The 144,179-nt window shown below is 41.7% G+C and overlaps 5 protein-coding genes across 9 annotated transcripts in view; 1 reads left to right on the forward strand and 4 right to left on the reverse strand.

Moving 5' to 3' along the window:
- The first annotated feature begins 9,155 nt into the window (after nt 1-9,155).
- Nucleotides 9,156-35,032, forward strand: bcap31 (B cell receptor associated protein 31). The gene is made up of 8 exons (XM_026154091.1): nt 9,156-9,304; nt 12,747-12,846; nt 15,069-15,169; nt 16,072-16,216; nt 24,992-25,127; nt 33,309-33,435; nt 33,565-33,665; nt 34,152-35,032. Exons 2-8 carry the CDS (start codon nt 12,755-12,757, stop codon nt 34,176-34,178), a joined length of 729 nt encoding a protein of 242 aa, XP_026009876.1. The 5' UTR covers nt 9,156-9,304; nt 12,747-12,754; the 3' UTR covers nt 34,179-35,032.
- Nucleotides 35,033-44,395: 9,363 nt separating this feature from the next.
- Nucleotides 44,396-87,642, reverse strand: slc6a8 (solute carrier family 6 member 8). Of its 2 annotated transcripts, none has more exons than XM_026154168.1 (13): nt 86,482-87,642; nt 70,781-70,912; nt 67,330-67,600; nt 66,501-66,633; nt 57,440-57,574; nt 56,856-56,959; nt 56,537-56,661; nt 52,928-53,040; nt 52,459-52,596; nt 52,140-52,242; nt 51,709-51,809; nt 50,880-51,050; nt 44,396-49,600 (listed from the first exon to the last, which is right to left on the reverse strand). In XM_026154168.1, the coding sequence occupies exons 1-13, from the start codon at nt 86,837-86,839 to the stop codon at nt 49,466-49,468; spliced, it is 2,019 nt and encodes a 672-aa protein (XP_026009953.1). In that variant the 5' UTR covers nt 86,840-87,642; the 3' UTR covers nt 44,396-49,465. The 2 variants fall into 2 exon arrangements, with proteins under 2 accessions (XP_026009953.1, XP_026009954.1); XM_026154169.1 differs by lacking the exon at nt 86,482-87,642 and adding an exon at nt 79,250-79,259.
- Nucleotides 87,643-97,865: 10,223 nt separating this feature from the next.
- On the reverse strand, nt 97,866-109,300 carry slc35a2 (solute carrier family 35 member 2). 3 transcript variants are annotated; one of them, XM_026154364.1, is made up of 6 exons: nt 108,673-109,300; nt 106,781-106,963; nt 105,953-106,104; nt 105,388-105,510; nt 104,470-105,053; nt 97,866-98,387 (listed from the first exon to the last, which is right to left on the reverse strand). In XM_026154364.1, the coding sequence occupies exons 1-6, from the start codon at nt 108,734-108,736 to the stop codon at nt 98,360-98,362; spliced, it is 1,134 nt and encodes a 377-aa protein (XP_026010149.1). In that variant the 5' UTR covers nt 108,737-109,300; the 3' UTR covers nt 97,866-98,359. The 3 variants fall into 3 exon arrangements, 2 of the variants coding, with proteins under 2 accessions (XP_026010149.1, XP_026010148.1); XM_026154363.1 differs by lacking the exon at nt 97,866-98,387 and adding an exon at nt 102,539-103,886; XR_003270834.1 differs by lacking the exon at nt 97,866-98,387 and adding an exon at nt 103,846-103,886 and having other exon boundaries at nt 103,977-105,053.
- A 2,512-nt stretch (nt 109,301-111,812) lies between these two features.
- On the reverse strand, nt 111,813-115,532 carry pim2 (Pim-2 proto-oncogene, serine/threonine kinase). Its single transcript, XM_026155215.1, has 7 exons — nt 115,043-115,532; nt 114,459-114,559; nt 114,294-114,344; nt 113,556-113,764; nt 113,287-113,456; nt 112,996-113,172; nt 111,813-112,875 (listed from the first exon to the last, which is right to left on the reverse strand). Exons 1-7 carry the CDS (start codon nt 115,098-115,100, stop codon nt 112,697-112,699), a joined length of 945 nt encoding a protein of 314 aa, XP_026011000.1. The 5' UTR covers nt 115,101-115,532; the 3' UTR covers nt 111,813-112,696.
- A 4,132-nt stretch (nt 115,533-119,664) lies between these two features.
- Nucleotides 119,665-144,179, reverse strand: part of otud5a (OTU deubiquitinase 5a) — a 38,909-nt gene continuing 14,394 nt past the window's right edge. For both annotated transcript variants that reach the window (XM_026153669.1, XM_026153668.1), the window contains exons 3-9: nt 130,699-130,763; nt 130,455-130,611; nt 130,231-130,379; nt 128,527-128,712; nt 126,798-127,002; nt 126,585-126,656; nt 119,665-119,970 (exon numbers count right to left, since the gene is read on the reverse strand). In XM_026153669.1, coding sequence (XP_026009454.1) covers nt 119,837-119,970; nt 126,585-126,656; nt 126,798-127,002; nt 128,527-128,712; nt 130,231-130,379; nt 130,455-130,611; nt 130,699-130,763 — 968 coding nt within the window. In that variant the 3' untranslated portion in view covers nt 119,665-119,836. The remainder of the gene's footprint in view (nt 119,971-126,584; nt 126,657-126,797; nt 127,003-128,526; nt 128,713-130,230; nt 130,380-130,454; nt 130,612-130,698; nt 130,764-144,179) is intronic.

Here is a 144,179-nt window from a genome sequence, read left to right on the forward strand (position 1 = left end):
AAAAACTGATATGTTCTTATAAACTTAGGCCTTGGCACCAGTTTGTGGAAGTCACCATGCTGAGCTGCCATCTTGAATACAGTGGCTGTAACGGGCTTCGCCCTTCCACCTAATCGCATTCATGTATGTAGTACACCGTATAAGTTACTTTTATCACAAAGAGCTCTTTTAATTTATAAATAAAAGTGTAACATTTGGACATTAGAATTTTACCTACCGTATTTTCACGACCATAAGGCGCACTTAAAAGTCTTAGATTTTCTTCAAAAAGTACGGCGCGCCCTATAGCGCAGTGCGCCCTGTGTGTTGTAATGAGGACGTAGTAGAGAACAACGTGAGAACGCTAAAGGGTGAAGTGTGGCGGAGTTGGAGGAAAGACTCGAGCGGTGGATCATCGAGCAAAGAACGAGCGGGAGAAGCGTTTCGACGGTCACCATTCGGCTAAAAGCAGTTTCACTTTCACTTTTTATGAAACTGTGCCATTTTTCCATCAGGACCGGGACTACGGTAGCGCAGCAACTTCCAGCAGATTATAAGGAAAAGCTGGCCATCTTCCACTCCTACTGCAGCAAACACATCGGCGACAAAAACATCCAGCCCAGCCACATCACAAACATGGACGAGGTCCCGCTCACTTTTGACATCCCGGTGAGTCACACTGTGGAGAAGAAGGGGACCAGCACGGTAGCGATACGCACAACGGGGTATGAAAGGTCGTCTTTTACTGTTGTGCTTGGCTGCGATGCTAATGGACAGAAACTGCCGCCTATGGTGATTTTTAAGCGAAAGACTTTGCCTAAAGAGAAGTTTCCAGCAGGAATCATCATTAAGGCAAATGAAAAGGGCTGGATGGATGAGGAAATGATGAAAGAGTGGCTGAGGGAGGTGTATGTAAGGAGACCAGGTGGTTTTTTCCACGCATCACCATCACTCTTAATCTGTGACTCTATGCGTGCCCATCTCACAGCCGATGTGAAAAAACTAGTGAAACAAATGAACTGTGAGCTTGCTGTCATTCCGGGAGGCCTGACGAAGGAACTCCAACCGCTGGACATCGGTGTGAACCGCCCGTTCAAAGTAAGGCTGCGAGCGGCCTGGGAGCGATGGATGACCGATGGAGACCACAGTTTCACCAAGAGTGGAAGGCAGCGCCGGGTGAGTTACGCCACAATTTGCCAATGGATTGTAGATGCTTGGGCTAACATGTCTGCTGGCACTGTTGTTCGAGCTTTCGCAAAAGCTGGCATCATTTCCGAGGAGCCGCACGGCACGGAAAGTGACTCTGACGGTGAAGAAAGTGAACCTGGCATGTTTGATGGAGATTTAGCGCAGCTGTTCAATTCAGACACAGAGGATGAGGACTTCCATGGGTTTGATTGATGATACAAATGTGAGCACCAAACTTTGTTTTGCTCCTGCTTTATTTTTAAATATGCACACTTGTATGCTTGTGTGTTGTTGATGATGACGATTACCGGTAATAGAAATGTGAGTAAGGTACCGAACTCAGGTTTGCTCCCGCTTTATTTTTAAATACGCATACGGTACTTATATGCGCCCTATGATCCAGTGCGCCTTATGTGTGTGTTAAATACAGTAATGGCACACATAACTGAGACTGCGCCTTTTAGTACAGTGCGTCTTATGGTCGTGAAAATACGGTAATTTTGCTTTTTTATGAAGCCAGCAGGACAACGGCAGGATTCTCCGTGAGGTCTCCAGTCTGGTTATAAGATCCATGATCCATTATCCATAAGCCAAAGTCCTGTACACGAAAACCAGGAATGAGAATTGTAAAACATTTTGCATATAAAGGAATATATTACACGTAAGGGTCAAAGGTCATACTCAGCCAGTCAGTGCTGTTCCTTCACCTGTCACAGCAGTATAATCATCCGTCTTCTCCTGTTAATCTGGAACATAAGGAGTTAATCTGTGACTCACAGCATCTCATTCATAACCGAGACCATCAAAGACTTTTCTTCATCCTGTAATCCCTCGCTGTTACTAATCCCTGTCTTCTCCGCTCTTCTCCATCTTCCTTTATTTCCAGTTTTCATCATTTATTCCTTTTCTGCGGGATCCTTAATCTGCTTCTCGCTCCGTTCACATCGCCATATTCTCTCTCTCTCTCTCCTCGCTCTGCGTTGGCTTCTTTCGTCTTCTGTATTTTTATACCCCTCATTTCTGTGCGTCTCCATTTCCTTTATCTCATCTCAGAGTACTGAAAGTAACAAACCATCAGGCTTTCAGAAAATGATCACAAAATTATTTGGGAGATGCTGGTTTGGACTGACATGTTTTCCCTGATGAAACCCACCTGCTTCTCTTGTCTTCCTGTCAGCAGTTGGTCTGCATCTCCACATGTACAGTAACTCTTTCTAATAGCGATGGCTTATTTCCCCGTAGTCCTTCTGCAGAGCAGCAGGATTCACACAGGGAGAGCTAACCGTTCCTGACGTGCTGTTTGTGGTTGTTTCGTGCTTTTGTGGCATGTTGAATTATATTTTGTTTTGCGAGTTTGTGGTAAGCAAACGACTGAAAAATGAAGCCAAAGCCTCAATGCCAAAAACCTGCAGCTCCTCTAATGGCCACTAGAGGCTCTCTGGAAAGTGAATCAGCCATGAAATCAGCCATGCTGTAGAAATCACTTTTGGTCTCTTACTACTAACAGATTTGCAGGGATTTCCTTTAATAAGTATCTGAGTTTTTTTAAGGCTTAATGTTTCTGGCGTCGTTGACGGGTGTACCTACACTGCTTCACCTCCACTGACTTCAGTCACTGAACCTTTCCTCTTTGTGCTGTTTCTCCCTTTTGGAGAATTTTTTTTATCAAATTATCTGACGAATTATGTGACTTGATGTAGGGTTCGAGAAGTCTGTGCTTCAGTTTTGGTGATAAAAGTCTTGTATTTTATTAGTCTGTTGCTCAGCCCTGATTGGCAGATATCTATACAGTTTAGTTTATGGAAGCTGCTCTCCGTAGCAGAGCCAAACTATTTACTTATTTATGTATTTGATTTGCATATGGCTGTAGGCCAAATATTCTTGGTGTTTTTTCTTGCTCCTATGTGCAAAGCAGGGCTGAATTCTATAAGCAGAGGACATATATGAGGTTGTATGATATATTATCTGATTAAACAAAAATCTGGAATCTTTTTGCTGAAAGCTAGTTGCAGTCTGAGCAGGCTGTTGTGCCCATGTGTAAAAATGCTTCTGCAAAATAAAGAAATAAAAATGTGTGGTAGCTGCTGTGCCACACATTGAGCCATGGTCTTGGGGAGGTAGGCTGTTGTTTCTCTCTCTGTGTAGCTCTGGGCACTTTCATGTCTGGCACCAGCTTTGAGTGGGTCAGCTCTGCGTTCACCCCCCACACACCTGCAAGTTGTTTTCAATTGTGTGGCTGTGTATTTAGGAGCCAGCTCTGGTGATGGATCTCCACCTGATCATTATTTCCACCATGGGCAATTTGGCTCCGTTCTTCATCCTCGTTTCCCCAAAGTTGCTTGTCGCCTCCTCTGCAGAGCTTCGTACCCAAAGACTCACTCTTACCTGTTCTATCTCAGTCGCAGATTCTGTCAGCAGTTTCGTTGTATCCCTGTGGAAAACTTTCCTGTCACTGGAGACTCACCTGTCCACCCACTGTCCACCACCCGCACCAGAAGACTCTGTCAGCCTTTTTGCAAATACCCCTATTATCGTATCTCTGCAAAGTAAGGCTAACAAACACACTAATCAAAGCAGCCATTCATACTTCTCCACTTACCTGTACTGACTCCCTTCCTCTCCCTCCACAGACCCTCTCAGACCTGCGGTGCTGTCTTTTGTTCCTGCCTGCTCCAGTCCCTGTTATTTACTTCACTCATGTAAACACTGTAAACCTGCTTTTCACTGTCTGAGTCTGCTTCCTGGGATTATTTAAAAAAGGGCAATCATGACAATCAGGATGTTTGTATGTTTTACCTGTCAGTCCAACCAAACACAATATAAACCATTACAGAGAAATCTGAGGGGGATTTCTGAGAATCTAAAAACGCCTAAAGAGCATCTGAAACTTGGCTCACTGTGTCCGTAACATGAATGATCATGGAGTCTGTTCAGTGCTCTGATAGCAAAGATGAGCAGAGGTACCGGTCGTGTCAGCACTGTGGACCGAGCCGTTATTGGAGTTGTAAAGTTGTGTTTAAATCATAATTTGGGGCGAAACTTTTATATTTTTTGAAGCACTGGCCTCTGAAAATAAAGTTATTTCTTTGTCCCTCTCATTTCACTATGGGCTTCCAAATAAATGCCTGGATTTGTTCCAAGATGGCTGCCTAGCTGTGAGACTTGCTTCCAGCAGGACTTTGCTCTGGCTCCAACAGACCAACATGGCTGAGGCCAGAAGGCGAATGTTGAGGCTTCAAAATGTGGAGCCCAGAAACCAGTGGGGCCATCATGTGTGGTTACATCATTATCTCCATCTTTATCTTTCTGATCATTTTCTAGAACATCTTCTCCTCCTTTCATCCTTTCACGCCCTCTCGTCTTATTTGCTACTTTCCTTTTCCTTCATCCTTCTCTCCTGTCCAGAGTCCATTTTTTCTTCCTCCTCTTGCCTATATTTCACTAATCGTTTTATCCATGCAGCATGACTCTCACTCTCTCTCTCTCTCATGCACACACACATGCACACAGCAGAAGGACACATTACCCCCTGTATGAACCGACTCAGCTCTGCCAGGATCAGGGGGGCTGCACAGTGCTGATAACACTCTCTCTCTCTGGAGACTTCAGCCGTCTCTGGTTTCATGTTGCGGCCGATCGATGAGTCTGAAGAATATTTCTGTCAGAACGCACGAAGACTTAAAGACAGAACCAACAATGAGATGGCGAATACGATGAAGCATGCACAGCAGTTAGACGTGATGTGTGTCGAGACGGAGGCCGAAGCCTGAAAGACCTCAGAGGATCAGAGTCTGCTTCACGTCTGCTGGTGTCAGTTTATCAAACACGATCCAGCATCGTGGGAAGTGCTGCCAGCGCCCCCTGCAGGCTGAAGGCTTCAGCTCATCTGAAACTGGACACATCTCGGTCCCTTCAGCTGAACCTCACTCTGCTTTTTTTCATATAAGCATTGTTCCAGATTATCTTCAACTGCTTTCTTAATATTGTTTCCATTTCATGCATCATGCTGAGAGTCACAAAGAGAAAAAATGGTGTAAGCTCCCCTACAGTCTGCAAAAAACATAGCTTTTCACAAGTGTTTGTGTTGTTCTGTAAAATATATAAGTAGCAAGGTCCTAAATCTGTTAAAGTTTAGACAACATTAGTATCTGAAACAGTAAATCATGTCAGCGGTGATGCAGGGTTAACAGTTTGGATAGGTTGTTGCTATAGTGTGACTGAGATGACAGGACTTAAATACCAAAGTACCTGTTCAGCTCCTGCAGCCACGGTTGGACCCGAGTGCAGACACAGACCACAGGAAGAGCTAAAAGGTTTATTAACAACATAGAGATTTTGCTGTAAAGATCATTTCAGGGCTCCTCTCAGAAGTGGAGAAGGGAGGGCTGCAAATTTAACAGGTGAGTGAGCAGGAAGCAGGTAAGTGATCTGGTTTTGAATGAAAGTCCAATTAATTCCAAACAGGTGCTGAGACAGTCCAACTGAGCTGTGAGAGAGCACACCAATAGCTTCTTGGAAAAGGAGACAAGCTGAATACCAAGAAACTAGACCAAGAGGAAGAACTAAGTGAGCCTGATGTAACCGCTGAGACGGCTGTATGATCAGGTAAAGCTGGAGACGACTAGTGCTGCAGATGATCGGCAGATGTGTATCAATGAATTGCACAGCACCATGCGGAGACTGGCCCTCTCAGCGATCTCCATCATCAGGCCGGAGACTTTATTGCAATTTATAGTTTGTGCAGTTCACCTGGTAACAACCCTAACAGGGTTTAAGGTTAGGCTTTGCTTTTGCTTTAGCAACATGCTAAACAGGCTAATAACCTTTAAATTAAAGAAGAAGAAGAAGAAGCCATCTTTCATTTTTCCATTTCGTGTTCAAAACAGGACAAGACTCTTACCTCTATCTAAAAGTTATGCCCTTTACATTTTTACATAATATGGTGCCATTTTGGAGCATTTCAAATTGCTTTACATCAATACAACCATTAGATCCCATATTTTAATAATATTCATTGATTAACACCACAGTTACAACATAAACTGCTAAAATTCACTATAAAGGGGTAAAAGGGGGCTGATATGGATGGCTGAATGATCAATACCCCCCACTCCTATGGTGCATGAGTTCAGCAAATGTCCTCACAAAGATATAAGCACAAACCTTTGTGTGTGTGTTCACTATAATGGCTTATTAATCTGTCCATCGCTCATCCGCTCGCTTTAGCCACTTTTACGATACTGCACTTTCAGTCGGGTTTCAATTGGCTGTTTAGAAAAAGCCATCATCCAATGAAGCATGCTGCTGCCTCTGTGTGTTTCTACTCCACCCGACAACTGGAGGAAACCTTTTAAAGAGTTTAATGTGTGATTTAAGATGTCTGAGCTGGGGTGAGGAGTAGAAGTAGGGAGGGGGAAGAAAACCAGAGCGAGAAGAAGAAGAAGAAGAGAGAGTGGTGGAAAATTCTAAAAACAGACAGAGAGGGAGATAAACAGTCTTTATGAGCGCTGACATTTTTATGAAGCAGAGTGAGTGTGTGTGCATGTGGTCTTGTTTTTCTGTTTTTATGGAGTCTGAGATCGTGTGTGTGTGTGTGTGTGTGTGTGTGTGTGTGTGTGTGTGTGTGTGTGTGTGTGTGTGTGTGTGTGCGCGCGCACGCACTCTGCTGCCCTCAACAGCTACTGGCTGGTACAGCAGCAGAGGTACTTTTTGTAAATTCCTGTTTAAAAATAAATAATAATTTCAAACATCAACAGAATGTAACAACCAGTTAATATCATTTCATGTCCCAAAAGATCTGAATATGAATTAAAAACAGGCCCATGCTAGCTTTTATGCAATACCAATGTGTACCACAAGAGGGCGCAGCAAGTCAATGTAATCATTATTTAATTAGTGAATTGAGCACATCTTCATTTATAATGTGGACCTGGCAAAGACAAAGCTGCTCAAACAAGTCACACATCCACTAGAAAAAATTACAAAAACTACATAATTACGTCAAATCTTAGTGCAGCATATGCAGAAACATGTACAAAAAATGTCTAGCAAGGTTTATATGCTGTTGTTTTTTTATTTTATTTATTATTTGTTAAGACAAGATAAGATAACTCTTTATTGTCATTGCACAGTCATACATAGTACAATGGTACAATGAAATTGGAAAACTGTCCCACGTCGGCAATACATACAACACAACATGACACGACACAACATGACACCGTAACTTAACTTAGTGTCCTGGGTGTGTACAGTCCCATACAAAGCTGCGTGCCCTCTTGAGACAGCGAGTGTTGTACAGGTCCTTCAAAGATGGAAGAGGATGTCCGGTGATTTTTTGGGCCATATTAATGACCCTCTGAAGTGCAAAGGTGAAAAAAATCGAATATATAAACAAAATTAAGAAAAATTCCTTCCTTTTCTGGGACTGATCTTTTAATTGACTGAAGTTAAAAACATGGCCTGTGGTCTGACTAATCAATATTTTAAAATCCTTTTGATAATCACGGATACAGCGTCCTCCAGGTTAAAGAGGAGAGGGACCACATAGGTTATTAGAGTCCATTTTTTCCTTTGGTATGGGTAATATGCACCTCTGTAAAGGCACCATTAATGCTGAATGTTAGTAAAATAACAAAAAACCAAAATGCGTGTTCCAAACTGGCCCAACTGTCCTCCAGACACAATGAAGACATTTATTACATTATGAAATATGTCTGTGAAGGTTCTCAGTCATCCAGGTCATCGTGGTCAAAGGAGCTTGCAAAGAAAAGCGTCTGGACTTCTTTAAGTTACTTGAAGACGTTTCACCTCTCATCCGAGAAGCTTCTTCCCACTAGGTTTATATCTGGGACTCTCCACCATTTGGCCTTAGAACTGAAGAAGCTTCTCGGATGAGAGGTGAAACGTCTTCAAGTAACTTAAAGAAGTCCAGACGCTTTTCTTTGCATTATGAAATATGACAAAATGTTAAGCAGCTGTAATATCCCAACCATTTAAACCATTGTGATGACCTAAAGATCATGTTAGAATAAAAACAAAAACCCCAAAACAAAACAATAAAGTCCAGTATTTTCAAAGGTGTAATATTGTCTTTTAATGATTTCCAAATTATTCCATCCTATTTTTAGTTTTTTTTAGCTGTAATTTAAGTCAGCTGTAATTTTTTTTTTAAGTCAGCTGACTAAAGATCAGTAAGGATTATGAGAAAACATTTTTGCCATGGGACCCTCGGTTCATGCAGGTCTTTATCCAGTCACAGGCCAATGGAAAAAAAACAAACAACTAATGTGAATCTGATATACTTCAGACATAGTTGTTTGCATTTATATTATTTAAATAAATATTTTTTTAAATACAAGTTCCACATGTAAATAATTACCTGTGGAAATAGAACAACAGAGCAGGCTCTTGTCCTTGTTTTGAAACAGGCCTGATTTTAATGGACAGTGTCTCCCTCTGTTGGATAGACTAAGGAACTACTAATTAAATGAGCGTTTAATCTGTATACTACATATTTTATATGTATATCGTATCTGATACAAATAAAATGTAACATGCTACAAAACATGGTGGTCTAAATTTAAGTTAATTTTTTTTCAGAGATTAAAATCTCATTTGTGCAGAGACTACACGCAGATCGTAGTATTTCATTAATTCGTGGCTTATGTGCATACACCTCCAACAATATGTTGTTATGAGGGTCATGTGTACCAAACAATAAAATAAAAATTTACACAATAATTGGTGAATTTAAAAAACATTCAAATTAATTGAAATGCAATTAATTATCACGTTAAAAAGCAATGTAAGCTACTAAAGGAATTAACTGGAATTATCGCATGGTATTTTTCATTCAACAAAAGATGTAATATCACGTGAGGTACAAAAAGATAATAATTATAAATTCATTCAATGATTACTATAGAACAATAAAGTGACGCAACGATAGGTCACGTGCCTCCGCTCTTCCGGCTCCGTGTCCAATCATATTTCAAGATGAGCTGGCACTAAAATACCCGGAAGTGTTTACAGCAGGAGGCTAAACTAGCAGCTAACAGCAGAGTCAGTGGAGAATTGAAGTTCCTGGAAGTGCAGTGCGGACGCATCTCCTAGCCTGTGTGCGGTGCTTGTTAAGGTGAGTCCCACCTGTTCACTAACAATCAGCACCCCGATTCTTTCCAGCTTACCGAGGCTAACTGCTCCTAGCAGCAACCAACAGTTAGCTTCAGCGAGTGGCGCGAAATAAGTGACTTGTTTTTGGAAACAAGCGCTTGGAATAGATGTGAATTTGAAACAGAATGCTCGGTTTTCCAGAAAATAGACTGAACCTTCAGTAATAACCTGGGTAATTCTAAAAGAAAACGTAACTAGTAAGGGGAAACTAGCTAGCATGCTAGTTCGCTAATGTAAAAAAACAAAACAAATGTAATTACTTCCCAGCACATAGTTCATTTTATGGACTTTAGTTCCAGCAGATACACAGACCTGCAAATTTATCTGCTCACTGGAGAGTCTGAAAATTGGGAAGATGTGAAATGAGTGCTGGTAGGAGAGTAAAGTTTTTAGGTCAGACAGCTGAGAGTGTCGCAGCTGGTAAAATGTACTGCCAGTGAATCTTTGTGGGTTGGTTTGTTGGCTGAAGTGAGCTGTAACAGGGAGCACAGTGTTGTGGGATCGATGAGGGGCGTTATCAGTGTTTTAATGTGTAAGGAGGCGTGATGCTGCGCTGTGTTTCTGCAGTTTTTGCGGAGCCGCAATGACACAGCTGTTCTGAGCTGCCATATCTGAAGCAAAGCAAACCCCTCACGAGTGCTCACACTGCACACAGCCAAAGAAAACACTCAAATGCTTTATTCAGATTTTGTTTTAGCTTTTGTCTTTTTCACTTATTGTTGTCAGGGATCGTCTACAAAGACGTCAATCTCAGAATAAGGAGAAGCCTCCGGCCTCCACCCATCGGGTTGCTCTAAAGTGGGCTGTGTTGCTTTTCAGTTTTGTGGAAGAAGTAAATGAGTTTATTAGATTTAATCTTAAAACAGGATTAGGAGTGCATTTTTAGAAAAATGTCATTAAGCTTAGCTGAAAGAAGCCATACACTGAAAATCCACTTTCATGGGGTTGTAACATTTTTTATAAAGTATGATCTGTGAAAATCTGGCTTCCACAACATCAGCAACATGACAGTTACCCATTTACATTTTTTCTTTTTTTAAATTTCATGCCGAACTATGTGAAAGTCTTGAGCCACTCCTCGCTTCTTTTTCTTTAGTTTCCAAAGAGTCAGACTTTTTCAAAGTGGTGTTAAAGTAATAGTTTTCCAATCTTTCAAATGTTTTTCTTTGGATGTTTGTTCTGCCTTTTCACTCATTTTCAGTCCAGTCCATGCTCCATTTTCAAATAATTTTATTTTGGCTTTCTAACCTGTGAACTATTCATTATAAAAAGGCACCTAATTCAAGGGATGAGCCAGTGTTGTGGCTACACGTGGCTGACAGTTCAGTTTTATTTTATTTATATAGTGCCAAATAACAAAAACTGTTGCCTTAAGGTGCTTTATATTGTAAAATACAGACCCTACAATAATACAAGAAAACAGAGGAAACCCCAAAAATCAAATGACAAGGTGCAGTGTGTCCTTAAAAAAATGTGAGGAAACTGGGCAAAGTGTCGTGCCTAAAAAGCTACCGGTATGTCTACCAGGTGAATTCAGAAATGGTCTCAATGAAAGGCTGGTTGTCAAGAAGCCATTCTTCAGGAAGGGAAACTGGGAGAAAGGTCAGAGGCAGATTACACAAGAACTCCTATGGAGCAATGGATCCAGATATGAATTTTTTTTTGTCTGGAGGTTGGGAGAGCAGTACAACAGTGAGTGTCTACAGCCAGCTGTTAGACACAGTGGAGACTGTCATAGTTTGGAGCGTTTCAGCCAGCAGTGTGTGGTTCACCACTGGATTCATTTTTCAGTAAGACAAAGATCTCAAACACACCATCAATACAATAAAATGCATCTAAAAGTAAAAATAAAATAGATGTCAGTTACTGACATCTACACAGGCAATCACAAGAGACTCCACCCATTCCTGGGTCTCACCTGTTTGGCCTGCCGCCCTCAGGGTGAGGCTACAGGTCTATCCAGACTCAGGAACAGTTTCTTTCCACAAGCCATCATACTGAGCACAGATACACACATGCCCCACCTCAAAACACACACCTCTCTCATGCATACAACGCATACACACAACAACATGCATATTAGCACCCTTGCACATCTGTATAAACGTTTTGCATTTATGTTGTTTGTATTTTTATATTTGTTTCTATTGTTATTTGTTCTGAATTTAATGATTGACTCACAGGTGTGAATGTGAGTGCGAGTGGTTGTCTGTCTCTGTGTGTTTGCGATGGATGGATCTATTCTAAATGCTGCTCACAGGAAGTTGCTTCTGTATTTGTTGAATGTCTGATGTTTAATGACAATAAAGGGATTTGGATTCTGATTGGCCTCCCTGGAAAGCAAACTTTAACATTATTGAAGTCTGAGATCATCTTTATAGAGCGTGGAACAAACGGCAAGGCAAGTTTATTTATATAGCGCAATTCAACAGCAAGGTGATTCAAAGTGCTTTACAGAGACATTAAAAAACAGAAACAAATAAAAAGCATGATTTAAAATGGAGAAAAAAAAGGAAGGAACAGTAGATAAAATCAGTAGTTAAATGTAAGTTTTGAAATTTAAGCTTAAAAGTAAAACACTGTGGATTTGGTGCTTTATTCAAATGCAGCTGAGAACAGGTGAGTCTTCAACCGGGATTTAAATAAACTGAGTGTTTCAGCTGATCTGAGGCTTTCTGGAAGTTTGTTCCCAGAAACCAGCTAACATCCAGAACAGAGCTTTGAATTTCCTTGAGTCATTCCTGAAGACCTGAATGACAAGAAAGCTGACTAGAGTTTAGGCTGTGTTCAATAATAAAGGCAGTTACAGCAAATATTGACTTTCAAGCTAATACAAATGGTTTTTTTTGCCTTAATATACTTATGTTTGCATGTGTTTTGTATCTATAGTATTTCCAATTTTCCTAGTAAATTATAAAGAAAGACGGTTGGCTTCACACTTTTCGCCGGTACTGCTGCAAACCAGGAGGAGCTAAAATGCAATAGGTGCTAAGCAGAGGTGCTGTGAAACTGCCACTTTCAGTTTAACTGTTGGATTTAAAGTTTTGTTAGGGTCTGAGTTTTACGTGACGGAGCACACTGTTCCTGCCTCGGTCAGTTGGGTAGTTTGTGTGACTGGTATGTTATCACGTTAATTCTCAATCTGATGAAATGAATATGTTAAACATCAGAGCAGCACATCAGCCAGAGGCAGCCAGAGCACTGATGGATGAAAGTGTCTGATAACTGGGTGGATTAAAGTCATACAGTTTGTTCTAATGTGCACTAACTGCTGTACGTTGTGAATGGCAATAAAGTAGTTATTCTGTTCTTCTGCTTATTGAGAACGATTAACTGTAGATGTCATGATCAAGTGCCATGTGATGGTGTTTTTGACATGTGAACCTGCTGTGTTTCCTGTTCAGAAGTCAGGATGAGTCTGCAGTGGACTGCGGTGGCCACCTTCCTCTACGCTGAGGTCTTCTTAGTTCTGCTGCTCTGCATTCCCTTCATCTCACCCAAGAGGTGGGTAACACCTGACTCACACACACCTGTCTTGGCATCAGGCTTTTTCCAGCTCAAATCTGATAGCGTTACCTTGGCTTAAGATATCTGCCAGTACAAACTACTGCCTGGAAAGGTCAGTAGTTTGTAGTAAACTAGCAGCTGGAAAGAAATGACTTTCAATCCATTTCACTTTTAAATGAGAGAGATTATCGTCTAAGCTGTCAGTCAGCTGGGTTTGACCGCAGTTTAGTCAATAAAAACATTTGCAAACATACAAACAAGGTGTTGGCGCACCAGTGTGGAATATCTCCAAACTGTTGACACTTTTTTGTTCCACCGAGTTTATGCTTGCCGTCGTTTGAGTTGATGTATCAGCTGGAGCTCAGAGTGCCACTTTACACAGAGGGAAAGGTGATAAGGCTGTGGTGATTTCACAGATGCACATGACACAACCAGTAATGTCGGCTCATTGTTGCCGAGCTTTTGGGCTGGTAGGGGACCAGTTTTGATGCATGCATCCCTACACCGATCCTTTTGTAGTTTAGTACACCTTGAAAACAAAACAAAGTATCACAATCACAAGAAAGTACCTCTATAGAAATCAGACATTTTAACAACCCTGCTGATGGATGTGTCTTTCATGGGAAAAATTACAGACAATTAGACAATTCTGGATATTGAATGTTTTCTCTGCCTTGCTGAAAACTTCCCCAATCATGGATTTTCGATACTGTCACACGACAAACAGACGGCGAGATAAATCTTGGCCCATCTGGGTTTAAAGCAGCCAATGCAAAGCATTTACAACATTGTGTCCGTGTGCTGTTGGCTCCATGAGAGGAAGCTTTGGCCGTTAATTTTTAGCTGGAGAAGCGTGAAGCTCGCTGATGGAAGCAGCAGAGTTCAGTTTGTCCTCAAACAGAGCAGCTCTGTGTGACTGTGATCACATTAAAAGACCTCCTGACTGCCGAATGATGAGCTCTGATTAACTCTGCACACACGGCACAGCGCTGATACGAGCTGAAATCCAACAAAGAAAAAAGTCAATAAAAGTAGAGAAGTTTTAGTGCTAGACCTCATAGAGGAGTTTTTAAATTATTTTATCTGACTAGATATCAAGAATTAAAAATAGCCTTTGTTTTGTTATTTTCATATGTGAAAGAAAGTTTATCATTTTTATCTGATTGACTGTTTGTAGCAATGGTGTAACCTAACATGGATAAATGCAATAACATGACCTCTGCCTATGTAGGCTTTGAGCAACAGTTGCGTTTGTTGGATGGTACATTAACCCAGAAACAACAAGGATAAGTAATATTGTTGTCCCTTTTAGTCAGTTTCACACCGCAATATCATTGTTCTTGATTCATGACTCCACAGATGGAAGCAGGAAAACAACAACTCAACTTACTTTACAGTTTTGTTGCTAACCATAATTACAATTTAATAAAACAAGGTGTCGACATGTTTTTTGTTTGTTTTTTAGACAACAAAAATAAAAATAAAACAAAATGAAATTGTACTTAAACTGTGTAAAATGAAAATGTGCAATTTTATATAATAGCAACGTGGTTATTCAGACTGAAACTTTGGTGTATCCCACTCCCTCATATGGAAAAAAAACCCCAAAACTGAAACTGTTAAAAGTTCTAAAAGTACTAAGAACTGACTCTAGAAAATGGCTCAAACTAAAGCAAATTTTAAAAAAAATTCTATATAATATAAACTAAATAAAAATAAATATAAAACTGTACTAACTATATTCTTAATAACCAGCTTCCTGCAGAGGTCACTGCACAGTTGAGCTCATGTCTGTTTTTGTTTGGCCCCTAGAGGGGGCTAGAGCTCCAGGCTTAGTTGCTGTGTTGTAAAACATTAAGATCACCATTCATTCGTCCATCCTTTCTCTTCTGCTCTCTTCCTTTTTTTTTCCATCACTTCAAGCGTGCTAGGATCACTTTTGGCTCCCAAAAGATGCGATAAGATGGATTTTAATTATCCCAGAAGTTCAGTTCCTGTCCTGCAGAACCAGTAGTGTCCAACAGAACATTTAAAAATTAAATAATGGCTTCATAAAATAACAAAAAACTCATTCAGATTACTCCAAACAAAGAGTTAAAAAATAAACAAAGAAAAGAAAAGTGACTCTAATGTCTCTATAATGTAAAAATGTATAAAAGTGAACTTCTTGAAGTTGCCGACTGATTTGTGTTTTATTCTCCTGGTTGTTGTTTTTTTAGGTGGAACAGCATTTTCAAATCTCGCATCATAAAGGCCATCACTCTCTATGGAAACACCGCCTTCATGGTGGCCATCGCCATCCTCGTCTTTCTGCTCATCGGTACGTCTGCAGTGCTTTTGTTGATTGGTTGGGAGGTGGCCTTTAGCCAAAGTGTAGTCGATATTCTGCATTCTTCCAGTCTGTGGAGGACGCTGCTGTAGCTCCATTTCAATCAAGTTTGATGAAGCACGGGTAAACAACGGCACCATCAGTTCCTTACTTTGTAATAACAGCGTGTTCAGAGTCCAGCTGATGAAATGTTGCCAAACTCTTTATCAAAGGAGTGTTAGGCAGAAATAATGTGTGGCTTTTATAACATTTAAAACTAAATTAAAGTTCGGCATCAGTCTGTGATTTTGTAAAGCATCAAAGTAACTGCAAAATTTTCCCAGATACATAACATCTGTCGTAGTTGGATCACAGGGATCGCAGATCACAGGGATTCGAGATGTTTCCATCTAAACATAGAAGCTACTCATTTGGTTGTGCAGAAAGACAGCTTTATTTTTTCATATGCTTAAATGTTGTTTAGGAAGTACAACTGTAATTACATGTTGTATTGTGACAGTATATCCAGTACTTCTCTGCTCAGTAGCCACATTTATCCGCCCAGGTTTACCACACATCGTGATTTGAACTAGCTTCTAACATAAACCAGGTTTTTCCTGCCAACGGCCTCACAGAGAGTTTACTTAGAGCAAGAGGTTTTCTACTAATAATAATTATTTTAAGCAGTTGTTTAAGTTCGGATTTTAAAAACATCAACCATTAACAGTTCAGTACCTGTGCCAGAAATCAGTTCTGTTGTGTGCGTGTGTGGTAGGACAGTGTTTGCTCCCAGTAAGCACCGACTTTGTACCTCAGCCAGCAGGGAAGCAGCAGAGCTACAGTGCAGCTACAAAATAAGTTTACTGTGAATTAAAGATGCAGAAAGGTGACGTTTCCGTGTGTTTCCTGTACAGATGCTTTCCGTGAGGTGAGGAAGTACAGTGTGACGGAGAAGGTGGATCTGGCAAACCACCCGACAGCCATCGAGCACATCCACATGAAGCTGTTCAGAGCACAGAGGAACGAGTACATTGCTGGCTTCGCCCTGCTGCTCTGCCTGTAAGACACACACACACCCCTCACCTCAAGCTGTTTAAGTTTTAGGATCAGCCACAGTAGCCTCACTTCACTGGAAAGACTTTAAACCAAGGATACAGCTGTTAGCTTTTGTGCTAGCAATCGGATAGTTGCTCAGAGAACGACCTAAACGGTCGAACCAGATCGGCTTCATAGATCGGCACATCGCCACTAATATCTGATCGAACTTTCTGGATCAGGATGGGAACGATACATGATGCTGCCTCGTGCATCTGGACTACTCGACCTCATGGAGTCTAAATTCTGTTTGTGTGTCATTATAGCCAGACCGACTCTCCTCCATGGGCTGTCGTTACAGATCTGAGCTCTGTGGGTTTTCCGGTGGGTTTTTTGTTTAGTTTTTTTCGATTTCAATCACAAAAAAGGTGGTTTCATCTTCTTTGCCCTCCCACTTCCACTTAAGAGTCTCTTTATAAAGGGAAGGGTAAGATAAGGTGCTGTAAACTAGTTCCTAGGCAGTGTCCCATCCAGGTAGTAACCAGGCCGAGCTCTGCTTAGACTCAGAGATCACAAAAGATCAGCTGTGCTCAGGGTTTTTAAAGAAGGTGCAACATTTCTGAACTGCGGCAATTTTTAAAATTAAAGACACGGTCTTCTTATTCCTTGTTTTTTGTTAGATCATTAAAAAAGTATTAATTAAATTAAAACATATTTCAAAAATAGATCCAAAATAAAACAAACAATGCAAATAAGCGCACTAAGTTTTAAAAGAGGCAAAGAGCTGCCTGATCCTGTGCTAAAATTGTCACAATACAGAAGTCTGTTTGTGTTGTTGGACACATGGCCACTTTTTGTGTTACAGACTTTGACTCTGTTGTAATTCAGCAGTAATAGTTTTGGTGTCTGTAGCACGTATGTTGTCCACATTCTCCACCAAAGTCTGTCATCCTGCTGTAAAAGAAACCAGAGCAGTGAAACCAGTAACTTTTTCTACACCCCTTCGCCATCCTGTTAACCATTTATCCAATTAAGTGTCGCACGGGGGTGAAACTAGTGGTTTTTAATGCCTAAATCTAACAGTTTCAACACAATTAAAATCAGGAGCTGAAGTGTAAAATTGTTTCCAGCTGTGTGAGCGGTGAAATCATTCACCACAAACTCCGAAAAGAACTGCAAATTAAGAGATTTAATGCCATGAAGATTCCTCAGACTCTTGTTGAGTTTCCTCCATTTTTGACACAGAGTGGATGCTGCACTGTAAGAGTGTTATTAGTAAGCCTTCATCATTGTTGGGACGACTTTATAGCCGACTTTCCCTTAATTAAGGCTGATTGCTTGGGAGTGCTGAATCAGTCGAAGCCTCCACAGGAGCATGCAAACAGAGCGAAAGGGTCGTCGGTGCACTGAGGAGTGAGGAGACGACCACATATGGGAGTTAGGACCAGCGTGCAGCTGAACTTCTCTCTGAACTTCTGTCCTAAAGCGAGCTTGCAGTGGGATACTCAGTCGCACCAGAATAGACCCAACAGGCCGACTGATCTAAACTCAGAGGAATTTAAAGTCGGGCGGAAAGAATGAGCAGCTGACCGTGTGTGTGTCTGTCAGTGTGTGTTTCCACTGTACAGTGTAAATCCCCATCCAGATTGGACAGAGACCTCACAGGTGCGAAGCAGCCTGATTGGCTGACCCACTCAGAGTCAGACGTGACTGAGTACAACTAACCTCAGACTTCAGCAACATGGCATGTTGTTACTAGTCTGACGGCTTGTTGTTGGGTTGAAAATCCATAAAGTTACCAGTGAAGTCCATCAAAGAAGAAGGCTTGTTTCATTCGCCATCCTCACATACTGACTTAAGAAGTCAGTATGTGAGGATGGCGAAATCTATAAATAGATTTCCCTTTTTACAGCAGGAAAAACTGAAATTACCCATTCCTGAGGTGAAATCCTCAGATCCATTGTCTTAGATCATTTCTGATATCGTGTCTTATTTGGGACAGGGTGAGGAGGGAGGTGTATGATCTGCTGTGACCCCTAAAAGGAACAGCTGGAAGTAGTATTTACTTTTTGTATGTATCACAGTTATTGTCAATACCTGAAATTTGTCTCCTGTGTTCATCAGAAAGTTGCAAAACAAAGTGTGACTTGGAGACCAGCCCGTCTGAATCCTGAGTTTTCACAGTATTTGAATGCATAAAAAGCCTGATCTGAATGCACTGATCTTACACTAAGACTACGTCTTTTTACGGGAGGGTAAAATACAGCAAGCTCTCAAATCAACACCCTGTAGATAATTTGAGAGATTTATATTAGTTTTGCAGCTTTACTTGAACCTTAGAGGGTCTTACTTACGACGCAGCAGTTGGTGAAATTTATGACATTTGCATGCGTATTTTATTGATAACAATTATTTGCTGACGGTTCAGTTTGAGTTGCTGCTGCTACAGTCAGCTGGCTTCTCGTGAGTGTTGTGTGAGATTTTATTTTGAATCTTTCTAAATATTTAGTTGAGCAGTCAGTGGTCATGTGACCCTGACGGATCTTGGTTGACCTACAGCTGGTGGGTCTAAGTGACAATAGTTTTGATTGCAGAGTTGTTCTGTGCCCCCTGGTCGCCTGCAGGGGGCAGCAGCACGTCCTTCTTGTTGCTGCTCTTCTGGGGTACTTTTTGGTGTGCAGCAGCTGCTGCTCTGTGACTCACTGTGGCAGCGTAGCATGTGATGCGACAGCTGCTATAACGCAGATGCCAGGAGGAAGTTTAGACCGTGCCCTCCGCTGCCAGGCCGCTGTGATTGGGAACTCCAGCTCAAGAATTTCCAGCCTGAGCCAAGAAGAAGACTGTGGAAAGGCTGAAGCTCTGGCAGCTGCCTGGTCAGATTATTTCAGGCCTGTGAAGTAACTGACAGCCGTATTTGGAACAGACAGTCGCTCCTCCTAGAGACACTTGAGATGGAGAAATCTCTTTTATTCCTCGTGTAAACTACTCCACTTTTGGTCACCTTGAAGCAGTTTACACACCGATCCAAACAGGCTGCTGTGGTGTTGCAGAAGATAAATCAGACTTACAACCTGATGTATCTATTAAACCGCTAAAGACACCAAACTTAAACCTAGCTATACACACACACCCTCCTGCTGCAACAAATATGGCATCCAGCGACATGTGTGGAATAATCCACCGCTGTTCCTGACTAATGCACTGTTTTTTCGACATTTTCCGTGTTGTTATAGTAAACATTCAAGGCTGGGGAAAAAGCAGTGAGGGAATTTTAAACCATGAACAGTGATGTTGCTAAAACAATCACTTGGTGCCTTTGCAGAAGTAAAACATTGCTTATTAACTACTTAAGAAGTAATGTATCATCCTGCGTGTTCGAATACCTTTACAATACTCTGCACCATCCGCTGAGCTGTGGTGTTATTAACAGTTAACATATTTTTCAGCCTTACTTATGCTAACACAGCAGCACAGATCAATAAGGAGAACATACTTCTAGGTGTGGCTTTTCAGGCAAATTTTGTGTTCTCTCGTTGTTACAGTAGTGCATATTTGCCTCACCATAAATGCCCAGAGTCACCCAGTGTGATTAATCTTGAGCAAAACAAAGACTCTTTGGTCTAAGTGAATGTGTCCCGCTGAGTCTCTCACCTTGGTCCCCTTTCAGCACCATGTGATCAGGCTGTTGGTCTCCATTTGGCTACTTTTCAGATCTCCTCTATGAATCTGTCAGAAACCAACTGTTGCCCTTGCACAGACAGCCTTTGTGGTTTAAATCACCTGCTAGTTTTGAGTGTAATTCTCTACCAGATGACCTCTCCAGCTCCTCTTCAGCTGTTCTGTCCCCAGTTAATTGTATTTCATTTGAATTCTGTTGAAAAGTCAAGAAAATTCTTGTTGTAAATACTTCGGATTTAAAAGATCATTAAGCCCCAGTGTGTTAGATTAATAACTGAAATTACAAAATTTAGCACAATAATAATAATAGTAGGGCTGCCACGATTAGTCGACTAGTCGTGATTATCAAAATCGTCTGAATGATTTAATAGTTGATGTGTCGTTTGAAGTTTGGTAAGATCCCAAAAGACGCAGGAATAAGTAGCAGGATTTAAGAGTGTAATAACGGACTGAAACAGAAGATGGCAGCACTGCATGTACAAGGATGCCAGCTGCCGTTAAACCCCGAAGAAGAAGAAGCAGCTGTGTCCCAGAATTCATAGCGCGGCCCAGCTTAGTTTCCAACAATGGCGGCAGCTAGTTAGTTTTAATATTACTCTTATTATTCTTTCTGGGTCACAAAATAAACGTTCAACATATTTTCAGGCGAGAATGTAGCTGTGTAAACCTCAAATATCGGCTCAGTTTATCAGGACACCACATATTTTCAAAAGCGCTCCGACGTTTTCGGAGACGTCTGTTACCCACTAGCTCGATAGCGAGCCGGGGACTAGGTCACTAGAGCTGCTAGAGAACACCGGACTCCCGGCAAATCATTTTCAAACCCACCGCCGTCTTTCGCTACTCAGGTTAAATATATATAAGTCACTTAGATAACTTAAAAGTGTTATTGTTTTGTTTTTTTTCAGTATTTTATTTGTTCCTGAGTAAATCGGCTGAGTTTATTAAACTCCACCGAAACAATCTGCACATTTAATTAAAATTTAATAAACTACCATCTAGAGCAGGGCGATATGGCCAAAAATATTTATCACGATATATATTTGAAAATTTGCGATAACGATATAAATGGTAAATGGCCTGTATTTATATAGTGCTTTACTAGTCCCTAAGGACCCCAAAGCGCTTTACATATCCAGTCATCCACCCATTCACACACACATTCACACACTGGTGATGGCAAGCTACATTGTAGCCACAGCCACCCTGGGGCGCACTGACATATAACTGACGATATAATTGATGCGAGACAAAATACAACTCCACAACATTACTAGCGCAAAAAGACAACCTTTCATTTATTTTCACTTAAACAAGAAGCTGGTTTTTATGTACATTAAAGCTTTATAAAAATGTAACAGTGAAAATGCAAATTCCTTGCTGAAAGTTTAACCAAAAGGCATTTCCAGTAGAAATGGGCTGACATATCCTGAGCATAACCATGTATAATATCCACTGAAGTTAAAAAGAGGTGCTTTGCAACATTAAACTGCAGTGTGCAGTACGCATTTTTCGGACCATAAGGTGCACGGGATTATAAGGCACATTAAGCGAAACAAAGCAGTCAGATAAATCAAACTTTATTCAACTCATTCTTCTTGCTTCCTCCACTTCTGTACCATTGATTCATTAATGTTGAATTCTCTGGCAGCTGCTCTATTCCCATGTTGTTGCAGTATATTAATGACTAACCTCATATTGTGGATGGATTATCTCAGTTGTTCTCCTGACTGAAGTTTGGTCCGTTTACAGCATCCTGCCATGCGATTGCATTTGTCTCTAACTATCAGGAACCTTAACGTTAACTTTTATAAGTGGAAAAGTGTTAGTGTTCGTCCTCCAGCTTCACTGTTTATGTTATGCTAACATAGCTGTGTCGCTAGCGATCACGTAGCACATCATTATATACCAGCTAGCCCAACTTCAGTAACCTTACAAACGTCACTGCTGTTTAGTTTCCTGTCTTCATTTATGTTGGAAGTGATAGCAGAGCTGTACGTTTGATTTTTTTCAGAAATCTCTCAGTCAGAACATGCTATATCATGCTTAGGTAACTAGCGAAACTAGCGAGCTAACTTCCGCTAGCTTCCTGCTAACTTCTAACTCCGTTAAATGTAATAAATTTTGTTTTCATGGATGCCTGGAAGTTAAACTTCATAGTTACACCTGGTAAAGCAGCAATGCTGATCGTTTTATTAAAGATGAAAGAATTTAGACAGTTTTTAACGCTCAGTGATGCTGCAGTGTTGTTTGACCTGAACGATACGGAGTTTAGGACCCAGATTACTCCCAGATTTAAGAGCATCTTAGTCCGACAATAACGACGGCCGCTTGCATGTTCTGCAAAAAAAATGTGCTTTGTCGTGTATCTGAAGGACAAACACCAAACCAGTTCCACATCACTGAAGTTGCACCATTTTTACAAACCAATTCTGGTTCATCTGTTTCACTCAACAATCAGCCATGTGCGTATGAAAACAAAGGCACTGCGCATGCGCGTTTTACTCATATTCTATCGCGATATTTCATTTTCCTATCGTTGCCTAACATTATACCGGTATTACCGTGAACGGTATAATATGGCCCAGCCCTACTACCATCTTGTCTTTATTTTTAGTTAGCACTAGGGCTGCCACGATTTGTCGACTAGTCACGATTACATCGACTATCAAAATCGTCGATGACTGATTTAATAGTCGACGCGTCGTTTGAAGCTTTGTAAGATCACAAAAGACGCAGGAATAAGTAGCAGGATTTAAGAGTGTAATAACGGACTGAAACAGAAGATGGCAGCACTGCATGTACAAGGATGCCAGCTGCCGTTAAACCCCGAAGAAGAAGAAGCAGCTGTGTCCCAGAATTCATAGCGCGGCCCAGCTTAGTTTCCAACAATGGCGGCAGCTAGTTAGTTTTAATATTACTCTTATTATTCTTTCTGGGTCACAAAATAAACGTTCAACATATTTTCAGGCGAGAATGTAGCTGTGTAAACCTCAAATATCGGCTCAGTTTATCAGGACACCACATATTTTCAAAAGCGCTCCGACGTTTTCGGAGACTCTGTTACCCACTAGCTCGATAGCGAGCCAGGGGCTAGGTCACTAGCGCGGTGAGAACACCGGACTCCCGGCAAATCGTTTTCAAACCCACCGCTGTCTTTCGCTACTCAGGTTAAATATATGAGTCACTTAGATAACTTAAAAATGTTGTTGTTTGGCTTTTTTTTTTTTTTTTAGTTATAGTTTTTACACAGCTGAATAAACGTCAAGCAGACAGCTGATTATCAGAAGTGTGAGATGCTGGAGAATATACTCCGTTGTCCTGTTATATTTTAGATAGCAAAGAGTTTATTAAACTTCACCGAAACAATCTGCAAATTTCATTAAAATTTAATAAACTATCATCTTGTCTTTATTTTTAGTTAGCACCTTAAAAGCTTAAAGCTGTAAGCTAATGATAGTTATATAAGAGCAGATGCTGCTGGTGCAATAAGCTGTAGTTTTACGTCCAGTGGATGATGATCTGATTAGTCAACTAATCGCAAAAATAATCAGTGACTAGTCGACTATCAAAATAATCGTTTGTGGCAGCCCTAAATAATAGTGAGACTGTTTTTTGGGCATAATCGATCAGAGTGAATGTGTATTGGGTCACTTTTGCAGCTCACAGAAACTGGTCAGTGTGTATTTGACATTTTGTCAGCGCTGTGTGTTGCTGGGGAAGTTTTACACCCTGAAAATAGCTGCAGGTTGAGTGTGAGTCAAACTGCACAGACAGAACCTGCTGGTTTCTGCTGTTTGTCAGAATGTTCCTGAATGCATCACCAATGAGATATTTACAACTGGCACATGGCTTCAGCCTCACATGATGGGGAACCAGCAGCCACGAGGTAACTGCTCACCGAGGTGGTAAATTTACCCCCAGCAAGCTTCACATCTGCAGGTTTTTTACAGAGTGAAGTCAGCTTCAAATTTCAGCGTCCTGTTACTCATCTCTGCAGGAGAAGCCTGATTTTACATTCCTGTGTTTAATGTTTCATTCAAATAGGTTATTCATAACAAAAACACTGAAACTAGGCAAACTGTTGTGAAGACTTAAAAAAAATGAATTAAAAGCAAAAGTAGAAAATACTATTTCAATTAAAATCAAATGCTAAACTGTCTGCTTGTTAACCTACTGTATGTGCACTAAAAGCATCTCAATACGTGTCATTTTGTCCACAACCAAAGATGGAGCAGGTGGGGATCTTTTCACATCAAAAGTCTCAGAGTCTGGAGTCTGATGTGAGCTGAGAGGAAACGCACGGTTCATACTTTCATTTTATTTTTCTGTCTGATAACTATGTTGGCAGAAGTGCTCTGAAACTTTCCAGCCCGCTCAGAATAAACTCTGGACTACTCCTTTAATCCAAAGCTGCAGCTCAGTGATTCTCTCCCACAACTTACATGAATGGGGGCAGATATTCAGTGTACCCACCCGCCCTCCACCCACAGTGAGCTACAATTACATCACCGCCTGTCGACGCCACACACAGCACGAACGCCTCACACAGCACGCGGGGAAATGTCAGGGGTCACAGTGTGTTACTATACATGTATCCATGCGTGAAGCGACTCCTGACTTTGTGATGTCATAATCCCGGACCTCTTTACTGGGAACATGGTGATCCTGATCTGATGATTTCAAAATCTCTTTACTGCGTTGTTGCTTCTGTTCAGAAGCTGCGGTCAGATGACCTCATGCATGGTTTACTATTCCTCTTTAAAAGATACCTGCAGATATACTAGGCAACTCTGTTTTTAAGTAATTCAACATTTATGTAATTTTTCTGTGGAAAATATAAATGAACCCCTGGAATCTGCTGCCCCTCTTTACCAGGAATATCTTGTGGTAGATGTTTTGTAAAACAGATCACTAGTTTTGGATACTCGATGGCTGGAATTCACAAAATTCAAAGCTCGTTCATTTCGAAGATATTTAATGGTTCTCCTGTGGGTACTGCCCACTCTCCAGGATGTTTACTGATGAGTTTCAGGTGATGCTGAAACGTTTATCAAATTAAAGGAGGCTGATAAGCAGTCTGTTTAGTGTGATCACACACTGATGTTTTGTCTGTTGCAGGTTGCTGCGTCGCCTGGCCACTCTGCTCTCCCAGCAGGCTTCACTCATGGCCTCCAACGAAGCCTTCAAGAAGCAGGCGGAGGGCGCCAGCAATGCCGCCAAGAAATACATGGAGGACAACGAGATGTTGCAAGAGGTGAAAAAAACACGCACACAGAGTTTTGAGCTTTTCAAGTTCTGCTGGTAGAAAACCAGTCGTCAGAGGTCATGGGTCACACTGCCGTAGGGATGGGTATCGTTTAGGTTTTATCCGATACCGGTGCCAAACCGGTACTTTTGAAACGGTGCCGGTGCTCAAACTGTGCTCAAACCGGTACTTAAAGAATGGAGAACACAAAATTGGTCCAAAAACCTCTCATGTTCAGCTGGTTTTTTTGTAAAAAGATAACAATGTTAGCCTTTTCTGCAGCTATGGGGCATATATGGTATCACTCTTGGCTGGAAGCAGTGCTTAAACAATGGAAAAAACACAAACTTTGTCCAAAAACCTCTCATGTTTAACTGTTTTCCACTTTTTCTTTGGTCATTTTAGCCTTTTTGGCCAGGGTGAAGGGAGCATCTGCCATCAAACAAGAAGACAGCCGCATGTAACTACGGTGTTTGCTAGTTCACCTTACATGCATTAATGTAATAACGTGGTTAGCCTACTCAACGTAAATTACACCGTCGCCAGGTGTTTCATCAGATTCGAGGTGTTACCTCCTTTGACAGTATCACAGTATCAGCTTAAAGCACTTGTTGCTGCTGAGTTTGCATCTTTTGCTATGAAATACAGCCAGACTTTGACCGCTTCGCCTTGGGCGTTTTTAATCTGTAGCTCTGCTCTAAAAGAACGTACGTACCTGGGCCCGCCTACTATCCTCGGAAACGTAAAATGATTGGCTAGAATCTAAAGTGTATCACAGCTCATGGAAAAAAAGCACCGAAATGTGCGCTGCTTTTCGGTCGGTCATCCTTCATCTGGAAATTGATTCAGCACATTCAGAGTTCAGTTTGAGTCACCACGCCGATTTGTACAAGGCACCAAATCTCTTTGCTTTTCTGCACCAACATGGCAGATTTTGTGCTGTAAATCTCAGAAATGAGCCCTGAATTTTTTGTTTTCTCCTTCCTGCTTCACAATAAGGCAACACGTATCCCTGCAGGCATTATGGGATTTATTTCCTGCTAGTGTGTCCTTAGGCCTCTTGGGCCACAACCTCAGTGGATGTAACATTACAAGGCGAACTCCCAACTCTTGAGCCACGATCGCCCCGGGATACAGGTTCTCTCAGTAAAACATCAGCTGCTGGCTTTCAGTTTCCTCTCTAGAGAAAGTGTAAAGAGCTCAGAGTAGATCTGCTGCTCCTTGGTCACCTGACAAGGATGCCTACTAAGTGAGGCATTTTAGGCGTGTTCAGCCAGAGGTGGCCCAGGACAAGCTGGAAGGCTCTGTGCCCCGACCCCAGAACAGCTGAGGTTATCGAAGTCTTTGCTAAAACTGCTGCTAAGACAGAAATGTTGACCCTGAAAATGTTTTTAGCATTTTTGCAGTGTCTCTTTTCTATCAGATGTTTATTTCTGATCACACGTTTAGTTTGAGATGTAGTTACAAGACAGGAACACTAGAGGGTGCTCAGCTAACAGTAACTGTGGTCCCTTCTACTGTTCAGTTAGTGCAGGGGTGCGGGGACTCCAGGCCTCAAGTTCTGATGTCCTGCAGGTTTTAGATGTGTCCTTGATCCAACACAGCTGATTTAAATGGCTAAATGACCTCCTCAACATGTCTTGAAGTTCTCCAGAAGCCTGGTAATGAACTAATCATTTGATTCTGGTGTGTTGACCTGGGGTGAGATCTAAAACCTTGAGGCCTGGACTTCCCCCACCCCTGAGTTAGCTGCTCACTGCAGCTTCACTTGCAGATTAACTAGCATGTAGTAGGTCTGCAGCACAGACGCTGTAGATGTTGTTTGTTAAAGAGAAATGTGCCACTCACTGAGTGTCCTGCTTGAGTCATGATGATACACAGTAGAGCTGACTAATAACAAAAAATGTTAATCACTAACATTGAATTTGACTCGTGTTAGTTTAATAAGATGTAACCAAGTTAAAGTTGTAGCTGTTAAGCATTTAAAGCAAAGGGTAAACCAGCTGTCTGGTTAAAGTGGTATATTCACATCGTTTTAATTCTTGAAAAGTCTTTGAAAGACTAAATCTGAGTTTTGAAATAGTGGAGTGGTGCAGGGTTAGGTTTAGACAGGAGTTTGTTAGTTCTGGACAGATAGGGGTGCTAGCTCACTTTGTGCATTATTAAATTGAATCCCATCCTGGTTCGCTATCACAGTAGCCGGTTCTAATAGGTTTTCTGGCAGAAACCTCAATGATTGATAATAAGAGTTTATCAGGTGCTGTTCGCGCTTATACTGTGTTGTGCTTCGTATTCCCCCCCGCACGCACGCACGCACGCACACACACAATCCATGTTTGACATTGTTTCATTGACCGTGTCCCAAGGTGAGGAACGGACAAACTGTCCATCCAAAGCAACGTTCCCGAGGTTGAAACTTTGGCAGTGTGTAAACTGTGGTAAAGGGTCCTGACGTTATTTCATCAAACCCCACTTCAGCTCTGGGTTTGGTTTCCATGAATGTGTTTACACGTTCGACATTTCAGGAATATTTGGCGGCAGCGGGGATTTTTCTCAGTGACTCAACAAGGATTTTATAAACTCCCTTGAATGTTTCCCAACAACACGCTGATTGATCTCATCAACCAGAGAGGCAAAGTTCAGCTTTCTGGCAGCTGTGCAATAGGTAATAGTAAAATAAGAGAAAATGCATATTTTAAGATTTTTTTAAAAAGTATTCCAATGTAAATTATTGAGTTTTTAAATATATGACGTGGGCTGAGAATTGCCCTCATTGAGCATAAATGTTCTTTATGGCAATGACTGCAGTTCCGTAAATAACCACTCGAGGCAGGCTGTAGAAGTAAGTCAGTCCTCCCCATACAGCCCTATATTAAAGTGTCCAGCTTTACAGCAGAAACAGAGAAGTGCTGCAGACGCAGTTTTGGCCAAAGGGGACAGGTTTCTTCTTTCATAACTCTGTCTGTTTGTTTGTTTGTTTTAAATAAACCGTCATGTTGGAAGTGGTGAAACTGCTGTGATTGACACAAGCAGCTGTAAGCCTCCCTTCTGCTAATTGCAGTCAGAGTGTTGATGTTGAAGTGGTCCCGTCTTTTGTCTTTTATGCCTTCTTTCTCAGTGACTGTGATCAGAAAGTGTCAGATGCTCGTCGGAGTGAAAACTAATTCATCTCATTTTCATTTCCAAAGTGTACTGTTGTAATGGGCTTAGGGAAGTCATTTATAATGTTAAAAACAATAAGACAGCAGTGATATTTAAAAATGATATGTTATACTTTGATTCTGGCCTTTTTTTTTTTAAATCTTAAACTCATCTAAGAGTCAGTAATACAAAAAAGTTTAAATGAATCGGTGACAACACTAATAAGTAAAAACTTGATGTTATGCTCATGTGTTCACAGGTTTGAGTAGGCCACAGGAGATTCTCAGATTTCATAACGAGCTGTGATCGTCTTTTTTTTCTTCTTTTTTTCTTTTTTTTTTGTTAGGATGTTTTGCTCCAAGGAGTCTTCTCTTAAGACCCAGCGTGTGTGTGTGTGAGTGTGTGTGTGTGTGTGTGTGTGTGTGTGTGTGTGTGCAGCCCCAAAGGTCAAACGTACACGTGGAGTTACAGGAAGACGCAAGTGGTCGTGCAGCACTCACTGATTTGTCAGGGTGGAGTCACTTTACTGCAAACACAGGTCACAGTTTACACTGAGGGAGGTGTGTGTGTGTGCCTGTTTAGATGTCTTTGTGAGGACTGAAAACTGTAATGTTGCGTTACTTGTGGGGACCAACGTTCACTTATGAGGACAAAAGTGCCCGGCATTTTTGAAACTCAATGTGGCTTTAGTGACAGGGTTACAATTAGGTTATGGTTAGGTAGGTCAGGCTAAGGGTTAGGTTTAGGTTGGTGGTTAGGGTAAGCGACTAAGGAAAGAATCAATGAGATGTCCTCACTAAGATATCAAAACAAGAGTGTGTGTGTGTGTGTGTGTGTGTGTGTGTGTGTGTGTGTGTGTGTGTGTGTGTGTGTGTGTGTGTGTGTGTGTGTGTGTGTGTGTGTGTGTGTGTGTGTGTGTGTGTGTGTGTGTGTGTGTGTGTGTGTGTGTGTGTGTGTGTGTGTGAGTGAAGGCCAGTAAGATGATCCTGGGCACCTGCTCTGCTCCATGTAATTACGCAGAGGGACTTCTAACTACTAACTAATGTCGAAATTGCAGATCTGAGATCATTTATTTGCTCTGTAAGATCTTTTTTTTCCCCTGTGGGTCCATGAAGCAGGCAGGATTTTCTTTAAAAAAAGAAACCTATTTTGAGTTATTTTGTCTTTGGTTTGGTGTAGACAAAGAATTAACTCAGCAAAGAGTTCAAGGTCGGTGTTTATCAAACACGAGAGGAAGAAATTGCCAAAAGTCCTCAGAGCGTTGCATTCCTGCTTTTGTTTGCAGCAGCAGATTAAAAGCTTTTATCCTTTCCCACTGATAGAATTTTTTAGAGGGAGTCCTGAGCTGAGAGGAGCTGCAGGAGGTCACATTCTTGTAGAGATAATCTATGAGGGCAAAGCCTGGCACAGAGACACAGAGGAGGGCTGTAGCACACTCCTGCCAGCAGCCTCAATGTTAATGTGCTGTACCCGAATACAGGAGAGAAAGGGCTGTTCCCACAGGCAGTGAGTGAAAGAATAAGCAACAAGCTGATTAGCTGCCAATACATGTAGCTGTCGATGTGTCACAGCCGCCCCGAAAAACATTCAAAGCGCTTCTTTGGGCGCTGGTGCCTGCTGCTGTGTTCGCTGTCAGAGTGATCCCACACTGCTTCAATAATGTTGAAGTTCAGGCTCTGGGGAGGCCAGTCCCTGCCTGATGGTGTTGTGTGTTTTTTTTTAATATCCCTGTGCTTTGTTTGGGATCGTTGTGAGGCTGAAAAATGAAGATTTGCCATTCAGAGACTTGCAGACGCTCACTGTTGCACCCCTCTCCTCTGTACATATTGATGAGCAAAAATGTAAAATGTGACTCCTTACTCCATAAGATGTGTTTTTGCTGACTCTCAGTTCAGTGCTTGTGTAATTTGGAGTACCTCTCCCTTCTCTCCTGGTTTCCCCTTTCCTAAGAACAGCTTCCTGAAAGCGTCCATCTACTGAGACAGTTTCAGATGAGGCGGGTTTTTTTCTGTTTCTTTAAGACTTCCAGCTCCTCTCCATCTGCTCTGTATAGTTCAGTGTCTTTTAGGTTTGTCGCTTCTTATTTTGTCCTCTACTTTTTTCCGGTTTTCACATTGATATTTATTTATTCATTGTAAGGACACAAATGAATGAAAAAAGCCAATTTCCTGAGACCATAATGTGAAAGGTCTTGAGAAAGCCAGGAGAGCTTTGCCTAATAGCACTTTAAAATATTACAAGATCGTCTGTCTCCTTTGAAGCAGATTATAAAGAAATGGGGAGGTGGCTCAAGACTTCTGGAAAACACTGTATTTCCTTACAGTGGTGTTGTGACATAAAGCTCTGCTGGACAGATACAGCACTGTTTGACCCTAAACTTACTCAAGCTGTGTCATGTCAATGACTCAAAAATACTTACTAGCAAAATTACAAGAGAGGAAATTAATTTAATTGAAGGGCACAAAATAAATCAGTTCAATTAGATTTATAATAGCATCAAATCAGTTGTCTCAAAGCGCTTTATACTGTAAGGTCAAGACCCTACAATAATTATAATAATAACAATAATAATGATACAGTTGGAATTTTTTCAAAAGTGTATTTTTAAAACTAAAATGTTTTGTCACAGCTAGTTTAGTTCACTGTAATAACCTTGTTAACCTCCTATAATGCTTGCCTTTTTATTTTTACATCTGTTTCTACATTTTAAAAAAGCTGCTCGTGTTTCACTTTTACTGTAAATTTATGGTTTGTGACTCGACCGCTCGCTGCTCTGTGATCTTTGGTGCGTCGGTCTGATGACATCGTGCCATCGGGTTCAGTTCAGAGCAGTGAAACCAGGGTTTATGGCCTCGTCAGTTAAAGGACTAAAGCTCAGCAGCTGTTTAACTCCGTCACACTGAGCGAACACGCCAATGCGTCGGTCTGACAAACTTATTGATGCTCTGAATATTTCTCAATTAGGTTCTGTCTGTTTCCAGCTTACAGCGAGTCACAGGAAGATTTTCCACAGTCTGCTTTAAAAAAAAAAAAAAAAAGAAATTACAAAACTGATCGAATGAATTATGAAATGAAATAAATCCAGTAATCCTCATGACTCCAGTTCCTTCCTCAGCAGAAATGGAAACTGAAGATGTCACCACCACTTTGGTCACACACACACACAGTGATGGTTTCATAATGCAGCGTGAATCAAATTTGAAAATGTTTAAACGAGCACGAACGCTGATTTTCCTCACGTCACCCTGCATGAATTATTGTTCTTGAGTAGTTTGGAGTAGAGCTGGGCGATATGGCCTAAAATCCATATCACGGTATAATTTGAAGCATATGCAGTAACGATATATATCGCAATATATTCTTTTCTTCTGTATAACGTATTTTCCACACTACAAGGCACACTTAAAATCCTTTAATTTTCTCAAAAATCGACAGTGTGCCTTATGTAGGAATCTGGTTGTGCTTACTGACCTCGAACCGATTTTATGTAGTACACGGTGCACAGAAATCTATCAAAAAATATTTAGTACAACTTTGGTAAGCTATGAAGGCGCACCGCTTGATGGATTGCCGGAGCGTTACGGCTACCATAGTCAGGAGGCTTGTGGAGTAATCCAAAACTCCGTCCGCTTCAGGTCCCAAAGTCAAACGAACTCTGCGGCATCACTGAGAGTTAAAAACGGTCTAAATTCTTTCATCTTTAATAAAATGATCAGCGTTGCTGTTTTACCAGGTGTAACTATGAAGTTTAACACCCAGGCATCCGTGAAAACAGAATTTATTAAATTTAACAGAGTTAGAAGTTAGCAGGAAGTTAGCTCGCTAGTTTCCACCTAAACATGATATAGCATGTTCTGACTGAGAGATTTCTGAAAAAAATTAAAACGTACAGCTCTGCTGTCACTTCCAACATAAATGAAGACAGAAAACTAAACGGCAGTGACGTTTGCAGGGTTACTGAAGTTGTACTAGCTGGTATATAATGATGTGCTACGTGATTGCTAGCAACACAGCTACGTTAGCATAACATTAGCACAGTGAAGCTGAAGGATGAACGCTAACTTTTTCCCACGCGATAAAAGTTAACGTGAGGGTCTCTGGTGGTCAAGGACAAATGCAATCGCATAGCAGGATGCTGTACACGGACCAAACTTCAGTCAGGAGAACAACTGAGATTATTCATCCACAATACGAGGTTAGTCATTCATATACTGCAACAACATGGGAATAGAGCAGCTGCGAGAAAATTCAGCATTAATGAATCAATGGTACGGATGTGGAGGAAGCGCAGTTTTTGCTTTCCCCGTATTCCAGAACTGCTTTGCCTCTTTGCTATTACTGTCGCCGGCATGATTTGCAGATGATGTTGTTTTTATCCGCCGCAGCTTGATGACACCATCAACTCATGGTAGAGCGGTATAGTCAAAATCTCTACCGTTGGCCAAATTTATATCGTTTCTACCATATATGGTTTATACCGCCCACCCCTAGTTTGGAGGAAATGCAGTTTGCTGCAGACGGGTCGTTAAGATTTCAGCTGCTGTTATTTGTTTTGTTTTTTGTTGGCAGTGTTAAATTAAGTCAACGTCTGGCTCATAAGAGTCAAGCGCCACTTTCTAACGAACTCCAAATTCACTTGTTCTCCCAAAATCTCCGTTAGTCAGCATTTCAGAAGTTTTTAAAGTGGTCAAGAATCTGTGGTCAGCCCTTAAATGCAGGCTGCGAAGTAGGAAACACAAAATATGTGTCACTGCCAAAACCTTCAGCCATGACCGAGCTCCTGATGAATGAAAAGGTCAGGTATGGACCAATGAGCACAGTTGTGGTATAAAGCAGTGGTGCACAGCCGGTGTGTTGCTGTAACGGTTCTCTGGACTCAAACTGGGTCAAAAGTTTGGAGTTATCTGTGTCAAACGGAAAGATTTCAAATATGCATTAGGCTTCTTTCAGCTCTCTGGAGACCTTCAGATCTGCACCAGAATTTAAATGGCAAACATCTGGCAGATGTTAAAGGGCTCCTTTTTTTAAAAATATTGTTTGTTTTTCTAGAAACTGCGTGAGGCTGGTCTTGAGCTGCCGGAGGCTGGGAAGAAAGGACCAGGACCACAGGAGGAGAACAAGACTCTGAAGGAGGAGGTGAAGAGCCTGAAGGAGGAGCTGGAAGCCACCAAGAAAGGTAAGGTGGAGGAAACGCAGTCAGTAGGTAAAATCCACAAGAGATGAGGAGGAGAAGAAGTTAAAGGAGGAAGACTGAGACAGAGAAGATGAGATCTGAGTGAAAATGAGAAATCTGTTTGTTTCACAGCTCTGCAGAAGTCGGACAACGACGTTCGTGCCATGAAGAAACAGTCCGCGAACCTGACGGTGGAGTACGACAGACTGCTGGAAGAGCACAGCAAACTCCTGGTAACACACACACACACACACACACACACACACACACACACTAAAATCTCCAAAACAAGAATTTAAAAAAGAGGCAAAAGCATGCAGGAACCAAGGCACAGAGCCCCCTGACGGCCCTCGTTTAGAGTCATTGCTTAAACATGCATTCACTTCTATTATCCACCAGGGGGCGATACCTGAGGTTGCAAAAGAGAGGTTTCTGGTCCTGTAGAGGTTAATGGGAGAGATGGCCCTTCGCGCTGACCTCTGTAAACATTTACTGATGAGTTGATGAGCTCAGTCACTCACTGGAGGCCATAAATAAAATACTTAGTCCTCTTTTCTTTAACGTTGGTCTGAAAACGAGGATTATCCAGGATACACTGAGCGGAGGGCACAGCGATATTTAGCGTGTGTGTGAGATCAGTTACAGTTACAGCAGCTCATGACATGGTTTGGCTGCATGTTGTCATGGCGATCAGCTGTTTTTATGTATTTTATCCGCAGGCGAAGAGCGACAAGAAATCAGACTGAGGAGGACATCGACGGTTCCCGGCTTCTTTCATCTTCATCACCGTCCTCAGTAAACTGTCTGCTGCCTCTGCTTCCACCTCCGCGATGTGATGTCACCGACTTTTGGGCCAGCTGACATCACCGATGGCTGCGATTGGTTAATCAGACTGTCTGAGCTCCAACATAAGAATGTCGGTTTACTGTCAGACTTCCTGTGTCACTGTTTACACCTCTGAAGTGTTTCTGTTTTTCTCTCTTCTGTCCACTTTGCTGTTTAAAGGCCAGCTTTGGGGTTCTGTTGTCCTTTAAACAGCTGACCTTTTCCTTCACTTTCCATAAACTGTTTTCTTCTGAGGACATTCCCTGATTAACATTTTTGGAGCAAAGTAAATCCAAACAATGAATCCTGTTCCCTGCAGGAAAAGATCATCTTCATTCCAAAATAAAAGCATTTAGTCCTCTCTGCACATTCTGGTTTAAAACATGCTTAAAAAAGTCCAAAGGATGGCTGTGCCGTCAGATTTCCTTCTTTCTTAAACTGTAATTTCCATCGAGACTCTTGTGAATATGAATGTTTGGAACTGCAGCAAAGATCACTTATTACGAGCAAAACAAGACTCCGGCGTCTCCCCTGGTTTCTTCTTCTGGTTTGCCTGAACTCTGCCTGAACTCTTCGTCACTGTTAGCCGTGTGCTGAACACACACTTTAAATTTTGGAGCTGTTTGATGCTCCACTTTCGGTTATTCATTACAAAATGTTAAGAAAAGAAAAGAAAAGAAAAGGCACCCGTGTCTGTTCTGCTTGTGTGGTGTGATCAGATTTTTGTTGTGTCTTTAATGACGTGTCACAATAAACATGGATGATTTCAACAACAGTAAGACCCCGTGTGGTGCAAAAGGGTTTGATATGTCAGGTTTTTATAGGCTTAAAAAAAAGGAAATTAGTGATAGGAGGAGGGCTGATGATCAGCTGATCATGAAACCATTTTTTTTTCTTTGCTTGAAGGAAAAAGTGCGTTTATCTTTGAGGATGGATCAGAGTCGCCACCTTATCCCTCTTTAAAAACACGAGCAGGTTTTTTTCTGAAAAGGTTTAATCATCATTTTTCTTGTTTATGTGGAACTTCTGGTTTCTTGGCTTTTGTTGGGGGAAAGTGGACGCAGCTTTCACCTCAGTTTACCGTTTGGCTGTGGGTCGATTTCTGATCGTTCTCATGTACGAGCATCACTTCACGACTTTACTCGGGTTTTGTTTTTGCGTTTTAATTCTCGTGAGGTTTATTCTGCAATTAATGGCACTTTTTAAAATCACATTTTTGATATTTTAATGCATTATTTTGTTCTTTCATCTCATTTTGCCACATTTCCACTTGGACTATTTTGAAGCCTTTTCTCCTTTAACCGCAATTAAAGTGCGTTTAGTCTCCAAATCTCAAAGGCTGCGTGTCTGAGTGACGTCACAGAAGGAAAAATATTTTCTGTTTGAATTCAACCATATTGTGACCGCTCTGTTGACATGGGTTAAGGAGCGATCCCCTAAATATTAATATGTAAAACAAACTGTTCGTGGTGATGGATGAAAGTGTTTTATTTAATCACCTACAATTTATCTGGAGTTTTTCTTTTTACAGTAATTTTTTTTTTCTTCTGTTAAACCCACAATGAACAAAATGTTCTTTAATTTCTTATGAAAGCTTCTGTCGTCTATTTTATGAGTGAGGCTAACTTTTTTTTTTTTTTTCCTCCATTTGAAGAAGAATTTGAACTTTATGGCCGTATACTTTAATATCATTAACATAGAATCACTCGTGGGTTTTTTGATGCAGTGAAACGTTTCACTCTATCTTTCCTGTAAAAAAATAGAATAAATTGTTTCTCCCAATGGAAAAAATCAAATTCAGGATCTTAGTAAAATGGAAAACGTCAAAACTTTCTCATTCTGATTCTAAAGGAGTCGGAGGTTTTTCAGAAGCAAATAAAATTTGAGGAATGTTTCCTGGAAGTGATCTGGAAGCAGACCCTGTAAGTTGAAGCGTTACCACCTCAATCAGTGGTTTAAGATCTGCTGCATGTGTTTGTTCTGTTTCAGTCACAACCTTCAATAAACTGACAGAAACTCCGACAGCCCTTCATCAGGACGATTATATTCAGATCAAACTTTGTGTCGATTCTTTTTCTTTCTCGTGGCTAAACTTGGTGTCGCATCTTCACCTCCTCTTCACACTTAAAAAGGCAGCTGTTGGTCTAAATGGGCGTTTGGCATTAGAAACTGGTTTGAGCCGCACGGCCGAGCCTTCCCACCGTCCCGCTGGCTCAGCTTTCTCCATAGATTATCCAGTATTTCTTGTCAGCTGCTTCCTGGAAGTTCAGACTGTGTTTGAGCCGTTCAGGCCTCAGTGAATATTTATAATGATCAACAGACCTGCTGCTTTCATGGCCACAGTGCATGCAGTACAGCAGAGGATTTGAAAGAAAATCTGATGTCCTGCTGGTTGAAGATCTGGTGTGTTTCGTTAAATATCATCTGATTGAATCTCCTTTAACATGGACTGTAGCCTGCTTTACTTTTCTTAGATGTTTCTTAAACACATCACATGACCACAGGAGGACAACAAGACCGATCACAGTCATAAAGTTACAGTTTGGAAACGAGGACAGCTATAAGGATATTCTGCCATAAGTCTAAACCAAAGACTAAGTGAAAAACTGATCGGAGTAAAAACATTTTCTTAAAAGTTTGTGTCTGTTTCAGGGTTTAGGTTTGATGGGATAGAATTAGGTTCAGCGTACAGGACTTGGCACGCAGTTGTGGTTGAAAGTAGAGTTAAGAAACTTAATGTGAACAAATGTCCTCAAAGATTTGGCCTCATAACACTGACACAATAACTGACAGATGGCCATACGGTGATCTGTTAAATACGAGTGGAATACTGGACTTTTTGGGCCGAGCCTCTGACCATCCATCCGTCTTCTTAACCGCTCGGTGTCTACTTGAAACCTTTTTTTTGTAATGGACTGAGAAACGTTGTGGGGTCTCTGTGAAAAAGTTCGAGAACCTAAATGAACCTAATAAGTGTGTATTTTGGACTGAGAGGTGAAACCTGAGTACCAGGACCCTAATACAAACAAATATACTACCAAAAGTTTGGACACAAACTTTTATTTTCATGAATATTTAAATTGTACATTCTTCCTGAAGGCATCAAAACTGAACGAACACATGCAAAAGTACGGAGCAAACAAAATAAATCCTAAATAAGTCTTAATATGTTTTATATTATAGATTCCTGAAAGTAGCCGCCCTTTGTTTTGTTACCAGCGCTGCAAACCCTTGAACGTCTCTCAGTCAGCTTCATGATGAAGTCACCTGAGATGGTTTCACTTCACATCTGTGCTTTGTGCCTCATTTGTGGTATTTCTTGCCTTCTTAATGAGGTTGAGACCATCAGCAGTGCAAAAGTCCGGTTGGCAGACAGCTGACAGCCCTGTTTGACAACTGTTAGAATTCAAGAACTGAAGTTCAGTCGGTCCAGGAAAATTCTTAAAACTTTGAATGAAGCGCAGTTTATGACCTCAGACACTAACTGAACTGAACTGAATAAAACATTTAGTCCTTTTTTTTTCTATGCTGGTCTCCAGGATCAACACATTATTGAGTGGAGGGCACACCGACTTAAAGGTATATTTAGCAGCTGCTCGACACGTGTGTGTGTGTGTGTGTGTGTGTGTGTGTGTGTGTGTGTGTGAGTGAGTGAGATCAGTTACAGCCAGGCTGAGCTTCTAAAAGCGTTTTCAGATATTTGATTTGACACTTGAAGCTCAACAGATGCAAAGTGTCATTTTATATTCACACAGGTCACCAGTTGCACTCTGTTGGCAGATTGAATTACAGATGTGGTGCACAATATCTGAGTAAGAAGAGCTCTGTGATGATCTGGAATAAATTTGGATAACAAAAGGAAAATAGATCAAAATTTGTCCGAGTGGTGTTTGTCACCCCCAAGTCGAACCAGTTTAACGCCGTGTCCCTTGTGAGAGTAAATGGATGACACAGTTTGGCTGCAATTTACTGAAGCAATCAGCTTCAATAAGCTTAAATAAAATAATTACACACAAACATCTTCAAATCAGTGAAGTCATTAGAAATAGACCATGATTGATTTTAATGGATCATTGAGGCAAGCGTACGTACACCCAGAGTTTTAATATTTTAATAATGTTTTAATATTCCATTACCTTACCTAAACAATTTAGAGGTCTGCTTCTCAAACTCTTTCTGAAAATCCTGATTTTAAATCTGATTATGATTGGAGTGGCCGTCATGGATCGGCTCGAGATAGTTTAAAATATATCAAGCATCCAAAGCAATTGACAGTGCATGAGAGTGGGAAAGAAGAGAGCACAGACAGGGTGGAGTAGGTGGAGACAAGTGTCTGGAGCAATTTGTTACAGAAGGGTGGCAGCAAGAGTGGAGCAGAGGTTTACAAGGTGGTAGAGAGACCTGCTGTGATAAATGGTTTGGACATAGTGCACTGACAAAAAGACAGGACGTCGAGCAAGAGGAGGGACAGGGCAGGAGGAAAAGAGGAAGACCGCAAACATTATGCATGGATGTAGTGAAGAAGAGCATGCAGAGCAGCCAAAACAAGTCCTTCTGCAAACTTTTATTTTCCCCACAGAAGTCGGATTCATTGAACTTCATTCATTCTTAATTCTATATTTACTCTCCCCACCTGTGGGGGCTGTATGACCCTCAGTTTAAAGACCTCTAGTGTAATAAATAAAACCTATTTTATGTGGGAAATTGTCGAAAATGGAAGATTTCACAACATGATATGCACTACCAGAAAGTGAGAGACTATGGAGCACAATGGGAGAAGAAGGAGACTTACAGGTGAGCTGTTCAGCACTGAAATGGGCCAATAACCAAACTCAGTACATAAAGCAGGGGTGGGCAACTCCAGGCCTCAAGTGCCGGTGTCCTGCAGGTTTTAGATCTCACCCTGGGTCAACACATCTGAATCAAATGTCCAGTCCATTAGCGGGCCCTGGAGAACTTCAACTCCCCTCCTCCATGTGGTGACAGCAGATGGTTTGGTCCAGCTCCGCCCTCTGCCTCCTGTTTTGTTCACCTGGAGCAGCACACAGGTAATGAAGTTTAGTGTAAACCAAATGTGACGCACTGAAATACTGTCTAGTTCTTAACTGTTTTTTAAATTGTGTGCTCATGGATAAAGCCAAGGACATTTCAGTGCACGAGAGTGGCTTCAGTGTATAAGCAACAACCTGCAGGGCTGAAAGATTAAGCTAGCATACAAGTACTCAAAGCTGAAGTTCCTCTAGTTACCACTTGAAGCTGCCTCCATTGGAGTTAATAGAGACAGACTCTTATTTTAAAATATATAAATTTAGAGATGAAAATAACATGTTTACATCCAGGTGCAAATGTTTCTTCTTTTAAACTGTTTTTGTTGTTCTTGTTTTTTTCTGGCTTATTTCTCCCATCATAGCAATTGTATAATGGGCTAGTTTTCTTAATAACTTATCCATATGGGTAATGTTAAGGTTTAAAGTTATAGTTTGGAACTGAACCCCTTCACTGTGCTGGTACTTTCTGCATCATTTTTATGGAATAATCTCACATACTGCCCAACAAGTCTGCCTCCCAGCGCTGCTGAGTGAAATGCTGCTACTTAGTTTGACTAATCTGGTGCTTAGTATGGTGGATGTGGTTTGCTAACAAATTATTCAGAACTCTTGTCTAAATATGATCACTCTAAAAAATAAAATGGTAGCTGCCAAATTGCAAATGTTTAGGCTTCAAAATGCAAAGTTTAGAAGTCAGTAGGTGACACAAAAATGGGAATTTCCACAGTCTGTGCTACATCAAATACAAACTAGGGCTGCCACGATTAGTCGACTAGTCACGATTACGTCGACTATTAAAATCGTCGACGACTGATTTAATAGTCGACGCGTCGTTTGAAGCTTTGTAAGATCACAAAAGACGCAGGAATAAGTGGCAGGATTTAAGAGTGTAATAACGGACTGAAACAGAAGATGGCAGCACTGCATGTACAAGGATGCCAGCTGCCGTTAAACCCCGAAGAAGAAGAAGCTGTATCCCAGAATTCATAGCGCGGCCCAGCTTAGTTTCCAACAATGGCGGCAGCTAGTTAGTTTTAATATTACTCTTATTATTCTTTCTGGGTCACAAAATAAACGTTTAACATATTTTCAGGCGAGAATGTAGCTGTGTAAACCTCAAATATCTGCTCAGTTTATCAAGACACCGCATATTTTCAAAAGCACTCCGATGTTTTCGGAGACGTCTGTTACCCACTAGCTCGATAGCTAGGCGGGGGCTAGGTCACTAGAGCTGTGAGAACACCGGACTCCCGGCAAATCGTTTTCAAACCCACCGCCGTCTTTCGCTACTCAGGTTAAACATGATATATGAGTCACTTAGATAAATTACAAATGTTATTGTTTGGCTTTTTTCAATATTTTATTTGTTCCTGAGTAAATTGGTTTGGCTGAGATTAAAGTTATAGTTTTTACACAGCTGAATAAACGTCATGACAAGCAGACAGCTTGTGTGAAGAAGTGTGAGATGCTTGAGAATATACTCTGGTGTCCTGTTATATTTTAGATAGCAAAGAGTTTATTAAACTTCACTGAAACAATCAGCAAATTTTATTAAAATTTAATAAACTATCATCTTGTCTTTATTTTTAGTTAGCACATACCTGAAACACTTAAAGCTGTAAGCTAATGATAGTTATATAAGAGCAGATGCTGCTGGTGCAATAAGCTGTACGTTTTGTCCGATGGATGCATGATCTGATTAGTCGACTAATCGCAAAATTAATCGGTGATTAGTCGACTATCAAAATAATCGTTTGTGGCAGCCCTACTACAAACAACCCCATCTACAGATAGATGCTACAGATATTTTATAAATTTGTAATTTAACTGTCTTAGATAGACTTGTGCATAAAGACTTGGGTGTCATCTGCAGAGTGAAGGAACTGTATGTTGTGTTTGGCTGTATTATAATTGTCAACAATTTTTCAGAAGACATCTACTTCCAAGATAACATTATTCTTTTTTTGAAGAGCTGAATCCAAAAATATAACATTGAAAATAGCCGATTCCAAACTATTTAATGTTTAGATGAGTTTTAGTCATAAATGATAAGCTTCTTGTCTTCTCACCTTTTAATTGTCGTTTGATATGTCACCTTTTTTGTAATTATTCATAAAAAGAATGTCATTATAGAGTAGACATCTTATAAAATATTAAATTATGAGAATTATTCCCTCTCAAAGGCTGCCAGGAAAGTCAAGGTGTGTGAGGGTAGGATGTTGCGACAAAGCATCAGTTTCAGCATTTACCCAGAATATTATACATGCAGATATGTTGGTTTCATCACTTGGCTACGTGTCTGTGTATGGATGAGAAGACATCAATCCATCCAATTTATGCCACATATTCCCAAGTCCGTCCAGTGATCTCTCAAGAACAGTACTTTCAAAAGCTTGTTGTGGAAGAAAAATAAAAACATTACCTGTGGTGTATTTTTACATGCTTTAAAAAGGATACTAACAAGGTCACATATGAGGTCAGAAGGTTGAAAAGTTATCATTTGTTAATTGTTATAGTAAAATTAATACAATCATAATTTCATTAAAGTTGAATGAGTTATTTAAGAAGACTGGCCATCTAAAATTAGCATCTAATCTTTTCTAAAATTCAGGCGTTATGATGTATATGAAGACATTTTCCCAATTTAAGTTAAAAACTTTCACTTTCAGCACTGAAATAGCAGCATCCCATTAAAACTGGAGCCAACTAATAGATTAAAGCATCAGTTTCAGTACCACAGTCACCAATGTTTGACTACATAAGGGGCAGAAGCATTCTGGCTGTAGAGCAGTGTTGTGTGAGGGAAGTGTGATGGTGAAAAAGTATTGGCCCCAGCAAAGAACCTTGTGGAACTCTATCATTAACTTTTGTTTGTCTTTATGTAAACAAATGAAATGTTCTCCTCTTGGTCACAGAGAGACGTCCATTGACTGAATCAGTCTGTTTTTTGCTTTAGGTTCCTGAAAATCTGAGTCTGTGATTGACAAAATAATAAAGTGTGAATAAAAGAAGTGAAGTTTTATTAATGTGAACGTTAAACCAGTGGGATGTAACCAGTTAATAACTCTCCTTCAGTGGACCTTATATACTCCAATAACCACACAGATAGATCAGCTGTTTGTTGTGACATTAGTTTTATTGCTGTTAGTTTACTGGGTGGTGAATGAGCACAGTGATCACAGCAGCTGGCAGCATGGAGACCCTCGCAGGGGTCAAAGGTCGATGAAACACAGGTGACACCGACAGGGCTCAAAGTTAACTCTTTAACATTGACTCTGCAAAATTTTTGGCTGGTGACTCGTTAACATGAAGCCCCCGAGTTACGTTATTATCATTAGCACGACTACTAGTTACTTCGTTAAGCTACTTAATCAAGAGTCTGCTCTACAGTTATGTATGGAGGACTGTGGTTTACACAAATCACAAAGACACAGTTACAACACTGAGGGCACCATGTAGCTGTGTCTGAGCTGGGACAGAGGCAGGACCTGCTGGCTGAAGTCTTTCCTGTCTGTTGCGTGTACACGTTCACTCAGAATCTGTTACAGTGAATGGGTTCAGTTAATGAGATGATGTTTAGCTACGGTACTTTTGCCTGACTGTGATTGGATGGTTGTTTGGTTTTGTACTTTGCCTTCAGTGGAAGCTACTGTGACAGTCATTTCACTCACTTGACTTCCAATTTTAGCTTGATCTTGTGTACACGTCAGTGTTTTTATTGAACCCTTAATTGATTTCAGCAGGTTTTAATTGTCAGGGGTCTCTGTCTCTGTTTCCAACCCAAACTTGATGACATTTCCCAGGGGAGGAGAGCGCCTCCTGCTGGTTCCACTGCTGCAAAAATCCCACCTGAGGTTAGCTTCCCAAAAAAATATTTCACACAGTGATATTTTTGGTTGTTTTTCCACAGCACCAGTTATTTGCTTTTCCCAGAAAACCTTCCTGTTCCGTCAAGAAACGAAACCTTAATGCATCATCTCGTTTCTTTGCGTGTTCCCTTTTAGGCTTCCGTAGTTCTGGTTTATTTGGATGTTAAATATTTTGGCAACTTATCGGCTGTAAAATAACCGCTAAACATTCTGCTAACATCTCTGCTGTGAGTGTTATCTACTTTATATGGGTCTGAGAACAGCAGGAGGATTCTGGGAAATAAACGCTCTCCACTGAAGGAAACCAGCTGAGCGAAGTATCATTTATCAAAAACCTGAAGTGAACAATCGGACAGTCAGAGCAACATGGACAAGTTCAGGGATAAAATTTAAATGTAAAAAAAGCATCCGTTCTGTTCTCTTTCATAAGATTTTAAAAGTTTTAACTTTATTGAATTAAAATATAAAACTTAAAAACTGAACACAAGAGCCTTTTCTGCTCTGCTAGTTGTTCCATCACCAAGTTTCAGGTGTGATTTCTGTCGTCCTTAATGCTACGTTTCTGATTTAATTTTTACAACTGCAAATTAGCATTAAAAATTTCGGCACAAAAAAAGATCTCAAAAAATTTAACTATGGATACATTCTGGATGTGCATTTCAAAATGCTGCATAAAAGTAATTTGCTAAAGATTTTCACATTCTGAGTACAACACATCGATGTTTGACTTATTTTTACTTTATTTTAGTTCTTACTCTTTAAAAATCAGTTTTTGTTTGTTTTTTATTTTTAAATACTTGTCTGAAAATGAAAATAACAGGCAGGCATTAAAAAGTTTGATATGTAAAAGGTCAGTTACATCAGTTACTGTTTATTTAAAAAAAATAGTAAAGTGTGGCTTCAGTCCAGATGAGACCAGAACATTTCTCACTGTGAGAATCCAGATTGGGTCATTTTTGTTGTCTGAATGTCTGATTGTTCGTCCAGAAACACGCAGGCTGAAGCACAACCGTTTGCATAGCATGTTCAGTTCACACCATCACCTGTGACATCACTCACTTCAGCCTGAGTGAGGAAAACTAAAAAGAGCCACCTCCCTGCACCTGTGCAGGTGTGTTTTACAGCATCCAGCCTGGCCGTTTCCAGTCACAGTTTTGGATTAATGACTCTGTCACAACATGTGTTTTGGCAGAAGAGCACACAAACTGACATGAAACAACATTGATTTTGTAACATACATGTTCATTTTCTTAAATGGCTGTAGATTCTTTTTGTTTTTTCACACTCTGACCCACCCAGGCTCCAGTCCGGAAACAAGACGAGAACACTACAATACAACTTTTAAAAAAATCAAACATTGAACATTAAACTGTGAGTTTGATTGGTTATTGCTGCAAGCTTAGTTTTACTAATGAAATAGTTATCAGTGACATTAGTTACTGATAACTTAGTGAGTCATCTGTACATTTTAAAAATTAGAAACTTTTTGTCTTTGATCCATTCTTGAATTAGTTGTGTACAATAACTGAAAGAAGGGTTTGTATTGAAGTATTTTTGAGCTGATGACTTTTGTTTTGGCTCCTAGAAGACGTCCCAGCACACTGCAGCAGAACGCTGCACAAAAGGCATCCTCGCTTTAGATTCTCATTTAAATATGAAAAGTTTGATCGACAGATGAATCCTAAACATTCTGGGAACTGGCTCATCTGAGCTCTGCACTCTTTCCCTTAAACCCCATTTAAGGTGGTTTTCTCTTTGAGAATTGTAAGAGAGTCTTTTGTGTATTTGGGTAGTAACTGTAAAAGTTCCAACCACAACAAGCTCCTCATGAGCAGGATTCCTCTTCTTTCTCCAATTTAAAACCCTTCTTTATTTTTCTCTTATACATTATTTTTTGTTCCCTTATTTTTGATTTGTTCACGTTTTTCTCAGCGAGAAGCACAATTATTTTCAGGTCACTGACTCTGAAGAAAACGGGAAGATTCTCAGGCTAACTATGGGCTTTTTCTTAAAACATCAAACTTTTAATATAGATTTACATCAGAGGTATTGATATAATTGAATAGTAGAAGTCATACCAAATCCAAAGAATTGTGTTTTTGAAGCATTTTTTTTATGCAGATGATGTTTGACTTTACAGCCCAAATACTGTTTTTAAGTCCCTTTGGTTGGTCTTCATAATTAGGTTTCCATTTGGTCTGAAAATGACTGAGTTTGTCTTGTTTGTGTCCATTATGCTATGTTGACTTCTTACTTTGCATAAACCAAACATGATAGAGGGCGACTGTTATCATTGTTGTAAAGGATGCAGGTTTTTGAACTCAACCATTTCATCCGACTCGTTTATTTGACTGGATTAAAAACCTCCATCCGTTCTGACTGAACAGGGCTTTAAGCCAGAGATTAAATACAGAAACCAGATTTGTGTCTGTTTTGCTGATTCTGCTAATGCTGTTCTTCACGTTCTTGGGTATCTGGCTGTAATTAAGGTCTTAAACTAACCGGTGGAGTATCTTAGTGTTTGTTTTGTTTATCTTTTCAGCTGCACGCATGTTGGCATTGTCACTCCAGGCCTGACCACCTCACTATACTGAGACAGTGAGTGGCAGGAGCTTCCTAATTACTTCAAATGGCAGTTACAGCAATTATCAGCAAATTTACTTTAAAGGATTGTTTGTCATACTTTTCTATCAAACTCAAGTAATGACGTGAGAGCCGTGGGGGGGTCGTTGGGAGAACACTGATATTGATTTAAAACCCAAAGAATAAAAATCATCTAAAGCTAAAACTCTTCAAACACTTGAGCACTTTGAACATTAGAAGTCAGTAAAAGAGAGAACCCAACAATTCCCTTTTGAAGTTTGCTCAGATCCACACGAAACCTCGACAGTCTTCATATCACTGCATCGCAGCAAGCCCGCCGGAATAATAGCCCCGCCCTACGCTGGTTGTTCACGTTAGCTAGTCATACACCTGGTCAAAGGCCTCGCAGTATCAGTGTGTATCAGCAACATTAAATTTAAAAAAAAATTCAACATAAAAATCCCCAGTTTAAGTTGTTTTAAAGCATGACTTTTTGTTTTCATTGGTGTCGGAGAACTGTAAAGGTTCCCACAATCCCCTCCTGCTACCAGCCGGTACTGCTGACAAAACTTTGCATAAAAAGCCAAAAGAAATTTGCTTTGAAAGTCTGAATGAGGAGTGAGGTAGCCTGAAGCTCGAGGTACCGCTTTGCTTGTGCTTGCCAGCTAAACGTGAACAATCAGCCAGAAATCATCATCATCATCGCAATTATATACTGCATCAAATATAGATAACACACAAAGATATTCAATATATATATATTTGTCATATTGTATGTATCAGCAAAATAAAAGCCTCCATAAAATAAATCTGATTCATCTTACAATATGTAAAACAAAACGCGATTTCTAACACGATTCTTTTTTTAAAGTGCTAGCAACATTATTTCTTTATTTTTTTTATTTTTTTTACAGTAATGTGCAAATGTAGGTAATTTTCGCATATTTGACATTCTAATTGTTATAGTTCCCCATGATGGGTGGATGGTGAGGGGTTACTAGGAGACAGAGTTATAGACACGCCCCCGCAGACTGCTGATTGGTTTGATATAAACCAGAGCCATACACAGGACGTCCTGTAGGGCTCTGGGTTTGGCTAGTCAACCGTTCAGGCTCTAGAGTTAAGACAACAATGTAAGGCAATGCTTGGCACCACACTGAGTCCTCCGGCTCTCATCTCTCCACCAGCTGACCGGACGGCAGGTGAACACGGACTCGGTTTTAAAGTCAAATCAGGTCTTTTTCTGGTCTCCAGACTAAAGGTGCATTTTGGGTCCACTAAGCAAATCAGTGGAAGTCCTGTTGATAGTTTTTGTAGCTAATTTTGAGGTTCATATTTCACTTCAGCAATTTTTCTTAAATTTAAACACTGTTTGAAGTGTGTCAGTACTTTAGTGTCTGCTCATCTGTGTGGGGCTTTTTTGTGCAGACGATTTGCACAGGGTTCACACATTTCCAACGTTATAAAATCATTAACACTAGAAATTAGCCCCGTGCTATTTTTCAGTTAAAGAAAAAAAAAAAAGGTGTAGCACCCAGCTAAATCATATTTATCAGTTTAAGCAATACAAATGACCCCTTACTGTCATTTTCTGCTGTTAATTTTACACAAATAATATTTAATTGTGTACAGTTACATAAATTTGTCTACGACTGACAGTGTGTGAGTGATTTCTTGTTTTAGTTTATTTTGCAGTCTAACTTCATGAATGTGAGTTAGTGTTACTCAGTCGATGCATTGTGTAAGGAAGAGCACCGTTGTACTTATATTACCATTTTATTGATGCTAGTTTTCTTATTTCAATTCAGAAAGTATTTTATTCAAACCAATCTCACATCGATATTTCTTTTTCTTGAGGAATCTTAGAAACCTGTTAAATGTTTTGTGATAGATTCTAATATTGGACCTCTTGGTGGTTTTACGTACAGAGCAGTCACTAGAGTGTGAATGTCTAATTTCCATTACTGTGCGGAGACGAGGTTAACCACATACAGAGGCAGCGTTGCTTTTTGTGAGGAGCTACACCCAAAGGGAGGCCCTTAAAACAAATGGCTAGAATGATATGAACTCTGATCACACAGGAAAAGTTTAGGCGTATGAAACTGAGAATGTGAGATGGAAGGTGCCACCATCAGTGGTTCAGTAGGAAGAAGTGAGGTTTGGATGGAGGACTGCAGCATCGATGAGACAGAGACGAGGCAGAGAGAAGAGCTAACAGGTTGATTTTGGCAGCCTGGAGTCCTGGTCTAGGATCAGCCCTGCAGGGCGGGCAGCGCCCCATTTGGCACTTCAGTCAACCTGGGGGACACTGAACGAAGCCCGACCTCTGACCTGATTCGCACACAGGCCTGAACCTCCTCACAGGGAGGTCAGACACATGACAGGGAAGGGTTAAAGGTCAGATCCAGTGAGATTTCAGTCTAGTTTCAAATCAGTTTCAACAGCTGACGGCATCTGTGTGTTTGCATGTGGTTGGGGTTAAAAGCTCTGAGGAGATTTTACTGATCTTATTAATTGTTTTTGATTGGATTCAATTTAAAGTCCTTGTTATAACTCTGACTGAAGTCTCTCTGGACATTTCCCTCTGAGATCAGATCTGTTGTTGCAGATCAGAGGTCAGCGGTCAGAGAAGCACGACACTGCTCAGGAGCCAGGACTGTTCTGGGATCAGTAGTAAAAAGCTGGTGATTTGTAGTATTTAGCTTCAGCAGAGCTGCACCGATATATTGAAACGTTCAAAAGGAATCAGGGCATCAGTTTGAGTTTTAGGATTTGGGCCTCAACAATCAAAGTGCTCAAAGGGTGTCTGAGGGTGTTTTCAGGACTCCGAGCACAGTCTGGCTTCCTGGACCGCTGGTTTGCTTGATAACAGGAGGTTGAACTTTTTACTCTCCAGTCCCGGAGATCGTTCAACCCGATAGTTCTGGTTCTCGGTTGATCTTTTCTTCCATTTTTATGTTTGATGACGGGACTGCGTCTCAGACTATTTCCTGTCATTTATTAAATCCTGTTGCAAAGCAAATGACCTCTGTTAATTTTCTGGGGGTCAGTCAGTCTGTCTGTCTACAACTCTGTGTGAATAAACCGCCATTTTTTAAAATAAAAATCAGTGAGCACAAGTCCCTTTAACATTTAATGAGATGATTGTATGTAATGGCAGTTTATTAGTTAACGTTTCATCCCACCCACCCAGAGAGAAGAGCATTGATACTACCGATCATCGGTGATGGAGGAAAACTGACCTCTGACTTCGACCTCGACAGCAGACACTCTTTTGTTTTGTATTTTTAGAGAACACAAAATGATTCTGCCTTTAGTGAAAACTTTAGATTACCCTTATTTAGCATTTTATCCACATTCATGCAGAGTATTTCTTTTTCCCGGTTGTTCGTGGTTGTTGGAATTATGAAGCTTTCTGAAGGAGCTGTGTCACTCCTCTTCTGTTTTGTTCTTTTCTAGGTATTAAAAAAAAATCTTTAGCGTTGGTTATTTTGGTGACATGAAGAGACCAACTGATCAATAGGTCCAAGGAGACCCATCAATCAATTAATCGAAGGGCAAAGGCAATCAATCAGTCCACAAATCTAATCAATCACTTCGAGTCCTTTCTGAGGCCTCTGTATGGGTTGGAGGTAAAGCTGAAGGTCGAGTGTGGTGCTGTCAGTTGTCTGGTCGGAGGTGGATGGATGGACGGGGATGGAGTCCTGCCTACATGACACTCTCGAAGATGATGACTTTGTTGTCATCGATGCCAGGCGACATGGAGCTCAAGGACTTGATATCCGGGGCCATGTACTCCAAGTGATGGGCTCCCCACACCGGAGTGGTCAGGTGGGCCCAACGCTGCAAGACATCAACAAACACGTGGTCACACAGATTGCAAGTCATGTGATCTGGAGGAATCGCTTGGTTTGATTAAAGCTTTTCCTGTTTAGAAGTTAGACATGCTGACCTGGACTGTGCAAACTAAATTATCTCCATTTCAAAGCAAATACTTTTTGTGTCTCTAGACGTATACCCAACAAAATTTCCTTAGTGAGGCCTCGGTCACAAAAATATGTCTTGCTATCCTCCAACTGGTTGTAAGAGGTTGCAGTCTGTCACTAGGTCTCAAAGACAATACTGTTCCTAAAACATCCTTGTGATTGCTTTGATCACTAGCTGATGGCCATGGTCACCTAAAATTAGCATGGAAGATGACAACTTATCTGTCAAGGAGAACTAGTGGCAGCCAGCACCTCAGGGGAGCAACCGGTAGTTTGGTGATTTTCTCCAACCAATCCACCACCTAACCTTCTATGTGCCCCTCTGTTACACTCATAAGTCAAGTTAACCCATTTCAGCAGAGGTGTAGGTGCTAGCTAGAAAGCTCGATGTTTCCAGACTTTCTACAACAGCACCAGTCCAACTGTACTCGCTCTCCCCTCTCCATCGAACTTAACCTGTCACTTCCAGATCCTTGAGCTTATCATGATGCATGATGCATGTTTATTGACTTATTTGTATTTAATACAGCTGCGTTAAAGTTAATTGTTCTGCAAAACTGTAGCAGGTGATTAACTGTAAAATAAAAATTCTTAGCCAAAGTTGGTTCAACAAGCTTAGAAACCAGAACGTTCAGAGAAGAAAAGTTTAATTCATCTGTAATGTTGCATGTGTTTTATTATTCATTTAAGGTATATTTCCCAGAATTTGAAGGGTAACATGTGTCACCACGTGTGCTTATATTACAACAACGACTCTATATAAAGTTGGGCAGCGTGATGTGATATCTTAGAAATGACCTCTGCTGTCACTCAATAGGAGTGTTTGCATTAGTTTAAGTCACATGTTCTGCTCTTCATACCGAGCTACGAGCGCTGGGACATACATTACAGTTACATAAAACCTTATTTTAAACCAAATTTCAGGTAGACTGAGGTTTGCCTTTTACATTTTTACCTTATAAAATCTAAATGTAAAACTTTTTGTGGTCTCGGCTAATTTTGTTATCTGGATAGTAACTACATCAGTTTTAGGTCAATTTAAAGTCTGCATGTGAGGTAAGTCTGTACCTATGCTTTTTAAATACATTCATAACCCTTTGTTTCAGCGTGCACGTCCAGGGTGAGCTGGCGCTTACCTCTTTGAAGGTTCCCTTGGCTCTAAAGAGTTTGTAGAGAAGGCTGACAGGAATGCACAGCATGGAGGACAGAGCCAGACACCAGCCGATCACCTCGCCCCACCATGGGTACACGTACACATTGTTGTAGGTCAGGGGCTTATAGTTCACCAGGTGGAACAGAAAGATACCCTACGGGAAGAAAGGGGAGATTAAAGAGGAAGATTGGCACATATTTGGCATCATTTATTATGGAATTATGGAATAATTTGCCCATGCATGTTAGAGAGGCCCCTTCACTGTCCACTTTTAAATCACGTCTTAAAACCCACTTTTATTCCTTGGCTTTTAACCTCAGTGAGACTTAGTTTCTTTTTTAATGCAGTAGTTATTTAATTAATGATTTCACTCTTCTTTTATTTGTTTTTTATTTATATCTCATGTAATTTTATTTTACAGTTCCAATGTACAGCACTTTGTGTCAGCTGTGGTTGTTTTAAAGTGCTTTATAAATAAAGTTGATGATGATGATGATGATGATTTACATGATTTGTGGTGTTGATACTGTGAGATTTCATTATGTTGTCACAGCAGAACTGATGAATAATGTTGGTCTATGCCTGTTAGTTTTAATATGATTCTGCTGTATGCTCAAGAGACAGCAAAAGGTAAATATAAGTGTATAATCAATATAAATCTTTTCTGAATTTGTTCCTCTACAATAATCAAAAATGTACGTATGCGCTCAGCTCTTAATAAACTGGTATTAGTGCCTGATAGCCTGGAGGAAAACTGGTGTGTGTGGTTGTGGGTTTCTATTTCTGGATGGGATAGTGTTGTTCAGTCTTACTATGCAGACACATGGAGTTATAAAAGACCAGCACCACTTCATCCAGGGGAAAGGCCGGTAGCCGATCATACGAGCCACATCATCCATGAAGCGGTCAGCACCTGCAGTTCATTAATCAGCAAGTCAAAGACAGGAAGATGCTGAGGATTCTTCCCCACTCACATCATAAAACACTAGAAATTCTCCATGATTGTATTCACACTATGACAAAGCTTAATAGTCTTTTGTTGCCATATTATTCTGTGATATTGTATTTTATATTAGCTTGTGACAAAAAACATGTTGACCCGTGACCTCTAATATCACATCATCTGAGATGATTTTCAGACCTATTTTGAGATGGGTTACCTCACTGACAAACTTCACAAAGGCTCTATTTACAATCACGTTGCTATGAAGCACTACACTGTGTGTTTGTGTTTATTACATACCGTAGACCCAGGCAACTACTATGCATTCCCAGAATGCTTGCCACAACAGAGTCATCCCACTGGCCGAATAGTAGTCAAACAATTGGAAGACGTACATCCCTCCCTGCAGAGACAGAGGAACAGACGGCTCAGTGAACAGTGTCGATTTAGTAAACCAGTTCATCAGCTGAAGTGTTTCTTGTTCTCTCATAAGCTCCTTCACACGTTATGCATTTTCATTTTTGTTACTACGAGCTAGTAAGAAAAGACAGTTTATTTAAAAATGGTATAAATCATCAAAAATTTAAATTTTTGAGGGAAAAGTCTTTGTTCATCCAACCTGTGTCACCATGGAGAGGTCAATAATGAAGCAGAGTAAACAGCATATCGCCACAGCAATCTCCCTTTTGTAGCGATGATAATGCTTTCCAGGAAACAGATCCAGAATCCCGGTAACAAAACCCTCCACCCCGACAAACTGCAGGGACAGACATGGAGAAAGACATACAGTGTCTTCAGTGTCTCTTTGCTGAACAGAAGTGGAGGAATAAAGCTGAATACAAGTAAAATATTGAAAACCAGTTAAAATTTCTCTCCAATCATTTGCTTCTGTGGTGTCCCCCAAGGCTCTGCATTAGGACCACTGATCTATTAAACATTTACCAAAATCCTGCGGGAAATATCATAAATTCAGTTTATAACCACATGACACCCATATTTATAGATATTTATATTTCCATGTTACTCCTGCAAACTTATTGAGAAAATGCGCAGCTGATTAAAGGTATGATACAGAGTGTGTTGGTCACCTGACTGTCCAGTCCGAGCAGCAGCAGCATGAAGAAGAAGAGCGCCGCCCACAGCGGGGCCACCGGCATCAGACTGACTGCCTTTGGATATGCAATGAAGGCCAGACCTGGACCTGAAACACACACAAACACAGGCATTAGAGACTTCACAGGATTTTAACATGCGGCTCAAGGTTTGGCTCATACAGCATGTTTTTCCAACATGTGCACAGAAGATGTAATGTGTGCAGAATTTAAAGCTGCAGCGCCACCAGCTCATTTTCTGGCTCTACAGTATAAATATTAAAAGAAAAGAGTCATAAATATGAAATTGGTTGGCTAAGCGTTTGACCATGATGTCATTGTTAGTATCCACGATCAAGGTTGACTTGACCATATCACGTACTGTATCACATGAAAGGGCGCGGAGAGACCTGTACAACACCCATTTTATTTTTTCAACACAACACTCTGCGATGTCACAATGAAGCAATAACAGGCTGACGTCATCATGCTGTAACAGAAACATCATAAAACATCCAGCTTTGAAAGTAGGTTGTTCTACTTTAAATGCTTGTTTGTCCTGATTATGAAAAAGTCTCATCTGCTCAGCTATGGTCAGCTTCAAATACCACAAAATAAATTTGCTGATATGCAGAAAGATTAAAGGTGCAGGACAAATATTTACAGCAGGACAAATCACGGCGTGTTTCATCAGGCAGCACAGAAATATGCACTGGAGAGCTGTCGCATGCGAGGTGAAAGGCCTCGCTTAAATAATCCGACAGTTAATACTGCACACACACACACACACACACACACACACACACACACACACACACACACACACACACACACACACACACACAGATGCTAATACTTTAAACCAGTATAGACGTGTCAGATTGGATTCAGTAAATTGGATTTACTTTTGTTCTTTTTACAGCAAGATTAAATAAAAAGATTCCTGTCCTCACACACAGACACACACGCGCACACACAGACACACACGCGCACACACACCATTCCTGAGAGGTACACGAAAATATTTTCAGGCAGATGAAATGAGAACACGATGAAGACTTTAGTGACTCATTAATGCACATCTCATTATAGTCACACATGAGAGGAACACAGCGATCCATCTTCTGTTTTGTTTTAGTTTATTTGTTTGTTTTACATTAAAGAATAACTTTATTCGATTGATTGGTTTGAATGTTGTTCTTCTGAATGTTATTTAATCTTTTACTTATAAAGCAGTTTTATTTCTGTATGACCGAGCTCCTTTCTGTTGTACAAGCTTCACCTTATTGAGCCTTTTTATTAAACGTTATTATATTACTTTTATTGAGCTATTATAGCTTATTGAAGCTAGTTTCTTACAGGGTGTGTTGACTGATTTGGCATCCCAGTTTTTCTGATAAACAGTGCATGATAATTTGGGATAAAGTGTATATATAATCTTAACTTGTACTTTACCATAAGATGCTTTTAATGCCACACCTTGGATGAGGCTTTGTTGTAGTGTTGTTGGTTTAACCTCTGAGGCTTGAAAATTTATGAATGAGAAATTGAAATACAATAAAACTCATTTTGATTATTACCAGCCCAGATTTTTAAAAATCTCCATAATAATATCGATCACGCTGCTTTCACCTGACCAAAGTCATAAATAAGAGGGTCGATAACAACCATAAATCAGTGAGTCAGCAACGCTGATGTTATTGAACCTTAAATGAACCTAAATATTCTCAACTGCTCATAAATCTGAACAACAGAAATGAAGCGGACTGAAAGATTGAGCACCTCCAAGTCTCAGAGTATGATTGTCAGAAAAGGGTGGAGTTACTGCTCCAAGTGGGAGAGTTGAAATAGGCTGACACCGTGTCTATCAGACGGCTCGGGAACACTTCAGTATCCCTCCAGAAGAGCTGGAGATCTGGGCATCAGATGGATGGACGGAAAAATGATCAGTTTTAGTTTAACAGTGTTACAGCTCAGCCTCTTGAACACATCAACAGCATCAAACTGAAAATCCTCGTCGCTTTGTTCTTGAGTTATTGCAGTTTTCAGAATTCTTGGCCCTTTATCATAAACTGTATATTTATCACAACCACGCCTCCACCAGGACTGTTGCTCTTTATCTGGGGGCTGAAGAGGCCAGGTGTAAATAGCCAAAGAACTGTCATGTGACTATTCTCACCTGGCTGTAAACATTAGCTCTGTGGTTACATAAAGTCTTCATTAAGTTTGAATGAAAAGCTTTGATCCGAACAGCCGCTCAGAGCTGCAGCCTTCTGTGGACAAGCTAAATATAACGGTGTGTTTGTGATGCCACGTCACGTGATGCTTAGCTATTAATACACACACTGCTGGCTGGAGTCTGACACGCGCGCACACACACACGCACACACACACAGGTTCATTCAGGTCTTCATTACAGTGCAGTGAATCCTTCTGTAATCATTATTTTTATAACCACCATTTGAAATCGTCGAGGCTACACAATTATCAGCTGACCTCATGTGACCTGACGCTTTTTCCCCCTTCCTGTTTTTCCTAGAATCTGGATTGGATTAAAACAAGGATTATCAAAGCTGGAACATGCACCACAGTGGATGCAAGCGCTGCTTCTATATGAATGTATCGCACATCCAAAAGTGTGAGACAGAGAGTAAAGATTTGGATATTTTTTTTGTATTTTAATGCATCGTTACAGTGAAACTCTCTTGGTCTCGTTTCTCCTCCCGAGAAGTGATACAGAGATGCTGCTCATCCTCCGTCTTTACAACTAACAATCTGACTTCCAGCATAACAGTTACCCTCGTTATGCTGGAAAACCAAAGCACAGTGGGGTGGCAGCAGCTCAGGTGGTAGAGCTGGTCACCTACTCACTGGAAGGTTGGTGGTTCGATCCCCGGCTCCTCCAGTCTACGTGCCAAATATCCTTGGGCAAGATACTAACCCCATGTTGCTCTCTGATGCACTCCATCGGAGTGTGAATGTGAGTGAATGTTAGATAGAAGCACTAAAAAAACCTTAGATAAAGTGCTTGTGTGACTGCAGGAGTTGTATAAAGCGCTTTGAGTGCTCAGTGAGTAGAAAAGCACTATGTAAGAACCAGTCCAGTTACCATCTATATTTAAAGCTCAGTATGATGCATTTTTGTTAAACCAGCCTCAGAGGCTTTGGGGTCGAAATAGGAGAGCACCACCAACGACACCGTTTGTTTAGATGATCTGATTTTTTTATCTCATGTTTCGTGTATAATGTTACTATGTTCTATGTTTATATTGAACATGGTTCAAATAGCACTGTGCACTTATGTAAAAGTAATCCCCATGAGCTCAAAGCTCAGGTTTCAGCCAGCTCTTATTTCTTTCTGCGCAGCATGGACACCAGTACTCAGTGCTGCCCCTCTGTAGGCTTCTGGAAGTTTGCCAATCAGATGGATGTTAGCTTTTTGAGAGCGTTTATAGGGAGGAGCTAAAACAGCAGATGAACTGAAGGTCTACTGAAGGGCAGCGTATTAAAATAATAATTTACACTGTGAATCGTGTAAAATAGAGCCCAAGAATAAAAAAGTGCATTGGAGGAAATTATTAGAACAGGTCCGGTGTGAGTAAATACCTGATTCAGCAACCTGCGATATGTCGACTCCCTGCTCCGCAGCCATGAAGCCAAGAATAGAAAACACCACAAAGCCAGCGAAGAAACTTGTCCCGCTGTTTATGAGCGCCAAGATGAAGGCATCTCTGTGAGGAAGAGGAGAGGAAACAAGGCGCTTAAGGTCACGATCAGGTTTAAGGTGGAGTAAATTTAAAGATTCACAGGGTTTAGATATGATGACTGAGGTTGAAGGAGTTGGTGAAGTGTGTGTGTGTGTGTGTGTGTGTGTGTGTGTGTGTGTGTGTGTGTGTGTGTGTGTGTGTGTGTGTGCGCGTCGTACTTGTAGCAGTCATTGTTAAAGCGGTTGTAGCTGCCTAAAGCGGTCAGAGCACCAAGGCCGATGGCGTAGGAGAAGAAGATCTGAGTGCCAGCATCTATCCACACCTGTGGAGTCACATGGGTTTGATGTTTGATGCAAACATTTAATGACAAACGCTGCAGCATCTTGGATGCTCAAGCCATAAAAAACAACAGCCAGCCCGACAGCCTAAAACTGGATTTAAACCTCCCACTCGTGCACTTTCAGGTGCTTCACCCACCCCAACAGAGGAGCGAAGTAACGAAGTACAAATACTGCAGGTATCTGTACTTTGAGTATTTCTTTTTTACGCCACTTTGTTACTTTTATGTTTTAACACAAATATCTCGGTTTTCTACTCCCTACATTAGGTTTAAAACTTCTACCTAAACAACCTAAAGACAATCCTGCTGGTGTATTCACCATGAACGCACATGACAAAAACTAAAATTCATAATTTTATAATGAAGACCCTTTAATGTCAGAAGGAGAGGCCCAGTGATTCAAACTGCCCCATGCAATGACAAAGTCTGCCTGTAAGTGAGATTTCAGGATGATGAACTGACCTGAGCCTCCTCCAGTTTGGACCAGTTGGGTTTGATGTAGTACATGATGCCATCGTAGGCTCCGGGCAGGGTCACCCCTCTGACCAGCAGGATGATGAGGACCACGTAGGGAAAGGTGGCCGTGAAGTACACAATCTGAAACACAACCATACTATCATAAAACACACACTTCTTTCACTGAATCCATCAGTCTGTCAAAGCTTCAACTAGAAACGCTTTGTCTGTTTTTAATCACCTGCCTGTGAAACAAGCAGGTTAGACTGTCTCATTGTTCACCTGCAGATAAATGCACAGTGAACTTTCGTGCGTTTGACAGTTTTATGTTTGCAGAATTGGAGTAACACAAATTCATTTACCTAATCAAAATCAGGTAAGTGAATTTGTGTTACATAGGGGGAATGAAGAAGAAGGGGTTTTGTTTCCTGACCTAAAAATCTCCAGGGGGTTTCTGCCATTAAAAAAAAATCCATGAGAATCAGGTAACGAAAACAAATGAGAGGAAAGCAAAATGAACCTGATCTGAGACCTGCTGAGACAGAACACACACACGGAGGAATGTGGCATTTCAGCACCACGGAGAGCGCCGGGTCCCAGTTAGGGTCGAGTGTCAGTGCAATCACAGCGGAGCACCTTCTCAGGTTGACGCACACTCACAGTGTGAAGCTCAGGTCGTTCGGTTCAGTGTGTTAAGGAATAAGAAAAAACATTTCAGTCGTCTGTTTGAAACGTTTCTCAAAGCGATTCATATTTTTAAAGCTCGCACATGACCTTTTGATCTTCTGCTTATTCAGCCATTTCTGGCATATTATTCTCATTTTCATTGCATTCGTTCATCACGGGGAGTTCTTTTAATCCTGATACTTTTATGTAAACTGATATAAATTTGATCGCACTGATAAATCAACAGATCTCTGTATATGCAGCATGATTAATGCCAGGATCTGTAGGCCGGTTTGCTAACGAGTCGTCTCACTTTGGGTCTTTTAAAGAAGCCTGTTCATCCGACAGTCACGTGACACTAAAGAGAGAAATCTCTGGATGTAAGGACAAGGGTGTAACAGAAACATGTTCATAGTAACAAAGACAAAACATGCATGTAGCCACCGCGCCATCACCCAGGGGTCTGTTTGTGGCTCCACATATCCAAGACTCCACTTCAGCTTTAATCCCACTGCGATCTTATTTTCTGGGGCCGAAGGTGACTGTGGGCATTTCTCACTATCAAATACTCCGAGGTCACACTTCTACTGTCTGCTCTGCCTGTTTACTTTACTGTAAACAAGATTAATATCTACAATGAAAAAGTCGAACATTACGCCCAATTAAATGTGGGTTTTTAAAATTAATTCAAACGAATGTTTCCTTTAAGAGCAGACATCTTGCCTTTGTGACTGGATTGGCTGTCTGTCTCTCTCTCTTTTCTCTCTGTGTGTCTCAGGCTGTCTCGCCCTGCTCTGACCTGATGCTCAGCTTTCAGCCTCCTGCTGAAGACAAACAGCAGATAATGTTTCTGGTGGTACTGAGAGCCCTGCGAACGCGGCTTGACTTGCCATGAGACTAAAAACACAAACACACACAGACTCTTACATAAGAGATACCGTATGTGTGTGTAAACTACCCCATGAATGGAGCTCGACGTTTAGGTCACACCGTGTGAACCTGTGTCCCAAAACTAACATGTTAGGATTTGGTTTTGAGTGTTTTTCACATTTAAGGGACCAAAACAAACTTTCCTCTCTTCACCGTGTAAGAAATGAACTGTCACAGCCTGGTTGCAGCGTGACCAAACAATAAGACTCAGAGTACAAGCGTGAAAACAGCTTCCTCTGGAAAGCATCAGCGCTCTTACTTCTTCATGTATCTCCTTGCTAGCAGACATCCCAGGCTCTAGTTCTGCAGGCAGCTCTTTAGTGTATTTACCCCCCATCATAACTGAATCAGCACTATCACCATGTCTCGCTGGCAGCTGCCTACCTCAACACAGAGAAAACGTTAACTTTGGACCCGCCTGCTCTTCTTTCCTCAGATTTTTACTCACATCACATGGTCTACGGTTGCTACGACACTACTACTCTCATCCTGTGTGGATGATCTTTCATTCATGAGGTGCTCAAAGTAGAGCCGCTGCTAGTTTGGGAACCCCACCCTAAAGAGTTGGAGGAGGTCTGGGTATCTCTGCAACCTGACCCGGATCACGGCAGAACATTTCTATCTATAATTAAATAAAAACCAACAGGAAGTTCCTGCAGAGTCCAGCCTGCAGACTTAAAAGCCCTTTCACTGAACATCTTCTACATTCACTTCATCAAACTGCTGTGAAGACACAGCTGACCCAGATAATATGAGGACACGGGGTTCATGAATGCAACACAGAAACAAGCTGCTGGATTCGTCTCTATTCAGGTGAGCACAGAGGTTTCTACTGCACATGCTCAGTCTGATAAGTGAAGCTGTTTTTGATTGGGTCATTTTGGCAACACCCTAAACTGAAGCAGTGACAACAAGAAAAAAAAAGAGAAGAAAAAGCCATTTATCTGATCCTGGGAACGTGTGTGTCGAGGGTGTGCGAGTGTGTGTTTACAGATGTGTGTCAGAGGTTAATGCGGTTTACGTGCTCTAGTTTTGCAGCAGCTTAGTGCGATTTCCTTTTCAAAATGGAGTAATAACAAAACTGATGTGTGTTTGCTTGTTATGACGACCTTTAACTCGACAGCAACACTGTGTTCCAGCTTTTCAGAAACACTCCTACACTGTTAGATGTTCTTCCCATTAATCATGCTTTTAACACCACCTAACAGCAGCTGGTTAGTTTTCAAGGAGCATGATTCACTTCCCTTTGTTCTCTGGGTCAAAAAGTCTGCGAGCACATAAAAGGTCTGTCACATTTTTATGTAAACACGGAAATAAATGAAAATATCCAGAAACAAAAGAAGTCCTGATCTCTGTTTCCAGGTAATCAATGAAATAAGTCTGAGCCCTTCCACTGAAGCAGCGCTCAGATAACACCCGTGCCCTGCGTTTAAAGCAGAACTAAGAGAAAGTGTCACAAGTCTGACTGTTATTCAGAGAAAAGAGGAACTTTTGTTGTTGGACTGAAAGTTAGTAAAAGGGTGGTGCACAAAGTTCTCAAACCCTGGATCCAAAGCAGAGCTGTAACACAACTAAAAGCTTCGGAGAACTGCGTAAAAACCAAAGCTTGCTGGCTCGTTTGGGCTTTCCTGCACACCTGAACTCTAAAAAAACTCCTGACATCACAAGAAGCTCCTTGGAGCCAGATACTGTGTATAAGGGGGGGGGCATAGCCACTGTGACACCACCCATTGGTTCTGGATTCTGCATTTGAACGGCAAGCACAGATGTTTTTGCTGCACAGCCAGCCAAGAGATGATTCCATTAAAAATGCTTCAAAAGGCTCCAACAGCACAAACACAGCGGAGAAGCCAGGAGGTGGAGATGGATCATATCAGATGCCAGCTTCCTGTTTTTAGCACATCAGACACACTTTACCTCTAAATCACAACACAGTCCAAATGAATCAGCTGTAGAATATCGCCTGCGGTTTCCTGCGCTTGCAGAAGTAGTTTTATTTTGTTGTCAGATCGTGCAAGGACAACATGATTAGAGCTGGTACTGTTCGTGCAGCTCTTATACTGCTGACATTAAAGGAAAAAGGGGGTGGAGCAAACAGCGGGATATCCTGAAATTCTTCCAGATCTGTCAAAGACTTAACGGTCAGCTGGCGTTTTCAGCAGGAAGTAAATATTTTGGGATTAAAGCGAAACAAATAGAAAACAGCAGAGTTTTCAGTGTTGATCTCAGACTTTTTAACACCATGAAGTTTTATTTTAAAACATACAAAGAAAATATTAAAAACCTTTTAAGGTGAAAAAGTTCTATTTGTGGGTTCCAGTTAAACAAAACCTGTATCCTGATGGTTTTTCAGTTATTTGTCCTGTTAACATCAGACATCAAGAGATTCACAATTTTACTGTAAGAGATTAACAAAAAACAGCATTTACATATCTTCTGTAAGACTTTAAGTTCTTCCTTTAACTTATGTGCATTAAAAATCAGATCCTTGGTGCTCAAAATAAATTTTGGATGGTTTGCTAGGACCAATTCTGTTTACATTATACATGCTTCCCTTAGGCAGCATCATTAGAAGACATAGCATACATTTTCACTGCTATGCAGATGACACCCAGCTCTGTCTGTCCATGAAGCCAGATAACACACACCAATTAGTTAAACTGCAGGAATGTCTTAAAAACATAAAGACCTGGATGGCCGCAAACTTTCTGCTTCTTAATTCAGATAAAACTGAGGTTATTGTACTCGGCCCTGAAAATCTTAGAAATATGGTATCTAAGCAGATTCTTACTCTGGATGGCATTACCTTGGCCTCCAGTAACACTGTGAGGAACCTTGGAGTCATTTTTGACCAGGACATGTCCTTCAACGCACATATTAAACAAATATGTAAGACTGCGTTCTTCCATTTGCGCAACATCTCTAAAGTTAGAAATATCCTGTCTCAGAGTGACGCTGAAAAACTAGTTCATGCATTTATTACTTCCAGGCTGGACGACTGTAATTCATTATTATCAGGAAGTCCTAAAAACTCCCTGAAAAGCCTTCAGCTAATCCAAAATGCTGCAGCAAGAGTCCTGACAGGGACTAGAAAGAGAGAGCAGATTCCCTTCATTGGCTCCCTGTTAAATCCAGAATTGAATTCAAAATCCTGCTCCTCACATACAAGGTCTTAAATAATCAGGCCCCATCTTATCTTAATGACCTTGTAGTACCATATCACCCTATTAGAGCACTTGGCTCTCGCTCTGCAGGCCTACTTGTTGTTCCTAGAGTATTTAAAAGTAGAATGGGAGGCAGAGCCTTCAGTTTTCAGGCCCCTCTTCTATGGAACCAGCTTCCAGTTTGGATTCAGGAGACAGACACTCTCTCTACTTTTAAGATTAGGCTTCAAACTTTCCTTTTTGCTAAAGCATATAGTTAGGGCTGGACCAGGTGACCCTGAATCCTCCCTTAGTTATGCTGCAATAGACGTAGGCTGCCGGGGGATTCCCATGATGCATTGAGTTTTTCCTTTCCAGTCACCTTTCTCACTCACTATGTATTAACAGACCTCTCTGCATTGAATCATATCTGTTATTAACCTCTGTCTCTCTTCCACAGCATGTCTTTATCCTGTCTTCCTTCTCTCACCCCAACCGGTCGCAGCAGATGGCCCCGCCCCTCCCTGAGCCTGGTTCTGCCGGAGGTTTCTTCCTGTTAAAAGGGAGTTTTTCCTTCCCACTGTCGCCAAAGTGCTTGCTCATAGGGGTTCATATGATTGTTGGGTTTTTCTCTGTATCTATGAAGCGCCTTGAGGCGACTTATGTTGTGATTTGGCGCTATATAAATAAAATTGAATTGAATTGAATTTGTTATGTACTCTAAGTTATCAGCTCCTTGAATACCTCTTATCTGCCGTCCCATGGAGAGAAGACACTTTGTGTACCTGTGCTTGTACTTCAAAAGTGTCCTATCATCCTTTCCAATTAATGATAAATGGAGAGCAGTCCAGATAATGGTGAGAATCTGAAGAGGTTATGTACTCAAGTGCATATAAAATCTACTTGAAGTCGTCACTATCATGACCTTGAAGCTGGTGCTTGGGAATACGTTGTCATTGCTGAGATGCCACCTGGGTAAAAGTCACTGAATCTATGTCACCTTTCCTGCTTATCTGGAGAGACATTTGTTCATCTTTCAAAGTAGAAACACTCATTTCTCATTCCCATTATTCCCGTTTAGTTTACCATCAGGTCCACCATGAATTAAAGTCATTAAAACTCATTAGCCTCCTTGTTTATGAAAGAGACAGCCTGCTGGTGATGCAGGAATGATAACAGCCATTCAAAGGGCTGCTCTGTTTCTAAACTTTATGAGTATGTATCATAAAGTTCTGTCTGTGCATCAGCGGTGGTGTTTTGGGATAAATGGCAGTCATGCACTCAGGCTTTCAAATATTTATTCTCATCTATTCTCATTTAATATTATTCCTGCCAAGTCGGCACACGAACAGGCGTGACTCACTCCTCTGTGCTCATTTGTGTTTGTCTGCTTCCAGCGTCAGAGGCTCTGATGTCAGGCTGCTTCTGTTTGGCAGCTGTTTGCCTCAATGTTACATTTAGTTTTATTTTATGAGAAGTGCACTTTTATACACCAGAGGTCTTTCAGAAGGATTTCTGCCCATGTTCAAAACATTGTGCACAGTCATAGAATAACAGGTCCTCTGTAATCTTTAGGAAACCACAGTCATGAATCTCAGTGCAAACCAGAAGGCTGGGTAACATTTCCCTCAGGAGACACTAGCAAACTAGCTACTCTTTCTTCTCTTTGCCCTAATATTGGATTTCCCCCTTTCTGGCATCTTCATCATTTGGTACACTCGACCAAAAGAGACGACACATCATCCTACTGCTGACCAAACAACCAGATCCAGGGTCAAAAGAAAATCAAAGCCACCAAAAATGCAGTTCCTCTCATGGCCACTTGAGGCAGACTCCAGCAGTGCTGAAATATCTAACCTTACAGTAAAAATAAACATGTTTACAGCCTACTCTTTCAAAGGTTCATTTATTTGTAATAACTTAACCTGGATAATTGGATTAGGGGCGTGGCCACTCTGAAGGGTGTTCCCCCGCAGCCGTGGCTAATAAGATCCTCTGGGCCTCTAACTGGTAACAGTGAGCTGTGTTACTGTTAGGTGTTTATGCACGTTTAGTAGTTTTCCCTCATGTAGAAAACTTTCTACGTGGTTGGGGGCTTCACCAACTCCAGCACAGTTTCTTTGTCCTTCTCTCTTTCTGTTCCTGTCTCGTCTTTATTTTTGTCCAGACCTTAAAGGCAAAGGCCCCACCTTACTCTCTTTTTAAAGGTGCTGTTTAACCCTCATAATGTGCTCCCGATTTCCTTGCACCTGTGGTCCTCAGGGGTCAAAAATGTCCCCACTTCATTTGAGTGTTTTTTAAAATATAAAGTATAAATTGTCAATCAATTCAGTGTTACACCTTAGTTTTACTTAAGACCAACACATTAACACAAAATCTAGCCTACATTATACATTTTAGGGCCACCAGACCTTGTTTACATAAAGTACACTCTGTTTTTTTCCAAGCGAAAATAAAACAAGAAAATGAAATCTTTAATTGTTTAGATCATTTTGACTGTCTGAATAACTACAGAGTTCTGTGTGTTGAACTTTAGTGAGAATGGTTTTTTTTGAACCATTTAAAATTTTTAAATGAAGTTTGTGTGATTTCATAGCTAAATCATCTGTATGGTTATCAGTGATGCAGAGAGCTTGGTGCTCCTGCGCTGCTGATCTGGGTCGAATTCCAGGACAGATTTTTTATGTCCCCGTTTGCCCCCGAGTGGAGTTTTCCTACAGTACAGGAAAGGGGGGCATTCGCTCTCCGAGTGGCTCTCAGTCACGTCCCACTGCAGTCAGCTGCCCTCCTACCAGACAACCAATCACATGCCGCCACCTCACACACCCCCACACTCTCCTCCCCACCACCACTACCTCTAGGGTAGTCATAGCAACTCTTAGCCTGCCATCTGACGGCACCGTGTACAGTCTCGTCATCACAATCCGATGACACACACACGTCGTTTGAAGGTTGTAGTTTTAAAGGAACAGTCCCGTATTTTTTCCACCTTCGTCACAGTGTGATGTGGTAATGACATTTTAACTCAGGATGGTCAGTTAGTTTCAGGGAACAAAGTTTCACACATATTGTCTTAGTTAGGGGACATGGATGACAACAGGAAGCACTAAGTCTTCTCTGTTCGACTTCTTTTTGTAAAGAATTATTCAAACAGTGGCTTTTTAAATTCAGACAAGATCTCCGTATCTTCAGTTTTATTGCAAATTTTAAAAAAAATAATCTATGAGAATGACTCAATCTGACCTTTAAGGAGAGAGGACACTCTTTTGAAGATGCTAAATTGTTTTAATTTAAAACTGGGAAGATGGTTTGAGGAGTAAAGAGGGGCATCTATGTCCACTGTGAAGGACAAGTGATGAGCAAAGATGGCGGCTTATTAAACAAACCATGAGCCATCTACAGCGAGTCTGAGCACTTTTCCCCGGTGACAGGGATAAATACTGGGAGTCTCCATCAGCTGTTAGTCAAACATCACGAGCCAAAGAGGAGTCCAGCTACTTTCTCTTCAAGCACTCAAGATCGAGTCTATTTCCTGATCGTGAAGCAAACAAATCACCATAGCGACTAAAATGACTGCAAGGGTTCATAAAGGACATTAAACATGTTCCCTTTCTTCCTGCAGCACTTTCTACTTTATGTTTATCATAGCCGTTTCATTTCATCGTCCAACTTACCAGCTTGGCGGCAGGAAACGTTCTGATGATTAAAAATGTCACAAGCTGACTCGGTCACTCGAAGGTTAAACTGGAACACATTTTTAACGTTTACTTGTTCGACACGTTTCAGTTTGTGTGTCCTTCGTGGGACTTTTCTGTTTATTCTTAACTGTGTAAACTTTTCCTGGGACACCGACCGGAGTTGTTTAAGTTTTGTGGGTTTTTTAAATTTGTTATTGTGATTTTATTCTGACGTCTTGACTTTGATTCATTGTCAGTTGTGTTAGTTTCCAGAGTGGGTTTGCTCATTTCAGTTCACTTTTGTGCTGAGCAAACATGTTTAGTGTTAGTCTCTTTGGGTGGTATATAAAAGTATTGTAGGGTGTGTTTGATGGGTGCAGAATTTAAACAATTCAGACAAGACAACAATCGATGTGAGACATCGAAGATGCACCAAAGCCTCTTCAGGCTGGATGTGGGGTTTTTTCACATCTAGTTATGATTTTTAATTGGTTTTGGTTCGTTATAATAATCTGGACACAGACTCATTCACATGCAGATGTTCTGATCTGATCCTCAGTTAATAATAATAATATTAATATGTTATATAACAGGGAAGGTGACAAAGTGCTAGACACAGGTTGGGACTCCATTTAAAAAACAACGTTTTACCTTCCCGGTGGATTTGACTCCCTTCCAGACGCAGAAGTAAACCAGAACCCAGACAGCCATCAGACACAAAATGAGCTCCCAGTTCATCTTCCCCGGTTCATCCAGACCAGACGAGATGTTCAACACTTTGTTTCTGCGCAGAGAAGATCACAAAGAGCCCAGCGTCAGAGTCACAGAGCAGATCTGTGCTTTCCACGGGAGCAAAAGACAGCTGGCGGAAAACACTGTGCAGATGTTAAAAAAAAGACTAAAGGGGGCCTATTTTCTCACACACACACACACACACTGCACTCTATATTTGGCTGAGAGCAGCAGCGCTTCCTACAACATTCACAGTCTTTTAACATCATCGCCACCTCGTTCCTCAGAGCCGGCGCGCTGCTGACTGACTCGAAACTGAAAATCTAACGAGCTCAGTCATCTGACAAACATCTCTTCACCTCATTAGCTGCTCTGTTGTGTTAATAAGGTGCCAGGACGACACAGCCTCACCACGAACAGGAGCACATGTGAGCCTTCATCATGATCGAAGAGCTGAAAATAGCTCCAGTGGCCATTAAAGGAGCTGCAAGCTTCACAAGCTGCACATCACATCTGTGAGCGTCTCATTCTCACCTATAACTACAGGACACGTCTGCTGTTATTTTCTCTGTCATCACATTCACACCAACAATGTGTTAGTCCATCTCTAATTCTTACCTCCCTGCTTAGTCTGTGGCTCTCAGCTGCATTCAGCCATTATAACACGTCACAAATACTTCTGTGAATTTTATATAAAACAAACCTCAGTAATAGGAAATAGTTGGAAACATTCAGATTTAAAACTCACTCCCAGAACTCGATGATGGGCGATCGCGCGTCGGCCAGGTCGGCGCAGGTCATGTTGCTGCTGCCGATGGTGATGTTGGCAAAGCTGGCGTTTTTGCAGTCTTGGTGATGGAAGATCTCGATGCAGCTGGGCGTGTTCCACTCGTTGTTGCAGGAGGACCACGGGAGCGTGGCGGTGAAGGACTTGATCAGGTAGTAGAAGCCCCAGGCCAGCACCATGATGTAGTAGGTGTTACAGAAAAACACAATCACCATGGAGGCATAACCCAGACCTGCAGAGGACGAGAGCACAGGGAGAGTTTAGCAGGTGGAAAACAACACGTTTATTAACAGAAAGAGATGAAAGCATAAGCTCATTAAAGCTCTTTGTTTCTATTTGTGCTGACTGGGGTCATTAAAGTCTAGTCACCATTTACAGCTTCTTCTTTTTTTCTTGCTGGTGTATGATGCATAAAGATGCTCACTCATACTTTCTCCTGGTTAATCAAAGAAAATGTGTCATTTTGCAACAGATCCTCACAAAACTGTTTTGGTTGTTTCTTCTGTAAATGCAACAAAGATATTTTCCTAATCTTCTCTGACACTGCAGGGCACTGAGAGCTAGCCTGCAACTGCATGCATGCACTTGACTGAAACATGTGTTATGATGTTGAACTATCCATCCATCCTCTTTTGCTTATCCTCATCAGGGTCGTGTGGGAGGCTAGCCCAGCTACCACAGACTGAGGGGCAGGCTACTGGACAAGTCGCCAATCTGACGCAGGCCTGGCTTATTAAATTCTCTTATCTTTTATACTTTGTAGTTTTTGTGTGACTATTCTGACACACTGTTAAACACTGTTGGTCTTCAGCCTGTATAAACCATCCGACTGCTGCTATACATAAAGTATACAAAGACTGAAGCACACAACAGAACATTTTTGTTTCTATTCTTGTACATTTGATGACTTTCATTGCACAATAAATAATTATTTCATAGAGACTCAAGCTTCTGTTTGTACAAACATTTCTGAGTTTATGCGTGTCAGTAAAATCCAGACTGCACTGTGAATTAAATGAACTCTATCTATTAAACTGAACACAAGCTGAAGGTGGCCCACATCCCAGCACCACGTGTTTTCTTTCTGACGACCAACAATAAACTGAACCACATCCAACACACATGTAACGGTCTAACCTGAAAAACCCACAGTTTCTGTGTGAGGACAAAATCTGATCACACGGGATTTTTCAGTGACTACATACAAACAACAGCAACGTTTTTGCCATTTTTGCTAAAATTACTGCCAAACTGTGCTGAATGATTTTGGGAAATCGAATTTACAGCATGATATTAGTCAGTTTTTTAGGAAAATATGAGGAAAAATACAAAAATTAATCCCATGATAGCCTCTTAACCCAGAGGTGGGGAACTCCAGGCCTCAAGGGCTGGTGTCCTGCAGGTCTAACACCCTGGGTCAACACACCTCATTCAAATGATTAGTTCATTACAGGCTTCTGGAGAACTTCAAGACATGTTGAGGAGGTCATTTAGCCATTTAAATCAGCTGTGTTGGATCAAGGACACATCTAAACCCTGCAGGACATCAGAACTTGAGGCCTGGAGTTCCCTCGCCCCTGGGTTAACAGTAAAGAAATTTAATCTACAGAAAATTATAGAGGACATTGAAAAACAAATGCTAATGTAAAAAATGACAGGTTTGAAAGTAGAGAGAAATGTTTCCAAATCTTCTTGAACTCACAAAGACATAAAAGGCTGAAGTACTCAACCTTTAGGCAGATCAGACGCTGCTCATCTTTTCATTTAATCCAATTCAATTTTATTTATATAGCGCCAAATCACAACATAAGTCGCCTCAAGGCGCTTCATAAAGACTACATAAAGAACTTAGAAGAAAAGGGCTTCAGGCAGAGCTGCAGAATAAACGTGTTTATATCAAATATTGACTTTTCATGTGTTTCCATGCATGTTTGGACATCTGTCTGCTACTATTTGAATGTATTTATTTTATTTTATTTAAGGTCCATCCTTGTATTTTCTAATATATAAAACTAAATCTGCCTGTGATTGGCTCGTTCTTTGCTCTGCTACATGCATCCTCATGCTCCTCCTGCTGCTCCATATTTAGCTCCATTCCTGCTGAGACTCTCAGAACAGATGAATGAGCTGTTGGTGTTGACTGTTGGTGTTGCTCCCTGTAACTGTATCAGACTGAATGAATGTGAAGGCGGAGCTCTGTCAATACTGCACTAAAGGTCAAAGGGAGGCCGGTGTAGTAAAGTTAGCTACTGATAGAGCCGAAGAGTCATGTGGTCCCCTGTAAAGATCAGCCCTCTGAAAAATGCAGTGTGCAAGCGTTATTAAGTGGTACAAGACGTGCATTATTACTGTGTGTGTGTGTGTGTGTGTGTGTGTGTGTGTGTGTGTGTGTGTGTGTGTGTGTGTAATACTCGTGTTGTGGGGCCATAAATATAGTTAAATAGTCACATTATGAGGACATCATGATAAATGATAAAATTTTATGGTAAAGAGATGTTTATGGTTAAGGATAAGTTGAAGGTCAAGTTTAGTTAAAGGAAACGAGCACATTCACAAATGCACAGTCTGTGTGTGTGTGTGTGTGTGTGTGTGCGCGCGCGTACGTGCAGTTTTCCAGACGGGTGTGGAGTCACGTACAGCAGATCTCAGATTACCACCTGCAGATAAACCTCCACAGAAAGCTGAATGTGCGCTCACAGACTGACGTGTCAGACTCACCCGCTCATAAGGATCGGCCAACAACATTTCTACTGACCTAAATCTGACGACACGGTGCCTTTATTCAGTCTTTGAATGTAAAATTCTTAAATATCTTTGGTCTGTTTGTAAAGCCTGACGACAGGTTTGCACTTGAAGCCAACAGAGTCTGCAGCGGCACACCCAGGACTTTTTTTTCCCCAGTGGGGGATTTTAGGAATAACGAAATCTTCAGAAATTAAAAACAGGGAAGGAAAACTTATGAGATGCTTGTGATTGTGAACAATCGAACCATGACTGTATTTATGCTCTGTCCTTTGATCTATGACAGACATTCTGGTTTTCAAACATTTCTGTAAATTTAGGTCCAACTCATCTCCTTCGTTTGGATTTTAAGGCTTCTGCAGCTGCATATCTCATTATTATTCACTGAAAAGCATGACAATGCAGTGATTAGCAGTGGAATTTATAATCTGATCAAATCTTATAATGGTAATAAAAATTAAAAAAAAAAAAAACACACACACACACACATTGATACACAGCAAGAAAACGTCCCATGATCAGATTAATGGGCCAAATATTCCAAAGGCTACGCTGCAGAGGTGGAATTATAAAATTTCACTTAAAAAAAAAAAAATGTAAAAGTAGTTAAAGTCCTACTAAAGTGTTTTGTTTTGGTAAATGTAAAGTCCCACTTTGTGGCGTACTGCACCTTTAAACAGCGGCGCGATGTTCCAGACGTTGATGCTTCCCGCTTTCATGAACTGACCGAGAGAGATCTCTAGGAAGAAGATGGGGATTCCTCCAACGAACACAATCAGCAGGTAGGGGATCAGAAACACACCTGTGGGAGACAGAGTCATCAGTGATGACGTGTTCAGGGACGTTCAGACATCTGAAAACTCTAACCGTTCTGTTACTGTTGCACAAGAAAATCTTCGTCAAAATCAAGAGTTTTCTCACAGCATGTAGATGCGCTGCTTATTATATAGTTTCAGTTTTCCTGTTCATGAAATTTCAGCAGTTCTTCTAACAGCCACCTGAATGGGTCAGTACGAGTCTTCTTGAAACCCTCACAGTGGAAGCATGTTTACAGCCTCACACACAGTTTCAGCCTGCGTTACATCTGCACAGTGGATGATTTTTTTTAATAACTCAAAGACTTTTGTGATGTTTGCCTTATTGAGCCATTTTGTTCCATAGAGCCGTTCGGTTTTGTCATAATCACCTTTTCCCTTCTATATTTTTATTTTTATTTCTGGAGTTGCTTTATTAAATTATTGCTTTCTGCTTAATTGGACTTTCTTTTATGGAATTTTAAACATATTTAACCTTTTGATTTTGTCGCACTGGATTTTATTTAACTGAGATATAAAAAAACTAAAGCGAATTAGAGTAACTTGTGTTTAGAGCTGTTGAGATAGATAAACTATCTTGTTTGATTATTTCACAAGTTTCTGACCTAAAATAAAGACTATGACTATTCAGTCATAAATAATTTGTTTCTACTTGAGATTCTCCAAATGTTAATGTTTTAACAAAAAAGGCAATAATCTTCTTTAAAGTTATTTTGAATCAATCAATAAATCTTCATTTCTGCATGTTAGGCTCAGCTGCATGTCTATAATCATAAAATCAAACAAAATTATTTTGCTTCTCAAACATTTTAACGACTAAATCTTTCATTTGTTTTCTTTTGAGCAGAAATCGGCTCCTGTATGATGTTTTAATGTGACTGAATGAAGTGTAACATGAACCGTACATGTTAGAATCACATTTTAATGCTTTGGCAGTGATGAATTATTGATGGATCTAAAGAAACAGTGAATGAATGAGTTTCCTCTCCTTCACTCTGAACTGCAGCGAGAGACATGAATGAACAATTATGCTTCCTCTTCACTCTCTCGCTCCGACTTTGGTATTTTAATTGGCGTGATGGTGGATCCACACACACACACACACACACACACAAATATATATACATACACAAACAGCAAGGGGTAACTGGGTCACACTGCCACCAGGAACTGGTATGAATGGAATCAAACTGGCATGACACTGGAGGGGTGAGAGAGAGAGCAGGGGGCAGAGAGGGGGGTGCTGTGTGCCAGCAGTTACATAACAGCGGCTGCCATTACGCTCTCAGCTCTTACACAAGGAGAAAGAGGGGTGGCCACTATCATCATATCATAACTGCAATGTTAAGGGAACAGCTCAGTGGTACTTTATTATGTTTACAACCAGTGTAGATGCTTTCTCCCACAGCAGCACTCTGATGGCAGCCACAACATTAAGTTTTTCCATTATTTTTCACATGAAATTGAACCCACAACATTAAACATTATTCAGATGTTTTTCCTGTCATAACAGTGTTCAATATACATGTGGTTAAAGTTTTAAACAAAGAGGAGGGTAAAATAAACTCCCTGTGAGTCACAAGATCAGTTTTATGTGGAGGTTTTAGTACTGTGCAAAGGTAGCTCGAGTAGCACGTGCACCTTGAGCTGATTTAGCTAGATCAGGCACAGCTGCAAGCTTCTTTGCAACCCACTTTCACCCCAGCTACACCTGTTATGTTGCATCTGATGTAATCAACGTGCATGGAAGTGTGGGAGATTTCAATATTGATCTTCCTTTGACTTTACTTGCAGAGTGAAATAATAAAGATGCACAGTAAAGAGCAGTGAGGAAAAGCTATGGTTATTGATTATTTATTTATAGCAGTTTTCCCTTCAGAGAAATCACTTGGTGAAAGTCGTTGAATGAATAAGCCTAATGTGATTTACTACATCTTTCAGTAGTCTGTTTACTGCTAATTGGACCATTATTTAAGATGAAAACAAAGTTTGGGCTTGATGTGCCTGCAGTAGTTTCTGATAAGAAGAGCAGCGACTGAGAACAGAGTGTGTGGAGAAAACACTGGGTTGTGTTCATTTACAGGAACGTTAGAGGGAAGCCTTATCAGAGCAGATTGAATGTTGTTCTTAATTTGTTTAATAAAATAAAGAAAACACAAAACTTCCAACTAGAAAGAGGTCGTGCAAGAGCAACGGGACCAAAACTTAATGCTACCCTTCAGTTTTTGGCCGCTGGTTCTTTTCAAGACATAATGAGGTTTTATGTTGTCCCTCAAACCTTTGCAAATATTTGACTTAATGACATTTAAACTGTCAGCACCACTGACTGTCCACGAGATTTTCCTCAGCTCATTGATCCTCATTGGAAATGGAAAGGTGGACATGTCTTTTTTTTTTTCCCCAGAATTCTGACTTTAATTTTAGAATTCTGGAAAAGAAAAAACAAAAAAAGACGTGTGTGAAGGTTCTCAGTCATCCGGGTCATGGTTGTCTAAGGAGCTTGAAAGAAAATGACTGGACTTCTTTAAATTTCATGAAGATTAAATCTTAATCCTTAATCTTGGATTTTAACAGTTTTGTTGTTTAAGTTAAATAAACAAGTCGCGTTGTCTAGCTGTTTTGCACAAAAACATATTGATTTCAGATTCTCCACCCATCAATCCTTCAATCGTCTTCATAAAACAAAAAATATTAGTAAATATTGAACATTCAAGTTCATAGTAAACTCTTTCAGTTTGCCGTCTCTCTATGAAGAGATCTGAAGTGCCACCTAACTGTACGACCTTGATCAACTGTTCTGTCCAGGTTGTGCAAGTCTTTTAACCAGACCAGCCATCTTTTAAAGCAAAGCACGGCCACTGATTCGGTTTTCACGGTAGAGCTTGCTATAAGCCAGAACAGGAGCAGGTAATGTGAGGTAGTGAGGAATTAACCTGGGCTGACTGCACCGTGCTCAGCTGCTACAGTTACATCATTCCAGGTTATGTCACTTAAAATGTAACCTGCCTGTACAGCTGTGAGACAAACATGAGAAAACCCTGCCTGAATAAACACACCTCAGGTCATTATATTTCAACATTAAAACCTTCATTATAAAAGAAAAATCATAAAAATGCAGTTGTGGATTTAGCCTGATTGAATACCTGCTCATTAAAACAACAAATATTTGAGTTGAGGTCATCTTTAAATAATAATAATAATAATGCTCTAGATCGTTAAAAAGCTGTAATCATTGTGTCCATTCAGAGAATAATGCCCGTATGCTTCGTACACACACATACAGTATGTGTTATTCTATCACTGTGAGGACCCTGGCTTACACCATGCATAGCTAGTATTCTAATCTATAGCCTAAAAATAGGTTTGAACCCTCAAACAGCTCAACTAAATGTTGAGCTTACATATTTAAAACTGTATATCCACAGATGTCCACACAAATGTCCTCCGGAAAACAAAGTCACAGTATCCATCATTCCCTAAAAATGTCTGTACTTTTAAAAGCTGTTCACAATGTTGACAAATGTCCTCGCAGTATCTAAATCTACATGTCTACAAGATTTGTCCAATTTTCACCAATGTCCTCACAATGATTGGAAAAAAAATGCTCACAATAGCTTAAACTTGATCCCCACTATTAAAAAATATCTATCACTATCCAACAAGGCCTTTGATGTAAGGCCTTTTCCAAAGATGCCCTCACTTTCTAAAACTGTCCACTGTGCTGACAAATATCTTCATTATCCAAAACCGTCCACATTTTTCACAAATGTCCTCATAATATCTAAAACCTCCACTGGTCCTCACAATGACACACAAACAGGTGCACACCACCAGCTCTCAGAGTGAGGCTGCTTCAATGCAGCTCACATCACCGCTGATGACGTATGAGACGCACGACAGGTTGAATGACGCCAACCTGATGAATGACGCAAGCCCGAGTGAATCAACGTGGGTTAGCGAAGGCCTGCTGCCGCTCATAGTCAAACACTGTTCTGTTGTGTTAGCCAAGGTTAGCTTAGCATGAAAACACACAAGCTGCTAGTGAGTCATGACTGCAGAGAGAGAGAGGATGGAGGAAGGGGGAGGGTCGGCTATGCCAGCAGCTCGCTAAAAATTCCCCCCCCCCCCCCCACACACACACACACACACGGTCAGAGCTAAGTGGTGTAATGCTGTTAGCTCATCAGTAACTCAGTGTTAATGGGATTACAGAGTACTATAGCCTCATCACAGTCAGCTGCACTGAAACACACCAACTTAACTTTGCATTAAGCAATGTGATAATAAGATGCTTCATTTCAATTTTAAAGTTCCAGGCGTTTGACGGCTCCAAAACATTTTTACAGATTGTTTGTACTCTATTGGCCAAAACTCAGATTACGCATTAAAAAAAATTATTTTGAAGGAAGACTGAATACAGTTTGCAGGAGATGTGCAGTCAGATCAAAGCGAAAAAGCTTTTTGAGAAAATACCATTAGAAGAAAATTAAATGTATTATTTGAACAATTATCAGCATTGAGCAGCTCGGTCGGTTTAGTAGATCCAGCTAGCGAAAGTAAAGTTATTCTAAAACAACAGTTCGATTTTAAATCATCTTCTATGGAGATTCTGATTTTCAAATTGAGTTAGAGCTGCCGCAGATAAATCCCGATCAAAGTAAGCTGGGCCGAGTTTGTCTGTCAGGTCATTTAGTTAGCTGACAATGAACCGCCGGTCAGTGAGAATCGATTTTTCAGACTGATAGCATCAGAGATGGTGGAAGTCGCCAGCAGTGCATAAACTAACCAATCTGACAAGATTCAAGAGTCCTACTGACGAGATTCTTCAGTCCAGCCTTCTACCACTGATGAGATTCTGTCATCTAATCTTTGGCTAATAACAAGATTCAAGAGTCCAGCTTTTGACTACTGATTAGATTGTACAATCTTGCCTTTGACCTCTCTGTATCTAGAATATAATTCTAGAATCTTATTTTACCTTGACATTTAGCCAAACTGATGATAACCCACAGCAGACACACACATGCACAAAACTGTAGCTACACATGGAAACACATTACCAAAATGTTAGAGGCAGACATTATGTTATGTCGTTGGGAAAACATCAAAGAAATGTGTAAAATTTGTATAAATGCTTATTGCTCGTTGCATGAAAGTCACATGTTGTGTTAAAAAAATACATATTAGCTTTTGTGCAGTTGTTTGCAGTTCAATCAATTACCAAGATTTCAGGATGATTACATGAGTAACCACAGGACTGACAGTTAAAAGGTCCAACGTGAAAAAGGGCATAATATCACCCTGTGCTGTGGTAGCGTCACCTAACGTGTCCCACACGTGGTCAGTTCAGAGTTGAAAGTAAGTCAGAAACAAATAGAGCCACAGCTGCAGTTACCTCGCTAAGCTGCAGCGCTACAGTTAGCTAGCTAAGCTGGTTAATCCGAGGTAAGTCAGTGGGCTAAGCACTGACGTGCTGAGGGACTGACAGACTGATAACAGGGCTAATGACAGAGCAGGAGATTCGTCATTGCCCTGATAACTTCCAATTCGTATCTGAATGAATTGTGCAGGTCTATGGGTCTCTACTGTTCACTAACACACCTGAGAAAAAACACTCCAACACTCTTAATCTGTGGTTGTCTGCTGCTATGTTGACCTTTTAGACAAACATTTAAACTTCCATCCATCCAGCTTGTCCAGGGTTTCCCAGGCCAGCCGAGAGATATAATCGCTCCGGTGTGTCCTGGGTCTGCCTGGGGGCCTCCTCTCGGTGGGATATGCCCGGAAAACCTCACCCAGGAGGCGCCCAGGAGGCAGCCTCGTCTTCAGCTTGGTCTGCTCAAGCAGCTCACTGTAACATTTCCATTAGTGATGTGGACCATCTCCTCTTATCTGCCATGTATGAGAAAGGGCAACTGTGTGAAAGCAGCTTAAGTATCATCCAAATCGGCCTCATTACAGGTTTATGAACTGTTATTCAATCTGCCAACTCACCGATAAAAGGTCAATTATTGTGTGAGTGCAGATATTATGTTTGCTACTTAAATAAGGCTCAGTAACACGAGAAGTGGGAGTGACTATAGCAGGCTAAAATCAAATAGAGATAAGCCTAAATTCAACTGATTTTCCAAACTGCAAACACCAACTGATCAAATATTTTTATTTCTGACATACATGAAACATTTCAGTGAAACATCAGTGCCGACGTTTGGTTTGTCAATAGAAACATCCTGAACACGTCTGGTAAAAATGTTTTGGGTCTCTTTCACAACTGTGACATTTCTTATTATTATAGATTTTGTTTGGAGGTTAAACTAGTTAATACAAAAAGAGGGAAAGATATAGATTATTATTAAATAATTGCACATGACTTAGTGAAAGTATATAATATACATGCTCACATGGAAACAGTTCATTAAAATAGGAATATAGATTTTATCCTTGTAGTACCTGGTCCAAGTATCATTAATTAGCTCAAAATTCTCTATAGCTGATATCAAACATACAAACCTCCAGCTAATTGACTCATCAGTCACTTTGATTGCATAAAACTACACACACAGTGAGATAACAGGTTCCTGTCTACTTGCCAGGAGCCTCAGTGACATCACACAAACACTAGCTGCCAAATTCTAACCTCAGCTCGGCTGAAATTAGACTCGCCCACATTAACTGAGCAGAGAGAAAGATCCATAACATGACTCAACGAACAGCTGAAGGCCGTAAAAAAATAAGAAAAATATTGTAGAAATCAAATACCAAACAATTCTGTGTCTAAATCGAGGTTTATATGAGTTTCATAAAAAAAATTATAAAAAGTCCTCATCACTGATGGAAGTAATTTCTGTACTGGACCATCAAGACCACGTTGAGCCTTTGGAACATCCTGAAGAAATGTTCAGGATGTTCAGGATTACTACTTCTTTCAGGAAACTCTGACTTGCACGTTTCAGGACTTCAAAGAAGATCATCCTAAAAGTCCCTCCATCTGCAACCACTTCAAAAGTGAACATGAACATTTTAACTATTCTATTCAATACAGTTTTGTTTATAAAGCTTAATCAAGCTTAGTTGTAAAGACTCTACAATAGCACGGAGAAATCATCAACAATCATATGACACCCTATGAGCAAGCACTTAGTGACAGTAGGAAGGAAGAACTCCCTTTTAACAGGAAGAAACCTCCGGCAGAACGAGGGAGGGGCGGTCATCTGCCGTGGGGGTGAGACAAAGGACACATTGTGGAAGAGAGCCAGAGATTATTCATAATAACTATTGATTAAATACAGAGAGGTGTATAAATGTATAAACACACAGAGACTGAAGAAGAAACACCCAGTGCATCATGGGAATCCCCCAGCAGCCTACACCTATAGCAGCATAACTAAGGGAGGACTCAGGGTCACCTGGTCCAGCCCTAACTATATGCTTTAGCAAAAAGGAAAGTTTGAAGTCTAATCTTAAAAGTAGAGATAGTGTCTGTCTCCTGAATCCAGGAGAGGAGAGGAGAGGAGGAGGAGCAAGCTCTGTCAACAGGATTAAAAGATTACAGGCCACTCCTGTTAATCTCAGGTCCACGTGGTGAGAGGGATGATGATGTCACATTTGGCAGGGAAACACACCCGCACACAAAATCTGTATCCAACGTTGACTTCCGACCCTGACACCTCACCAAAAAAAACGTTCCCATGGAGACATGAAGCAGAGCAGGAACAATCACTTCTGATCAGATCAATCAGACTGCTTGACTACAGAGCAGATCAATACTGCAGTAACTGGAGAATGGTCAAATAAACAGCTGACCTCCCTGTTTCCAAACAAGCTTAATTATGCAGTTTGTTTATTATTCCAGGGTCTTTTCCAGCATTTGATATGTTGTTTATTTATCAGATATACAGAGTTTAAATGATTAGCAAATAATTGCATTTTGCAGGACCCTTGGAAAACCTAAATGTTCCAGAAAAATCTTTCTTAGGTTCTAGTATAATCTCAACCAACCTTGCAAATGCTCCCAGGACCACCAAAAACCACAGCAGCACCATTGGAGGCCTTTGGTTGAACCCTGGGAGAATTTCTAGGACTTATGGAGTCTCAAATCAACAGCACCCTTAGAAAACCATCAAGAACTCCTGCAACATTTTCACTGACCTTTCCAGGTCTTCTGCCTTCAACTCAATGTCCTTCTAAAATTAAAACACTGAAATGTCTCGTATAACATCCGCAGCATCCTCCTCAATGATCTGTGGAAGCTAGAAGTCATTCTTTGAAAGATCCCAATGGTACCCTGGAACACCTTCAAGGACCCTTGGCACATTTTCACTGACCTTTGGTAAGTCTTTAGCACTAGGAAGGCCCAGAGCCCAGCCATTTGGCTTTTCTACCTTTAAAACCCGGAGAGCAGCCAAATGGCTGGTAGGCTTTTAGCTAAGCTTTAGCTTCAGGCAAGTGGAAGCTAAATTGGCTAGTCATTCATATGTAAATTGGGTTGTTACCTGGGAATTCTGGAGGGAGGGGAGTGGGGGTGTGTGGATGAGGGGGTGGGGGAGCTGCTAAAAGCGGTGAGCTTCCTTTTGTTTCATCTTGATGCATTCTCAATCATCCAGGGAAACAAATCTCCAAAAGTCACCAACTTGGAGTGTTTCAGTTTGCCATCTTAGGGAGAAATCAACACACATGGGTGTATGTCCTTTGTTGCTGAGATTTATTGATAAAAACAGTACAAAAAATCAACCATTTGTACACATTTTTACAAATAATTATAAAAAGTGAGTGAGTACATTTCAACATTTTCAGCAATCACTCACAATCCTGGCACTGCCATGGTATCTGTAGTCTGCATTTACCACATGTGTATCTGTTGCAGTGAACACATCGCACAGTGGCATGATTGTTCTTGCAATTGTGTTTGACCTGACACATGGCTCTTTTTCCAGGGCTCGGTGTGGAGGGTTGTGTCAAAGGCAACTGTTCTTTTCTTGCCTTCTTCGCAGCTACATGAGAGTGAGCTAACTCCCTTGCAAGCTCCACCAGGAAGTCCACCCGTCTTTCCTTCGTCCCGGAGCATGCTTGATACAGCACATGTGCATTCAGTGCTGCCATGTCAATCATGTTATAAAACACGGCAACTGGCCAGCGCCGTGTTCCTCTGCGGACAGTGTACTCCCGAACCATCTGGTCCATCACATCCACGCCACACTTTGTTTTGTTGTAAAGGGTGACAGTGTTTGGCTTCCTTTTGGTAGTGTTATCAGTCTGAACCACGCCGTGCATGCTGCTAAGAATATAGACTGTCTTCTTCCGTTTGGCCGCATACGCCGTCAGCGTGGCAGCAGAGGTTGAAGGAATGGAGAGTTTAAATGTTAGTTGTAAACAGCTATATCATATAATAACTGCAGCTGTAGCTGTGATCAGACATCCCCCTGCAGGCCCTGAAGCTGAGCTCTGAGGTCCTCACAAACCTGCTGGAGCCAGCTTCCATCCTGGGGAGCACGTTTTTGTGTTTCAGCGCGGGGCGAGGCACAAAACCCAGATGGTCCAGATGGACCAGATGGTTCGGGAGTACACTGTCCGCAGAGGAACACGGCGCTGGCCAGTTGCCGTGTTTTATAACATGATTGACATGGCAGCACTGAATGCACATGTGCTGTATCAAGCATGCTCCGGGACGAAGGAAAGACGGGTGGACTTCCTGGTGGAGCTTGCAAGGGAGTTAGCTCACTCTCATGTAGCTGCGAAGAAGGCAAGAAAAGAACAGTTGCCTTTGACACAACCCTCCACACCGAGCCCTGGAAAAAGAGCCATGTGTCAGGTCAAACACAATTGCAAGAACAATCATGCCACTGTGCGATGTGTTCACTGCAACAGATACACATGTGGTAAATGCAGACTACAGATACCATGGCAGTGCCAGGATTGTGAGTGATTGCTGAAAATGTTGAAATGTACTCACTCACTTTTTATAATTATTTGTAAAAATGTGTACAAATGGTTGATTTTTTGTACTGTTTTTATCAATAAATCTCAGCAACAAAGGACATACACCCATGTGTGTTGATTTCTCCCTAAGATGGCAAACTGAAACACTCCAAGTTGGTGACTTTTGGAGATTTGTTTCCCTGGATGATTAAGAATGCATCAAGATGAAACAAAAGGAAGCTCACCGCTTTTAGCAGCTCCCCCACCCCCTCATCCACACACCCCCACTCCCCTCCCTCCAGAATTCCCAGGTAACAACCCAATTTACATATGAATGACTAGCCAATTTAGCTTCCACTTGCCTGAAGCTAAAGCTTAGCTAAAAGCCTACCAGCCATTTGGCTGGTGGCGGGTTTTAAAGGTAGAAAGGTAGAAGCCTGGGACTGCCAGTGTTAGGCACTCGGAGAATGCCCTCAAGGATCCCGGTACCCTCTTCTTAACCCTTTCAATTCTACAGAAAGAATTAGAGAAAGGGAATTCATAATATTCATCACCAAACTGAACCTTGAAATGATCCACTTCTCATGCACACAAACGTTCACAAACAACAGCTTGGACAAAATGTCCTCGCTGAGAATATTTTAAACTACAGCCGGTCCTCTCAAAGACAGAAGAGGCGCACACAGACGGACGAGCGATCTGAAGGACAGAACTGATCTGTGAAGATGAAACTGAGCTGCAGGTCATTTTATAATCACTGAAGCAGAGAATGATAGTGTGTGTGTGTGTGTGTGTGTGTGTGTGTGTGTGTGTGTGTGTGTGTGTGTGTGTGTGTGTGTGTGTGTGTCCTTGGTAGGGTGACTGCAGCATGAACATGCTCTGCAGGATAATAAATCTAAGTGACTTGGATTTATTGGACAACGAAGACAGAAAGGACAGAAAAGGATAGGACAGAGGGAATGAGGGAAGGACACAAAGGAGTGAAAGGAAGGATGTAAAACACAACATTTACTCAGATAAAAGTAGAAAGTAGCCTGTAAAACATTTTTATTTAACATATAGAAACTTTCCCTTACTGATAATGGAGGAAACTGCCATTTGTCCCTTTTTGCCTAACTCGATGACCGTTCATCTGATCCACTTTAAACTAGGCAGGTTTCTCTCTGGGGACGAGGGTGAGCTCACTACCATATTTGAGGTCGTTCGGATGAGGAGTTTTCTCATTTTTGCTAAAAGTTTCTCATGTGACCGTTATCTGTACTAGAAATTCTATTTAATGCTTTGCCAAGCCTCTTAACATCCAAGATTCACCTCATTTCACCTTCAGTCATCTTAAACTGACCTAACTCTAGCTAACCTCAACCCTCAACAACAAGATCTTGAAGCAGTGTTTTTAAAAAAAACCAAAGGCTGGCCGAACAATTGTTTTATAAAATTTTGTCTGTCTGATGTAAAACTCAAACACGTATCTCACAAAGATATTTGGGAATATTTAATTCATAACGTGTGTGTTAGCTTCCTGGATGAGCGATTCTGCACATCAGCGAGTGTCTTTTTAGCCGACCTCTTTTTGAAACAGGAACTTTGCGTTTGTCTGCATGTGACACGTTTATGGGTCGTCCGGATACTGTAGCTACAAAAACCTGGCCTTAGTCTACAGCTTAGTCTACGCAACAGCAAATCGAGACGAGATCAGTTATGAATATTTAACCTTCTTCCTCAGAACAGCTTTAAAAGAATAAAGCGGAAAAATTGATAAAACAGCTACAGACCAGACTGTAAAGCTGAATGAATAATTTAACCAGATACTGTTAAAGATTAACAGGAGGAATAAACAGCAACAAATATTTTAAACAAAAAAAGGAGAGCTGCACATGTTTGCAGGGAGTGTCACGCACTAACACAAAATACTGCATTTGCGCATTTTCCCATAGACAAGTTACAACAATGAGCGATTCGGCTGATTGATCGTGAATATGCAATAACATTACAAGACCGTCCGGTTTACAGAAACGACACAAGAGCACTAAGAGAGCGTGAATGGCGAGGGCCGATGTCAGCATCGGTAAAATGGAAATCTAGTGTAGCACGTTAATCTTTTTGTGTCTTATAATGGTGTATACCCTTGTGTGTCCTCGGGTCAAAAATGACCCCAGGTGTATGGCAAACAAGTGTATGGGAATCCCGAGGACATTACAAGGATTAACAAAATAATCCGATCAAAGAAAGCGTTTATGCCGATCAATGGCTGATGTATTGATTTAAAGTGTCGAGATGATCCAATAGAAACTAAAGCTGTTTCCTAATTCATGTGAACCATGAAACTTTATTTTATTATTATTACCTATTTGATTGAAGCAGAATTGGCTAAAATCCTTCTATAAACTGTAAAAACTTGACATTTTATTGTCTGTTCATGCAGTGTGGGATGTTTGCAAAATCGCCTCCCGAGGTCTTGTTGTGAAGTTTGAAGATGATCCATAAAACATTATGGGTAATATAAAGTTTTATGTTGGCCTTGACCAGATTTACACCCAAATTAAATCTGCTCGAGCTGTTATTGATAGCTCATAGAAAATTTAACCGTGATATCTTGAAAACTGTGGATGTTAGACTGTGAACGAACAAACGAGCAGACAGAAGTGATTGCATGGCCCCTCCCTTCTTGTGGCGAAAACAACCTTTAGGAAAATCAGGTCTTTACAGTTTTCAAGATTCGGCTTCAACACTGATCACATGTCCGCCTGATGGGGACGTCTCAGAGGTGCAACGTGTGCATAAAGTGCTGATTGCACATCTTAAATCAGAGTCAGCGACTAAACACAGGAATGATGCGTTCAGACCAAACGCGATGGAGCGTGTGTGCAGTGCGTTTACCTCGTGGTTTTGATATGAAATGCTACACCGTGATTTGCATGCAAGTTACAATAATCAGCTGAAGGTGCACAAAGTCACCAGGTTTACACACAGAGTGAAACAAACTAAATGTGGAGACGTCATCTGAAATTTTAATGCATCCTACAAAATAAACCATCTATGGAGGTGACAGGTTTGGCTTTTTGTGTTTTCTTAGGACAAATGAATGTAATTTATCTTTCTCTGCTGACTTGCTGAACAACATTTGGTTTCGTGGCCTTTTTGACAGTCTTCTTAGACTCGCACATTCCCTTTTTAAGCTATTGTTTGCCATTTTCTCTCGTTTCCTGATTGCAAAAGTCAGAAGAAAGAAAGTTAGCCTAAAAGGGAGAGGAGCTAAACCAGGGAGTGTGACAAGGACCAGTATAAGGCAAAGAAGGATGATTTTGAGCAGTGAGTCACACAAAGCTACTCTAGCAGTTAAAATGTTAAAATGAGCTGGAAATAAAAACCTAACAGGTCCTGCTTAGAGTGTCTCTGGAATGCTTTTTTTCATTAACAATCATGTTACTAATTAACCTAATCAGCTCTGAGATGTTCTACCTGGTGTTTTTAATCATTACACAGCTTTTACAGTCTTCTGTTGAACCCTGTGGCTTCCATTAAACAGTTGTTAACACACAGTCGTCTCTCAAAGACGAAGGCAATAACTGAGGCTGCTGACAAGGCTGAAAAAGCGCCAGAATGATCCTTTAACTTTGGTTTCAGATGTGAAGCAGGTGACCTTTACAGAGTCACATGACGACGGTCTGCAATGTGAGAGCTGAACTTCTTCTCTTCGCTCTCTGTGATTTAAGCCTGACCTCCTCCTCTTCCTCCTCCTCTCTGCGAACATTCAGACCTTTCCCGTCTCTCCTCCTCTCCGTCCAGCTCAGACTGGTCGACTGTGTGAACGAGACCTTTGCAGGTGAAAGGATCCAACTTTTTTCTCCTTTCTTTCTCTGCTGCTAAAGTTCAGCTTTGACAGAACAAACAGAGGTGATGAATCCACCTGCTGACACCTCCTCTACTCCCAAAAAACCTTCATTTGAATTAAATAGTTTTTAATTAAACTGGGAGAAAAACGCCTAAAACCACATCTGTAAGTGTCCAACGAGCCCAAAAGAATTCAGTTTGGAGTGACTTAAAAATAAAGTAATCAATTGTAATCAATTTATAAATCTATGATCAAACAAAACAGAAAACGAAGCTTTACAAACGTTTTTGTGACTTTATTGATATACGTTTAGATTATTGATTAATGCGTCTAAAATTTGAGGATTTGTTGAATTTTAAAGCGCCTGAGCTCAAAGCAACTAGATTTCTTTTAAGATTATCGACAGACAGTCCTGGTATTTAAATACCAGTGCAGATGTGTAACTGTAACCACCACTGGATGTGAGGCTTGGAGATTCCTGGGTTTATCCATGTTTTTGAATCATTTCTCCTGTGATGCTAATTCCTTTCTTTTGAAATAAAGTTCCTTTGAATATAAGTCTTGCTTTCCTACATTTCACTGAGTCTCTTCAAACTGGAGAGAAGGTGACAACGTGCACGCAGGCGTCCATGCCCAGCCTCACGTTTACAATGTACCCTGCAGCAGCGTGCAGGAGCATCAGGCTCAATAAAAGTCAGTTAACTCGAGACACTCACACACACACACACACACACACACACACACACACAGTTGTATTATATATGGTAAAAGGCATCACGTGCAGTAACAGTATCTCCCTCTATGCCTGCTGTGGTTCTTTTCACACACACACACACACACACACACACACACACACACACACACACACACACACACACACACACACACACACACACACACACACACACACACACACACACACACACACACACACACACACGTTACTGTGCTGGAAGCTGATCGGCTGAACCTGCTGCTGTCACTCTGATCAATAACACACATGTCGCTGCCACCATCCAAACACATGCAGCCAATTATGTCACTGAGAAACTGAGTCCAAGCCTCTCTACAGCAAACCACGCCCCCTGGTATTTTAGCTCCTCCCCCATCAGCTACAAATTTAATTATTCAGTAAAATAATCTGAGATTCAAACAGCTGGTTTGACTGACATAAGGAAAAGTTCGGAAAGGAAAAGTTTATTTTTGATGTTTTTCAGCTCCAGCGCCACGCCACAGTTAGACTGAACTTCCTGTTCTGTCCTGGACTCACCTGAAGGTGAACTGAAACCTACACTGACCTGTGAGGAGGATAAAATTCTGGATGTTCTCTGACATCAGCACAAACACAGAGGAGGAGTCATTTTGGGGAGTGGGATAATGCTGGCCCACCTCATTTCTAAAGTGAAAAGACTTTAAAGCTTTCATTTTTCTCTTAAGCTATTATTTATCTTCTTTGTACAGCTTCAAACATGCAGCATGTGTGTTTTAATCCCTAAAAAATGTCTGGTGGTGTCCAGCCTTCGAATGTGAACTTTTAAAAGTGGAAAATCTTCACACCCATGTACACAAACGTGAAGCTGTGGAAAAGATCTGCTTATAAAATTAAAATAAGCATTCCCGTTCACATCCAAGAGCACGAAAACTGGACAGTTTGTATCCACAAGCACAAATCTAAGAATCTGTGCTTGTGGATACCAGTAAAAAAGTGTCTGTCTCACTGGTTGTCTCACAGCAATCTTGCAGAAACCATTAGGTAAAGTGAGGATGTGCACATGCCCCGTACAGGTGTGTGTGTGTGGTGCATCTCACCTCCTCCGTTCTTGTAGCACAGGTAGGGGAACCGCCACACGTTTCCGAGTCCTACAGCAAAGCCCACGCAGGACATGATGAAGTCCATCTGTCGCGTCCAGGTTTCCCGCTCCTGGTAACCAGGCCCCGCTCCGTTGACCACACCACCTTTTTTGTCCTGTCCAACACAAGCAGTGCCCACCACTCCACCAGCGACGCCTGTCCCCGCCACTGTCAGCGGGACGAGGCTGCCATTAGCGGCCGCAGGGGCATAACCACTGCCACCGCCCCCATTAGAGAGAGTTATGGGGCTCTTTTTGGTCTCCTCCAGGAGAACCAGAGAGCAGGAGGAGGCTGGAAGAGCCTGCTTCTCCATCATTCACAGAATGGGAACCAGTCAGGAAGTGCTCCAAATATTCAGCCTCTGTATCCCCTTTAATTCCTGCAGGTTTTGTCTGCAATATCTCTTATTTCTGTTCAGGTGTTTCCCCACAGTTCCCACTCAGGCTAGCAGTCAGACCAGTAGGAATAGTCAGCAATGGTTCCCACTTAGAATCCCTTTATTTTCTTCAGATTTCAGTCTTTTTAAATCACTCCTAAACCCAGACACCAGTTAGATACCAGAAGGAATAATCAGCTGTGATTCCCACTTTAGAGTGTTTTAATTCCTGCAGATTATAATCCTTAAAGTCAGTTTCTCAGTCCAAAAAGCACTCAGATACCAGTCAGCAAAGGCTGGGTGGTGTTTTCCCTTTAATTTGGCTTTTTGTATTTTTAGAAGTCCCCAAAACTCAAGTCCAAGCAACCAGTCAGGTACCACATAAACCAGTAAAACACCAGTCCCCCTCAGCGTGCTGTTATTTTGAAGGTTTTGTCTCTTTAAAGACTGAGTTATTCTTCTCCTTTTAGTCTCACAGTCTCAGTTTTCCACACCTCGTGTTCACCTCCTCTCAGACTCCCACTAAACCAGCCAGCTGCCAGTTACAGACCAACAGTCACTCAGAGACAGCGGGTCAGGACCTTTATCCTCGGCCCCTCTCACTCTTCCTCACTCACAACCAGAAGAAACGTGATTCTTCCTCTGTGCCGCCGAGGATCCAGACTGTGGTCTTTTATTTATGACGCCAACTCTTTTTCAGATGATTTAATAATGTTTTTATTTTATTTAAATTTTTTTTTAAAAAGGAGGTCACAAATCCAGAAAGTCTATTGTTTAAAAAAATGGGGGGGGGGGGGGGGGGGGGGTTCTCGAATTACAGCGGTTTAATTTGAAAAATAAAATAAGAATAGAAATAAAAGAAAGGGAATTACACCGACGATCGGACAGCGACCTCAAAAACAATCCACGAAACACTTGAATGTGAGTCTGAAGAATCGCATGGGAACAGAGAGTCACGGAGGAGACGGCGGCCTGCTGGAAGACAGAGAGGACGGCGGAACCGAGAACAGTCCTATTATTCCCCTAAAAAATAATCAAAAAAGAAAAAAGAACCGGAGCTGCTCACGACTTCAGTCCCGGCGGCGACGCAGACTGTGGAGGAATTGCAGCAGCAGCTCCATCCGAGGAGGAAGAGCGCGTCCGGACCGAGGAGAGTGCGTCCCGCTGCGCAGAGCTGTCAGAGATCCCGGCGGAGTCGGTATTTAAAGTCTGTCAGTCCGTCAGGGACCAGCGGCTTTAAAAGGAGAAGCTGCCGCTCTGTGTGACGTCACGACAAATACCACGCCCCCCGATTGCCATTCCTCCCCTCTCCATCTCTACCTCCCTCTCTCTCTGACTTTCCTCCTTGTCCCCTCGCTCTTCTCCCCCTGTGCCCTCTCTCCTTTCCTCCTTCCTTCCTTTCCTCTTATCCTCCCCCTCTCTTTCACTTCTCCTTCTTTTTAACTCCTTTCTTCCCTTCATATCTTTCTCACCTCTTCTCTTCCTTCCCCGTCGCTTTTTCTCCCTCTTCTATTTACCCTCTGTGTCTCGCATCATTTTAACCATGTAACCGTGTTCCTGGAGGAGTCTCTCAGATTAATTCACATCCCAGACGCCACATTTCTCGTGAAGATTGAGTGATCTGTGGCTTAACCTGAAGCTGTCAGCACCAAACCTGCAGCTGGAAAAAGCTTCAGGGAGGAGAAACTAGTGCAAAGGCTTGAAGTTCTCCTGCATGACCGAACCACACCCCATCAATATAATTCACTCACTATAAACACAAGTATGGAAAACTGAATTAGTGACCTACGTTTTTAATATTAAAAAGATAACTGCTTTTAGAAAATAATTATATTGAGCAAATGTTTCTCACTGGTTAGGACATGATGACCAACCTTTAGTAGATGACCAACAGTCATTTATGGGGATAAAATGCATTTTGAGGCTCAAAAAGTGGTTTAATGTCAGGGTTACAATTAGGTTAAGTTTAGGAGGGTTAGAATTAGGCATTCATTTTCATTGGAAAACTGTGCTACTGTTAGCCCAAAACAAAGGAAGAGGAAAGGGGGAAGTCATGTTAGAAGGCAGTGAGAGAGAAGAAAGGGTGGTGGAGGAGATCTAAATCTAAGGACTATGAGTGGTATAAGAGAGGAAGAAGGTGCACCCAGGTGTAGTATATCTTATGCAGAGTGTGCGGTCTGAAAGTGATAGGAGACTGTAAGGTGGTGGCATCTGTAGTCAAAGTTCTTGAGGCTGAGATGGTTCAGACATGTGCAGAGGGGGAGAGTGGAGACACACAGGACAGTATCTGTATCTGCAGACTCGACCTTAAATATCGATGTAGCCACTATTGCTGTCTGTGCATTTTGAAGCCTCAACATTAGCATTTTAGCTTTGACAGTGTCAGATTTACAGCCTGACGCTTGAGCGTCGGCTTGTTTTTAGCACACGTTTTCACATGTGGACAGGTGACAATTTAACGGAAAACCCTCAGCCTGTTAGGATCCGAGTGAGCTTCTGGTGTTTCTCCGCTGCCTGCCGGTGTTTACCTGTGTCAGCCTTCTCAGTTCCTCACCTTACCTTACTCACCTGACATCACTGAGGCACTTTAGGAGACCAGCACTGCCATCATTTCTCCACCAGTCAGTCAGCTCCCTCATGGTGATAACTAGGCCTCAGCGCTTCTTGTGCTCTCGCTTATGCTTTGCACCACCGCTTTGCTCACCTGCAGCTTAATTACCTGGACGCTGGTCATATTGGCAAGATTCTCCTCACGTCTCTGCAATCTAATCCTCGGATTCAAAACTACATACCATTTTCCCCCGCCTGTGGATCATCAGGAAGATAAGGCTGGCACCTCATTCACCCACTCACCTTTCAGACACTCATTTAGTTCTCCTCCCCAAGGCTTCATGACCTCTACCTCCACCAGTGAGCCCCCGAGATCAATATTCCTCTCACCTCCTGGTATTCACTCCTTCCTCCCAAGTCTAACTACACTCGCCCTCTGTTTGAGTGCCTTCATTGCTATCTTTGTGTTTATTATAAACTTGTAAATCACTGTTTCTGTTTGGTGTCTTTGCTTGGGTCCACTCCTATGTACTGGCCTCTGGGCCCCTTTGACAGATCTGACTTTTACAGTGAGGGTATCTGGTGGCTCAGTTACACTGTGGGGGAGGTGTGGGGCATTTTCCAGGTATGGTGTGGCACAGACATAGGACCTCTGGGGGTGTCCTGTGGCATCTGGCATTGTAATGCTGGCAGTAGATCCTTTGGAAGGGGTCTCAAAGGTAGTGTTCCTGCAGTAACTCAACAGACCACCAGGGGGCTGCAGAGCCCCAATAAAAGTTTAGAGGCACAGAAGGTGAATAAATACATCTGAGGAGAGGGAAGGGTAAACTTGTAAGAAACACTTCAGAAATTTCATCATGTGGCAGGAGTGCGCAGGCAGTTCCTGGAGTTTGAAGGAACTGACACCACCGACTCACCCCCACGCTTGCATGACATAAATCTAACAGAACACCTCCGGGACATTATGTTTCATTCCAACACTGCCAGGCTGCAAATGTTATATTTGTACTTTATCTGTCCTGAACGTCTTGCATCTGCCCCTGCCACTAATAATAAAAATACTAAAACGCTAAAAGTAAACTGAAAAGAAAAGAAACACTCTGGAATGTAACTGCAACTAAACCCAACTCAAAGTTAAAAATGTAACAGCTTTGGTCCCAACCAACTTTTCATTCATTAAAACTGTACAAGCTGAGATCAAAATCTCAGGAAATAAACGGGAACTGGGATGTGCACTGCTGCGTGCGGATCGAGAGGAGCGGATTGTTTGTTCATTCGTTTGTTTTATGTAAAAGAAAAAAAAACGCTGGATGGAAAATATTAGCTCCACCACGAACAGGTGATAAATAAGTGCTTTCTCATTTTACTTCAGAGTGAGAAGCTCTGAAGCTGAACTTGGAGCTTCTGAGCAGCTCCAGCATGTTTTCCTGTGGATGCTTGTGATTCAGAGAAACGGCGCCGCCTGTTAGTGGTCTGAACAGGTCTGACTAACACTTGAAACCGTGTGAGGTTGCTGTGAAAAACACCTGATGTTGTGAAAGAACTTGGTGAAACCCTGAGGAGAAATGAACGACGTCATAGCTGTCAGAAAGTGACAGACTGGAGACCAACAGCTGGGTTTTCTGAGAAAGACCCTGAAGCATCCTTCATGAGAGGAAATGAGAGGAGACCATCACGCTGTTCAGGACACGACCTTCTGACTTGAAACTTCAGTGGCAGGCTGTTCTATGTGATATACTTGGACACTTAATTAGGCACACCTTGCTGGTACCGGCTTGACCCCCTTTTCTCTTCACATCTACAATCATTCGCACAGATTCCACAAGGTGTTGCTTCTCTGTCCATTTCACCTCTCACAAACACGTGAAATGGACTCGTATTTTCCACTGGTGGTTCACGAGAAGAACAGGAGGTGAAGGACCTACGATTAGTATTTGTAGTCCATCCAGTTTCTGCAGCAGATCCAAGTTAACAGGATCCATCGTCACCCCAGTCTCGTTCTTCAGCACTAAGCTTCTAACTTCTTATTAAGTCCCTTTAACCGCAACTGTGCTGTAGTTTCAGGTAAAAACGAGGTGCGAGAGGCCTCAACTTGAACGTGATGCAATTTTTATTTCAAAGCACCGTTTATCCTCAGGCTACGTGAGCAGGACTGTGACATCTGTAACTTACTGATTGATGAGGTTAAAATACTGAGGAGACGCTACAGGAAACAACTTGAAGCTGAGTTTAATCAAATATCTGCTCTGAACTTAAGAGAGGGTTCTCTGAGGAACCTCTAACGGCTCTGTTTAGAGGAAAAGTTTCTGTAGGAATCGTATAAAAACTTTTTCTAGAAGATCACTGCGGGCCTGCGTTACACTTTATTTTATTTTTTAACACGTTGTGTACTTCTAGCTGGGTATAATGTAACATGCACTCACCAGCCACTTTTTCCAAGGTGCTGGAAACATTGATTGTGATCCACATTGACATGATAGCGTCACACAGATGCTGCAGATTTATCAGCTGCACATTTCTGGTGTGAATCTCCTGCTCCTGCACGTACCAAAGGTAAGAGAATCAGGTGCCTAATAAATAAAAAGACAATAAAAGAAACAGTTAAAAATCCATTTTAACCACGAAAAAAAAAAGGTTTTAACAGCTTTTCACAAGACTGCAATGAACACCCAGAAAGCAGTTTGATCTGAGCTGATCCTGCTTGAAGCAGGCGCCACAGTGTAGCTGGTTACATATTCACTTGGCAAGCGAAAGGTTGCTGGTTTAATTCCAGCCGGAGAAACAAATCTCCAGAGTGAGTAAAGCCGTTCAGGGTAAAACATGTGGTGACCACTTGTCAGGAGGCCAAAGGTGAGCAAATATCCTGCTGGAAGCAGCCATCAGAAGATGGGTACACCGTGGTCATGAAAACAGTAACAACATCTATCACTGCCAGAGGCAGGTTGGAGCTTCTGACCCAGGATGTTTTTCTGTGGACACTTGCGTTTCAGAGAAACAGCCTCAGCCTGTTGGCCTCTGAAAGGCCCTGACTAATACTTAAACTCTGTGAAGTAGCTGTGACAAAAATTCAGTGTTGTGAAAGAACTCTGAAACCCGAGGAGAAAGGAACCGTCAGCAAGTGACAAACTGGACACGAGCAGTCAGTTTTTCTGAGGAAGGATTCTAACAAACTGGCACGACCCTGAAGTAGGGGAGAGCGATATAAACGATATACCATAGAAACGACCAGTGTTGCCAACTCCTCAGTAAGGAAAATTGCTATTGGCTGTCATAAAAGTCGCTAAATGACGTCATCGCCTAATTTGCATAATTGGTCATGGTAATATAATTGTAACCTACGTTGTTGGAGAGAGAAATAACATCGTGGAAGAGACTTAAAGTGAGTAAAAAACGTCCTAAATGCATTTAGAGTTTATTTAGAACTACAAATTAAATTTCTTTTATTATCTTTTATTTCCTCCTTTAGCGGAGGACAGACTGGAGTATCCTCTATGAAAGGAGAAGAGATGAGATTATCACCCTGTTCGTGCCATAATCTTCACTTTTTCACCTGCAGTCGTGACAAGGACGCTGATAAAAAGCAAAACTAGAGAACAATCAGCCAGGAGGGCAGCAAAGAGCAGCGGTTTGTGTCCATCCTACAAGACTGTCATCTCTTCTTCAGTGTATCTGATGTCACCAAAGCAGGTTGATTCATGATTTCTTCCTTTTTTGAAATAAAAAATTACCACCTTGGATTCTTTTTCCACTGGTCGTCTCTTCCAGGACCTCAGATTAGCTTTTTGTAGTCAGGACTTTGTAGTTTAAGTTCAGTGCTGTCTCATTCTCTTTGTCTCACTTCTTATTTTCAACACAGCCCAATGCTTGAATGAAACCCTGATGGGTGACATTTTCTCATTAGTAACTCTGGCATTATGTAAGGGAATTTGACTAAACTGTGCCAGGAACTATAGGAACTATACGCCTCCACACATGGAAGAGGCCCAGCTCATCACCAATCCTGATAAACATAAACTGTAACTTTTCTGTGGTTTCAAAGAACAAAGGAGGTGGGAGAGGCTTTCCTGGGAAGGTGTTGCAACTTTTAATCAAAATCTTAGAAATATGGTATCTAAGCAGATTCTTACTCTGGATGGCATTACCTCGGCCTCCAGTAACACTGTGAGGAACCTTGGAGTCATTTTTGACCAGGACATGTCCTTCAATGCACATATTAAACAAATATGTAAGACTGCGTTCTTCCATTTGCGCAACATCTCTAAAGTTAGAAATATCCTGTCTCAGAGTGACGCTGAAAAACTAGTTCATGCATTTATTACTTCCAGGCTGGACGACTGTAATTCATTATTATCAGGATGTCCTAAAAACTCCCTGAAAAGCCTTCAGTTAATCCAAAATGCTGCAGCAAGAGTCCTGACAGGGACTAGAAAGAGAGAGCAGATTTCTTCTGTTTTGGCTTCCCTTCATTGGCTTCCTGTTAAATCTGGAATTCAAAATCCTGCTCCTCACATACAAGGTCTTAAATAATCGGGCCCCATCTTATCTTAATGACCTTGTAGTACCATATCACCCTATTAGAGCACTTCGCTCTCGCTCTGCAGGCCTACTTGTTGTTCCTAGAGTATTTAAAAGTAGAATGGGAGGCAGAGCCTTCAGTTTTCAGGCCCCTCTTCTGTGGAACCAGCTTCCAGTTTGGATTCAGGAGACAGACACTATCTCTACTTTCAAGATTAGGCTTCAAACTTTCCTTTTTGCTAAAGCATATAGTTAGGGCTGGACCAGGTGACCCTGAATCCTCCCTTAGTTATGCTGCAATAGACGTAGGCTGCTGGGGGATTCCCATGATGCATTGAGTTTTTCTTCTTCAGTCATCTTTCTCACTCACTATGTGTTAACAGACCTCTCTGCATTGAATCATATCTGTTATTAACCTCTGTCTCTCTTCCACAGCATGTCTTTATCCTGTCTTCCTTCTCTCACCCCAACCGGTCGCAGCAGATGGCCCCGCCCCTCCCTGAGCCTGGTTCTGCTGGAGGTTTCTTCCTGTTAAAAGTGAGTTTTTCCTTCCCACTGTTGCCAAAGTGCTGCTCATAGGGGGTCATATGATTGTTGTGTTTTTCTCTGTATGTATTATTGTAGTGTCCACCTTACAAAATAAAGCGCCTTGAGGCCACTGTCATTGTGATTTGGCGCTGTATAATTAAAATTGAATTGCATTAAAAGTGTTACAACCCGGCTCAAAAGCCACAACATAAAAAAAAAAAAAAAAAAAAAGATGAATACCAGAGTGTTAGTAGGAAGAGGTTTTTTCTTAAAATGGAATAGCAGGTTGGCTAAAATGACTGGAGCCACCAAGGCAAAGACAAGTGAGCTCTCTGGAAGCTTGCCTCAGGTGTGCCTGACTAGGTGTGGCCAATTAGCACCAGCTGAAAACATTGAGGAGATTAGGGGCGGCAGAGGGACGTAACAAAAGCATTTGACAACATTAATAATTAAATATTATGATGTCTTGATACAGCCAAGTAAGTAAATTCCCAAAAGTTGATTCTGTTCATCTGGACGTAGCGTTTTGAAAACGCTACGTCCAGATGAACAGAATCAACTTTTGAGGTAAATATTATTATATAAATTTGAGATCTAGTGACCGTTTGAGTAGAGCGAAGTCATCGTCACGTTCAAGAAAACGGTTTGAGATAATCTGAGTTTTGTGAGTTTTTTTGTGAGCGTCATCCTGCAGCCATCAGAGGACAGTACCCTGCCGTCATAAAGGGATGGACATGGTGAGGAACAGGACTCAGGCATGCTGTGGTGTTTAAATGATGCTTAGGTGTTACTAGGGACCCAAAGTGTGCCAAGACAGTACCCCCACGAGTCTGAACTGTTGCTACAAAGCAGGATCGATGGTTTCATGTTGTTTACACCAAATTTTCGCCCAAACATCCAAATGTTGGAGCAGAAATCGGCTCCTCGGAGCAGAAAATGTTTTTCCAGTTTTTAGCTCCCAGTGTGGTCTTCTGCTGCTGCAGCGCATCTGCTTCATGTTTGACAAGATCTGGGCTTAGAGATGCTCTGCTCCTTCGTTCCAGCGAAGAGAAGATCATTCTGACAACGACGACCTCATTTGAAAACAGATGATGAACAGCATAAGATGTCTGAAGATAAATATGCATCGCTTCAACATTTTTTTCTTGTTGTTATATTTGAATAAAAATGACACAGGATATTTTGTCAATCAAGTCAGTCAACTTGCTGTGATCTTAAAAAATACCCTTTTTACCAGGAACTGTTTTTATGTAAAACATTTAAATTAACTGCTTTATATGATCCCCCAGGAGGTCTTGGCTACCACAGGACACAAACTGTGGCTTGTCCTAATACCCGGATTTTATAACGCTTCCCACAGATTCAGCCACAGTCCGGATGAGAAGGCGGCTCTGTTCGATTTGTTTAAGTTTCCATTTGTGATAAAAATCTGGATTCATGTTGCAGTGAGGAGCTGAATCTCCAAAGGTCATCATCCTCCTTCCCTTTCAAAAAACGTCCTCTGTCGCCCCTCGGTGGCTCTGAGACAAATTACATGTCAAACTCCAGCTATTACATTTCAGCAGTAAGAAGTCTAAATTTACACTATAATGAGCAAATCTGGGCTGATTAAGTTTTGTTAAGCTCAAGTTTCTGTTTCTCATAAACAGAGAAATATACTAGCTGGTAAATCTGTAAATGTGCACAGCCTCAGATCTTTAAATCAATCAATCAAGATGAGCATCTTTGAGATGCCTTCATGAATACAGGAAATACAGAGGGTTTGTGAAACGGTGCAAACCACCGTTACACTCAAGAACAAACATCCCAGAAAAACATTTTAACGAGTCGGCACAGCTCTGGAAAAGAATCTGTGGATGAATGAAATGAATGAAAACAAGTACGGAGAATAAGAGACATGACTCACGATCTGATCAAACCACTGCATCTCCAGGGTGGAGGCTTCGAGACTTTCCCAAATATTTCTGAGCCTCTAAAAAAAACACTGGGCCTGTCTATAAAACTGTGACCTTTAAAAACACATCATCGATTTTTTCTTGAATAAGAAATGAAAAGGCACTGAACGTTTTCATCAGTTTAATTTCACAAAGATTTTTTTTTAAACATTTCTCTGTCATATCTTAAAAAATGGAAACATCAGTTAGTATGAAAACACTTCACAGAATTCAAACTAATGGCCTCAAGAGTTTCAGATCTCTCTCTAAGAGGACCTGTTCAGCTTATTTCCAGCTTTTATTCTGGAACTCTATCAGAGTAGCTTTGCATGATTCACATAAAATAATTCATCTTTGCATTACACTGCCCACTCAGCTCATTTTGTGTTTGAAAAACCCAAGAAGCTTGGTTTCTCCTGATTGGTCAACGTCAGGGAGCCTATTGAGAGGAAGGACTAAGAATGTGTGAGGTGCACTTCCTGTTAAAAAACGAAGTGTTGCGGCGTAGAGGACTTCGGCATGTGGCATTTGGATTTAAAATGACATGAAATAAGGAAAAAAGCAGAACAGGTCTCCTTTAACATCTCAGAAAAAAGAGAAATCTTTAAGGCACAGAGTCGAATACGATTACAACATGTCGAACTTTCAGTTGTTAAGCATAAAATACTGTCGCACGCTGAGGAGGAAACGCTGTAAACGGTCACTTAAAGGCACTTTTCGTAGAAATCCTCAGCAACATTCAATGAAAAGGAGTCAGAGAGGCGCTCTGTGCATGAACATCAGCGACTTCAAAAAGACGTTTGACGTGTTGATGACGTTCTCGCGGTTACCAGGAGTGTTTAGTGTTTCATGTTGGCATCTGATTTAAGAGAAATGGTTTTCTCTTCCATCTATGAGCTGCTTTTTTAACTCATCTTTCCTGTTTTATCAGACGATCACTGCGAGTCGGTGCAAACCGAGCGTACAGGAAACGTTTTTAGTTCTTATGCTTCGATCAGCTGAAACTTTCCAACGCATCCAAAAAACGATTCCTTTGGTCACGATCAAACAAACGTGGTCATTACAAACCATTCAGCTCCCCTCAGTACCCGAAGCCTGAATTAATCCCTAATCAGTCATTCAAGTATAACATTTTGTTTTATGTTGTTCCTTCATATCCTGTATCTTTGTGTTTTTTTATATAATATTTTATTCTAAAAGAACTTTGATGATTTTTCAAGTTAAAATAAACTAAATATTCAGTCATCAGTTTTGAAATCACCAATATTAAACTTATTTTCTTTATTAAATTTATATACTACAAAAAAATTGACTTAATAAAATACAAAAAATAAAAATTTGTCAGATTTAATGACAAATGATTTTATTTTGAAATGACAAAGACCGCTTTATTTAAAAAATAAAGGTTTTTCTTTACAAAAAAAAAAAAAATTGTGTTAGTGTTTATTTAGTATTTAATATTTTTGATTTAGTGTCATAATGTTCCCTTTAGATTTTTTTTTAAATAGGTTTTTCTATATTTTTCTTTCCTGGAGGAAATGTTTTTGGGTTTGTTTGTTTTTTGCCTTTACTTTTGAAATGAATTCATTTGGATTCAGTCCATCAACTCAGTTTTATTCTTAGGCTCCTGACATCTTTAAAAGGCTGAATAAAAAATATGGATGAGTGTCACAGCGTAACAACCCACAGGTGTGTTGTTCATTATCGGCTGTTGGAGTGTGCTTGTTGTGTTAAAGGCAAATAATCACCTAATGGTGCACACTGGAGTGTTTTCTTTATGAGAAGCAGCTGAAAACTATGAGAGGAATATTTGTGACTACAGTACTTTAGCTTTAGTGCAGCAGATGCAGGAGGAGTGCTGTGGTTCTGAGTGAAAGTGGGGGTACTCGGAAATGTGTGGATCTCAGCAGGCAGGTGGTGGCAGGGGTCCATCTCAGGATCCTTTCTCTTTACCTGGACACCTACAGAACAGATAGAAGAGGAGGAGGAGGAGGTGGTTAGATAAAGACATCACCCTGGCTGCTACAACACACGCTGAATGTTTCAAATCTTCTTTTCATTACATCACAGGGGCACTGCAGTATTTAAGCTTTACTCAATGAGGACTCGTGTTTGACCTTGTTTTCTGTTGAATGCTCACATTAAATCCCTGGATGCCTGGATGCTCAATCATCCAGGTAAGTAAATCTCCAAAAGTTGATTCTGTTCATCTGGACGTAGCTCACAGACGCTACGTCCAGATGAACAGAATCAACTTTTGGAGATTCATATGAAATATGGTCAAAGTTTCTAGTAATTACATAAAAGTATATAAAAGAAATCTCTATGAGCCAAGAACTCGGGCTTCAAACTGTCGAACATCAACATGATCAACACGACCCGCTCAAGTTCAAACTGAGCATCAGAGTGAAGAAGAAAGGGGAAGTACGTGACTCTGTGCCAGACCAGCTGATCTGAGTATTTCTAAGAATCTGATGATCTGCTGGATTTTCCCGCACAAACATCCCCCAGTCTGCCCGAGCACTGCTGCTGACCATCTCCATCCCTTTACGGCCACAGTGCTCCATCTTTAGATGGCTGCTTCCAGCGGGATCGCACACCATGTCAGAAAGATCAGACCATCTCAAAGTTGTTTCAACTACAAATGAGTTAGTTTTCTTTACATGTAACTTAGTCTCTGGGTCAGTGTACGTAAAACTAATTACAGGTAAAATAAGTTACAGTTACACAACAGTACTGTTACAGGTGGCTTTAACCATAAGCGTTTAAAAAACCGTCACTTATCTGCCTACAGTCGGTGTTTTTAGCGCTACCGGAAAAAATCATTTTACTGAAGGACGAACAAAATTCTTTAGCCTGTTAAAGTTTCGTGGATCTAACTAAACCTGAGGACCGATTCCCCCACATGTCCACATAAAGACAGTGATCACTTCTGAGAACTTTTATAACGTTATATTATGTATAAAAAATAAACAGTTTTTCAAAAAAATGTAAGCTGTAAAAACCCTCAAAATATCCAAAAGTAATAAATTAGACAGAAAAAAGATTTAAAATGTTCTTTTCGCAATTTTACCAGGTTTTCATAAATTAAAAAAACAACTCAAAACTTATCACAAATATTTCTATATTAATATTTATGTTTAAATACAGTGTTGTTGGTTTAAACCAGCCTCTCATATTTTCCCTGCGCTCTGTTCTCTCTCTCTGACAGAGCTGGGTTACTTTATACAGAGGAGGATTTCCAGAAGACCGAACACTAATCGTTCTCCTAACTGGAGTATCGGGAGCACTGTTGGGAGAAAACTGGGAGAAAGAAGACTAAAGTCTCCATATTTGGAATAAAAGGCTGGAATATCACACCCTACCTGCCGACTCCCACAGAGGGTCAAAGACTTGTGAAGTCCAGACTTTTTTCCTCCATGATTGTATCTTCTAATTTCCCAGATTTTTCCCGAAGTTTTCCGAATACTGTCAGAAATCGTCTCTCTCGAACCTGAGAGCAGACACTGTGTGTCGTTCACTATCACTGATCTTTAAATTAAGACAAACCGCACAGTTTTTAGTCCATGTCTTCATTTATATAAAACTTTTACCAAAGGAAGTATTTACAAATTCAGAGGCATTGATACAAATCAACAATCAAGTGCAAACAGATCAGAGATGAAACCAGCTCACACAGATTTCACACAAACTCAAACCAACAGGAAGAGGAAACTAAACCCGATCCTGCAGGCAGATCTCCACCGAGGACAAACCAACCTCGGGAAACAACCGCAGCAGGATCTGATACGAGGATGTGGTTTAAAACCGCCAGCAGGAGGCGCTGCAGAGCGTCAGCGGAGAGAAAACCTGGAAACTGACTGAAGTTCAAGTATCTGCGTTTCAGCCTGTGCTGAAAAAAATCAAATGAATATGGATTTTCATGTAATTAAATAAAGTGATATCAGCCTGTGTCAATATCATTTTCTATATAAAATTTATTTTATATAATTTGCAATATTTTAGTTTTTAATGTAGATAAAAAATAAGGTAAAATAAACGTAAAGAGGAACAAACGACAAGTTATTTTTCTGTGAATCTGTAAGATGTGACAGGATTATTTTACAGAGCAGAAGTAGATGTTTATCACTGTTTCTACCTCGAGTGAATAAAGAAGAATCAATGTTGTCTTGTTATTCTAAAAAGGTGGAAAAAGCCACTGCAAGAGAGAAAATTGGGATTCAAGTTTATATTTTCACAAGAAAACATTGAAAAAAAAAAAAGATGTAAAGTTTATGATGTGATGTTTAATGAAAAATAAACATCCCATCATAATTCCTCTGATATAAATCAGCTGATATCTACATAAAGACATTTTAATGTCAGTTTGAGATTAAAATGATCATCTACAACGATCAATTCATAACATTTAATAAGTGCAGAAATGATCCTTTATTAGCCGCACAGAACTCAAAGGACTCGTTTTCACTAGAAATTTATGTCATTAAGAAGAGCTTAGAACAAAAAGCTTCTTCTGGCTGAAATTTGAAGCTTCCTGCTGGGTTTCCTCTTCCTTTCGTTCACCACCACCCCAACGATTCCCACATTAAATAAAAACAGCTTATATATTATTATGTATGATAGATATTAATTTCAGACTTCCAGAGAGAAAGTGTCAGCTGGAGGTTTTTTGTTTGCTTGTTTTACAAAAAACTGAAAATAAACATAACATTTTTTTGTCCCTTCACAGTTTGATTTTGATAATCTCACACTGGAAACAGAAAAAGAGCCTTCAATCATCATGAGAAGAAATCGGAAAAATAATTAAAGTTCATTTTTATGCTTTGGGAGATGTGGCTTCGTGTTTGTGTCTCCGCGTTTCTCCGTCCTCAGGTCAGTTTCTCGTGAAATGATCGAGCTCCTAATATTCACAGACTTTGAGCTACATTTATCCCACTTTAGGTTTAATTGAGGGGTTTTTTCTGACACAATAAAAACATCAGAGGTTCAGTTAGTGAACTTGTATTTGAGAGTTTGTCATCTTTACACATCAGTGGTTTATGTTTAACTGTATGTGAGGAGAACAGTAACTACTTTAGTGTAAACTGGCAACATTTTCAAGAAAAATATTCTACTGGAGAAAAAAAACCTTTTTAAGTAAGAAGCTTTTACAGATCTGCTGCGAGGAACGCACAACAAATCCAAGACGTTAATGTGTGGCACTTTAACACCACACACACGAAGCCAGATTAATGTGCAGAGTGCAGCTTCCCCTCAGGCAGGTTAGCATCCACAGGCCTGCCACACGTCTTATTTGGTTATACGTGTTTACTCTGACACAGCCGAGCGTGACAGAACCACGCATGCTAGCATCCGTCTCTCTTTCCCCTTTGTATCCACTTCCTGCTGCACAGAGAAAGCAATGGGGCGCTGCTGCAGCCCAAACTGGTGGTGGGTGGTGTTAACATGACTCCGCTGCCGACTCATGAGAGCAGCAACTTTCAATCATCTCCATCCATAACCACATCCCACTGCATACATGTATAGTGTGTTGTTGAGCCTGAAACAGTTATAGTGAATAGCGCTTCATATAAGCATCAGTAACAGTTCTTGCAGTTTGTCACGAGCTGCAGTTACAAGAGCCTGAAGTGCAGACCATCTCAGTTCACACGGAAACTTATGCGAAGCTGCTTAATCAACAAGATTTTAGTAGAATTTATTAGTAGATTTATATTTGCAATAATAACCTGTAAACTGCTTTAAATGAAATGTAGTTCAGTAAATGCTGTGCCTGTATAAAGACTTTAAAGATGAAGCAGCTAGCTTTCCTTCCAGCTCCTTCTTAATTTAGAGCTTTTTCTTTTCTCCACACAGATGTTTTGATGGCTAATGTAATTGGCTGATAACGGAGAGTGTTAACGGACCAATCAGTCCAATCGGGGGCTCAAACAGGCCAGCGTGAAGAGACGGGGTTACGTCAAGTGCTGGCAGGATTTAAATGAACAACAACAGAGGCAAACTGCTACACGGCGACGGTGGTGGATGTGAGGAAAAACAAAGCTTGCTGTAATCACAGAATCTTAACCTGCTGCAGAGATCAGGAGACCAAAACGACTCAACCTCTCCTCCCAAAGCTGAACGACGTAAACACCGAGAAGCAGCTCAGACACACACACAAAGATAAAAATCCACAACCGCCTCGACATGATCGAGACAAACAGGAGCAGAAAAAACATTCAGGACGCCACCGCAGGACGCCTACTTCAACAAGACGCCTGCGGCAGGACATTTTGGCAAAAACAAACAAACATCACGTTATGATCGTAGTTTAAAGGTGCTCCAATCAACGAGCACATTCCCCGCCAACACGGGAGCTGCAGATAAAGCAAAGCCTCCCGGACAGTCCCGTAACTGTACACCGCAAACTTTACACCAACACAGTCGTATGGCTTCTGTACAGATGAGGAGAAAAGGCACCAACACAAACAGTCCCTCAGCGGAGGCGCACCCGGAGGAGCAACGATTTACCCCGGAGGTTTTCACTGTGCAGCCGAGAAAAGTAAAGGGCGGTAATTTGTGCAATTTGGGAATTAAAGACAAAAAAGGAAGCAGGTTTTAACAAAAGCAGAGAGTTATTTAGGGTTTTAGTCTTCATTACTATGATTTCTCCACATATTTAGCTTTTTTAGTCAACACACGATTACAAATGAGCCAAAAGCTCATTACAGCCCAGATAAATGACTTTAGTTCATTTCTGATTATTGCAGAAAAATAAAATAAGACTAAATAACTTTCAACTTTCAAAACGTTGAATTTTTAATGTACCTTTTGATTGAATTTAATTAAATGTTGTAGTTTTGTCTTCCTTGCATTTCATAATGACACTTTTATCACTTTATCTTTCTCAATTTTAACTTTCCGATTCTGCTTCCATTTCTGTGACTTTTATTTACAAATGCTGCGTTTTTATTTTAAATTGTTGTGATTTTCACTGAACTTCCTTTAGGTTAAAAATGTGTATTGAATTTTAAAAGTTCTTACATCACTTCAAGCTACTTTGTACATTTTGTATACAAACATGTAAATTACTTATTCAAAGTTACACTTCGGGCTCCCATAGAAATTGTCCCTTTTTCCTGTTTTAAGGTGGAATTTAAACAGGACACTTTAAATGTACGGGGGCTGCACAGTGAAAACTTTCCATCAGACTACGGTTGCCGTTGTCCTCCACCAGCAACAACAATAATCAACATATGATCGATATTCAGCGTAAGGCGATTCTCTTTTCATTTACTAAAGAGTTTTAAGGCAGAGCTGGCGAGACGCCGCGGAGGAGAAAACAGACTGAGGGTGGTGAGGGTTTCTGACACTCTGCGGCTCCTTCCTCATCCTCCTCCTCCTCTTCCTCTTGCTGCCGTTGTGCTTTGAGCAGTTAGGTTGTGATGTGGACAGCAGAGGGAGGAGACACGCCTCCCTGAGCTCTGAGGAGGAGAGAGGAGAGATTAGTGATTAGGAGGAAAAAGCAGGATAGAAGAGAGGGAGAGAGGGGTAAAAACCCAAACCTTCCTCACCCTCTCATCCTCCAAAAAGGAGGACGATACAGGAGGGAGCAGCTCTCCTCTGCATCACAATGCATGTGGTTTAGTTTTTAGGTCTGAGGAGGCCATCTTCTCCTCCTTTACATTACTGGAGGAGGAGAAAGGAAGCAAGGAGGTCTGTGTTTTTTGTTCAGGGGTGCAGAGAAAGGAGAAGGAAGGGGGAGAAGAAAGCGCAGTATCCTATAGTCCAGATGAGGCGAGGAGGTTAGGAGGTGAAGGAAAGAAGGAGGCCAGGGGGGAAGGCTGAGCTCAGGAGGAGGTGTGGAAAAGGCGAGCAGGACGTCAGGAGGAGGATGACTCGGGAGGCCATCAGAGGGGTGAGGAAGCAGGTGAGTGAGCAGCAGATGAACCTCTTTCTTTCTGATAGATGCCCAGTTTGACCTTTGACCCCGCCAAGAGCACACAGGAAGTGAGATGCCCGAAAGAGAGAGCAGAGAGAAACAGGAATCACTTCACCAGCACTGACTTTGGCAGAAACGCCTCCATCTCTGCGTCTATGTCCGTCTTCTCGGACGTGGAAGATGAGGAGGAGGAGGAGCTTGCGGACGCCGAGCCGGCAGGCGCTTTGGGGAGGCTGTACATGTAGACTGCACCGATGACAAGCCCCGCCCCTGCAGTGAAGAGTACGTCCACATGGAAGCCGAACAGGTAGATGGACGTCACCGTGGAGACGATGATGGAGAAGGAGGTGGCGAAGCCCTTGAGGATGTTGTCGGCGTACTTCACCACCAGGGCCACCAGCAGCCCACCGAACGCCTGGTTGAAGATGACGCACCATACCATGCTGGTGTACCCAAACAGGAAGCCACGCTCGGCAACGGCGGCGCCATCATTCCACCACAGTCCCAGCAGGCCGAGCACCATGCCGAAGATTCCCAGCTGCACATTCCTCACCCACACGGAGGCGGAGCTGCCCTTCAGGATCTTCTCAAAGTATACGCCGGCAAATCCCGACGACAAGCAGCTGATCACCACGGCAACCAAGCCCACGGTGTAGTTCTGAGTGGAGGTGTCCTTCACCGACGCCTCTTTGTTGCCCTCCTGCTGCACCTGCAGAGAGATGATCAACGCGTCAGCGTTCGAGCCGGGCTTCATGTTTACGGGGAACATCGTCCCTGAAAGGTTCCCACACGATTACGACTGAAGAGCTTAACTACGCCCATCCCTGTTTATTCACCTCCCACCGCATTTTTCTGCCCCCTCTGCCACCTCACCTACGCCACAAACGCAGCAGCTCATTTCAGCATTAAAAGTTGGAGCCACAGAAACCACAGAGACGCTTACTCTTAAACCTCTCTGTGAACTGTGGCTACACAAAGCAGCCGCCTGATTTGTTAACTTAAATTTCAGGGCTTCTGGGGAACGGCAGGTGGCGGTAGCTCACCTGCACGATGGCGACGCCGGCAAACAGCAGCAGCAGAGAAATCCACTGAACTCTGGACAGAGACTTCCTGAGCATGAGCACGCTGAACAGAGCCGTGGTGAGGATCTTCAGCTGGTAGGTCACCTGAGGGACGGAAAGGAAGTCACCATTTAACTGTGTTTAATCGAATGTACACAGATCTGAAGCATTTATTAAATCTCAGTGTCTGTAAGTCTGTGCATTAAAAGTTTTACAAGTTATTAAAGAACTTGGCAGCTCAAGATAATAACGTGTAAAGAAAATTGCTCCTAAAATATCTGAAAAATGCCAAAAATATGAACAGTATAAAATAAAATTAGTATTAGAAGTTTCATTCCTGTTGAAATATTGATTATGTCCTACTAGAATCAAATGACAGAACAGATCCAGAACACCGTTATTGGTTTGATTAAACCTTTCAGTTTATAAAAAGATGCCAAATGTTTCGGTCAATCGACAAACCCGTTAATCACCCGGCTGTTTCGATAAGAACAGACATGCAGAGACGAGGCGGGTTCGAGCGCCTTCTCTGTGAACGCGGTCTGACCTGGAAGGTGGCGGCCGGCAGGTTGGAGATGGCCACGTACTGCAGGTTGTTCTGCAGAGTGTAGATGAGAGAAGGAACGGCGAGCTTCAGAGTGTCTTTGTACTGAACCACGATGACGTCGATCAGGAAGTACACCGTCTCCTTCACGTTTACTGCAGAGAGAAAGGGGCGGAGCTAAAGGCTGGTTTTGTGCCTGCTGATCTTTGATCGTAGCCTCCAAAGCAGCTCAGGTCTATGATCACAGCAATAAAAAGTAAGCCATGCTCGAGTAAGTAGCCCAAAATTGAGGGATGGGGTGCTGCCCCCTAGTGTTAGGAGGCTGCTTTGCATCTTATACCCAAACTGGGGTTAAACATAATGAAATGTAAATAATTGCCCTTGTTAGTTTTTAAATAGAAATACTAGTTTTTTGGAGTATTTATTTAGCATGAATAATTAGAACAGGAGGAAGCTGCTGCTTTGTTGGTCAGGGCTGTTTTAACTCCACCCAAATCAAATCACTATTTGAATTTAAAGCCGTCCCTCACTGCTACAAGCAAAGAATATTCCTGTAATTAACCAAGTAACTCATTTTCATATCATCTCCTAAAATAAATTAATTCTTTTGTCTATCAAACACTGCAAAGAGAAGCTCGGCATGTACAGTTCAGGAATAAAATGTCTTAAGTTCCTTAAGATGATTAATCAATTATATCTTTTTAAGTATTTTTGATCAGTTAATCAATTGATGCAGTTTTTTCAAACAAGAACAGCTACAAAAGCCTGCGAGGCTACAACTAACTCTTCTAACTCCACAGCCAAGAAAGCAGCTCAGTAGGATTTACTCACGTCTCTTCTGCAGTAGGATGATGACCAGACACGTCAGGACCTTCAGGACCTCCGCCATCACCACGGCCGACGTGGTGAAGAAGCGGTCGCCTGGCAACGTGCGGACGTACCGGATGCTGAGGATGAGCGATGCATTCTGGACCACGAGGACAGCCAGGCTGATGTACTTCAACCGTCTGTTAACTACAGGACAAGAGCTCACCATAAGGCTCACCACAGTTTTCATACGAGGAAGAGATTTTACAAAAGAGCAGCAAAGTCTAGGTGCTCCGCTTTAGGATGACGTGACTGCATCAGGGGTATTTTGTGGGCCACAAAGAAACCAAACAGAACTTGAGTGGACCGAACAAATGAAATGAACTAATAAACCATTAAATAAAATAAGCGTGGTATATCACCATGGCAACATATGCTGCAGGCCTAACACGATGCATGTTTAGCATCCACAGGCCATGATGCGGCTGACTGATTGGCTTACCATTAATGGAAAATTAAACCTCAGTGCAAAGTTTTTAATCCATCAGTAATACACTCACTTGATTCTCAGGAGCAGCTTTCTTATCTTTTACTTCCATCTGAAAGCAACTTTAACACTGTACTGTAGGGGTGTCAAACATGCAGCATGGGGGCCAAAACCGGCCCATCAAATGGTCCAATGCGGTCCGTTAGATGGCCATGGGAAACAGCCGAGGAGGAAGGCAGCATCACCTTCACCTTGTTGAGGGACACTGAAGGAAAGTGGTGGTGTTGGTGGTGCAGGACTCGACAGTGTGAGCTTTCACTCATGTCTGCACGCCCAGCAGGCTTCGTTACCAAGAGCACAGGTTTTTTTTTGTTTATTAAGCACATGTTGCTAATACCCCTGTTTACATTCATACCTGACTTAATTCTTCATGGCATAGACTCAACAAGAGCATCACACAGCTGTTTGCTTTTCTGTGTATGCAGTAATGAATATGTCAGCTTCATGCAGACCGGTAAAACCACAGGGGCCCAGTGGGAACATACGTCTGTTGTGGAAGTATGGAACAGTAGACCAGTTTTTCCTCCTTGGAACTTCTTCTGGTGGCTGTTTGCATGCTGTGTCTATTTCTTGTCCTAATGTATGTGAAGCCACTCAGGTGTGCCAAAGGTGTGACGTTTGTCAACATTTTTAAACAATTCGGAGCCGTTTATCAGCTAGAACGGGTTCTCTGCTATTCCAAGGGTGTGTCTGGAAGTTTCTACCTGAGTGCACCTGGCTCTGAGGTCTCCGTGGCTGGCCCGGCCTGCGAGGCCATGCACGCACACACACGCGCGCACACGCACTCACTAAGGGGGAGGGGGGTGAGCACAATGGAGTGTGTGTTCTCTGCAGAGGTGTGCTGTGTGTGTGTGTGTAAACCACAAACTCCGCTGGACTCAAAGTCCACGTCACCAGCCGTCGCTCACTAACACACCTTCACACTGCACCTTGATCATGGCAGTGTGTTAGCGTTAGCAGCCAGGCAAGAGCCCATTAACAGACACGGACTAGTTAGCTGCTGAGTTAGCCGCTACCTGCTGAGGCTGCTGTTTTTCACTCGTTTAAAATCACCTAAAGTTTTATTTAATAAACACCTGACTATCGCCATTAGCTAGCTAGCACACAGTTTAATCTTTCTGGTTAACTAGTTTCAAGTCGTCGTTAAGTCTGTTTACTCTGGTTGGCTTAGCAGGTAGTTAGCTTGCTTCCACCACTCTGCTAAAACAGACCGAGAAACTTTATTATATTTAATTTATGTTAAGTTCAATTTCATTGTTTTAAACTCTCCATCCCTCCGAGTCTTATTCACCCACTGACCCAGGCTCGGAGCCGTGAGGGCCGTGTGAAGTTATCCCAGCTCTCGGCTCTCCCTCCGAGGACTGCTCACCTTCACTCTGACCGCGGGTCGCTGTCTTCTCCTCTCCCGTCTTGCTGAGGTCCCCCACGGCCATGCTGCGCTCCCTGTGCTGCCCTGCGAACCGAGCCCTTACACCGCTGCCTGCTCGGCTAACACTCCGTTAGCCCACCAGCTAGCCCCGCTCTCAGTTTAGACCCCACCGGAGCTCCCGTTCCGCGACGTACTGCGCGGCCTAAAGCGCCGGGGCCGTCCGACAAATACTGGGCTGGAGGAGAGAGGAGGCTGCGGAGGAACAACCGGAGGACCCACCGGGATCATCAGGAGGAGAAAAATACTTCGTGTAATATGTGAGGTGTCCAGGAACTGAAGAGACTACAGCTGCAGAGACAGGAGCGGCGAGCAGGAGGTCTCACGCTGTGGGAGAAAACGGGGCGCAGGAAGGGAGGACCACAAACTGCCCGACACCAGGAGCTCCAGAGAAACTGTCAGAGTGAGACATCCTTCTCTCCTCCTCTACCAACAGACGAACAATCCTCCAGGTTTAGCAGGGAGCATTCCTATTGGCTGCTGGTGGGACCTCGCCTGTCAGATGGTTTGAGTGTTCAGCGCCACCTCCTGGTCAAACATGGAGGAGACGTTTATCCAATGAACGAACACACATACGGGTAAAGATTACCTTTATGAACTGCAGTCTGCTGTTTTGGATTTTAATTTACTGTATGATTTTTAAAATAAAAACTAAAATGACTTTATTTATTTAATAAGAAACCTGATCAATCAAAAAACAGTTAAACTGTTAGATTCGATTCGATTCGATTCGGGTGGGTTCCTCCTGGAAATTCAGTTTCCAGTAGCAAAGCACCGAAAGAAGTTGCATGTTACAGATACATTAAGGGGAATGAGAGTAAGGATATAAGCATAAATACACCATATATACACATATATAGATACAGAATATACAATATGGATAAATAGGATTGCTCATTTGAGTGAGTATATTGCACAGTGATTATTGCACAGTCAAATATAAGAAAAACAGACAAAACAAAAAACAAATATTGCAAATATTGCACAGTGTAGAAAAGCACCTACAACTCAGTTGTTCCCGCCCTCCCTTGTCCCGTTTCTCCTCCCTCTCCCCTCCAGTGAGGAGTTAAACAGTCTGATGGCGTGTGGGACAAAGGAATTTTTAAGTCTGTTGGTTTTTGACTTTGGGAGAAAATTTTGTTAATCAAATAATTTCCTCTCTGCTTCTTTATTCTGCTGGTACTCCAACAAAAACATCATGTTTGATTAATTCTTCATGTTTTCTTTGTATCTGCTTCCTGTACCTTCAAACTGAGCATCAGAATGAGTAACACTGGTGATTCAACTGACTTTGAATGTGGCATAGTTGCCAGATGGGCTACTGCTGAGATTTTACCGCACACCCATCTCCAGGGTTTATAGAAAAGAAAATATCCAGGTGAAACGACTCGTTGATGTCAGAGGTCAGAGGGGAAAGGCCAGACTGCTTTGAGGTGAAGGCAAAAGTAGCTCAAATAACTACTTGTTACAAGCATGGTATGCAGAAGAGCATCTGTGAGGGTAGAGCACTGTGAACCTTGAAGTGCACGAGCTACAGCAGCTCTATTGTTGCTGTATTGTTTAGATGTTAGAGTCAGAATTTGGCCTAAACTGCATGAAAGCATCTATCTTGCTTTGTATCAGTGCGTCAGGCTGCTGGTGATGTAATGGTGTGGGAGATATTTTCTTGGCACTCTTTGGTCACGTAGGCCCAGCTGACCATTGTTTACCTACCTGAGTAGTGACCACACTGTATCTGTCCTCTGATTGGTCCGTCAGGCAGGATAACACACTGTGTCATGAAGCTCAAATCATCTGAACATGACGATGAGTTCACTGTAACGAAACGGCCTCCACCGGCAGCAGATCTCAGTCCAACACAGCATCTTTGGGTTGTGGTGAAACAGGAGATTGTGCAGCTGACATATCCATGATTGCTTCTCATAATTATTCGATTTTTAATTACAATCAATCAATTTTAATTGATTTCATTGTAATCACGCACTGTTTTTATTTACATGGATTTGATTTTCTACATTAAAATGTAAAGTTTTATCTTTAATGTTAATCATTTCATTTTATTTTGGACGTTTTTGATTTGATAATTTAAAAATTTCCCTCTCACAGTTTTAATTCAGTAAATCCCAAATTTTGAATTTTCCTCTTATTAATTTAAATTTGTATTCAACAATTATATCATTAACAACTTTGTCTCAAAGGTTCTTACAGTTGCACTTGAGTTTGTTGACATTTCTGTCACTACAGTTACTAAGTGACTAAAAAAATACTTGTTATCATTTTTATGTCATATTTGTGACGTATACCTATATTCATTGTTTTATATTTCATGTTTCTCTTTGTAAAAGTAGTTTTTCCTGCTGGATTGTTGTACAGTACATACTTAAAGTAATGCAGTAAAGCACCTCATGTGCATTTCAGTAACTCTTCTTGATTGCATGTTGTGCAGCGAGGCAGCATTTCCAGTTTTAACAAGTCACCAATCAAGCGCTTCAAGTTTCAAACCAGTTTCTTCTGAAGCTTCACCTCGGGGCTTCTTTGGCAGGTCGAGGAAAACCACTTCACCTCCCACAGCACTCACAGACACTGATCTCTGCTCTTAGACACAAGACTAAGGTGACATAACCTCACAGTCCTCCTGAGCTAATAGGAGTGTTTAATATAAACAACGACATTTAACTGCTTAGTTTTGGTGCAGCAGCTTATTACATGAAAAAGCAAATTAAAAGCACTGCTCAGACACAGACTCTGTGCTCACAGCCCAGCGTCGTGCAGCTTGTTTGGAGTTGACATAAGAGCTACGAGGTCCAGTTCTAGGACTGCGTTGTCTTCACAGGTGAGAGCAGGTTCGCTCTGAGCACATGGTCAGAGGGGCCGATGGCGCAATATGGCAGCCTCGCTTCTGTCAGTCTGCCCCAGGGCAGCTGTGGCTACAACTGTAGCTGCCTCCACCAGTGTGTGAATGTGAGAGTGACTGAATAGTGGAATTGTAAAGCGCTTTGAGGGTCTCGAAAAGTGCTATATAAATGCAATCCATTATTATTATTATTATTATTAAATAAAGACAAAAAAATAGAACAACATGATGAAATGAATGAATCTTTTATTCAAACGTTGGATCGGTTTTGTTTTGCTTTTGATCCAAACTCTCTATTTAATGTAAATAAACTGAACCAAGTGACCCCGATGACTCACTTTCTCTTCTTTTCACCATAGAAAAACCGAATACATAAGTATCTACAGAGGCAGCACATCCGCAACAAAAACAGGACGTGGGAAAAAAAAAAAAAATCCCCACCTTCACATCAGAAAATGAAAAAGTCTTTTTTCCATATTAAAAACACAGAAGTTTCATTTTACTGATAAATCGAAGCTGAAACTGAGAGTGACTCAGTGACCTGAAGCGTGATTGAAAAAAGTCACAGCTTGCAGGTTTCAGCTTAAAAAATAAAAATAAAAAAATTAAAATAAAGAGGCTGAATTTCCTTTGAAAACAGTGTTAAGATTAAAGTGAAGCAGTATCACCTCAAAAAACTCAGCTTCACGGTGTAAAGTAACAGCAGGTGTTTGTGTCGAATTTCTTCTGTGGCACATAAAAATAAAATAAAAATAATAAAATAAATAAAGTCAGTGTTTGTCGTCCTCAGAGTCGATTCAAACAACCCGAAAGATTATCAGAAGAGCTGCAGATCAGCAACTTCCATCACAGCAGCAGCTCCGTTGTGATTACTTATGTGACCTCCATCCTGTAGGGGGAGCCGGTTGTCCGTCCGAACTTTTAAATTTCAGTCCCGGAACAGCTGGAACAAACCCTGGGCCAAAATAAATAATCAATAAATAGGCAAACCAGCTGAGATAAATAACTTCCAGACGAAGGTGCCGCCAGGTTTAATGTGACAAACAGGAAACGGATCAGGAACGCGCCCAATCGACGATCCTAAAGTCCTTAACAGTCCAGAGTCCTGACACTTCAAAGGGATTGACAGGGAAGGGAGCCGTGCTCCTCACGCAGGCCTCCCCTCTCCTCTTCCTCCTCCTCTTCCTCTTTGTCATTTCCTGCCTTCATCCAGGGATGCGACAGAATCTCCTCCAGAGTGGGACGATCCTCCGGCTGGAAGGATAGACACCAGCGAATCAGAGACTGGCATCCTGGTGGAAAAAACAAAAGAGAAAGGATGTGAAAAACTGGACCACATATTTAGGAGGGGGTCATGTGACCCTGAACCCCAGTCAGGAGGAAACTCCTGTTGAGAAGAACCTGATGCTCACCTTTTGACACCCGCCTGGTGAAACTGGGGCAGGCTCTGTAAATCTCCATGTCGTGCTCAAAGGGAATGTCGCCGCAGACCATGTCAAAGAGCAGAACCCCCAGAGACCAGACGGTGAGAGGGACGGCCTCGTAGCACTGCGATGCGATCCACTCAGGGGGGCTGTAGACCCGAGTTCCTAAGGACGCAGGAAGTGAGACGAGGAGGGTTACAACGTGAAACTTGGAGGCACTGAGAGGGGTTTTGTAGGGGGAGGTTGAGAAGAAGCTATGGGTGTAGAGTGACTGGGTACCTTGAAACTCTCTGTACGGCGTGTCCTTAAGCACCGCCCCCGACCCGAAGTCTATGATCTTGATATCCATCGTTCTCGTGTCTATCACTATGTTCTCGTCTTTGATGTCCAGGTGCACGACGCCGCGGGAGTGAATGAATCGAAGCGCTTCGACCACCTGATGGAAAATCCTATCGGGAAGAACAAAGAACCAGGACGTTAGCGAAAATGTCAGTGACCTCAGCAGAACGCAGTAGCATCATTCAAAGGTGGCGGACGGGAGCGCAAACCTGAGTGCGAGGCTTTCTGACAGCGCTCCTCTCTCCGTGATGAAGTCGAACAAATCCTGGCAGTGCGGCGGCCTCTCCATCACCAGCAGGAAGCCCCGCCCCTCCACCTCGAACCAGTCCAGCATGCGGATGACCCCAGGGTGGCCCCCGTCCTCTGACAGCTGCTGCAGCAGAGCAATCTCCATCGGAACAGGATTGACCTCATCTGGCTGGGGGGAGGAAAGAGGAAGATTGATAAATTATAAAGAAATAATCTGTAGTAGTAGAAGTAGATCATGTCCTAATTTTTGTTTTTGTTTTTTAATTTCTAGTTTTTAAATGAGTCATAGCAGAAATCACAGTGACTGATACTAGTATGCAAATTAACTGACTCTGTTTTCAGGACTTTCTGAGTCACACGTTTGGGTTTTAAAATCAGAAACTCCAGCCTGGTGTTTTTGTGCCCTGAATCCTCGCCTGCAGGTGGCTTCAGGTGTTTTTTGCCTTGGTGGGGAAACCCAAATGAATTCGCAATGAATAATAATGAATAAAGAGGTGGTGGTGATAGTGGGGAAATCCTGAGGTGTCATTTACCAAACCGTGACGTTACACATTTCCCAACCACCGCCCACAGCTGCAGTTCACCTGAGCCACCGGCAGAGGGCGGAGCTAAACAATCTGAGCTTTGTTTACAGGCGTCACTCAAAACACCTCGTGCGTTTTGGTACACATTTAGTTTAAAAATAAATTATCACTCACCAGTCTGGTCCACTTTTGAACTCTGTCAACGGCAATTTGCTTAATGGCAACCTGGATGGACAAAAAAAAGAGTAAAATATTAAATAAAAATCGAATTCTCGAGCAATAATAACGGAGAAAAGGCGCATCTCTTATAATGAACAAACACAGGCGGGTATTATTTACCTGTAGTCCATCGGAGAGCCTCTGGCCTGAAAACACGGAGCCGAAACCTCCGCTGCCGAGGAGAGGACCGCAGCGATACTGACTGAGGAAGGGCTCCTTCACTGAGGGCCAAAACACAAGGGTCACATCAGTGCATGGCTCACACTTACAGACCGTACATCCCCCAACAAGACAACAGAAACTCAAAATACCTTAAGATTTCTACCGTTGTACACAAAAAACGTCACTGCGCACAATTATTTTTAATTTACAACTCGGATATCTGTCTGATATTCCAGTTTCTTAAACTAAAATAACCGAAATAATCGTTTATAATGTCGGATCAATGCACTCCAACAAATCCAGCGGGACTTAATATATAATATTTTAAAGGCGCCACCTTTAACGGTTTCCCTTTTTAAATTTCAGCGTTTTTTAAACGTTTCACAGCCCCTGAGCGGGCTGTTAAAATCGCTGTTTTTTTGCATGCAGTCTGGCTGCAGCGTGCAAAAGCAGCTACTGCGTTTTGGAGGCAAATTAAACCAGTTTACACGTCCTTATTTGACATGTTTAATCACACATATAACCTTTCTTGTAGTTCTCACCGTTCTTTCCTCGGACTTCTTCCTCCAAGTCGAACTCCATGTCTCTCTTATCCAGCATTTTATAAAGTGTTCCGTCTAGTTGAAGTTAATAAAAGTCCATTCTTCTGTGGGCGGAATAGCTCTTCAGATTTTTAATGATGATTTTCCGTCTTTAACCGATTAAAGCGTTATGCTTTTAAAATCCCAGAAAAGTCAAAGAAAAAGTCCTTTAAATATATTTACTCCTGGATAATGCGGTGGAAACACGTTCACAGAAGAGTCAAAACCCTGGTAACCCGCTCCGTCTCTGTTGACCGCCTTCGCTGCTCTACTACAGTGTTTTGTTCCTTATTTAAAGCTATCTAACGCAGCCCCGCCCACTACGCCCTCACTGTCCAATCAGCCGTGTCAATCAGCGGAGCCGTGTGCTCAATGTTTTGAACCGGCTACATTCAAGTCGCGCCTTCATGAATATTCAAATCCCGCGAGAAGAATTCGTAGAATTTGTTTCAACGAACTATCGGAGGAAGCGCGCGCTGATATCTTGACGGGAAAGAGCGGGGCGGTTTCCCCTCAGGGACACGCACGCGCGCACACACCGAAACCAGCGGTTCCTCAAAGAGTCGTTTTGTTGAGCTTCTGTCAAAGTGACGAAGTTTTGTTACCTGCTGACTGGGGTCGCGCCTCATTATAAATGCGGTATTTTTAAACGGTGAAAGCGATAATTACGAGAAGGTCAAAATAAGACAAGTGAGTGCCAAGAATCCGTCCGAGAGGACCGCAGACTGCCCCTGAACCTAATGAAGCTGCTCAGTCTGAGCTTCTTACCACAGAATCAAGTAATCCCATCATTTAACTGACGTCAGATTTTTAAAAAGTTTTAAACTTTCCCCCAGCACGAAGCTAAAACCTTTCTTAGACTTTAAACCATCCTGCAGGGCTTTTTACAAATTAATTTGGCGTTTACAGGAACATACAAACTGTCACATTTAAATAAAAAACGCTGCCTGCGCCTCTTTTAAAAGCTTAAAACACCTTTGCTGCTGATAGTGCTCATGCTCTTATGCTTATTAAGTTTATTATTATTATTATTATAAGTGCTGTGTGTTTGTCTAAGTGCTGTAAATACAGCTGATTTATTGTTTTTTTATTGGTTCAATTACCTGTAAAGGGGGGGGGGGGGTAAAAGTAAACACAGAAAGCTTTGAGAAGTTAGTAATTTTAAAGCAGTAGCATGCATGTTTACAACCACCAGTCAAATTTAATAAAAGCTACTGAAAGCTTTGCCTCAAATAAAAAGTTTTGCTGTTCTTCCATATCTGACCTTTCTTTGAGTACCGTCTCATTCTCTGGCTAACTGGTGAAAATGGATCATAATGGATCACAGGACTGTAAGAAGGACAAAGCAGATTTTACTCCACTGCTAATGCAGAAAAAGATTTCATCCAAGTCGTGATCTGATGAATTTGTTCACAAACCTCAGTTTCACTAGTAATACTTTGTGGCCCTCATCAGAGGATGAGTACTCAGCACTGTAGTTACATGATGGCCGAGCTCTAACACCAGTCCATGGCAGCTTGCTTCCGCCACTGATTTTTATTTTTTGCCATCTATAACTTAAAATTTCGAGTTAATTTCTCAAAATGCTGACTGACCCCCCCCCCCCCCAACTTTCTCATGTTTCTGAGGTGCTAAAAAGCAAACAGAAGCAACTGCTCTTAAACATCAATGATTCATATTCTTACTGGAACTCATTGTTTCATTTGTAAATCAGAGAGGAACACAGAGGTCAGAGAGAAAGCTGCATTAGTTAATCACACTAATATAGTGTTGGCTTTTTGTTGGTTTAACTTTGTGTTTGTGAGACAAGGTTAACTGTTGTTTCTCTTTTCTGAACTGACTGCTTCTTGTCATATTTCAGTCCAGAACAAAAGGACCGGGTTTGTGTCAGAAGTTAGTGAGGGTGACCTCTACCTACACGACTTAATACAGCTACAATTGGAAAAACCCAGAACTTCATCAAACCACATCTTTGTTGATATACAAGTCCTGTGTCAAAAAGTGTCTTCTTTACAGGGTAAAGAGTAAATTTAGGTCCATCGCAGAATCATTAAACCACAACTTCTCATCTGGATTCAAACTTGTGATATCTTTCCACTCTTTCGGTATATTACCCTGTCTCTCGTTCTGGTGTTTTTATACGTATAATAGAATGACCTCCATCACTTTGGCTACGTTCACTCTGCAGGTCTTAGTGCTCTATTCCGATTTTTTGATCAAAACTGATTTTTTGTCTGCTTCTTCACACTACAAATACAATGTGACAGCAAACGCGCTCTAGTGTGAACCCTCAAACCGGCCCGCATGCGCAAAAGAAGACGTCACACACAACGCGCTCTGTTTAGACCCAGACCAAACAGCATTGTGTGACTGATGGCCCTTAATATAAAGACTTGTTTCGGACGTTACGTTTTTGCTTTAAGTTATAAAGTTATTTCGTTATTTACATATGGCCTAATAGTTATCCTTATTGCTGTTTTAGAGGAGCGGTGCTTCAAAGGATAGTTGCAGATTTCTGTCAGAATCTGCAGATTATACAGTACAAAGAAAATGTTTGCATTTCTCCAACGTTGTCTTCCCAACAGTTTCACTGGATGGCCAGGAAGTGTTCGCGATGTCTTCTCGGGCGCTTCTCCGGTGCTGATAATTGGTGTCTGTCTTGTGTCGGTGACGTAAAAGACGGATTTAATGCGACATGACTATTCAAACAGCAGTCGCTTTCTAAAACATCAGATATGTATCGGATTCAGTACCACATACGAAAGTGACCCAGATCGGATTTGAAAATATCGGATTTGTGCCGTTCACACTGTCACACCATGATCGGATATGGGTCGCATAGGGTCAAAAAAGTCAGATTTGATGCGCTTTCGCCTGCAGTGTGAATGTAGCCTTTGGCTACACTTTAGTGAAAAGGAGAAGGAAAAGAAAAAAGAAACCACATTTTTTCAGAAACATTTTCCTCTTTTTATTCCAAGAAAAAGTTTTTTCATCCCAAACGAGAAAATAAAATAAAACAAACTTATATTATTAATAATAACAACAGTAATCAATCATTAAGAGGATAAGTATGACAATTCTCTCTATTTTTCTCTGTTTTTTTTGTTGGTTTTTTTACGCTTTTCTCTATGATGATATTGGTCGTGGTCAATTAAACATGCAGCTAAATAAGTCCGATGATGATGATGAAGGTAGAGGAGGAAGAGGAGAAAGACAAAAAGAGGAATGGGTTGTGGGGGGATGTTACAGGCCGTGAAGCTGGGGGCGCTTTTTCTGTTTTAGAAAGTAAATGTGTCGACATAAAATGGCCGCCAGTAGCGGTGGAGGGTTGGTTTGGCTTTTTACAGCCAAGCTAAGCTTAGCTAGCATTAAAACATAATAAGACTTTTTTGTGTGATAGCTTGCTCGCTAAAGACTTTGGGTAACTTAGCCTAAACACAATGATTATGGGACTAGCAATCTTCACGCAAAACAACTGCCAGAAGGAAAAATTACTACTTTGCTACTGATTGCTAAGCTAACAGCGACTCCGTTTATTAGCAGCGCTGCTAATGACCTAGCCTTAAAACAGTAAGACTTCAAGTGATAGCCTGCTCACGGACGAGCATGCTAACTTAACCTTAACATTGTTAAATATTTCCAATCCTGATTAGCATGATCAAGTTTTAAAATGCAGTCATTCCCTGACGCAGAATGGCAACCAGCATGAGTAACAAAAGGGCCAAAGAAACAATTCTAACTAGCATAACGTGTGCTACGATAAGTGGGGAGGGAAAAAAAAGCTAACAAACACACCTTCTTTAATTAAGCTAACTGTAAATATAGCTTGTTAGTGGTGTAAGACTTCAGGTAATTGCGTTAGCCTCCAGGACCCTGACGCACAAACAACCAACTGGCCGCCATTTTTTCCCCCCACTTCTGATTAGCGTTCTTCATTCAAACCAATGATGATGTTAGCTGCAGAGCTAACGGCCTGATTTCAAAGAGTAGAAATGTACCGATTGCAAAATTCTGGGCCAATGTTTACAAGTACAATTTGTCCTACAGCTGATACTGATACCAATGTTTTTTATTTAAGTTTTTTATTAATTATTTTATTTTATTTATGCAAAGGAACCTTCATTGTATAAAAACAACAAAAAACTCACTGAATCAAAACTTAAAGTCTTTCAGCTCTTCATATCACTACTTTTTATACATTTAGCCTGGACGAAACTGAAGTGAAACAAATGCGCAAACGTCTGCCGCTGTCGTCGCTGAACGCCGTCAAACGGCAGTCAGTAAGGTCGGCAGCAGGCGATGCAGATCTCCCGCCAATATTTCAGTACATCCCTAAACACGAGGATTAAAATTCAAAGCTGCCCAGAACGATGTTTAAATGTCAAAAAGTACAAATTACAGCTGACGCCGAGTCAGCGTTAAGACCGAGCTCCGTCCGAGTGGTAACCAGGAAACGAAAAGACAGAAAAAAAAAAAAAAGAGGCAAGGAAGAGGAAGTGAGATGGGAAGCAGGGAAGAGAGTCGACGGAGTGGAAACAGAGAGATATGAGCCGATGAGGAACCAAAAAAAAAAAAAAAGTGCATCATTGTTGGATGTTTTATTTTTTCCCTGGTGGAGCTCCTTCAGTGGGTCAGAGGTGAAGTGGGGGAGGGGCAGGAGAGTAATGGTGGGGTTGGGATGCTGGGGTTGAAGGGTCATTGTTGTTGTGTGTGCGCGCGTTTTTTTGTTTTGTTTTGTGCGTATCGGGCCAGTTATCAGCTGCTGTCGGGTGATGGCTCTCTCTCTCGATGCATGGCGGCGCTCTGGTGCTTGATTTTGTCCAGGTACTCCTGCTGAGACACCGCCAGCACCGACGCCAGGATCTCGTCGTCCTCCCAGTCTGTCAGGCCTGAAACACAAACACACAAAACATATGAGAACTTTTAATACACAGACCTGCTCTGCTCACATCCACCTCTGCAGTTCAGATCAAAACTCTCACACTCTGAAACAAACCTTACTTCATTTGCTAGCTTCAGGAAGCCAGCTGAGGGACAGTACTTTTTTGTTTGTGACAGTACTCACAGCAGTCTGAAGCACTTTGGGGTTCTTTTAGCGCGCAAGGTTTAATTTATGATGGTGACAGTTAATATGAACACCCCAGATATTATCTGCAACATGATCTGCTCGTTAAGTCTGACATCATTTGCCTTTTTCATGTGCAGATGCTCCTTCAGGTCCCAATGCAAACAAAGACAGAGGGAGTGTTGAGAGTTAAAGACAGTCCAAATTATTTCCAGCAAAATTAACAGTGTGGCTGTTCTCCCAGGTGTTATAATAAGCTTTCATGTTTAGCCATACACGATGTTAGACTTGGTATGGGGTCAAAATGTTCTCAGTAAAAGTTGAAATGCTCATCGTGTCATTTGGTGACATGGCAGGAGGAACGCGATGAAAACTGACCAAACGTCTCTGCAGTGTGAGCCTATGGGCTGTCCTCTACATCAGCGGTCCCCAAACCCCGGGCCACAGACCGGTACCAGTCCATGCGTTGTTTGGTACCGGGCCGCGAGAGTTGTGGCTCGGGTGTGAAATTTATGGTTTTCAGTGTTTTTGTTGTTAACTCTGTTTCTCTGGGTCTTTTCCCGTGTTGTAGTTGTGTCTTATTTTGAAAGACATTTTTAGGCGTTACCATAGCAACCAGAGAGCATTAAGGGGCAGAGAGGAGGATGTTACTCTCAATGTTGTTGGTGCATTTCAGGAGGACGCTGCTAATAATAAACACACTTACACAGTGAATTCGCGTTTATTATATATTTACAGAATACCACCGTTTTTGTCTTGGTCGTATCATTTTATTTTGTTGTATTTATCCGTGACACCTTAATGGCCGGTCCGTGGCGCAAAAGAGGTTGGGGACTGCTGCTCTACATCATAAGTTTGAAAAATCATATCTTAAACACCCGCTGAGCGTGAACGGTGTTAATAAAAAGCCAGAGACATTGACAACGACACCTGAATAGGTTTCGGGTGCTCGGGTCTGTTCAAGCCTCAAAACCAAAGGGACAAAGCAGGGCACCGTGTCAAAAAAGACAAGAGGCTCTTTCAAAAATAAAAAAATTAAAAAGCAGATGAGGTCACGGTCAAAGAAGCTCGGGTCGTCATAAGTTTGTCAAAATTGAATTAAAGCTCAATTAACAAACAGCTGAATTAATCAACGCCTAAAGTGACAGACCTGTGGCTGCTGAGCCACAAAAGAAATGAAAAATCCCCTCAGGTTTGGTGTGAAAGTGTCAGAAAGGAGGAGGTGATGCAGAGCAACAAACAGTGACATTAACAAAAATGCCTAAAATAATGAAGCACGATTCCCTGAATGGTATCGGTTACTATAAGGATAAGCTGGGCACTGAGCGCTGGCCTCAGATGTGACGTCCTGCAGTGGTTTTTTATGAGGAAATCAGTTTGAAGACTACATATGGACACTAAAAACAACTTAATGCTATTTACCTAAATGACTGAGCTCAACACAGTGAAAGTGTCATTCGCCCTCATTTAAAGTTGTGTTAGTCTCACAGTGTGTCTGTAGCTTCTGGTCAGATGGAGACAAAGCTCGTCCAGTCAGAGTTTCTGCTTTATTTTTGGGGAGTGGGGCTCAGTCTCTGTCTATCCATCTTTTGGTGTTAAGCTAATTATCACGTGTCAGGAAGCTTTTGATGCACAAACAGTTTGTTATCAGCTCTGACAAAAGCTGAATAGTTCCCAGTTAATCAAGCCGGGGTCTGGCTGTCTATCAGCTGTGAACGGTGAACGTATTGCAGTCTATTGTGAAAATTCAGGGAGAGTGATAGTTGTTAAACAGATTTACAGGAAATGATTATAATGCTTATACTTTGAGTAGTTTGATGCTGGTAGAAAAACTACTCCTGCAGAGAGGGTTTCAACTTTGTCTTTTTCTTTTCTGATAATCAGAGCAAATGTAATGAGGTTTTAAATATCTCCCTGAGTTTGCAGGAACAACAGCCAACAACAGTAACGAGAGTCAGCAAGTCCCGAGAGGTGATGGAAAAGCGAATACGACCAACTACGATCGGGACGTCTCCCGCCTGCAGAACGACCATCTGGTCCATCTCTGCTGGACAAATCCAGGCATGTGTTGCTTGTACTTTGCGGCGATTTGAGTGCTGCTGTTACAGAGCACTTTGTTATTTCTATCTTTGCAGTTGTGACTTCTTTTGCTGCGGTTGCATTAATCTGGCATTTGCCATAAACACAAACAAATATCTTTCAAACGATAATGCACACCGCTATCCATCTAGCTCCACCGGGATGTGTCAAAACTTTAAACTTTAAAAAACAAACAAGTTCTGAACCACTGAAAACGAAGCTCCTAAAGCTGTGAGCGTGTCAGGAAACCTGGAGGAGGTGACACAGAAGCACAGCAGAGGGCAGTGAGATTTTACACAAAAACAAAGATTTACTTTATTTTTATGACTAATCGCTTGGGAATTTTATCTGGCCAATTAAAGATGAGCATGCGGCAGTAAACATGTGGTCAGTGAAACCTGCTGTTGATCGGAGTCTCAAATGAACACAAGACACCAAAATTTGTTCATGTAATTTCACCAATTTACATGCAGCAGTTTTATTTCAGCGCAGTGAGTCCGAACTTTCTCTCCTCTGCTCTTGGTTACACTCTCAAGGAGAAACTGATCAAACGATGACAATGACTCTCAAGTGTTGATTAACTAATTTTAGGAGTGGTCCCTCGCTGCCTGGCCATCTAGTTTAAACTCATTAACATGTGTTAGGAAGCTTTTGACAAACAGAACATGCTAATAAGCATATTTAAAGCTGAACTACTCAGGGAAATACTTGCATTCATTTATCTCCCCTGCTCTCAGTTACATTGTTCATCATGTAAAGCTGAGGAGAAAATGGTCAAACAAAGACACCACTCAAGTTTCTGTCAGTTGAGCTGCTTCTGGGAGGGTCACGGTCTGCCCATCTTTAGTTTAAACTCATTAACACATGTTTGGAAGCTTGTGATGAACTTACAAATAAGCTAATGATCAACTCTAGTAAAAGGCGAATAGGTCGAGTTTAATCAAGCCCGATATCAGGATTTCTTATGTACTTAATTTATATTAGCACAGTGTGTATCTTTCCCCATTGATAGCTGCTCTGCTATCAGGTGGAGTTTGTTTTATTCAAGAACCAGAGACAAAACCACTCAAGTTTCTGCCACTTTGACTGCTTCTGGAAGGAAATTGTAACTTTTCTTCCTCTTTGGCTTTTGACAGCACTTATTGGCACCAGTTGAAGCTAACTGATTACATTACCATAAGTTCAATACAAGGTGAGAGGGTGACTTTCTCTGAGATTTGTTTTTGAAAAGACATCGTTCATTGAACGATCTGCCTGAGGACTCTGTCTCACCTGTGTGTCTGAGCCTTACAGGAGGTGGATAACTCTGTGACCCCCCTCTCAGCCACAGCCACCAGGTCTGACAACTCTTCTGCCCCAAACTCATGCATCTTTTAGAATTAGGGGCGAGGCCACTTTAGGTGCGAAGTAGATGCTCCTTCCTAAATGCTAAAGTTTGCTTTCACCAATTGAAATAACTGAACTGTCACCATATTTGTGTTGCTGGTGTCTTTGAGAGCATTTTTAATGAAACTAACTGATAAAAAAAAAATCGCATCTGCGGTGTGGTTAACTGTGCTAACATAACATCAAAGACATCTGTGCTTCACTTTAGGCGAATGGAGTTTTATTATGTTATTAGTCAGTTACATAACATTAATTAGCAGGAATCTATGTCCTTTAATTGCAGCTTGCAAGTTCAAGTTAGCTGATAACACTTCACCCTCTCATCTAAATGTTTCACTCATGGCTCCAAAAACCATCATGACACTAACCAAAGCGCTTCAAATAAGTAATAACAGTGTCTACATACATGTTGACACAAACATGGTTTTGGGAACTATCGGGACCCGACTAAAAGAAACAGGAACCAGTGGCCCGTACATATATGACAGGAGATGAGGTTAATGTGTTGCACTTGTAAGTAGTGTGCACCATGAATGCAGTATGTTCCACTTTACAAAGGCTCGGTGACTAACATCTGAAATCACGGCTCACCAACAGCTGAACTGTGTGTTAGGTAGATGGAGTGAATGACTCAGCAAAGCGGTCCTGATATTACTTTACGGTCTTCTTGTTTTAAACTGCTGGCGTACAGATTTCGCAGCGCTGAGTGGACGCCACTTCACCGCGATGACAGAAACGTGTCGTTGTCTTTTTAGTTTAACTAACAGTCAAAGCAGGATCAGGGGAGACTCAGATACTCATGACACAGTTATTATAACAATACCTCACTCATGATACGATATTATTGCAATTTTTAACATTTTGCAACACGGTGACTTTTTAAATAACAATGCTGCAATTTCCCACCCTTTTTCAAACAACGCCCTCAAAGTTCAGTTTTGTTCATATCCGTTTTATCCTGCTTAAGCTATTATTATACTGTAAAATAAGACTGAAGCATAACCAAAGCCGTCATTAAAAACTTGCCATAAATGAGACGATCTGTAATTGAATGGGGTCAAATTGGCAATTACATGCAGTGTGTTTCTGCATGTAATTGCCAATTTGATATGAGACACACAGAGAGACATCCTGATGAGTTAAATATCATCTTGTACTTTGATAAACACTCCAGAATTCAGCTTTGTGCGTTAAACGTGATAACACTGTTACACATACAGCAACAACAACAAAACTGTGTGTTTTTTCATAGCAACAACAGCATGTACGTCCTCAGATAACCTCACACACACACACACACACACACACACACACACACACACACACACACACACACACACACACACACACACACACACACACACACACACACACACACACACACACACACACACACACGGCTCAGCTGCTTCCTGTTGAGGACTGACTGTAAACAAAGTGACTGTCAGCTACACGAGTGTACGGACCAGGAGGAAACTTACACCTTGGAGGGACATCTCTGCAAAACTAGGACCACACCATTTGTAATGTGCCCCCGACTGGTGTCTACAATCTGCATTCTGAAGCCTCGACATTGATGGGTTTTTTTTAACCAGAAGTGACCATATTTAGACTGGAGGGTGGAACTTAGCACGCTAATGCTACTAAGCTAACTGGGTGTCAGCATTTGACCCAGATTTGTTCTACACATGTGCAAAGAAAATGCACATGCTTCCTTTGAATGGAAGCTATGGTTAAGAGTAAATGGTAAATGGACGGCTACTTGAGTAGCACTTTTCTACTCTACCACAAAGCATCATTCACCCAGTCATACACACATTCATACAAGCACTTTTCTATGCCTCATAAATGAGGAAGCGGATTTATTTAAACATTACGATGCATGCATCAAGGTATCTTGCTCAAAGACACTTGACATGCAGAGTGGAGGATCTGAGGAATGAACCCCTGACTTTCTTATTAGTGGATGACCTGCTTTAAATGCTGAGTCACAGATACATGGCCACACATGACTGTCAGGCACAGGGAACTGTAGCCAGTGGCTATCTGAACTGGACGTGGTTTTTTCTTTGGTTTTTTTTACTGTTTGTACTTTTGGAGCAGTTTTAAATTAAGTTATCAAACAAATATTATGACTTACTGTAAGGAGGTCTGTGCTGATGGCTGACAACTTGATGACTACAGTTGCTGATAAATTAGTATTCCACCCTACAATCCAAATCCAACTTATGGCTCCAAAACACCAGCATGCTAATGTTAAGTCTTCAAAATGCAGATCAGTGGGTGATGTCACGGTGGCCATGTCCATCTTTATCAGACAGCTTTCTAAAGTAATATTATTTGTCAGATAATTTCCGTAAATACGCTTCATGAGGTGCCAACAGCACAAACTTCAGTTAGTGGATGTGAAGCCTAGCAGACAGCTAACAAAGCACAACCAGCGTTGACCCAAACCTTCGAGCCTTAACAAAATGATTGTGGGAGGAAGTTCTATATAAAAATTATTGTTGCCATGGAGAAAGAAATTATACATAGAAGCCAAAACTTTGTTTTGTATGAGGTTGTAAACATGTTTATTTCTTCTGTAAAGTTAGACATATTAATATGGAAGTCTGTGGGAACTCGTTTGTGTTATTGTGTTTGCACATCTCTGTTGCTTGTGGGGCTCGCACACAAGAATTTCACTCACATGTGCTGTGCCAGTGTGCCTGCACATGTGATGTGACAATAAAAGTGATTTGATTTGATTTGATTTGACTGATTGAACTTCCTCAAGTGGCCATTAGAGGAACTGCAGCTTTTGCAGTCTGGGCCATTCAGAAATGACAAACAGTTTTACATGTGTGAACGTGGAGTCTGAACCTCTCTGTGGAATGGACCTGTAAAGGGCCGTGTGACAGACTCACGTCACAGGAACACACAGTATAAAAAATAAGGTCCTCAAAGGTGTGAATGAGTGTGTGTGACGCTTACCAAACGCTGTAGGTGACATCTCCTGCATGATGGCTCTGTACTCCAAATGGTGACGACTCTGATTACTGGGACCTGCACAGGCCGAGATACATACAGGTACGTCAGGAAAAAACATTAGCTCACACTGTGTGGACACAATTAAGTCCTCATAAAGCAGATTGGTACGTTTTAGTGTGCAGACTTAGAGCCAAGGTACATATGTGTGTGTTATACCTGGGGCGCAGGGGGAGGGGGGTTTGCTCAGGATGAGGGCAGCTCCTGCAGGGGAAGGGGGCTTGTTGTTGGTTGATGGGGGAGTTGTGAGGTCAGAGTGGGAGGGGTCTGAGTCACGTTGCCGTGGTGACCGAGCACTCCAGTCGTCTAGCCCGCTGGAAGCAGCCGCTGTTGCCGAGCTGCAGGTGGCACTGGCCTTACGAGGCTGAAAAAAGAGAAAAGTTTTGGTTTTTGTTACACCAGCAAAGTTTCATCCACTTAAACTGAATTTAAGACATTTTTTTCATTATTTTTCATGCCTTTATTTGACAGGACGGTTTAAAGCAGACAGAACTGATGCTTTTTAAGTCACTGAGTCAGTAGGTTCAAATATAAATGGCTATTTCTTCTGTTTTACAGGCCCACAAATAACCAGCTGATTTACTGTATATCCTGTTAATCTATCAGAATATAGCATATTAATTGAATATTGTGGCTCCTCTTTAAACTTCCCCTGAATGCTGCAGATATCTCTGTTAGAAACAGGGAAGAAGGTTTGTGTCAGCCTGCAGTTTACAAGAAATCTTCCAGATTTAAATATCCAGCAGTTTTTCTGCATACTGCTTGCATCTTTCATTTTACATCTTCTTAATTCAGTCGTTGCTGTATATAACAAATCAGTGCTGAGCAGCTTCTTCATATTTTAACTCTGAACATTGGTGTTTTTTGGTTTTTTTAAGGACCTTCATTGGTATTCCAAAGTGAAACTACCGACTATAAAAAAAAGGAAAAACCCTACTCATTATTAAGGGGATTTGAGGCAATTTGCTTCACAGGCGTCTCACTCTGTGGAAAACACCTCCACCTGACCATCAGTTATATTTGTTTAACCAGGAAGCTCCTGCAGGAGTGGGTCGACAAAGGGAGCATTAACAAGCATGTTTTTTTATGATGGGAGAAATCGACGCTCTGCTGGAAAACCGGGACAAGCACACGGAGAACATGCAAACTAAACACCGGGTGTGTCAGAGTGAATGAAATGATGGGTATGGGTAGTTGGTATCCTTGTCTTTGTATCTGACATACATGGTCGACAAAAGCAACTGTGTGGCTCACAATCCATCAAAAGTCACAGTTTATAGTTCATTTGGACGAGCACGTTTGATTCAGGTCTGATTGCTACTGCAGGAGGAACAGCGACTCTTGTAAATTACGGATGCACGGTCGAAGTGTTGTCGCCTCGCTGTGGCACGAGCTCATCTGTCGTTCGGCTGAATGAGGTAAATAAATGGTTTTGGTGGCCTGATATGAACTGCTGTATAATTTTCTTTCAAAGAAAAGCACAAATTAGCCAGCTGGCTCTGTGGGGTTTTAAATGATGGCGACAAATTAAAGTGAAAAGGTTCAAAACCTTTTAACCCCGACAGTGAGTGACGGTTAGGGTCACCTATGGCAATCTGATTTTTGTTCCAGGTCCAACTGTGGGTCCTGTTTAAAATGACCATCGACTGAGTTGGTGTTTAGCTGAAAGCACGATTCATATCTGTCTGTATGGTTTGTCTGAAAGCATTAAAAATGAAAGTAAATCCATCACATTCCTACATTACATAAGCAGTTATGAAAACAGGGCGGATGGTTTAAGGATTCTGCTGCTAGAACAACAGGTTTTTCTCGAAAGTGAAATAAAAGCACACAGTTCTGAGTCAAATAATTTTCAGTGAATATTCATGGCCCGGCTCCCCCGTCCCACCTGTCTGGCCTGTTTCTCCTGGTCCCGCAGCCACTGCAGGTAAGACTCCCGGGCCACCTGCTCCTCAATGGCCTCGTTGGTGGCCTCCCAGTCCGTCGCCCTCTTTTTGTCCTCCAGCATCTGCTGCTCGATCCACGACTCCTCTGACGTCTTGATGGCCGACTTCATAAGAGACTGGTCCGCATACTGCGAGGAGGAGGAAATATATTTATTATACACACACAACTCCCTGAGCTAAAAGGCTAAATATCAGCTAGAACAGCGGTTTTCTTTAACCCTAGATTTGGTCAGATTTTATTAGTGACTGGGAAAAGGAGACAAAACAAGGCACAATGTGTCAAACTTAAAGTCCTTCATAAATTTTACTTCTGCCTGCAGGACGGTTAATACAGACAATCTCAGCTAAGGTGATAAAACTCAGTACGTCTTTATAAAGTGTAAAGAGGGGGGCTGAGCATCCATTTGAGACCATCTCGTATCTCTGTTGTCATTTTGAAACCACGCAGCAGCAGAGATATGGAGTCACAGACGGAAACGGCGCCTTCAAAGAGTCGCTGAACTGAAAACAGGCATGCATCTACATAAAAATACGTTTCTGCATCACAAATCTTGAAGCACTGGAGCTGTAGACGAATGTTTCGTAACAGCACTCACAGGAAAGTTTTCATCAAAAAACCCTGCCAAGTTTGAGACTTGTAGGCTTTGATCTGCCCCCTCTACTGTACATATAAACGGCATGTTTCAAGAAGTTGTTCTCAGGCCCGTTAAACAGACGGCGTGAGACCGCAACAACCCCGACGCCGTGTAATCAAAAACTGAATGCAATGATTTGGAACCAGCAAACCCTTCGATTATTCACAATACAACACAGAAAACATGTCAACTGTTTAAACTGAGAGAAAAAGCTTGCAACTAATTAAGTTAACTGGCAACAGGTAAGCAGCACGATTGGGTGTAAAAGGCGCGTCTTGGGGAGGCGGAGTTTCTTAAAGCTAAAGATGGACAGAGGTTCACCAGTCTCCAAAAAAACTGGACTCTGCATGCTGAAGTACATCATCTTGAGAAATTTCTGGCGCAGAAAGCAAGGCTGAAAATCAATATTGGATGCCCGTGATCTTTGGACTGTCAGGCGGCACTGCATTTAAGACAGTCATGATTCTGTCATGGAAATCCGTGCATGGGCTCAGGAACACTTCCAGGAATCACGGTCTGTGAACACAGCCTGTTCTCTGTGCCATTCAAACAACAAATGCAGGTTAAAGCTGCAAAGAAGAAACCACACGTGAACATGATCCAGAAATGCTGCCGCCATCTTTTCTGGGGCAAAGGTCATTTAGATTGAACTGAGACAAAGTGGAAAACTGTTCTGTGGTCAGACAACTTGAATTTTGTCCTGCTATGGAGGCGAGAGACCATGCAGCTCAGTTCAAAGCCTGCATCTCTGATGGTATGGAGGTGGATTAGGCAGGAGTCTTCGCTCTCCCATCCAAATCGTTGAACTCGGGTGTTTCAAACACTTCATTGGCCACAGGTGTATAAAATCAAGCTTGATTCGCTTGATTTACCAATCTGTCATGCTCTACTTTCTTGAGCTTTACTACTTATTTATTGTGTTACTTGTTGTGTTTTTGCAGAACTGGGATTTCCCAACTTTTAGGATAACTAAAGTCAGTCTGATGTGCTAAGCGAGTTTGGTTTTTGTACCCCAGGTTTGAAGGCGGGCAGTCCCAGTCCGACCCCGATCGTGGCCTTGTTGGGATTAACCACGGAGTTGTAGTGGATGTTGCGGTGGTAGCTCACTCTGATTGGTTCGTCGTGGTTCTGATGGATGCCGTGGAAAGTGTTGATTGGTTCTGGAGGAAGAGGAGGAGGAGGTTGTTAGATGGATGCGACTGGCTGACGGCGATGAAGGTTGTTTCTCGACTCACCTGTGCTGTACTGGTAAACCTCCACTGGCCTGTTGTACATCTCCGCCATGGCCTGCATCTCGATGTGGTTGCCATGGCAGTTGTTTTTCCTCTTCCTGTTGATGTATGTGGTGAAGTCCTCTGTCACGTAGTTGGAGAAATAATCTGCGTTCTTCATCTGAACGCCAAAAGCAAAAACTTTATAAACACAGACTCGAACTGTAAGAGTAACACAGGAGGAGGAAAAAAGGACGCGTCTACTCACCAGGTAGTCCATACAGTGTTTCCGCACCACTTCATGCATGTCCTGGTCTCCATACACCTGATCAGCTGAGACACAGACACACAGGAAGAGTCAATTCATTTGGGATTCAGTATAAATGCTGGTTATTTGCCAGAACATTAAACAGATTTAAGAGGTTTTTATCAATGCCACTCAGAATTAAACTAATAACTAATTCACAACAACCAAAAATACTGAAAAATACGAATACATTAGGGGCGCGTCGCTGTTCGCATCCACCACCAGCAAACTAATTTCTCTGTCTTGATTTCAGTCAGTTTGAAATGCCTGCATACATGTGCAGGGTCAGTTTAACAATGATGGCTGATTTTCTCCATCTCACTGCCGGCCAGCAGACATGCTAACGACACGAGCATCCAGGCTACCAACGGATTCAGCACTTTTAAGACTTCTGAATGACTGAAGACATTTTTACTCCAATAAAAAAAATTAACTGTCCTGTTGCTGTGAATCACTAGAGACCTGTCGCTGTGACAGCTCCAGCATTTAAGAAAACTGATATTTGGATGAATTCTAAAGACTTTTAAGATTTTTTCAGGATGTGCAGGAATACTGTAGGTGATTTCCACGAGGAAGCGGATTTAATTTTCCACTAGTCACTTGAGGCTAGTGAGGTTACTTTGTGATCCTTTGACGTCACTCGTTAGCACTGGACTCACTCAGAACAGTGAGCTTGGTTTAGGCGATCCTGAGAGAGGTTAGTTTTAATGAGAGCATCATGCACTGTTGCAGTCTGTTAATTGGAGTATGGACCCTGTTTTGTCTTTTTAAGACTACGCAAAGCTTTGTCTCTTCTTTTCAGTCCTCATTCTCGGCCTCTGCAGCTTTTTAAAAAAAAAAACTGTTTTAATTCATGTGCATGCATGATTGCATGCATTCATGTACGCAAAGTTTTTAAAGAATCCCTCTCGGGCCGCCTAATATTTCAGTGTGGAAAGTTTTACTGGAAGTTTCTGCTTGACGTTGACAACTTTGCAAATGGCAGTGGATGCACAAAGGTCATATCAACCTATGAGAACGGCTGTGTTCTGGTTTGGTTTTGGCTTGTGGTGCAGCTCTCGATTCTTTTTAAACTTTGAGCAGGTCAGTGTTACCGGCATTTAGTCAATACATCACTGCAGGAGGTCAGAGATTCCTGAATTGCACAGAGACGGAGACTGCAGCAGAAAACTTTGAAAATGCCTCTATGATCACTCTGTCTCCTCTTTCAGCTCACGCTCTAGATTATGACAACTATCCTGTAGGACGTGGCTCCAAAATAGTGCGTTTGAAGCCAAGTTCAGGTGCGCTTTGTGATTTTTGTGTTCACCAAACATTACTACTCTAGCTGCAGAAAAAGACATTTCAATTTACTGTAAAAGTTACATTTTATAGCCTCATACTATTGATGTAAGGAGCCTGGCTGGAAAGACTTAAGACACCATCTTGGTGTTAGTTAAGAGACAGTTGGAAACCAAACATCCCTTCTGATAAAACCCTTGTCTGCTGTAAAAGAGCACTGATCTATAATTTATAAGCTAGTGAGGATTACTGCAAAGTAGAACAATTGCAGGCATCACGCTCAAAAGTGGTTTCATCTGACAATTCAAAATAATAATAATAATAATAATTCAGGAATGCTTGTAATCGGAGGACATAAACACTGTTTTGTGCAGATATGACAACATGTGTGCCTTAAAATTTTGATTTGACCTTTTGTGTGGAAAGGGAACAAAAAGCTAAGGAGGACTGGCGAGTCCAGGGTGGCCTGAGCGCCCGCCATTATAGTTGCACAACTGTGCATGCAAGCAAAGGACCAATGTTGCAGCCATAATTGCAGCATTAGTGTCCCCTGCACTGCCTGCACGGCCCTTTGCAGCTGGTCCTGAGTCTGCACAGAAGCAATGCACTTTCTGCACTGGTCAAAAAAAAGCAAAAAACACTTTCAGTGCTGCAAGGATGTGACAAAACTTATGCTGCTGACAACTGATGCATAATAGTCTGTGAAGCCCGACTTCAAAGCCAAGTGTTGGATTAAAAAAACAACAACCTAAAAACACTAAAAACAAATTAAAACAATATTAATTGATCAATCTGTCGCTCATTTCCCTTTGATTTCACATGTAGATTATTTTCACTGTTTATTAGCCAGTTTTTGTGTTACATGTCAAAAAAATAGAGAAGCAGAAAAAAAGTCAACAAACAAAAATAATGTCACACAAACACACTTCCTGTCTGAGATGGCGGTGGGATGTAAATGAGCCCCATTTCGGTTCAGTTTACAGAAAGTCACATGATCTGTCACCGCAGTAATTCTCAGAACCCCCCCCCGATGACTTCCTTTTTCTCACTAGCGGTTTGCTTCGTGTTTTTGTGCATAAACATGGCGGTATGACTGCAAAGTGACACACTCATAACACATCTGACACACACACACACGGCTGAGCAGCAGCAGCAGGTGTGTGTGTGTGTTTGTATATATAGATCTCAGAAACATTCAAGAGGGAATCTCCCAGTAATCTCCCACTCAGAGCAGTGGCATGCACCCCGGTGCAGGATCTGGAGCGCAGCGAGGTTAACCCGCGGGTTAGTCACACATGCACAAAAACCACAGTTTACTGACCAACAAGTTCTCAGAAAAATGGTGTAAAAGAAGGGCAGCTTCTTTTTTTTTGCAGATAGCCACACTGACTCATGCTGGGATTAAATGACTTTTAATGTGATTGTATTGATGCAGACACGTGTTTAATGCTGCAATAAAATTTAGCAAAACTTCAGTTTTGCTAAAGTTGTGACAGTTTGGTACAAATGACAGTGCAAACTCCAAAAACTCCGTCAGTTTGTCTAATTTCAGGCTTTTTTTGATAGAATAAACATGTTTGATATCATTACACCTTTTCTTCATTGCAGCTCATCCAAAAAGACACAACTTTGACTGGCAGAGTTTGCAAAAGATCTCGTGAACTTTCACACCACTGTTGTCTTCGTCCATCTTTGCACGTTTCTTCAGACTATTTTATTGCTAAGCATCAAGGTGCATTAAACTGCATCCCTTTCACTGCAGGATCGCCAGGATCTGTTGGTCACTGGGTCAGTAACCACCCTTGGACCACGTTTTGCCTACGTGAAGCCTTGGAAGCCAAGTTTGGCTTGGGCAGCGAGATGGTTTGTGCAGGTTCAGTGTTTTTCAGCAGCAACAGGTGCATCTGAGAGTTTGTTGAACAAAGGCATGACGCAAGAAAAGCAGACAGGAGACAAGCACAAAAGACAGAAAACCAGGAGAGGAAGGGACACATGCAACAAGGAGAAGAGAAGGCAACAAGAGGAGAAGGGAAACATAGGAGGAGACAAACAGGAGACGATAGAAGACACAAGGAAATAAGGCAGAAAAACAAAACAGAAGAGGAAACCAAAGCTAGGAGAGGAGATGCGAGACAAGGAGATGAGGCAGGACACAAGGAAATGAGGTAGGAGACATGAGCGGAGACAAGATGCAGAGGAAAAGGAAACAAAAGGGCGAATTTGAGTTGGTTGCTGAGAAATACCACACACACCACGACAGATAGACTTCTGCAGAATTAATAATAAACCACATGCACACACACTCACACCCACACACAAACACGCACACATAAACCACAGCGAGCGTTGTGATTGGTCAGCTTGGACAGCTTTCTCAGAAAGAGGTGGGCCCTCACAGAACCGTGTCCGTCTTGTTTGTTACACCACTGCTGTCGATAAAGTTTTTATCTGAAACTCGCAGTTTGACTCCACCCTGACCGCCAACACCAGCAAAGGCTTCTGGGTACTGAAGTTCAGAAGCAAGCTTTAAATTACCAGCAGCTGGACACTAACATGGACAGAAGGAATGTAGATCCTCTTGCTGCTGATTAGATCTCATTATTATTAGTATTTGTTCATAGTGATCAATAAAAACAAGTTATTATTGATTAGAAATATCAGACGTTGAAAATATTAGCAGAACCAACATTCTTGGTAGCAGTATTCATATCTTGGTAATCAAGCTTCCAGCTGACCAATCAGAGAGCAGAGGGACGTCACCATCTCTTCTGCAGAACTTTATCAGCTCCGAAGCTCCGCCCCTGTTTTACACATTCGGAAGCAGGCCGCGGACCACAGAGGCGCCACAGTGACGTGACGTGTGGGCCGCTGGGCCTCACGTCCTTCCTCCTTCTGCAGAATTAAGCTCACTGTCAAGCAGGAACCTCAACTTCCAGTCAGAGGTCAGCTTTAATAACATCAGGCGACCTCAAACAGAGAAGTGCGGCGACTTTGTTAGGTCCTTTAATATGTTCAAAACCTGAAGGTAAACTTACGAGTGGTTCAGATCAGCTGCAGTTAACTGACCCCAAAAACTTCTTTGTGTTTGCGAGCTGGCGCTCCACGACCTCGCTCCACAACGTCCGCCTCCCTGCAGCTGTTTATCCAGCTGTTTCAACCCTCAGAGCTGTGAATCCAATTAAAATGTCAAATTCTGACACATTTTTATCTACCGGTATAATTGTCTGACTGGTTTTCATATTCTTCATACGATTTGTTTTATAGTTTTCTTCTATTTTTGAAGTATTTCTTACTATGTTTCAAAAACGCCTTCATTCTTCACTTGCAGCCTGACCTTTCTTTGATTCTGCAGAAGTTTAACTGTGTTGTTTCTTTAGACACTGAGTCACTTATTTACTCGTAAATAATGCAACATGAACTCAGAGATTCACAAGGAGATTGCAGAGAATTCAAGGGGAAAGTTAAGAGGGAATTTCCTCACAGCTCAGTGTAGGCGTCTGTATTTGTGTGTCTGTATTTGTGTGTGTCTGTGCACTGACTCTGGGTCGGTTTTGAGTGACCAGCTCCAGCCGACCTGACACTTTGACAAGTTTAAAAGACTTGTTTGTCGAGCTGAGGTGACCGTGACCTGAGCAGCGGTGCTTTATACTTATGACACACACACACACGCACACGCACACACACACACACACACACACACACACACACACACACACACACACACACACACACACACACACACACACACACACACACACACACACACACACACACTCTGTACAGGTCTTTGAGTTCTTTTTAAATCCTGCAGCAGGTTTTAGACTTGTGTCAGTGAAATTGAGATGGAAACCTTAAAATCAGACTGAACTTTGTGAGTGAAACTGAGGAAACATTCCTGCAGCTTTTCCACTTTTCTATCAGGATGCTGCACAGATGAAGAATGCTCTATTTCAAAATAAAAGCTGTGTCTTTTGAAACTCGGCGGTTTCAGTGGTAAGGCTAAACTTTTATTCTGGAGAGAAACGTTCTCCATTTTCGGTTTGTGTCATACTCTTTGCAGTTTCACTGCCACTCAGCGAGTAGTTGGCAAGCGCTTGAGGACAAGTCAGCTTCTTCCACACAAACCACAGGGCATCACAGCATCCTGCTGCAGCCCCAAAGCAATCGCAAGGAGGTTATTGGTGCAACAATGTCTTTGCACCAATTTCAACCTGCAGAAACCACAGAAACCACATTTTCCCTTTACAGAAAAATGTCTTTCCTATGGTTAGTTGACCACCTGGCAACCATCCTGCAGTGGCTGGCTGATGGTCACTGACCGGTCCTAAGTCAGTGATAAGTAGGGATGGGTACCAGTATCCGGTTCTGACATAAACGGTCGTAACCAGACCGAAAAGCAGCACACATTTCGGTGCTTTTTTTTCCTGAGCTGTGATACACTTTAGATTCTAGCCAATCATTTTACGTTTCCGAGGATAGTAGGCGGGGCCAGGTACGTACGTTCTTTAAGAGCAGAGCTACAGATTAAAAATGTCCAAGGCGAAGCGGTCAAAACTCTGGCTGTACTTCACAGCAAAAGATGCAAACTCAGCAGCAACAAGTGCTTTAAGGTGATACTGTGATACTGTCAAAGGAGGTAACACCTCGAATCCAATGAAACATCTGGCGACGCATAGCGTTTTTTTTAAAAGCTGAGAAATGCGCTGTATTTGATAGCTTGCTGCGAGACCTCACACCGTGCACATCTACTGCGGGTGTGGTGCCTGTTATCGGACCCGGAGTTAGCAACATCCCCCAAAAACCCGAAGAGGAGAGTCCTGGCCCCTAACCCTGCCAGTGTAGCAGAAATGATGAGGATGATGATGCAGCAGCAGCCGTTCTTCTCTGCGTGAGTAGCTTAATGTTGTTCGTGTGTAATTTACGTTGAGTAGGCTAACCACGTTATTACATTAATGCATGTAAGGTGAACTAGCAAACATCATCATAGCTACATGCGGCTGTCTTCTTGTTTGATGGCAGATACTCCCTTCACCCTGGCCAAAAAGGCTAAAATGACCAAAGAAAAAGAGGGAAACAGTTAAACATGAGAGGTTTTGGACAAAGTTTGTGTTTTTTTCCATTGTTTAAGCACTGCTTCCAGCCAAGAGTGATACCATATATGCCCCATAGCTGCAGAAAAGGCTAACATTGTTATCTTTTTACAAAAAAAAAAACAGCTGAACATGAGAGGTTTTTGGACCAATTTTGTGCTCCATTCTTTAAGCACCGGCACCGTTTCAAAAGTACCGGTTTGGCACTGGTATCGGAAAAAACTTAAACGATACCCATCCCTAGTGATGAGCCTCTAAACATAAATAAGTGAAACTATGACAACCGTGAGTGAAAACCTCTCCAATGAAGTATAACGTTGGACGTTTACCGACTTGTGTCGGGTTAGCGGATAACCCTTTTGTCACTTCTTGATCTCAGCACGATGGAGACCAAAAACCCTAGAGGCTTCCAAATGCTAAGTTCAGAGAGCAGTGGGGATGTAATGGTGGAGACAGACAGCTTTTTGAAACAGTCAATGATATACTGTAACGTTAACTTCCTTTTGGACCATTGTAGGAACTACAGTCTTTGGTGGGGAAGTATCCTCCTTCTCTTTCCTGATACAGCCGCTCAGAGTTTGTTTTTTGTTAATACTTTGCACATTTTTTTCAATAGATGGGCAGAAAAAAAGATTTGCATCTTGTGTCTGTTGTCAACACTCTTCAAGGACCAAGAAGAAGATAACCGTAAGTGATCTTTCAGGAAGATGCCAAACATCACGGTCAAACAGATAAGATGGCTGTTGAGGAACAAATGCAAACCATGTTTATTGTTTTGACGTCTGGCGCATTGTCCACACACAACAGCTCCGCCCTACTGCAGGTACACAACAATGATTTCAATCACAATGACAAAAAATGTGCGCATGAAACCACGGCAGGTGTAAACACCTGAGGATGCCCGACACACCTGAACACACACACACAGTTATACAATCTCTGTAACTTTCCACAACTTTTTATAACTCTCAGTCTCGTAACAGTCAGAATCCCAGAGAAACGAATCCAGATGGAGTCGCCTGATGCTGGAAGGGTAAATTTCCAGATGAAAACCAACGGGAAAGTAATTTTCTACACTCACTGAGATTTTTGATATTGGTCGCTAAGCGTTATGTTGGGGTCATCTGGGCAAACTTTGAAGATACCTGACTTCTTCCACATTTTTAGGTGCAGTCAGCAATTTTTCCTGGTTCACTGTTAATGTTACATTTTGACCATGTGACCATTAAAAATGTCTGTTAGACTTTGAATTAATGAAACTCCGAATAACTTTTTTTTTTTTTTAAACACCAGTGTTTTTCGTTTGGCTCTTTGGGACATTCATGTATGCAGGAAAGAGTTGGGTAGTTGCAACTTTTTTGTGGTAATGCACCTGAGTACTAGTACAGATGTGGATTATCACAGCATAGTTGAACCATAAACATCAGCTGTGATACTTTTTTTTTTTTTAAACATTGTATTTTTGCTAATTATTTGCTTTTAAACAACTAAATATGATTCTATAAAATTATTTTATATGAATATACACTATAAATTAGCTTTTTAATTATTGGTATTTTTTAATATCTCAGAATATAGATTTTTTTCTTCATATTTTATCTGAATTTTTAAACACTGTAATATGTTTTAACATTTTCTTTATTTTCTGAAACACAGAACCCCCTGAGACCGTGGCTCAGGGGGTTGGGAAGCGCATCTGTAACCGGAAGGTCGCCAGTTCAATCCCCCGGCTCTCTGTCCTGGTCGTTGTGTCCTTGGGCAAGACACTTCACCTACCGCCTACTGGTGATGGCCAGAGGGGCCGATGGCGCGATATGGCAGACTCGCTTATGTCAGTCTGCCCCAGGGCAGCTGTGGCTACAACCGTAGCTGCCTCCACCAGTGTGTGAATGAATAGTGCAATTGTAAAGCGCTTTGGGTACCTTGAAAAGCGCTGTATAAATCCAACCCATTATTATTATTAAGACAAACTGACTAAAATTAATAAATATATCACTTAGTCAGCCAATCTCTGTATTTGTAGCTCAGGTTCCCGTCAGTGCTGCAGGTAACTCCAGATTCAGGCAATGAAGACACAGACTGTGAAAACTAATCAGGACTCAAGTTTGGAGTTTACCAGACAAACTGGAACAAACGACGGGTGTCCAGTATGAACTCAAGACTGCACACACACACACACACACACACACACACACAGATGTAGAAACTATGGAGATTCCACCTCACATACTCCCATGTTTACACAAACTGTCTGGACACAAACACTCAGACGTTGCTCTTACAGTAACACAAGGTCAAAGGTCACTCTGACACAAGTCCCTCTCTCTCTCTAACACACACTGTGTGACTCATCGGCAGCAGGAGGTCGTCAGAGTTTCCCTGTGCCCCTCAGTGAGGTTTCTTCGTGAAGACACTTCCTCTGGAAAGAGGTGACCTCTGACCTCTTTCCAGTCTAGCTGCTGCGACAACCCAAACATCATCATTCAGACGGTGAGAGAGTTTAGGGCCCCGATCCTTCCACAGCTTCAGCAAAGAAACATCTCAACTCTTCAAGTTCAACTTTCAGGCATCCTGACTCGAGCTGGACCGACCAGCGACTGAATCTGCGTCTTTGGAGAGGGCCAAAAAACAGAAGTTGCTGCTGGCTGCAGTGAAAGAATTCCATTTATGTTTCCCGCTGTTATTATTCAGTTTAATTTTGCACAATGACATGAAGTAATACCGTGTGATTCTCATAAGGTGTGACTCATGCGTCGCTCTTTTATAACATTATGAGAAACTACAGAGGACACTTCAAAAAGAGAGCACATGTAAACTTTTGCAAGGGAATGAACAAAGAACCGTAAACACCACCAGAAAATTTCCGAGTGTGTCAATGATTCCATTTAAATGATCAGCATCAATAAGAGCTAACGGGATGTGTGCAGGTAACGAGTCACGTTTGTACAATGAAGAATGGGCACGGTGTTTATTATTATAATCAAATAACTGCAGGAGAACCACTCCCGATTTTCAACAGAACTTTATAAGCTGTGTTTTAATGTGTCTGTTTACGGGACGTATGCTGAGCACACGCTGCCCTTCTGAGGAATTAAAAAAAAAAATGTACGTCCTATCACAACAAGTGAACGAGGACAAAAATGGCCACGCTTTGAAGTACACCTCGTGCATGTAGAGGGTGCAGGCATGAAACCATGGGGAAAATGATTTTTCCAGAATAAAGTTCAACAAAAATGTTATCAAACCAGAACTATAATAAAAGTGTAGACGATACTTAAAACACCAATTCAGACAAAAAAAAAAGTCTTAAAGCTTTACAAAAGATTTAAACTTTGAATGACGGTTACGTGCCCGAGAGCTCGTTCGGACATGTAAATTCAGCCTATTTGTTGTTCACGTGCTAAATAACATGAACCTGCATCATTTCTGTGTTTGTTTGTGTGTAAAATCCCTGATAACAGTTTTGTCCCGCATTTGTTTGTTGGGATCTGCTCACCGTAAACACAGCCACATAAACAGATGAGCTCACCACAGTACAAATCATCTAAACTTTAAAAAGTGCCAAAGTGTCTCTGAGTTCAACCCACAGACTCGGTCACCTGATTGGCTGAAAGGTCGACGACTTCTGCAGCAGAACTTTTTCCATTCACGGTACACGCTGTGACAGCTGGGACACATGACTGTCACGTCATGTGAGCAACAAACAGCTGTGTGAGCCAAAACAATGAGTCGAGACTCAAAGTGCTGAGTCAAGGAGGAGAGTGGCGACTCACAGCTGGAAAAGACTGTCGGAGACCTGGGAGCCAAAGTGTCTCTGATCGCTGGGAGACGCTGGGATCCTATCAGCCCACCCAGTCCCCCCAGTCTGCGTGTCAATGCTACTGATGAGCTGGGAATCTTGTTAATTACCATTAACCCTGAAGTAACTCAAATGACAGAGTGGATTCAATCTTGAGCTTTGCTTTTTTATTTTTTAAATGGCTCTGTTTGAGTTTAACATCTATGCCAGACATGTCGATGTGGAAAAGCAACACTTTGAAGCTAAAAATCAAACAAACACCTCGTGATTCTGATCTGACTCCTGGATTAACAAGCCAAACCTGCTGGGTTATAAACCTAACTCTGTCCTGATCTCATCGCTGACAGTAAAGCGTCGAGGAAACTGCAGTAAACATGCAGTAAAACCAGCCCCGGCTGCAGCACAGGCTGGGATGAGCCGCCTGTCACGAGGTGCTGCTGCTTTGAAAACTGAAATCCACCTGTGGATGCATTCAATGACACTCACTATTTTTTTTATTAAACGCAGTCGGCTGATCTGAACCGACATGAAGTGAAACTGGACGCATGCGAGCTGAGCAATGAAACACGCTCGTCACACTCTGCTTTCCACTCCTGTGACTAACCACGACCAGCTGCAGAGCATGCTGGGAGCACGACTGCGACCAGTCGGCCGTTGCACAACAACGTCAGACATGGGAGACGTTTCCTAATATTTGGAGAAAGAAAAAACCCCACAAACACGTGGGTCTAAATTTAAAAAAAAAAAGCAAACACACACACACACACACACACACACACACACACACACACACACACACACACACACACACACACACACACACACACACACACACACACACAGGAATGTGTCGTCAGTGGAAACACACACCGTGTCTCAGCCGTCTGAACTTTACTCTGCATGGTTCAGGTCCAGCTCACATGCTGGAGGCAGCTTTTTTCTGTACTGTACAGCTTTTAAAGCCATTAACTTTCAGTCGACATAATAAATAAATAAATGTGACACTGTTTGAGATCAGCTGTTTGTTGCTGAGCAGCAGCTGCTGTTGGCATGCAGTCAGGTCAGGTGTGTTGGTATCAGCTGTTCCTCTGTGTGTGTGTGTGTCAGATGTTGTTAGGCAGCAAACAACTGAGAAACACAACCAGACAAAGTCACCTGAACAGGCTGAACACACGCACACGCACTCTTTCTTTATCACATGACAAAGAAAGTTAAATCCATAACATTTGTGCACGGTGTTGTTCGGGATGTTTGGCTGTTGATGTGGTTTCTGGAGAAATCACTGGTGCGACTCCTGAACCTACTGTTAGCATTTCCACACAATCACAAGAAACCCACCAATGAGAGCGTGAGAGAAGCGATCGATCGAAGCCAAATCAATCATAGCTCATCAACTGACGAGTGCTGTCAGTTACAGTCTCCATGGCGATTAATTAGGGAAAAACTGCATCTGGCGCTGATGTGGTTTGAAAACAAGACGTTGCTCTACAGATCTGTGCTTTGTTTGTGCTCCGAGAGTTAAACGTGGTCACGGGACTGAGAGAGCGATTGTTTCTGCTTTCCACCTTAAATCCAATATCTACTAAAATGGAGCTCTGTGGGCAGTTAGGAGGCGCTAAGATTGTTTGAAAGAAGACAGATTTTCCAACAATCTGGTGGAAAAATAAAGCCTGTGGAGTGAAAACTGTGAGCTGAGCAGCAGGTTAGAGAGCAAACTGTCAAGGCAAATTTCCGAGCTGGCATTCGATTCGCGCACGTGCGAGAAATGTTAGAGCTTCAGCGTTGTTTCTACAACAAACAGAGTCGGGACAAGAGACGTGCCAAACCTTTGCAACTTTTTCTCCGTAACAACAAACTGTGGGAGTTTTCCTTTGCAACTATCCCGCCAATAAAAGAAATACCTGCATGTCTGCCATTTTTAATGACCCAGCAGGAATGTGAACTCACACCCGACTGTGTTTACAGGTCGTTCATCAGCATCAGGCGTTCCTGCATGCACAGAGGTGAAACGCAAGAGACGTTTTGGCTTTTCCCCTGAAGGACATTCACCAGGACGGCAACACCTGTAACTATCTGTTTCCATCGGGATTGTTTTTCAGGGCTTGTTTTAAAAGAGGAGAAAATATTAAATATTTGAAATTTCATGCAGATAAAGTGAATGAAAATATCTGGGACACTTTGACTGCTGCAACTGAAGGTTTTATTCATTTTATTCACATCTGAAATACTACTGGGGGGCAGGACACTTTAAATGTCACCTCATAAACGTGACGGGTCATGAGATGATTAAAGAAAGAGGGATGAAAAAAATGTCATTTTTTCGACATTTCTGTGAAAGTCGAGGATTTTTGTGGAGTATTTGATATGAAAAGTTACCGAGGAGTTCGCTGAACCTAAAATGAACTCAAAAACCTTTACAGGCGACGGGGAGACAAAATCACACGCCGACTTTATCAAGTGAGTCGCACACGTCAGAAACTGATCTAATCTTATCGTGCTGTAACTTTAAGCACTCGGGTTCATTTCAGCGCTGACTTCAAATACAGGGAAAATATCAAAACAATTATATCACTGCATAAAGTTTTGACATGAGTGTTGCACTAAAATCAACATTTTACTTTTCCTGTATTTTTAATGCTTTAATGTAAGGATCACAAGCAGTTACTGAGACAAAGAAGAAAACGTCTCTTCCTGCTGGATCTGGTAGGAACGCTGAGACATTTGAACATTAGGAGGAGTCAAACCTGCAATGATAAAAGATTGGAAACTGATCTAACCTGAAACCGTGTGCGGTAACTCCATCTTTAAAATGTTAAAATCTTATTTTGAAAGCAAAGTCACCTGAAATGCAAACACTTCAAGCATCACAACTCTCTGAAAACTCGGAGAAAAATCGAAATTAACGTTGTTGTTTTTTTTCTGCCACATTGTCTTTCCTGTAAATCATCCCGTGGCACGGTCACAACCCCTCGGGCTGGGTGCCATTGATGCGAAATGCTGCTGTTTCCCCTGCAGCAACGAGGGGGGAAACTACAACTCTCACCCACCCACGCAAAAACACACCTGCCCACCCGAAACAGAAAGTGGTCTTCAAGGTGTGAAAGCAGGTTTAACACATCAAAGTGAGATCAGCTGTGTGTTTTTGTTTTTGTGTGTGCGTGAACAGTGCGAGTTTTACTCCAGAGGTGTCAAGTATGCGGTAAGACCATTATCACTATACAGGCATATAAACGGATGTAACACAAAGAGTAAAATAAATATATGTAGTTATT

This window comes from Astatotilapia calliptera, chromosome 20 (genome assembly GCF_900246225.1).
Source record: "Astatotilapia calliptera chromosome 20, fAstCal1.2, whole genome shotgun sequence".
NCBI lineage: Eukaryota > Metazoa > Chordata > Actinopteri > Cichliformes > Cichlidae > Astatotilapia > Astatotilapia calliptera.

Excerpts from the sequence above, each read along its gene's own strand:
- bcap31 (XM_026154091.1), top strand. The coding sequence starts at position 12,755 with ATGAGTCTGCAGTGGACTGCGGTGGCCACCTTCCTCTACGCTGAGGTC. Across the intron at positions 15,170-16,071 it reads CCTCGTCTTTCTGCTCATCG|ATGCTTTCCGTGAGGTGAGG; the intron begins GTACGTCTGCAG and ends TTTCCTGTACAG. Across the intron at positions 33,436-33,564 it reads GCTGGAAGCCACCAAGAAAG|CTCTGCAGAAGTCGGACAAC; the intron begins GTAAGGTGGAGG and ends TTTGTTTCACAG.
- slc6a8 (XM_026154168.1), bottom strand. The coding sequence starts at position 86,839 with ATGATGGAGAAGCAGGCTCTTCCAGCCTCCTCCTGCTCTCTGGTTCTC. Across the intron at positions 52,597-52,927 it reads TGCTCGGACTGGACAGTCAG|TTTGTCGGGGTGGAGGGTTT; the intron begins GTGACCAACACA and ends CTGTCCCTGCAG. Across the intron at positions 51,810-52,139 it reads AGTAGTTGCCTGGGTCTACG|GTGCTGACCGCTTCATGGAT; the intron begins GTATGTAATAAA and ends AATGAACTGCAG.
- slc35a2 (XM_026154363.1), bottom strand. The coding sequence starts at position 108,736 with ATGGCCGTGGGGGACCTCAGCAAGACGGGAGAGGAGAAGACAGCGACC. Across the intron at positions 106,964-108,672 it reads GACCCGCGGTCAGAGTGAAG|TTAACAGACGGTTGAAGTAC; the intron begins GTGAGCAGTCCT and ends CTTGTCCTGTAG. Across the intron at positions 103,887-104,469 it reads ATGGAGGCGTTTCTGCCAAA|AGCTCAGGGAGGCGTGTCTC; the intron begins GTCAGTGCTGGT and ends TCTCCTCCTCAG.
- pim2 (XM_026155215.1), bottom strand. The coding sequence starts at position 115,100 with ATGCTGGATAAGAGAGACATGGAGTTCGACTTGGAGGAAGAAGTCCGA. Across the intron at positions 113,457-113,555 it reads TCAGAAAGCCTCGCACTCAG|GATTTTCCATCAGGTGGTCG; the intron begins GTTTGCGCTCCC and ends TCTTCCCGATAG. Across the intron at positions 113,173-113,286 it reads GCCGTACAGAGAGTTTCAAG|GAACTCGGGTCTACAGCCCC; the intron begins GTACCCAGTCAC and ends CTGCGTCCTTAG.